This window comes from Manis javanica, chromosome 10 (assembly GCF_040802235.1).
Source record: "Manis javanica isolate MJ-LG chromosome 10, MJ_LKY, whole genome shotgun sequence".
NCBI lineage: Eukaryota > Metazoa > Chordata > Mammalia > Pholidota > Manidae > Manis > Manis javanica.
The window spans coordinates 32,359,123-32,503,301 of NC_133165.1; the positions used below are offsets into that span (position 1 = coordinate 32,359,123).

A 144,179-nucleotide genomic window follows, 5' to 3' on the forward strand; every position below is an offset into this window, starting at 1 on the left:
TGAAGACATTCGGAGCGGAATCACCTTACTGTCTACTGCTCACAAAGGTTCAAAGGGTGGTGTGCATTTGTCCTACGACTCCTGCCCTAGAGGACCAACATGGGCCCCTGGGAGCTATAGACAAGCAGAGCCCCGAGTAAAGAAGGTTCTAGAACAAAGGCTGGATAGGGAATGGAAATCCCCAGGGAGGAAGCTGGGCCCCTGTGGTACCTGATCCCCGGGTCCCCATGGCAATGCATGATTCCCACAGACAGAAGGAAGAATCATCTCTCCCAAGGGCTACTGAGGGAAGACTTGGAAGGCCATCACTTACCTTTTCTAAGGCAGTCATGATTTTGGATCTCAGGATGGCAAGGGCACACAGTAGGGCTATAAGCCAGAAAGTGAGCATGATCCCTGAGGACTGGACTCCCTTCTTCCTCTCAAGCTGGTAGCAAGCAGCTGGAAGAAAGAAGCACACAACAGGAGTCATCAGGAAATGGCCAGACCCCCACGTCCCCTGTGGCCCCCACACTCCAGGGGCTGGAGCAGGGCCGCCCCAGCTCAGTAGGGCATGAACAGCCTGGGGAGGACCTGGCTCCAGTCTGAGCTCTTCTCTCTCCTTGCTGGGTGACCCTGGCCAAATCACAGATCCTCTCTGAGCCTCCACCACCTCATCTGCACAATGGACATGAAAACACCTACCTCTAGAGTTGTGGGAATTTAATGAGACCATGTGTAGATCTGGGATAGAATGATAAAGTCAAGGGCGAAGCTCAGTTTGGAACACAGATCAGCACGCTTTTTCTTAATGGACTGCAGAGTATAAATGTTGGACTTTGTGGGCCATAAAGTTTCTGTTGCAACTATTCAACACTGCACTGTAGTGTGAAGGCAGCCCAAGACAATAGGTGAGTGAAAGGGCATGGCAGCCTGCCAATAAAACTTTATTGACAAAAATGGACAGCAGGCCAATCCATGATTGAGAAAGATGTGTGTTCAAATCCCAGCCCTGACAATGACTGGTATGTATTTCCCTTTGGGCCCAATGATAATTATTCTCCATTACTGAGCACCTGTTATCTTCACCAGGCATGAAGCATTCACGTACACAAACTCAGTGCACCCTCCACAGCCCCTCGGTGGGGAGCCATCATCAACCCCACTTTGCAGATAAGGAAATGGTTAATCTGCCCAGTCACACATCTTGTCTCCAGGGAACTTCATCAGAATGATGGCAGTGGCCAGGGAGGACTGGAATTTATCTCATTCCTGATACCTGGAGCTATTACTTCCATTTCACCTGTGACTCAATGATCAGGGAGAGAAAATAAACAATAAAACTGCTTTTCCTTGAAAGAAGGGAACACCATGGTCATTTCCTAGATGGGCAGAGCCACCCTCTCGAGGCCGGTCCTCAAATTAGTCCTGATCCAGACTACTGAGGGGCTCAAAGTCACCAGTGGCACCTCCCCTCACCCCCCTGCTGGTCAAGACAGAAACACATCATCCGCCTATCCATTCATCCTCTTCACTCATCCCCCTTGGGTGCCCCCATCTCCCGTACTCCCCGTACCTAAACCATGTGCAACTCGAATTTGCTTTGCCACCAAGACCCATCCTCAGTTTACCCCCAGTAACCCAGGTCCCAGTCTCTGAGGTGATCCTTCGGGCCCCCAACTGGCCTCCCAGCTTCCACCCCACCAAATGAGCCATTCTACAAGCAGAGGCCACAGTCAGCTTTAAATATGCAGAGCCAAGCATGCCACACCCCTGCTCAAAACCCCTACTGGTAGGAAGGGGATTTTTAACCTGGGGTCCAGAACCCAGGGGTCCATGAACTTGGGAAACAATTACAGCTTCACTTTCCCTCATTAGCACCGCCAATGATAAGTGAAAGCATTCAACACAATGGCATTAGCAGTCTCTGGGACTATGTCACCATTAGAAATCACATCTGAAAATATATACCAAACATGTTTACAACTATCAAGTACAGTTACCACTATTTGGGAATTAAGGAGGCATCCTTTCTGCTGCTAGATCTTGATTTGAAATGCATTAGCAGAGAAGCACATACATTTTGCTTTGTTTTTTTATGTCTTGATAACTGTATTTAAATATGATTGATTTCCTAAACTCAATGTTCTACAACTCAGAAACGGTTAAACAATGTGTGGTGAAACCACACAATCCAATACATTGAGACCTTTGGATTCACACACCACTGCAACCAAACTGCAGGTGCTCAGAAGTCAGGCTCAGACTGCTCCAGACTGCATGGCTCCAGTCACATGAAGTTCTGGAAAAGCAAAGTGACAGGCAGAGAACAGACCAATGGCTGCCAGGGGAGGAGGGGGGCTGTCTACAGGAGGGCATGAAGGAACTTCTGGGGGGTTGAAGAATTGTTCTGTATTTCAATTGTGGACATGGTAGTTACATGACAATATGTGTTTATCAAAACTCATGAAACTGTACAAGAAAAAAAGTAAATTTTACTACATGTGAATTAAACCAAAAAAAATACAAAAGTACATCACAAAAATCTTCATATATATACATGGGTGTCTGACTGCTTTCTTTTGTAATCCCATATGCATTTTATGTTTTAAGAACATTATTCTGAGGATAAGATTGACTGGAGAGGAAAAGGGTCTCTTTTGGCACATGGCCTCTAGGATGAGAATGGCTCACTCAGCTATGTTTTAGCTGTGTGACCTTGGCCAGAACACTGAAGCTCTCTGTGCCTTAGTCTCCTCGTCTGTAAAAAGGGGACAAATCAGTGCCTATCTCACAGGGTTGTCCTTAGAAGAGATAAATTCTACTTCCTCATTTTCATGAAACACCAAGAACAGTGCCAGGCACACAGTAAGTACTCAGAACTATAATAATGGAGTTGCCCTCTCTGTATTTCCCACTAGATTACAGACCCTCATGGGGCAGGGTGGTTTCCTAATCAGCTTGGCATCTACCCCTAACACGAGAGCCTGATAACTCAAGAGGTCATTAGGTCCCAGGCATTTAATACAAATGACTGAGCTAGGTAGGCAATGTGAGAACAGAGTGCAGTGACACAATGAAAGATGGCACTGGCAGGGAGGGCAATAGGGCATGGTGGGGACTGTGGCAAACTGCATGGTACATGCCCTATTGAAAGGCTGCAGTCACCTCTCAGTTCCAGTTGATTCCTGCCCTAGAAAAGTATGCATCTAGTGTTGTCAGATCTTTGAGTATTTTGAAAAAAGCCAAATTTGTGGATGTTCCCTGTGAGATTTTCTCATTTCTAAATGCCAGCCACTACTTTTGGTCTCCACTGGTGTGGCATTGATAGCCAGCTCCTACTTACCATGGTGATTCCCAAGAGATTTGGGCTGATCAGAAACACTGGGACCAGAAACTTACCCCAACTTCTTTCCCAGAAAGAGTAGAAGAGGTCTGCCCAGCAGATGATCCACAGCAAAAATCCCAAGACCTGGAAGAGAAATACATACGCATCTTACAATGGACAGCACTAGAACTTTCCCCAGCATCCCTGCAAGAAATTCAGCCTCAGTGAGCCAGCCAGCTCCTGAACTATCAGTCATGGTCCCCAGATACCACACATATCCTCTGGAACTCAGACAAGGCTTAGGAAGGGTGAGCCACCCTCTGGGCCATCAAAGGCTGGGTTGTAACCAGTGTACTAGGTCCTCCTACATGCAGTCACGACTGTCTGGTCACCTAAAAACTAAGTGCTCGGTCTACAGCCTGTCTACCTGCAAGCTCAGCACACTGCATAAGGCCCCCATGCAATAAACACTGATTCAATGATATTCACCAACCAACTTACTGGGGCCCACGATGAGCCACATACTTTTCAAGGTACCAAGGATACAGCAGTGAACAAAACAGAAGTCCCCTGCCTTCACAGAACTGAGATTCTAGAGGAAGGAAGCAGGCAAGAAACAAACTGAAAAATACAGACTATAATGCCAGTAAGAGATGGGAGGAAAAGCAAAACAGGTAAAATAGGGTGGTCATGGAGGGCCTCTCTGATCAGGCAACATCTTGGTAAAGAGCCAAAAGTGAACGTTTGAGAGAAAGAACAATCAGGCAGTGGGATTAGCAGAGGCAGAGGCCCTGAGGTAGGAACATGCGTGGTCGGTGGGTGGCTGCTGTGGAATGAAAACGGACGTGATGAGAGATGCCGGAAGAGGAGCTGGGAGCCAGATAAGCTGGGCCACTGTGAGGACTTCTGGATTTTGAGCAAGGCAGGACAAAATCTGATCTACATTTTAAAGGGAGATGAAAAGTACAAAATGCTCCTACAGGTGTAAGAGGAAGACATTAGACCTAGACGAGGACAGGAAAATAGCCATTTTGAGATAGGCTTGAATTATGGTATGAACAGGATGGTTTAGATGAGGTATTACAAGCTTAGAGACACTGAAGCTTTCCTGGGTTCCAAGGGCTTATGGGAGTAAGTCTTGGAAAATGTGGCTTTAAAAAAGAACTGAGATCCATGCTAAGTCGAGAGGAGCATGTGGGAAGAGGAGTATGGTAGGTATACGCTATTCACGTGTGCTCCCAAGAGATTCTTCTTGCATAGGGAAAACAACCGTGCAGTGGAGAAACCAGACGATACTTTAACCAGAGATCAAAATTAACCCAATCAACTAGGGGCAGATGGACATGACATGACGCTAGATGTAAAGTCCGCAGAAGACACGGCACCCCCTGTGTAGCTTTCCAGCCAGAGTACATTACCTGAATCTTAATCACGAGGAAACACGCACAACACAGCCCGAGCTGAGGAACTTACTCTAGAATAACTGGCCCACGTGCTTCAAATATGTCAACGTCATAAAACAAAGTGAAGAAACAGAAAGTCTGTTTCTCTCAGACTAAAGAAAAGTAAGCGACAACATACTCAGTGTAGTGGAGGACCTTGGACTGGATCCTGAGGGAAAATGCTAGAAAGGACAATAGTAGGACAATGGGCAAAACTGGAATACAGACAGGAGGTTGCTGTTTTTAAAACTATCATGTCCATGTTGAATTTCCTGAATTTCATAACTATACTATCACTACTGTTTTGAGAAAAGATACACTGAAGAATGAAGAGATGCAGGGCATGCGGGATGCTTCCTATTCCCAAATGATTCAGAAGAAATAAATAAATGATTCAGGAGAACAGAAATGAATGATAAAACAAATATGGAAAAACGTTAAAAATTGGTGACTGTCAGTAATGGGCACACAGGCCTCAGGACACTTGGTACACTTGGCATCATTCTTGCAACATTTCTGCAGTCCGACATTATTTCGAGATAAAAACTTTTTTTTGAAGTAAAATGGTATCCACTTGCAAGAACTTGGATGGAGCTGGAGGACATTATGCTCAGTGAAATAAGCCAGGCGGAGAAAGACAAATGTCAAATGATTTCCCTCATTTGTGGAGTATAGCAATGAAGCCAAACTGAAGGAACAAAACAGCAGCAGACTCAGTGACTCCAAGAATGAACTAGTGGTTACCAAAGGGGAGGGGTGTTGGGAGGACGGGTGGGGAGTGAGGGAGAAGGGGATTGAGGGCTATTATGTTTAGTACACATGGTGTGGGGTATCACAAGGAGAACAGTGTAGCACAGAGAAGGCATGTAGTGGATCTGTGGCATCTTACTACACTGACGGACAGTGACTACTTTAGGGTATGGGTGGGGACTTGATAATATGGGTACATGTAGTAACCACATTGTTTGTTCATGTGAAACCTTCGTAAGACTGTATATCAACCATACCTTAATAAAAATAAATTAAGAAAGAAAAAGACAATGTGGGCTGTAGCCCGTCGGTGGGGCTTGCCACTGACCGTTGAAGAAGTCAGCAGAGCCCAGAAGGAGTGCCTGTGGGATGATGATGGGGATTATGTTCAATATACAGCCTAGTTACAGCAAGAAGCGTCATCCAACTGAATCTCCGAATACGTGAACACGTCACCTCTCTTCATTTATTCAAGTCTTCCTTAGTTTTTCTCAGTAATGTTTTTTTATTTTTTATTAAGGTATCATTGATATTCAGTTATGAAGGATTCACATGAGCACCATGGTGGTCACTAGATTCACCCATATTACCAAGTGCCCCCATCCTCCATTGCAGTCACTGTCCGTCACTGTAGTAAGATGCTGTGGAGTCACTATTTGTCTTCTCTGTGCCGTACTGCCCTCCCCGTGACCCCCCTCCATTATGTGTGCTAGTCATAATGACCTTTAATTCCCTTCCGCCTCTCTCCCAACACACCCTTTCTCAGTATGTTTTATCATTTTCACTGAAGTTTGCCAGCGGTCCCGTCCGCATCCCGTACACCTGAGGGAACGTTTCCCTCCGTGCTGGATGCAGCGTCCTCTCCCTAGCAACAAGGTTCGCGCCGTAGAGCGAGCGGCTCTAGGTCTGAGGGACGTGCTGTCGTCAAGCCGCGAGTGTCGTAAACCAGGTGCGGTGCGGAGAGGCGCAGGACGTGGCTGGAGCACTGGGACGGCCGCAGGAGGAGCAGACGGACTTTTCCAGGTGTGGGCGCGGAAAGCCAACGAGCCGGCGGTGCAACAACGGTGAGTAGCGGAGGGGACCGGGGAGCGGCGGAGTCAGCGGGAGCCGGGCGGCCGGGGCGGCCGGAGCAGGGCCGGCCAAGTGGATGGGAGCGCTCTCTGCCCGCCTCCGCTGCCGCAGCTGTCGGAGCCGCGCCGCGGCCGCTCCGCTCTCCCTGAGCCGTCGCGTCTCTCCCCTGGTCTCTCTCCGGCTGGCCGCTCCTGCCGCCGCTGCCGCCCCACGGGAAGGTCCGCCGCCGCCGCCTCCCCGGCGCTGGGCGGGCGGCCGGGACGCGGCTGGCCAGTTTTCTGGTCCGGGCGGAGCGGGTTTTGCCCACTCTTCAGCCCCTCGCCGGGCCGGGCCGTGCTGCGTGCTGCAGGTCGGCGGCCGCGGGTCCCGGCGGAGCGCGCCACGGGCGGACCGGGCTGGGCCGGCGGCGATGAGGGTGCGACCGGCCGGCGAGGCGCGCCCGCGGAATGGGGGGCGGCGGGACAGAGGCGCGGGGCCCTCAGCAGCCCCGCTCCCAGGGTCTCGGCTGGCCCGCGGCGAGGCGAGCTCCGGGAGTGGGGTCCACGTTCCGTGGGGAGCTGGCGCGGCGGCCGGGGACTCCCGGCGCGAGCGGGCACCCACTTGCCGCCGTGGGAGACCTGGAGCTGGCGGCGAGCTGGGCGGCAGGTGCCTTTGCGGAGTTGTTACCCGGTCTCAGGGACGGGGAGGCACCCCAGACAGATCCCCTCGCCCGGGAGAGCTGCTTTTCCGCGCCGGGATGGGGCTCTGCGTGGACGCCCTTTTTCTCTTTGGTGTTTTGGGGGAAGTTGTTATCCGACCACAGTCGCGGGGTCGCAGCACCCGGGTAATGGAGCTTGGATGACGCTCTGGGTCTGGGGTGGCAGGCGGGTGGGGGAGGGGGCGGAGTGACCGAGGGTCGCGCGCGTCCGCTGCCGGCGTTGCAGCTGCAGTGTTTGTTGATTTGTGTGAGTTGCTTGCATGTCTGCTTATGTCGGGGGCGATACGGTGCTGTTCTCTATCTCTTGTTCAGTGAGCAGTGAAATGTCTGCTGATTGCTGTTGTCTGGACAGGTCCTGTGGCGAGAGGAGGGAGAGTTGTCCGCCCGGGGGCGGGGGGCTCTGGCGCGGGCCCCCGCCCGGAGACCGGGTACCTGTTTGTACAGTAATGGGCGGCAACGACCCTGCCGCCGGCTGCAGCCCAGGCTGTGTTAGGAATTTAGCGTAGGTTTCTGACCAAGCAGCTCCTTTTGGTTCCTGTGTTGTTTTTATTTATTTATCTATTTAGTTAGTATCATTAATATTCACTTACCTGAGCAGCATTGCGGTTACTAGATTGTCCCCATTATCAAGTACCCACCACATACCCCATTACAGTCACTGTCCTGCGTTATTTTTAAAACGAGTTTTTAGGACTGGGGCAATAAAGGTGCCTGTGTTGATGGGATTGCTGTACTTGCCAGTAAAATGAGGAAATGTGTGTTTGAGTGCCAACTCTCTGCCGCTTCCCAGGCTCCCTGGCTCCCTTTCTCCCTCCCCTCCTGGATGCGAAACTCCAGTTTCTGTAACCGTTCCTGGCAGTTTTAGATTTTGTGTGGGATTTCCTCTCTAGAAGCAGATACCAAGATTTTAACTGGTTCATGATGTTTCCTTCCAGTTGTAAACACTTACAATATATTGGGCTGACACTGAAATCACCGCTCTCATGAATTCTTTTAGTTATTCGAGTAAATGTTCGCTTTTTAAATTATTTATTTATTTTTTCTTTTGGTATCATGAATATACGCTAACATGATCAACCTTGTGGTTACCAGATTTCCCTCCGTTATCAAGTCCCCACCACATACCCCATTACAGTCACTGTCTATCAGCATAGTAAGATGCTCCAGAAACACTACTTGTCTTCTCTGTGCTATACTGCCTTCCTTGTGCCTACCCCCACAACCCCCTGCATTATGTGTGCTAATCGTAATGCCCACTTTTCCCCTTATCCCTCGCTTCCCACCCATCCTCCCCACTCCCTTACCTTTGGTAACTGTTAGTGCATTCTTAGGTTCTGTGATTCAGGGTTTTTTTGTTCTTATGCTCGACATATGAGTGAAAGCATTTGGTACTTGTCTTTCTCCGCATGGCTTATTTCACTGAGCATAATACCCTCTAGCTCCATCCATGTTGTTGCAAATGGTAGGATTTCTTTTCTCCTTAAGGCTGACTAATACTACGTTGTATGTATGTACCACATCTTCTTTATCCGTTCATCTACTAGTGGACGTTGAGGTTGCTTCCATATCTTGGCTATTGTAAATAGTGCTGTGATAAACAAAGGGGTGCATATGTCTTTTTGGGTCTGCGATTCTGTTATGTTAGGATACGTTCCTAAGAGTGGAATTCCTGGATCAATTGTTATTTCTATTTTGCGTTGTTTCTTGAGTGGATGTGGTCCTGAACATTTCAACACATGGACCAGTGATAACTGGCCCGTCTGGCACCTTGGGAAAAAGGCTTGCAAGCTGGCCTCCTGTGTGTCCCTGGAGGAATAGCAGAGTTGGCTTGCAGAGATCACAGTAGTGTACCCCAATCGTCCGGGACGTAGGAGCATCTTATGGGGAAGTTTAGTTTTATCTTTATGGCCAGTGCATGTACCTCCAGTAGCCCTATCTACTGACCCATCTGTAACTCGCACAGGGAGGGGGGTGAAAGTCTGGTATACTAGACCAAGACGAGATCCCATTCCTGCCACTGTCCAGTCACAGGACCACACTCTTGCATTCTACCTGATGGACAAGATTTGCCTATGCTGCTGCCATTAAAGCAGGTATCTTATCGCCCTTAAAGGTATTTTCTTCTACAGTCTTTGTGGCCTGGTATGCGCCCCCCTGGCTGCAGCTTCCCTGTCATGACTTGTGTGTACCTCCTACCCGTTCAGCTGCTGACTGCCTGTGGAACAGGCCAGCTATGGACTTAATGTGCATAGGAGTTTGCACCTAGCTGAATCCTCAGCTTGAGGATTGTCATAATTTTATGTTAATAGTCTGGTTATGGTGCTCCTGTTTTGTTGCACAGGGTCCTTTGCGGAAGATGGGACACGAGGAGGTTGTGAGTCAGAATTTCTGAAGGATTGGGCTGTTGGTAAAATTTGCCATATTTCCAGAATCCCTCACCTGGCCCTAGTGCATCTCCATATCAATAGGTGTTCCCAAGGGGTGGAGAATAGAAGTAGGCCATCTCCATATTGATAGGTAATCATTTATTTATTTATTTATTTATTTATTTATTTATTTAATTTGGTGTCATTAATCTACAATTACTTGAGCAACATTGTGATTCCTAGACTCCTGTTACCATCAACTCCCCACCATTACAGTCACAGTCACTGTCCATCAGCATAGCAAGGTGCTACAGAATCACTGCTTGTCTTCTCTGTGTTGTACAGCCCTCCACTTGCTCCCCCCTACATTATGTCTGCTAATTGTAATGCCCCTTTTCCCCCCTTGTCCCTCCCTTCCCACCCATCGTCCCCAGTCCCTTTCCCTTTGGTAACTCTTAGTCCATTCCTGGGTCCTGTGAGTCTGCTGTTATGTTGTTCCTTCTGTTTTTTTCTTTGTTCTGATACTCCACATATGAGTGAAATCATTTGATACTTATCTTTCTCCGCCTGGCTTATTTCACTTAGCATAATACCCTCTAGCCCCATCCATGTTGTTACAAATGGTAGGATTTGTTTTCTTCTTATGGCTGACTAATATTCCATTGTGTATATGTACCACATCTTCTTTATCCATTCATCTACTGAGGAACACTTAGGTGGCTTCCATTTCTTTGCTATTGTATGTAGTGCTGCGATGAACATAGGGGTGCATATGTCTTTTACAAACTGGGCTGCTGCATTTTTCAGGTAAATTCCTAGGAGTGGAATGCCTGGGACAAATGGTATTTCTATGTTGAGTTTTTTGCGGAACCTCCATAATGCTTTCCACAATGGTTGAACTAATTTCCATTTCCCCGAGCAGTGTAGGAGGGTTCCCCTTTCTCCACATCCTGGCCAGCGTGTGTTGTTGTTTGTCTTTTGGATGGTGGCCATCCTGACTGGTGGGAGGTGATATCTCATTGTGGTTTAAATTTGCATTTCTCTGATGATTAGTGATGTGGAGCATCTTTTCATGTGCCTGTTGGCCATCTGCATTTCTTCTTTGGAGAAGTGTGTGGTCAGATCCTCTGCCTATTTTTTAGTCGGGTTATTTGCCTTTTGATTGTTGAGGTGCTTGAGCTCTTTGTATTTTGGCTGTCAATCCCTTATGATTTATGTCATTTATGAATATATTCCTCCATACTGTAGAGATGCCTTTTTCTCCCACTGATGGTGTCCTTTGCTGTACAGAAGCTTTTGACTTGGATAGGGGCCCACTTGTTCATCTTTGCTTTTGTTTCCCTTGTCCGAGGAGGCATGTTCATGAAATAGCAGCTCATGTTTATATTCAAGAGACTTTTGCCTATGATTTACTTCTAAGAGTTTTATGGTTTCATGACTTACCTTCAGGTCTTCGATCCATTTTGAGTTTACTTTTGTGTATGGAGTTAGACTGTAATCCCATTTCATTCTCTCTCTCTCTCATTGGGCTGTTCAGCTTTGCCAACACCAGCTGTTGAAGAGGCTGTCATTTTACTATTGTATGTCCATCGTTCCTTTATCATATATGAATTGGCCATGTATGTGTGTATTATATCTGTGCCCTGTATTCTGATCCATTGATCTAGAGGTTTGTTCTTGTGGCAGTACCAAATTGTCTTGATTACTCTAGCTGTGTAGTAGAACTTGAAGTTTGGGAGCATAACCCCCACCTCTCGCTCTGCTTTATCCTTCCTTCTCAGGATTGCTTTGGCTATTCAGGGTCTTTTGTGGTTGCATGTGACTTTTAGAGCCATTTGTTCCAGTTTGTTGAGGAATGCTGTCGGTGTTTTGACAGGGATGGTTTAGGGACCTGGTTTGTGTGTCAAGTTATTGGGGGTTGTCCGGTCGGGTAAAACTGCAGTTATCTCAGACGTGGTCATAGACAAGGACCAGGCTTTCCCCACCCCTTCCACTGTGGCAGTCCACCGTAGAAGAGTTTTGGATTCCTGGAGGGTGTTTATCCCACACTTTGCACAAATTCTGAAGGCCTCATACCAGTCAGTACAAAAGGACATCAGGTGGGACCGTGATGAGACCTGTGCAGCTGTGTTCCCTGCTACTAAGCAAGCAGTCAAGGCCATTATAGTCCTTGAGCGTAATGGATTCATGAAGGCCCTGTGAACTAGATGTTCATGTAAACGGAGAGGGTTATGGATGGGGCCTTTGGCAGAGGCTTGAGTGGACAGGCCTACCTGTTGGATTCTGTTCACAATTATGGAAAGGAGCAGAGGTCTAGTATCCGCTAATAGAGGAACAACTGGTTTCTGTGTATCACGACTTGCTGGCTATGGAGCCCATCACCAGAACAGCTCCAACCAAGGTAATAACCACCTATCCCATCAAGTGATGGGTGTGAGACTGGACCCAAAGCCAGGTAGTGGCACGGCACAGACACCTCCACTGGCTAAATGGGAGCACAAACTTGCAGCAGCATAGCACCCTCTCCGATATCGCCTTGAGTGGAGATCTCTGATGCTTATTTGGGCAAGTGGCATATGCGAGTGGAAAGCAAGAAGAACTTGCACTTGAGCCACTGGTAGGCGACAGTCTTTATCAGCAGGGAAAAGCCCCTATACCTGAAGATGCTTGGTATACAGACGGCTGCACTCGTGGCCAGTCCCTGAAGTGGAGGGCTGTGACTTTCCGTCCTAAGACTAAGACAGTATGGATGTAAGAGGACGGAGAGGGGAAGAGAAGTCAATCGACTGAGTCACGGACAGTATGGCTCACGATCACCCAGGATGATCACGACCTCCCCTCTAGTTGTGTGCACTGACAGCTGGGCTGTCTACCCGGCTTGACCCTGTTGCTACCGACATGGTGCCATGCCATCTGAACGGTTGGTCACTGGCCCCTTTGGGGACAAGAGCTGTGGGAAGACCTATGGGCCCTAGTCAGACTAAGACAGTTACTGTATATCATGTGTCTGTCCATTTGCCTTTGGCGTCACTACCATCCCACTTTGGCCAGGACATCATTATCTCCTCTCCTGTTGGCTACAGGGGCTTCCTCACTGCTCTCTTCTGTCCCCTGTAGGCCACTCCCCACCCAGCAGTCAGAGGTCTGAAATCATCATTTGGGTCATGACCTCAAAAGGCTTCCAACTTCAGAGAGAATAAAGGACAAACTCCTCCCCATGGCTTGCCATGCCCTGCATGACCAGACCCCCAAGGCCTCCCACCATTTACTCCCTCAGCCACCCTGCTCCAGTCCAGTGGCCATTCCTCAAAAATGCCAAACTCAGTCCCGCCCCAGGACGTTGGCATGTGTTGTTCCCTCTGCCTAAAATGCCTTCCACCAGATTTTTACATGGCTGATACTTGTCATCCAGGGCTAGCTTGAATGTCACCTCCTTAACTTTACTGGCCTTTACTCCTAGGGCATAGCTTCCCAGCCACACCCACTCATACTACCCCACTGCTTTCTCTATAGTATGTGTCACCATCTAGATTATTATTTATGTGATTTTTTTGAGGGTCAGTTTCCTACCAGACCATATACTTGATGAGAATAAGGATTCATTAGTTCTGTTCCAGGCCACAGAAGCTGTTCTTCAGCTTCTGGAATAGGACCTGGTCTGGCACCTAGTAGGTGGTAGAAAGGAGGGAGGGAATAGAGGGAAGGACGGACATCAAGACCAGCTGAGGATCCATTCCAGCACATTCTGCCCACTTCACAGCTCTGCCAGTACTGGGTCTTCCCGGAACCAGGACAATTCCCCTTTTCTCAGAGGGCTGCCCCCGCGAGCCTCCCAGCTTGTCCTGGTCGCCCCCACACACACCTGGGGGAAGGTCTGCTCCAGCCTGATGGTGTTGCTGAGACCGGCTCAGCAGCCACCAGCCTGCTGCCCATGTGGAAGTGATGCTCCTCCAACGCTAGGACACAGGTGCTCTCGGCCTCCCCCTCAGAGCTCCGTAGCTGGGTCAGGAGGAAAGCAAGGGAGAGAGCTCATCGGTCAGGGGTGGAACACTCGGGCAGACGCTGGCTTCAGGTGTAGGCTGTGCCTCCCAGAGCCCCAGGCTCAAGAGACCCACAGCTTTCTGGAGCGGATGAACTCTGATGAAATGCGCCACCAGGTGTGGCCATGACAGCAGTCTCCTCACGCCCTACATGCTGTAACACCGACTTGAAGATAGCTACAGGCCCAGGGACCAACAGTTAAGACTTCTAGCTGCATTGCAGTCAGCAGGGGGCAGTCTAGCGCAGAGGACGACGTGGAGGACTTGGGCACCAAACAGACCAGGCTTCTGATTCTGGCTCCAAAATTCACCACCAACTGAATCACAGAACCTAAGAATGGACTAACCGTTACCAAAGGGAAAGGGACTGGAGAAGATGCGTGGGACGGGAGGGTTAAGGTGGGGGGAAATGAAGGGGGCATTACGATTAGCATGTATAATATGGGGGCAGTACAGGGAGCGCTGTGCAACACAGAGAAGACAAGTAGTGATTTTACAGCATCTTATTACGCTGATGGACAGTGAGTGTGAAGGGGTATGTGGGGGGGACTTGGTGAAGGGGGGAGCCTGGTAAACATAATGTTCTTCATGTAATTGTACATTAATGATACAAAAATTAAAAACAAACAAATAAATAAATAAATGACTTGTTAGTAATGAGATTTAAACCCCAGTTCCAACCCCAGATGAAGTACTCAACCACACGGAGACGGAAGCTGGCACATATGACACAGCGAGGACTCTCTGAACTCATGAGCCCACTTTGTGCATTACTCAATAAAAAGTAAGCAGAAAATACTGGCTTTTCATTTAAAATATAGTCAGGACTTCAAGATCATTCCAAATCCCAATAAATTAGACACATCTTGGCTTTTCACTCCTCAGCAAAATATCAACTGCACACATGAGTCTAATCTTACACTGTTCAGTATGGCAATCTTTGATATACTTTAAGAGTTTAAAATCAGTGTTTTTCAAAAGACTGAAATACTATTCACAATGTAGTTAGTTTAAAAAGGTCCAATTGTCAAAAGCAGAAAACTGACTTAGAGTTTAGAAGTAATCTCTTTTAATATACTGTTGCTATCCCTGATTTTGCTTAAATTGTGTTGTGATTTTTAAAACAGGAGATGGCAGCAGCTTGTGCTAAGTCACATTCTGAAGTTCAGTTACAGATTATTACCCATCAATAATCAGTTATCAATTCTGAACTGACCCTTTCCCTTCGTATTGATTTCAGACCATGAAGTCTACATCGCAGGAAACAATCGCCATGGAATCCATAGAGGAACAAACCGGTAAAACCCTGTTTTGTGGACCTCTTCAAAGACACACAGAGTCAGCCTTCAAGATTTCAGTGTTTAACAGTTTTAACCATGAAGAATTTCTGTCTTCAAATTTGTCTCTTATTAACTCAAATTGGTTAATTAGTGATGGATGTATTTGCTATGTTTCTGACCAATTTGTTGCAGCACTTGGAAAAATATAGCAATAGGTACTCAGAAAACAAAACATTTTTTAAAAACAAGGCATTTATTAATTCTAGGAAAAAGAAAATATCATATAGGAAAGGAAATATAATGACAGAATACTGCCTTGCTCAGCTGTAATAATACATACATAATCTTAATAATGAAAACACTGTCCATAGGTTCGATCACAATTGTGCTCAGAATTTTACTGGGAAAAAACAAGGACAGTGGTGTCAGAGTTAGCTCTTCAATTAGCATAACAATATTAACAGAGAAAAAACAACATACATAATCTATTAAGAAATATAACCAGAAGGTAAAAGAATTAAAGGTGTCACTGGAACATGGAAGGTAGTAGGAAAGACAAGTGGTTTTAAGATATAAACCTTTTAGTACTCTTTGGGAGTATGGTATTTTAAACATAATACTGTTTTACTAATGAGAATTAATAATTGCCTTGTTTTTAAAAAATGTTTTGTTTTCTGAGTACCTATTGCTATATTTTTCTAAGTGCTGCAGTAGATTGGTCAGAAACATAGCAAATACATTACTAATTAACCAATTTGAGTTAATAAGAGACAAATTTGAAGCAAGAAATTCTTCATGGTTAAAACTGTTAAACACTGAAATCTTGAAGGCTGACTCTGTGTGTCTTTGAAGAGGTCCACACAAGGGGGTTTTATGGGTTTGTCCTTACAGTCTTCAAAGTAGTACCCCCATTTTATAGATGAGAACACTGAGGGCCCTAGGGCTATCATCTGCTCATGTGCAAAGGTAGAAAGAGGTGGAGCATCAGCTCTTCCCCACGGCCCACGGGGGGCTATCCCCTCAGCTAGGTACTTGCAGCCTCTGGCCTTCCTCACAGAAGCCTTCTCCAGGCCCCACATCAGCTCTGGTAGGCGCACCTGAATCACAGCACACGGCACAGTAAGTAGTTTATGAATGCATTAATCACCCAACCAACAAAAGGAGGGAAGCGCTCAGGTCCACCACAGCCTCCTAGACCATTCAAGCAAAGTAGGAGGCATCTCGACAGGTGGAGTTAACAAGATGAAAGGGAGAAAGACTTAAAGTACAGCCCAGCACACAGAATTCCAGAAACTCAAGGGCACAGTGAAATTTCAGTTCTGCCCTAACCATAGTCCACGTGTAAGATTATTACTAAGACATATAAGGGAGATAGTAATGGGGATGCAAGTGTTGCTTCTTATAGAGTTCTCAAGCAAGAACACCCTCATGAGGTGCACTGTGAAAAGAGATCTGAAGAAAGCAGGAAAAGAGAAAGGTGTGAGGGTCTTCTTTAAGGATGGATGGAGGATGACCCAGAGAAGGGGCAGAGGGCCACCAGGCAGCCTCAATGTCCCCTGGAGGTTAGTGGCTACAATTTTTAAGTGATTAAGGGATTTAAAATCATGTGGCTTCCAGGAACATGGTGTAAGTTCAGGGAGAGGAAATTCCGGGGCAGAATACGTCTAAAAACCAAAATCAGTCAAAGGGAGAAATAAAGTTTAAAATCCATTTATTGCTTACAAACTGCAGCCCTGGGCGGTTTCTCTCTCTGGCTCCAGCAGAAGCAAAACCAGCCCTGCCCCTCACCTCTCAGGTACAGACAGATAAGCCCTCCTTGCCCAGGTAATTACCCATTGATATGGAGATGAACTTCTCTCCATCCCTGAGGAATGATGCAAATGCACTAAAGCCAGACTTCTTTCCACCTCTGAAGGAAAGCCCATTGACATGTAGATGTACTAAAGCCAGGCAAGATATTCTGGGAATATTACACTTTTACCCACAATGCAAGCTAGTTTGCTTGAACCAACTCATCAGGTGAAAAAAATTATATGTGTTGGGAAAAATATAACACATCTTAAAAGCAACAAAAAACTGACAAGAAAGAAAGAAACAAATCTCGAGGTCAAAATCTAAGAGAAAGTGGGTGTGGGTAAAATTGCAATATTTGCAGAATCTCTCACCTGGCCTTAGTGAATCTCCATATCAATAAGTGTTTCCAAAGGGTGGAGAGAAGTAGTCCATCTCCACAGCAACAGGTAATTACATGGGGGAGCAAGTAGGTTGGGTGGGACCCCTTCTTAGAGCCGGTTGTGAGAGACCAGGCAAGCAGACGTGGACAACAGTTTGTAAGCAATAAATGGGTTCTCCCACTTTATTTCTCCCTGTGTCTGATTTCGGCTTCAAAGGTAACTTGCCCCAGGCTGGGAGTTTATTTTCCCCCTGGAGTGACAGTGGAATATAGTGAGATAAGCTAAGCACCAAGGCTACTTTTTCAAATCCCCACAACCTTGAAATTCAGGTCTCATGACCTGTGAGGATGAATAGTGCAGGAACGGAAGCTCCCCACGATGGGGAGCCTAACAGGAAGCCTCATACACTTGAGCACCCACAGGCTGCACACTCCAGGGAAGGAAGGGTGAGGCAGAAGGAAATGTCCCCCCTGTCCCCTCCCCTTCGGGGGATGACCAGGAAAGCTGTTGAGTGTCAGTGTCTGGGAGGTGGGGGGGTGGGAGGGGGAGCTGTCACTCTTCTCCCTTTCTCCCTGCCCCTGGCAACCACTCCTTTTATTCATGAATGATATTCTATTGTATGGATATAGCACATTTTATTTATCCATGGATCACTTGATGGACAGCTAGATGGTTTTCACTTAATGGAAAACGTGAATAATGTCATTCCCCCTTGAATTATGCCTCTATAAACATTTATGTACAAGTTTTCACACAGACATATGTTTTTATTTCTCTTGGGCATACAGAGCCAGGAGGGAAATTGCCCTGTTTATAATTGTTTCTGATGAGAAATGTTCTGCCATCACTATTTTTGTTCCTCCACATAGAGTGTCTTTTTTCTTTGGTTGTTTTTGAGGTTTTCTCTTTACTATTTGTTTTAAGCAGTTTGATTATAAAGTGCCTTCATGTGGTTTCTTTGTTTCTTGTACTTGGGATTTATTGAGCTTCTTGGGTCTGTGGGTTTATAGTTTCATCAAATTTGGAAGATTTTGGCCATTTTTTTTCTTTAATTCCCTCTTTCTCCTCTCCTATAGAGACTCAAATGAAATGGGGCTGTACCAGAGTTCACTGGTGCTCTGCTTCTTTTATATTTTTTAGTCTCTTTACAGTCTGTTTCATTTTGGACAGTTGCTGTTGCTATGCATTCAAGTTTATTAGTTTTGTGTAAGTTCAGGTCCACTGCTAATCCCATCATGTCAGAAATGGTATTTTTTAATTCACTAGAAATTTGGTATGAGAGTTTTGTTTGTATATTCCACATCTATACTTATATTCAACCATTCCTGTAGCTTCCTGAACATCTGGAATAAACATATAGTGATCATTTAAAACTCCTATATACTAAGTTTGTCACTTGTGTCATTTCTAGTTCAGTTGTGATTCATTGCTTTTTCTTATTATGTGTCTTGTTTTTCTATTTTTTGAATGTCTGGTAATTTTTGATTGGCTAATAGACATTATGAATTTTATCTTATTGAGTGCTAGATATACTGCATACCTATAAGATTTTTTGAACTATTTTTAGGATATGGTTAAATCAGTTGGAGACAGTTTTATTCTATCATGTCTTGCTATTAAGCCCTGTTAAGTGGGACCAGTCCAAGGTTGTTTTTCTTCCCTCATACTACTGAAGCAAAACTCTTCTGATTTTTCTATTGAGGGCCCCAAATCATGAGGTTTATCTTTCTAGTTGTTGATAACAGGCATTATTCTTGGACCTGAATGAAGTATAGATATTATTCCTTCTAATATTTTCTGTTGGCATTTTCTTGGTAGTTGCCTGACATACGTGCATTGGTCATTACTCTGCTGAATATAAAAGAGCCTCTAAAGATCTCCTGGGCTTGCTTTCTGAGCAGCTCTCTTCTCTGTGGTACTCTGCCCAGAACTGAGGATTATTAAATGGCTCAGCCAATACACATGGTACTTGCTTCCGACTTTTCTTCAGTATAGATAATTCATTGGACACATGTGAACAGAAAGCTCTTTCAGCATTTCAGGATGGATTACCAGAAGTGGAATTACATGGGCTGAAGCACAGTTTTCATGGCTTTTAACACAGACTGTCCAGCTCCTACTGAAGAGGCAGGTAGGGGAGAACGCTCACTGCAGCTTCACACTTAGTTGGTTTCTTCTCGCCCATCCTGTGAGTGTGTGGGCAAGCATGTATGTGTGTGTGTGTATCTGAATATAATTATTTTAAAGTACAAGTGATAGCATACCACATTTACTTTTTAGCATTTTGCTCTGTATTTTGTCAGTTTTTGCATGTAAGTACATATAGAACAGCCCATTTTTTAAAAAGGTTTCTTGATATTCCGTCATATGTACACACCATAATTTATTTGCCAAGACCCAGATCGATAGACATTTTTTGGCCTCTAATACTTTGTTAGCCGAGCCATAAAGACTATCCGTGAACAAATAGCATGTTACATATATGTGAATTTGTAAGATTAATTCTTAAAAGTAAAGTTGCTGTTCAAAAGGAATATAAATTTAAAAAACTGATATATTTTGCTAAATTTCTCTGTGGAGGAAAGATTTAAGAGAAGTCTTGTTTCCCCAACCCCGTGTCCAAACTGTTACACTTTTTGATCTTTGTCTTTACAAAGGTGATAGAGTGTTGTTTTAATTTGCATTTCTCTTATAAGTGGGGTTGAGTGTCTCTTATTTATTGAAGAACTGTCTTTTTTCCTGACAATTATTCATACTTTGTGCCCTGTTATTTATTTATTATTTATTTATTTTTAATTTTGGCCTCTTTAATCTACAATTGCATGAGGAGCATTATGTTTACTAGCCTCCCACAATCACCAAGTCCCCCCCACTAACCCCATTACAGGCACTGTCCATCAGAATACTAAGATGCTATAGAGGAACTACTTGTCTTCTCTGTGTTGTACAGCCCTCCCCGTGCCGGTCCCCCTACATTATGTCTGCTAATAGTAATGCGTCCTTTTCTTTCCCCCTTATCCCGCCCTTAACACCCACCCTCCCCAGTCCGTTTCCGTTTGGTAACTGTTAGTCCATTCTTGGGTTCTGTGAGTCTGGTGCTGTTTTTTTTTTTGTTCCTTCAGTTTTTTTCTTTGTTGTTATACTCCACGGATGTGTGAAATCATTTGATACTTGTCTTTCTCTGCCTGGCTTATTTCACTGAGCACAATACCCTCTAGTTCCATCCATGTTGTTGCAAATGGTAGGATTTGTTTTCTTCTTATGGCTGAATAATATTCCATTGTGTATATGTACCACATCTTCTTTATCCATTCATCTACTGATGGACACTTAGGTTGCTTCCATTTCTTGGCTATTGTAGATAGTGCTGCGATCAATATAAGTGTGCATATGTCTTTTTTATTTTGAACTCTCAGGCAGAGTGGTCAGTTCAGTTTCATTTAGGCCTTTTCCTGGGGTTAGTGAGATTTGGTCTGAACCATGTTCTTTTGACATTTCATATTACTATGAGGTGCCCAGTAGTGCCCAGAAGCACCAGTCAGTCTCTGGAGCTGCTCAGCCCATAGAGTGAGGTTGGGGGCCATAGGGGAGTGGAGCTGCTGCCTGTGGGAAAGAGAGATCTGTTTCCTGATTCCCGTCCCGTCTGCGCTGCCTGTCTCGGGTGTCAGAGCCAGTGGGCTAAGCACACAGGTGTAAGCCTCTGTGCTCAGCATCTCTAGCTGTGGTGGGCGGGGCCTCCCTCTGGCTCCCCTGATGCTAGCACAGTGACTGTCGGTTTGCGAACCCGGTGCTGGCAGGCTAGGAGGGAGGCGCAAGCTGGCTCCGTGTCACAGTGGGGGTCCTCGGAGCCGAGCAGGCAGCCAGGGGGATGGAACCCCTGAAGCTTCCCAAAGTTCCTAACCTGCTGGGCAGTGCGCGTGCAGACAAGCCCTTCCAGCTCTCCCCCACCCCCGCGCTGCGAGCTCGGCCGCAAACCCCACCCCTTCGGCAGCCCTCTTGCTGCAAGGAAGCCTCTCGGACCGCCTGCCTTTCCCGTGACCCAGAGCGGGCAGGTGGGGATCCTGTCCACCACAAACGGCCCGGAATGTCAAGTGTCTTAAGACCCCGCCTGTCCGAGCTGCCCATCCTCCAGAGCAGCACACAAGGTAGGTTTCCGCTCTCAACGCACAGTCCCGGGGCCGGGTGTTCGGCAGTCCCTGGCCTCCACCCCCTCCCCCGCCCCGTTTTTCTTCCTCTCGCTGGTGAGCTGGGGCGGGGGAAGGGCTCGGGTCCAGCCCGATCAAGGTCTTCGTTCGTTTCCCTTTTGGGTGAGGTCCGCTCTGTTCGTGAGGTCTCCGTGCAGACTGGTGCAGCCTTCCTTCCTGTTGCTGTTTTTGGGTTATTTGCATGAATTAACTACATTTTCATGCTATTTGTGGTTTTGGGAGGAGTTCTCCGTCTCACCTCTCACGCCGCCAATTTGAATCTTGAACTTCTCTGTGCATATTTAAGAGTTTATAATTTTTCCAGATTACAGCAGTAACACATATAAAAAATACAAAAAAATTTAAAGGTCATGTGTATGTATTTACCTTGGAGATAACTTGGTAGTATTTTAGTGCATTTCCTTAAATGTATACATAAATCTGTAAAGAAACCTTTTCCTTCAATAAAATTTGGATATTTTTAATTACATTCTGTTCATATTTATATTTTGTTTTTCAATTAATATTAATAATGCTTATGTTATTTCAAACTGTGTAAATGTAGTTTAAATATATAATTTGTTATGTGGATATAGGAGAATTTACCGAATCATTTCCTGTAATTGTGGTGGTGGGAAATTATGTTGATGCTATTGTGGCCTCCAAAGATACTGTCCTAGAAGACATAAAGAGACCCACAGACCAAGTTAAGCTCTTTAAGTGGACTTAATAAATGATTCAAACACCCTAAGAAGCAAGGGAAAGAAGACAGAGTAGATGAATATATTAGACTATAGTATTTGGATCCTGGCTTGAGCAGCATTCACATAGCCTGTCTCTTTCTCTCTGCCTCCACACCATTCCCGGCTGATGATGTCATGAGGACCAGCTCTGAGAATGGGCATTGGGACTCGGGAGTTGGAAGGGGGCTAGAGCCCATACACACACCCTCTGTTGGAGAAGTGCAGGGGCAAGCATGCCTGGCCGTAGTAGGTCTCTTGTCAAAGCCCCTCTTGGGTATCAAGACCTTGTCTCCCCCTGTCTCAGGCAGACGCTTTGGTCCAGAATGGGTACCAGCAGTGGGTGGCCAATTTTGGGTGCTCATGAGTGCTAGGTGACCACTTGGTTCTTCGATCACTTCCTATCTATGTTTAGACCACATGTGTTCTACTTCATTTGTAACTAACATGTCTTGCAAGCTCCATGCTTGTTTACTCTGTGTACTTGACATGTCGTAAATTCCATCCATTCAGTTGTTTGTTTTTTTGTGTAGGGCAGAACTGAGGATTTTTCTTTTGTTGTTGTTGTAAACGCTGGATTTTATATTAAGGAGATTTAATACTGAGATTTAATGATTATATAGTTCTTATGCTCATCATTCCTTTGTTTAGATAGAAATTTTCATGTGGCCTCACTTTTGTTTTACTTGAAGGACTTCAACATTTTTTATAGTGCAGATGTACTGGTGAATTGTTTTAGCTTTTGTATGTATGCTTCAAAAGTTTTCCTTTCACACTACTTTGTTCTCTACTAAATTCTGCTTATTCACCATTCATCTCCATACAGTTCAAATTTCCAGAGACACTAACGTTTTCGTATTCAAATTCAATTAGACAATATCCATCATATTATGGATAAGTTTTCACAAATGCCTGGGTTACCTAAGTGCTGTTCTCGGTTTCATTGGATATGGGCAGAAATTGTAGGTCTGCTTTTGTTATGTATCTGTATTCCTATTCTGTTAATGTGTGTACGCAATTTTATTAGTAGTTTGTTAAAAACTGTAGATGCTCACATTACTCTATAAGAAGTTATGTTGTAGAAATAATCTTCTCCTGTTTTCTTCCATGTGCTACTTCCATAGCTTTTCTTCTTCCTTCCTCATTACAGCCCTTTACTATAATTCGTGCCTCATATTCGAAATTACTGAGTATCATAAGTCTTCCAAGTAGTAAAGATACCTCAAGGCAAGTGCTGGGCATAGAAGCTGGGGGGCATAAATCTGCAAAGTAAAAAGCTAACATTTTCAATGAACATTACTTCTCGTTACTTACCAGTTTTACATCTCCCTGTGTGGCCCCGGAAGATGGCTGGTTAGCCAGAGAAGGGTAAGATTCCTCAAGGGAGGAACAACCTAAGACAGGCACAGTCGCAGGGGGGGCCATCGGGTGAGACATTGGGGGCCAACAGAGGTCAGGCTTAGAACCTCACCGCCCCAGTTTTGAGAGAAATCTTCTGCACCGTTTTGTTGCCCTTGTCTAACTTGGATTAATACCTAGTCTTTAGGCACAGACATCATCTACACTTGCCTTCTTACAGCACTAAATTATGCTTTCTATCTTTATTTCGATCTACCTACTACTTCAGCATTTTATTAAAAAATACGGGGGAAATGTGGGATTCACATATAAATGAAGTATAAAAATCAAATGAATAATCATATCTGACTTGATTGTTTATAGTTCGTGATGCGTGATCAGAACTGAAACAGTTTCTGTGATATGACTGCCCTTGCATTGTTCACCATGTAAGAACTTGTTCCATATGTAAGAACTTGTTCGCTATGCTTCAGAAGACTGGAGGCTGTTGAGAGTTGGGCTGGGGGTTGATTAATGATTGTGTATCTAGTCCCCTGTATAGAATTTTATTGTTAACAACCATTTGATCAAAAAATGTGAGAGGCGCCCTCTCAGCACCACTCTTGCGCTGTTACGCCTCGAGTCCCCTGGCTGGTCCTTTCAGGTCTCCGATACCTCATCACGTCTCCTCCCTTGTCTGCGGGTCAGAGGCATGGAGGGACCGAAATGACATGGCCGCACAACTGTGCTGTCTCACTGGTGTTTTCTGGGGTCACTGCTGATGACAGAGCAGAGATGGAGCCTATTCCTACCAGGGGAAGGGAGATTCACTTGCTTTAGAAACCAGTCCATAAGGTTACAAAGTCAAAACTATGAAGTTGACTCAAATTTTTGCCTGAGCTTGCTGACATGTCTTGCTGGTGATTTCTTGGGGCTGAGGGTGAGAACAGTGGTGAGAAGCAGGTAGAGGAAGTACCGATAAATCAAGAGTTGCCACAGATTATTTTTATAGTTAGCCATTACAGACCACGTTTCATGAACTGCTCTCTTTACTACTGTGTATGATAAAATTTTTCCATGAGTTTAAAAATAGGGAGAATAATCGCTTCAGGGATTTTTGTGAGAATTAAATGAGATCTGTAACACAAGTAAAGATCTTAATGGTGTTGTGCTTAGTAAGTAAGTGACTGTTGCTGATATTGGCTACTGTCTTGGCTGAGTTTCACTCTTCCTTCCGCACTGCTATCTCTTACCCCTGACTTCCTTGGCCCTTTCTCCCCTGTCCGGCCTGGACTTTGCCCTGCAGAATTGAGGCAACCTGGCTTGTCTGGCTTTGCCTCTGGATGGTTCTTGCAAGGACGCGTCTTTACCTCCTTTTTCTGGCTTGTCCTGCTCGCCTAGGGAACCCCCTCTACTGAGCACCGCAGCCTTGGGGTCAGCCCACTTGACCGAAACCTTGTTTGCCCTGGTCCCTCCGTGTGTACTGTGCGTGCTGGGCGGTAAGATGGGGGGGAGGGAGCGGGGTGGGCAGGGAGGGAAGCAAACACAGCGCAGCTGCTGATGGCCCCCTTCAGGCAGCGAAGGTCTTCTTGTTTTGTAAGAATTAGATTTTTATTGCATCACATTTTTGTTTATACATGGGTATATGTATAATAAAGTCTGTGACTCTGTGTGCTTGTAGGTGTTATGTAGACGTTTATTATAACTTAAGGGATTTTTTTTCCATTTTTCATTGAGCTTCAGTTATCAATGACATTTAACCTTTTTATGCCTTTATTTTTGGCTCCTCTTGCTGCTTTGCTAAGTGGAAGATCATTTGTAAATAATTTCTTTAGTGTAGTAGGTGAAAAAGCTATTTAAAGGAAATTGGTGGTGGAGCCTTCCATAGAAGTAAAGAATATTTAGGGCTGGTTAAGTGCCAGACATTGTTTTAGGCCCTTTCTTGTCCTTCATTGATCTACAAGATGTCCTTTTGAAGTGAAAGTTATCTCCATGTTTACTTTTCCAGTGTTGTACATCTAGTACATACTAGGATTTTGTTCTGGCTGCAAGCAAAAGAAAACCCTCAGACAGGCTTAAATAATAAAAGGTATTTAGTGGTTCTTATAACTGAAAAATCCAGCCATGGGATGGGCTTCAGGTATGGTTTGATCCAGAGGTTCATGCTGGTGTGAGGGAGTTCTAAATCTCATGAATGAGTGCAACATCCACTGTGGAAGGGCCATCAAACAGCATCAGAAGCAAATGTCTTGACATTCACTAAGGCCAACTGGGGTTGAGTCTGTTGGTTGGCTCTGCATTGGTCATTGTAGGTTCGTTGTGGACTCCCCTGCTGCGTGTGACCCTGGGGTGTGTACTGATGCTGCGGAGTGAGGTTAGGTCCTTCAGAAGTGCAGTGCCAGCGAGGCTCTTTGTTAGGAGGAAAGGAGCTCTGGGAGGCTATTCATAGGTGTCCACTGCAGAGACACAGACCTGGGGCTTGAATGTGGTGCTCTTTGTCCAATTCCAGGGCGCTTTAATCCAAATGATACCTTCCTTAAAGTTGCTCTCCCCCAAGCAGTGTCTGATGAACCTTTACCATCAGCGTTGTTCCTCAGGAAGCACTGGTCTTACTCTGCGGCATGTCATCGTCTGGGAGTATGACTTTGCCCATGGCATCTAATTGTTCAGAGGCACAGTATGCTCCACTCTGAAGTAAGGGGGTTGAACAATATGAATTCATCCCATGTTTATTAAGTGCCTATTATGTCTTGATCTATGTCAGGGGTTGGATTTACAAACATGCAATGTACACATGGCTGTTGCCCTTATAGGGCTATTGACTGTTGGGACAAAGAGGCATTAATTAAGTGGTGAAAAATATGTAATATGGAGCCTCTCACATATGCCTGGCCCTTAGCAAATAGTTAATGAATCAAACAGTCTCCATTTTAATCTGTTAATGATAACAAATATATCATTTTAGGTTCTGTCCTGTGTTCCTGTGGGGATGCCTACACCCAGGGCCTGAGGTGGGTGTGAGGGGCGAGGTGGGCTCTGAGGCCCCTTCTAGCCCTGAGGGACACTAATCTCTTTCCAGCCCTGGTGTTTCCGGAGTTAGTGATGGATGCTGCAGGCCCCTTATGCTCCTCCTCTGTCAGAGAGCTGGGCGGGCGGGACACACACCTCTGGAGCCCTGGAAGGGGTTCATTCATGTTCTTACACTTGGTGATTTTCTGCTTGAACAGGTTCTTTATGTTAAATGATCCAAATTTCAAAACGCCTTAAAAATAATACCCCTTCAATGGATAAAGGTGTGTGTGTGTGTGGGTGTGGGTGTGTGTGTGTGTGTGTGTGTGTGTAATGGAGTATTCTTCAGCCATGAGAAGGAAGCAAATCCTGCCATTTGTGACAACATGGATGGGCCTGGAGGGCATTATACAGAGGAAAATAACTCAGAGAAAGGCAAATACCACGTGGACTCCAAAAAAAACAAACTCATAGAAACAGAATGGTCATTTCTGGGGGCTGGAAGGTGGAAGGAATGGGGAGATGTTGGTCAAAGGGTACAAACTTTCAGTTACAAGATGAATAAGTTTTGGAGATCTAGTGTATAGCGTGGTGATTCTAGTTAACAACACTATTTGAGAGTTCACAAAATAATGTTCCTTGTTTCTCCAGAACTTTATTTTTTTAGTGGTTCTTTAAAATTTTTTATTCAGGTATATTGATAAACAATCTTATGAAGGTTTTGCATGAGCAACATTGTGATTTCAACATTCACCATATAATCAAGTCCCCCTCACACACCCCATTGCAATCACTAACCATCAGTGTAGTAAGATGGTATAGAGTCATTACTTGTCCAGACATTTTAAATATTGCGGACGGTTCTTCCCTGTCACAGGTGTACTTGGGGTGGTCCGAGCCCCACTCAGTGCCTCTTCCCTTATCCCCCCTCCCTCCTTGAGCTACCTAATGGGGCCCCATCCTCTGGACTCCCAGCCCTCTGGTGTCAGCTTTCTCTGGGGCATCTGTATCCTCAGCCATCTTCTCATGGGTCTTTCCACAGTATTGTAAGTGATGATGACCAGGAAGGAAGACAACGGGTTTATCATGTGTTTCTTGAACAGCTGTCACCACAGATGCCTGGAAGAAAAACCTGTACAGTGTGGACAGGAATGGTCATATTTTCTTGAAAAGGAGACACATAAACTCTACACCTTTGCAAAGATTCTAGGCTCTGATCTGCTTTGAAACACTTCTCATTTCCTGGAGCACCCGTTCCTACTTTATTTGCCACTATGCCATCACACACTTTCTCTTCTCTCCTACCCTCTGAGCATTTACTCTTTTTGGCAAAAAAGTCTTTCAAAAGCAAGTTTAAGTAGAGTTACCAAAAAATCTGTGTGGTATCTCCACAGTGAGTCATAATGGAAGTAAGAAACTGGTGTCATGACAAATTAGCTTTATTCTGGTTTTCCTTGTGGCTTATCGATAGTGGCCATGCAGCCCTTCCACTAACAGCCCTGGGGCTGTGCTGACTCAGAGGGGATTCGGGGATGACCTCAGGGAGCAGCTTCCTGTGTGTGTTACTGTTTTTCTTTTATTGACTGATGTGTAGAGGAAAATTGGGAGTGAGGAACAGTACATTTCTTTGCTCTTCCTTCCGTAAATTGCTTGTTACAACTGTTAGATAAATTCCAATAAATTCTAACCAAAATAAGCAGGTGAAGAGAGGCAACAAAGGGCCAGGTAGTTTGTTTGAGTGCATCTCCCGGGTGATGTTACGCCGTCTGGCTATGACAGGCCAGGGAAGTCACACCCGGTCAGGGAGGTGGCGTCTTATAAGGGGTTAAGAGGGGGAGGAGTGGGCAACTATCGTAGGGGGCGTGGAGAGGTATGATTGGGTGAAGGTGACATAATGGACAACTAGAAACTTTTTTCCTTCTAAGAGGGAGGAGGCTGACATCCAGGTCTTAGTTGGCACATGGGAAGGATGGAATTCAGGAAGAGCTGTCCCCTTTCCATATAAGGCATGGACCTTGGGGTGTGGGCTGTTCTCCTTTTATGGTACCTCTCTGTTCTGTTTGCATGTCCTTGTTTTTCCTTCCTCCAGCCTAACATTCCAGCCTTTTGGTCATAATGGGCGACGACTCAATCTGACTACTTCCGGCTGACAAGGGGCATCGTGGGGGTTTGAGGCTGGTATGAGGCCGAAGGAGGGGGTTCAGTGGGAAGAGGTGCATAACGGTGCAGTAACATCTGGTTGGTGGCGACCCAGGTCATCTGGGTTAGCCGCTGTTGGAGGAACCTGAGGATACAAGGGACTAGAGCAAACCAGAAAGTGTTATTAAGGGGCCCAGTAGGGGCATTAGCCAGGCTATTACGTGGGACTGGAATTCTGGATTGAGTTTACATCTCAATGACTAGTATCTGATGAGAGCTTACTGTAAGACAGTTGTCATAAGGAAATTTGGATATTTCTGTAATACAAAACATTCAGTAACAAAGTTTAGCATCATTCTTTTTGACAGTGCTTGTTAGGTAAATATATATCAGACAAATAAGCCAATTAGCTAAATATTTTCTCCAATGAGAAAATGTTCCTCTGACATGTTCCAGGGGCCCTCTGGAAAATATCAGAGTTAACTAGAGGTAAAAGTACCTTTTTGAATTTGATTTTGGGAAGTTGTCAGAAGAAAGTTTCTTTGGCACTTGCTTAAATAGGATTATAGGTTGCTATGAAGCAATACTTATCTATTTAACTAGAATGACAACAAAGTACTTCAAAGCAAATAAAGAAGGTTACACAGTTATTAGCAAAGATTAGCTTTTAGTCTTTTTAATACACAGATCTCATTTTCTTAAATACTCTGACACCTTACTGAGACTTTAAGCATGAGAAACTGTTTTGATTAAACGATTAGAGAACTTTTTGCAATATTTCAACATTAAGAGCAGACTAACAGTTAAGAAAACTTTGTCTTTTTAACTGGAAATAAAATTCTAATTTTGCTGTGTACTTGATATTGATACTTACTTGCTTTAATTTTATATAGCATGACCATATTAAATTCTTCTACAAACTTTCTACAACCTTCTTTTTCATTTAGATTTCTTTCTCTAAATAAACAGCTGTACCTTAGAACAATTACTTCCTTTGATCAAAAGACACATTCTTTAGCATGCAGAAATGTTTTCCTTATTACTTTAAGTAGTTTTAATTAGAACTTAAAACCATTAGGTACCTTAATTTTTAGTGAACACTGAGCAGTAGGCTATTATAAACTGTTACACTAGCATTCTTTGGATTGACAAATTTATGAACATTTTATAATTTCTGTTAACCATGAGCTTTACAACACAGTCTCTCACTAAGCACAAAGTATACCTTTTTAACTTAGCAAAACTTTAAGGTTTTAGGTTACCACAAAGATTTCTAGGCTGTAGATAGGTATATACACTGTAACACACAATTAAAAAGGTGTTCACTTGCCACACTTATTTAGTTCACTCATTTGTAACAACTATGCTAGATTACTTACAAGACCTTTACTGAATATTATACAAAGCCAAGGCCTTTAAGCATTTTATTCTCAAAAGATTTAGCAGATAACATCATCGACTTAAATGTCCTTAGGTAAAGTTAGGCAGCTGATAACCACAAGGACATGCCCGCCTCAGCCAAACACAAATTAGCATTAATGCTTAACATTTTTCTATCAGATTTTCTGGAAGTTTTAGAATGCCGAGTTTTCACAAGCGCTTATTTTTAAATCAATTTTTAATAATACTATCCATAAGTAGGAAAATATTTTTCATCTATACACCTAGACACACCAACATACAAACTGAGAACCAATGACTACAGTCAGCAACACTCCCCACACAAAAACATATACACAGACAGACAAACCGATATAAAGACTTGAGTCACTGATATCCAATTGCTTTCCTTCTCTTCAGCTTCTTGTCTGTGGCTTCTGGAACCAGAGGGCGGGAAGAGTGTGTTTTGGTGGGGCAAGAGGGCGGTGAAGGCGGAAGGAGAGGGGGCGTGGGGGTGCAGCTGCCGGAAGAGGAGAGCAGGACAACGGCATGGTTGAGAATGTAGGACTTTAAGATGGCGGCGACACGTGTGAAGAAAAAGAACTTAAAGATGGTGGTGGAGAGAGGGGTGGGCATTGTGAGCTAACGGAGGTGGGCGACTGAGGTCTTCTGGTGGATCTGAAAAGGAAGAAGGGATGAGCAGAGTAAAAGGCTGACAATCTGTAACTGGAGATCGGACTAGGAGAACCTGAGTCATTGAACACCTAACATAAAGGTCTGGGCGGGAGTGCAAAGTCCAAAAGGCCTGCACATAAGGGATTTCACTCTACTCTCTGCTCCAGTGGCAATTGATTAATCAAGTTGGTGAGGAGGCTATAATTGAAAGTTCCCTCAGGAGGCCAGTGTGATTGATTGTCTAAGGAATACTGAGGGCTGGCGTCAGAGCAGAGAAAGACTAGCTTCTATTTGCGAACTTCCCGGGACAAATATAGAGTAGCCAAATTAGAAATGAGACACTGCAGTGGGGTCTGAGCCTCTTGCTTTTGAGGCCTGGTTCCCCATGTCTGCGCCACTTCCCAACTAATCCCACTGAGGGGAGGGCCCAGTGTCCCAAGCGCACCAAGTCAGGGGAGACGTCTTGGGAGCCTGGGTGAGGGACATCTCCCCCACCGCAGGGCCAGGGGTACGCCGGATGCCCGCAGACGTCCTGGAACCTGGGGTAGGGATGTCTCCCATACCACAGGGCCAGGGGCAGGCCAGATGCCCTCAGAGGGTGGGCCGAATGCCCAGGGGCCATATGCCCCACCTGGACATACGTACAATTTCTAATAGACCAGGTGAAATGGAGTTAGGGAGGGAAACAGACTGGGGGAAACTGAGGGACTCACTGGAAAATAGTCCATGCAGCAGAGAGCAGGCTGAGGTCCTGGGTCGGGGTAGGAGGAGGCGGGGCCACTGGTGGCTGGACGGGGCCCCGCGCTCATAGTCCTTCCCGGAATTTTGGCACCAAGTGTAAGATAAATTTGAATAAATTCTAACCAAAATAAGCAGGCGAAGAGAGGCAACAAAGGGCCAGGTAGTTTGTTTGAGTGCAACTCCCAGGTGATGTTACGCCGTCTGGCTATGACAGGCCGGGGAAGTCACACCCGGTCAGGGAGGTGGGGGCTTATAAGGGGTTAGGAGGGGCATGAGTGGGCAATCTGTCCTAGGTGGTGTGGAGAGGTATGATTGGCTAAAGGTGACATAATAGGCAACTAGAAACATTTTTCCTTCCAAGAGGGAGGAGACTGACATCCCGGTCTTAGTTGGCACATCAGAAGAATGGAATTCAAGAATAGCTGTCCCTTTTCCATATAAGGCATGGACCTTGGGGTCTGGTCTGTTCTCCTTTTATGGTCTCTGTTCTGTTTCCATGTCCTTGTTTTTCCTTCCTCCAGCCTAACAACAACAATGATTTAAAGTCGTGGAAAACAAAAGTTCGCAGTCTTCCATTGAAGAGGAAAGAGGAAGATGGTGGGGAAAAGGTTGGATAAAAGGGTGGGAAACGTTTGTAGTGAGGCAGCCTCTTCCTGACCTTACGTTTGCATAGTAGGTCTTGCTGCTCTCTGTGTGAATGCGGATGTATTCTTTCCTGAGTTTTCTGGCAATGTTCCTGGCATAGCAGAGGCTACAAATCTTTTGCAAATTGGCATATCCTTTTTCTGCTCATGTAAATCAATAAGGAGCAATTGTTCCCTGTTCCTGGACTGAGGCCTTAACTCCATATTGCTGTCTGTGCACTGGTGAAACGTAATCATCTCAGAACCCTGGTACAGACTTAACTGGGTGTGCATTGACAGTGCCTTGTTCTGACTGGGCACTCAATAAATAATAGTTGAATGATACCCAGAATATCAACTCAAAGCTGAGGAACTAGACCGATCCTGTCAGTTCTTTCCACGTCCTATGGAGGAGCACCTGGGGAGGACTTGCTATCTGTGTGCATCCCAGGTCTTTGGATTTTGTTTCCTTTCTATGTTCGGCGGGTTCTGTGAAACAGTAAGCCGGACATTCAGGCAGGACATTCGGTGGGGCTGGAACATTCTGGAAGAGTGGAAACTTGATGAGGGGACAGCTATTTCTGCAGCTTTTCTGATGTGGGGTGTGTGGCTGGTCAGCCTGGCTGACAGTGTGGGGAGGGAGGGAGGCCCTGACTTGAGCTCCCTGCTCTCTTCTGCCTCTGAAAGGGGCGCTTTCCTGACCAGTTGGTGGACAAAGAGAAGCAGTTGCTTCAAACCATGTGGCTTTATTGAAATAGATTGTTGCTGGGGCCTTCCCCTTTAAGATAAAGCCAGATAGTGGAGCTGTATTATAATGTTTCAGATAATAGAAAACCCATATTCACATGGCTGGTCTGCCTCTGTGTTGGACTCATAAAATGGATTTAAAAGTGTGGGCAGAGATTTTGTGATGGCGGTTGTTTGGTTTTCCCCTTGATGTAGTAGCAGCTATTTGGGTTCAATCCTCTGCTTTTGTCATAGTAATTTTGGTTATTTTGTTTCTTGCCCCACAGTTGTGAACTAGTAAGACATTCTTGAAAGGAGTGGAAAGGGAGGTGATGTTCTGAATGGCTTCTGGGAGACAGTCTTGCTCACATCACTTTACTTAAGGTTTGCTCTTTTTGTCTAGTCGTAAGGACAGGATAGAGGGCCCCTCTTAGTGATGCCGGGTTTCTTGTTCACGAAGCCGAAGAATGAGCTCCACAGTCAAGGTAGGAGAGCAAGGTACAGGCTTTTATTTAGAGATAAAGTGAAAGGACAGAGCTCCCGGCTCACGCCAGGAAGGGACAAGAGAGTCTGTGGTGGTGCGTTGTCTGGGGGTTTTATAGGCAGTTGAGGATTTTTCGAGAACATGAAGAAAACTTTGGGGTGTGGACTTGTTAAGTGGTCCCTGAATATTAAAGATTAACTTAATGTAATGAATCTCCTGCCTTGATTTCTCTCTGGGACACTGGCGCCTTGGTCTGGGATAACATCAAAAGGCTGCCCGCCCAGCCCCCGAGGTGGGCTGAGGTATTGTCTGTTTTTTAAAGAGTCCCGCCTTTTGAATTTTCTGGGTGTTCAAATGCAATCTTATCTTTAAGATGGAGTACTTCCTGCCTTTTTCCGTGTCGCCTACAGCTGGGTCGGCTTGCTAAGTTAGTTGCTCAGTTTGCAAAATCACCTCGTCAGATCTGAAGGAGGAAAGACAGCACATAGGCCTGGGCCTTTTAGTGTGCTGAAGTGAGTCTTACACATGGCTACAAATGATTAGCGTCACTGAACATGTGGCACTCTTCCCTGTCTGGGGAACATCAACTGATCTGTGGAGGTGATCATGTGGTTTTTGTCCTTTTTGTTGATGTAGTGGATGATGTATAATAATCTATTTTTAGTTAGACCTTTGTCTTAAAGCTTTTGTGAATCGCTAAATTTCTAATAGTCCTATTAATACATAATTTTTGCCATTAAATACAGTAGTGTATACTTTAAAGATTATGAAACAGTTTATTTGTGCTTTCCAAAGGCCGATCGTTTGTTAGTCTTTGCTTTCTCCTTTTCCAACACTGTCTTTATGCATTCAGTAACTAGTTAAGTCAACAGTTCTTAACATCAGTTTTGTGACTCAGTGTGTCACAACCAATTGTAAGGACTGTTGAAGTAATTTGCTAGTAATTTCTGGTTAAGGTCCTAAGCTTTGTGGATGACCTCCGAGAAAAGAGGAGGTGAGGTGATTCCTATGAGATTGCTTTTCCCTTGTATGCCTTCCAGTATGCTTTGGGTGGGGCAGAAGGAGGAGAAATAGAGCGAGCTGCTGATGGGGGTGCACATAGTGGTGTTGGGTCTTGGCACAGGGAAATGGGGTTGTGCAGCCTTGCCTGTTATTGTGTGTATGTGGGTTTGTGCGTGCATGTGTATGGAGAATCGCTTGGCCCTAGTGAGGAACTACAAAGAATCGCAGCTTATGCTTTAACAAAATGATAATTACCATGAATCATGGCCATGGATTTGCGAAGGGACTGCTCAGTGTCGAATTCTAGAACAGGAGGGAGAGTGCCCAGCTTAGGGGAGCCAGGATCAAGGAGGCCGTGTTGGAGGAATTGACCTTTACGAGTTGAACCGGATGTGTTGAGATGCCCAGGAGGCGACACCTGCCAATGAGACAAGTGGAGACCCCGGGCCTCCAGAGGAGGAGTTCTCATCCCTATCTGTGGACTTTGTAACAGTGCAGAGAACTCCACCTTCACTTTCAGAGGTCTTGATTCTGTATTAGCAAAGAACAACCTACCGCCCCACCCCAAATGAACCTGATGTATATGCTGGGGTTGATTCCACATTCCTTTGAGGGGTGTGGAGGGATAAGAGGTATCACAGTTTCATCACTGGACGTCTGAGGGAACAAGCAGAGTTTCACACATGTATTCGCCCACGCACGCACTCAGACACAGGCAGGTACATGCACCCTTTCATGTAGCATTTGTTTGACTATAATCAGGTCTCACGTGTGTAAATGTAGCTCTAAGAAATAAATATTGAAATTTTTAACGTGCTGTCTCATTAGTCAAATGTGTTATTCAGCTGTACAGATTAATGTGCTTGTTCTTGAAGCCTTAAACTCCTAATAGTCATTGTGGAGTCTTCAAAGAGTGCCTAACTCCTCTTTAGTGAGCTCTGGTATTACTTGGATCTTTTCTATTGTTGTTTTTTTGTTCTTGATATGATTGTGTACCAGTAGGGTGGGAAGGAGAGGGAGGGCAACAGTTCTGAACCGTGGTGTTAATTTTCACGTGGCAGCCGGGCTTCGATGTCCCCTCTGCATAAGGGGCACCTCGTAGTTGTAGCCAGCCACTGGTCAATGCACACTCGATGAAAAATGTGCAGACAAGGAAGACGTCTATTATAGGCAAAAACAACAGAAAGCACAAAATGAATCTTACGACAACTGAACGTAGTATGCCTGTAGTAATTCAGTAGTGTTTCAAAGTTACCAGACATCTCTTTTATCTGTAAAAACATTCAAAACCTCGAGGCCTGTCTAATGACAGTTACACCTACATTAAATCAACACTGGGCAAAATAAGGTATAAATACACCAGATGACTAACTGTTTCAGCTATGGAACCAAATCATGTCAAACCTTAAGGATTTTAAAACCTACACTGGCAGTTATTCCAGTTTTGTTTCTATACATGAGCTGCCAATCTGCTACATTGGCAGTATGTCCCTGTTACCTAAAATGGCAAAAATACATTTTTTCCCTATCAAATGAATTTGTGAAACACTTTGAAAAATGTATCTGTCTCTCAAAAATATCAGAACTCATTCTAGCATGAGTTCTAGTCACACTAATTAAGAAATCTTATATGTAATATTATTTTCTATCTAGAGGATCTTTATAAAGTACAGATTGATTGAAGGTTAATAACGGTTTTATGGGTAATTGTTATAGCCACTGAATACTATGGCACTCTTTTTTAAAAACAGCTTAATCCATTTTGTAATATATTTGCAATATCAAATCATGTACACTTGAAACTAATATCTGCCAATTATATCTGAATGAAAAGTAATGGGAAAGAAAGTAGCTTAAAAAGAGATATTTACTTTGGTATAGTATACTAAATCATCACTTAGCAACTGAGAAATAAAGAAAGCATCGAGGCAATACAGGGTAAATCCAAGTGAAGAGTGTGATAGAAGTATCCATTTCTAATCCACTGCTAAGAGCTGTCACACATTTTTAAACTTCCTAGTTCTTGCTAAAAAGAGATGCTCCAATTACCCTTTGAACAGTATTACCACTACTGTAAGAGAAGTTAGCTTCCATATTTATAAATTTCACTGGCAATGCAGTGTTCAAATAACCTATATGTGGAATGGCGGACAAATGTTTATAATTTTTTTCTCTCTCAACCAAGTGAAGACATATGATAAAGTTACCCTTATCAATTAGGGCAACAGAGTTAGCATACGGTTCTGTTACATATGTTATAGAACCTTTTTCACATGGGATTATGTACTTTGGATAAAAACAGAACAGGTGCAAAATAATGAAGAGATTATAAAAAGAAGATACCTAAAATTAATATTGGGTTAGCATAACATTTTCTAAATTGCAAAGTTGTAAGAACTGAATAGTCCCAGGAAGTAAGAGGGCATTTTAGAACAAAATCCATTTATTAAAAGATGCTGTCCAACACTGCATGGAGTTAATCGAGATCCCCCTCTTTAAGCCTTGGAGAATACATTAATTTAACAGTCTCTGCCTCCAAAGCCTGTCAAGTTCTCCTTTCTGCAGGGTTTAGAGAAGACAGTTCGACCACAAAATTTCCCTGCCCAAGTATATTTCCCATCCCAACCCACTAGTAGCAATACAGAGACTTCAATCTTTTTCTTTCACTCACTATGGGAAGGCAATGCTCTACACATCGGAGACTGGTAACAGGAGATGCCAGGAGTGATCTTTATGTGGCGTCTAGTCTACTTTCACATAAAGTCTCATGTTTTGACAACGGATTTTAGATAATTCATGTCTACTTACCTCACATCTTCCCCTTCCTCTAAAGTACACAGGCAGATTGTGCACTGTTCGTCGGTGGCTTCCTGAGTCGGTGCTGCGCCGGCTTGTTGGCGGGGCAGGTCCCTCTGTGAGAGCCGATCGGGTGTCACCGTGTTAGTAGGATGACATTATTGAACGACTGAGTAAAGTCTGTGTTTATTTGACAGACAATGCAAAACAAAACTACACATTCAGCCACAACTTATCTCCCAGGTAGAACTGTGATGAGTTAATGGATGAGTTAAGTGACTATTTTCAACTAAGTTATTTTAAGACTTAATTAAGCAGCATCAAAAGGAAAATTAAATGTGACTAATTAATTACTTGGAAAACTACTATTTTTAATACACTGTTAGGATGATTATAAACTCTATTTTTGTCCCATCATAACACATAGCCTTTACTAAGGAATTTTCAAATAATCTCCAAATAAATTAATCCTATGACATAGTCTTTAGCTTAGACAACTGAAAGGACTTAAACTTAGTGGTAATACCTCTCTAATACTCTTAGAAAACAGATGAAAAATACAGTGATTTTTCACTTTCTTATTATCAGTCTGCATAGCATAGTTGTTTGTTGAAAGAAATCTATATAACATGTCTGTTGCACAACTTCTATAAATAATACTATAAATTGAGGGTACAATGTAAGAAATGTAGGTTAACTAAATGTCAAAATAAGTGGCCAGTTAAATTACAGTATAAGTTATTAAAGAGAATATGGGTGGCATGTTCTGATCCAGAATGAAAACATAATGCACAAAAACGGTGCGCTTATCATCCTCTTTGTGTCATTTTTAAAAGTGGAAGGGAAAATATGTACATGTGTACATTATTAATGCCTAAAAATACCTAGATTATGTAAGAAACCCTTAACTATGATTTTTCTTCTGGGAAGAAAAACTTGGGTCATCAGGGTAAGAAACTTCAGAATATATATTTTCAAACTTTCAAATTTTAAAAAATCATATGCGTGTGTTGTTTTAGTAATGATGTAGTTGAATTCAAAGGTCCACAATACTAAAGCTTATACATTTCAATAATGTAGACATCCCACAGAATAAATTCTTACTTTTTTGTATTTATGTGGGTATGTGCATCTCTCGATCGTCTCCTGAGATGCTCCACTGTTCACATTTTGTCTTTCTTGTAAAGGTTCCAGTATCTGAAGGTGAAGAATAACTAGTATTAAAAGCCAGGATGACTATTCCTTGAATAGCACTGCCAATACTGTAAAAGCAATAAAGCTCCATATTTATAAACCTGCAATATAAATACAGTGTTTGCAGTATGTTAAGGCAAATGGTTGTACTTGTTTTCTCAGCCCACTGAAGTGGTGCGACAAAGTCACCCTTACGTTCTTCAGTGACTCCTACTGCCCACTTCTTGCTTCTGTGTCCTCCTCTCATGTTCTGTCTTAAGCCTAAACATAGCTTCAGGTTTATCCCAAAGTGTCATCTCCTTACTCCTGGAATAACTGCAGCCCTGTTTCCTGCTTTCCCTTCACAGCCAGGCTTATAAGGCAAGTAGTTTATAGTCACTGTTCCCACATTTTTACCTTTTCCCTGTAATCTAAGAAGGACACCATCCCCATCCTCACCAATAACCACTCTATAATGCATTCAACATTTTCCCAACTTTGTATTTTTGTGGTGAGACAGTAATGACCATATTATTTTGACATTATTCTCATTTTGTTTCTTCTCAACTTCTCTAGCCAGTGCTCAGAATCCTTTCTTTGAATGACAGGATTACCTTTTAGATATAGTATTATCACTCTCCAAGGTTTTTTCAATTTGTCAGTCTATACATTTTTTCTGGCAATCTGATCCTCTTCCATAGATTTGTATTTTATGACAGTATGTGGCTCATGTATATTGACAAATCACAACATATCTTTAACTCAGGTAGCAGTTTATGGTTTTGAGGTGCAGACTATAAACTTAAATCCCTACTGGACATTTTACCTTGATACCCACTTATCACAGATTCAGTATGTATAAAACCTAACTCACCTAACGTCTTGCCTAAACCGTAATCTAATACTCCGCAACTCAGTGAAAGGCACCAAGCTAGCATCTAGGAGTCATCCTAAATGTCATTCAAATGTGTCTCATTATTACACCAACTGCCACTGTCCTTGTTCAGGTGTTTATCAACTTTTACCTCTTCTGCTATGTCTTAACTAGATTCCATCCTCTCACCTTCAAATCTGTTTTTCCAAACAAGTGAGGAGGTGGTCTTTCTAACTACAATCTGAGTAAGTCACTCCAAAAGCAGAAGGAAGACCAAGTCATTTTGCTTTCAATGGTTCCTGAGTCCCAGCTTCTTGGCAGGGCAGCTTTATTTTCTTAGTGCTGAGTGATCCCCATTCCTAAGATCCAGAAATACCAACCTATTTGCAGTTGCTTGTGTTTATGTTATTTGAGATCTCTTAACATGCTGTAATCACTGCAAGAGCATCATTCTCAATTCCAAAACCTGCTGAGAAGTCACATGCATAATCAAGCATCTTGGAAGCCTTTCCTACAGTATGTCTACCTCCCCAAGATGAAGCCACTCCCTCCTCTGTCCTACTTTTATAACTAGTATGTACTATGAATTGCAAACTCAACAAATTTACACCTTAAATTGGTATCTACAAAATGTGAATCTGTTCAAGTCAGAGACAGAGAATAAGTATAGTCCTTTGGCAGAGGAGTAGAGTAGAAATGCATAGGAACAGACCAATTACCACTTGTGAGAAATTCAAGCTCATGTCCCACTGACAGTGGATCAAGACTGGTGTCTTCGTACAAAAGAAAAAACTTTTATAAAGAGAGAAAAATACAGTACATTTTACAGTGCAAATACAAATACAGATTTCAATATATCTAATACCTTTTATAGCACAATTTCCAATTACTAATTCTCAAATTCTATTAAAACACCTATAACTAATACATTGAGAATATTTACAATAAAATAATTTAGAAAAAGAATACTCTTAAGGAGAAGAATATTTCAGCATTTTGAAAAGTTTTTATTTTACCAGTAAAGGAAGAACTCGTACAAATACGAAGTGAAGTCCAAGTGATATATGCTGGTGGTCCAAGTGGGGACGCGATGCTCCAGGTGCCTCAGCAGGTGCAGCCCCTCCGGCTTCAGCTCCCAGGCCCCTGACAGAGGATGAGAGCGCTTTAGCTTGTAACCATCTCTGCAGTGTCTTATGATAATCAGTAGGAATGGGGGGGGATGTTTACATTTTTTAAAGTTACCTAAAGCTTCTTAACTTACACTGCTGAGAGAAATTTAGCCCCTAAGATATAACTAAAAGAATTCTCAAATTCAATTCAGAAAGTAAAACTCAAAAATTCAATTTTGTAATTACAAGGAGCAAAGCACTTTACTGAGTTTCATTCACATCCTACAAAGGAAACAAAATGCATAGGTTCCTTCCAATCTAAAAGTCTAATTCTACTTGCGGAGCACACAAATTAGGTGTTTCTGTTTGTTTGTTTATGTGAATGTTACAGATGCTCCCAAGACTTTTGTTTGTTGAGTAGTGTCTCTGGGTTGCTGGCTTCAAAGATAATTACAACAACAAACACATCTGAACCTTAGAATACAAGGGTAAACAACATTTTATAAAGAGTGAAACTGGTAAATGCCAAGTCTCCATTTATTTATTCTCACTTTATGTTCTGCCTCAAAAGCTACTGTAGACCAAGATCTCAATGACTTCCTAAAGAAAATGAATTTCATAGAAAGTTAATGCCCATGTACTTCCACTTCTCCAGTAAACACCGTAAGACTAGGAAGGCACAAGCTGGTGTGCTCTTGTCAGTAGCCAGAGTTAGAGGCAGTCAAGTAGATGTGAGTACTAAGAACGGGGAGGGTGTATAAAGAAGTTGTGAAAAGCAGGATGTATTTAGGGAGCTGGTTTTGATGGTAGACAGCCCTGAAGGACAACAGAACAGCTCACTCCTGTGTGACACGGCCCCCTGCCCCAGAACTCAAGGTCCTCCTGTTGCTTCTCCAGGCCTCTAACTTGCCCAGAGGCAGTGCCTCACAGCTAAACTGAATTCAGTTTCTCCACAGCACCGCCCTGGATGGCATTCCACTGTAAAGCATTGATTCTGGCCCTTTGACCACAAGCTACTGAGCATATCGCTGAAACAGACAAGATACTGCTGGGGCAGATCTCTCTGGAGCCTACCGAGGGTGTGAGGACATAGTCCCAGCCACAGGATGTCCGTGTCCACTGTAGGGGTGCATCCTATGGGGGTGAGGTGGGGGGCGCTCAGGTGCCAGCCTGGGAACAGAACACAGAAAGACCACCGGAAATAATTGAATAATTGGTTATTTCTTAATGTAGAAAAAATACCTAGCATTAATATTCAAATGTCTATAGATTAGTCATGAAATTCATTATCTAATAAATTATAAAAATGTAACATAGATTTAATGATTAATAAATCAAGAAATCATAACCCCACAAATTCTCACTGCTCATTTCTTACAATACCTCCAATTCAAATTTATCCAAGGAAAAAGACAATTTGAATGTTTTGTTATATACCTTCTTTACAGCACATATTTTAAGTAAAATAATAGGAGTTTGAATGGAAATAAAATTTTTAAAATTAAACACCTCAGCAAATGCTATAGGAGCAAGTAAGCTATATCGATAAACACGTAAGGCAGGAAAATGGAAGTATCTTATTTTGCGTTACTTTTATATTGTAACATTCAGCCATTTTAAAAGATAAATCTTTTAAGAGAAAAAAATTTTAACCTTGTGCATTTATTTCAAACACATGCAAGAAGAGGTCCCACATTTGGAAACTGATATTAGCTCCATTCACACTCTTTATTCTGTATTCCAGCTTAATATATTTTCACTTTCTAGAGTCAGTCAAATTTACAAATATTAGCACAGTTCTGAACAGAGTACTTCAAAAAAAAAGTTCCAGTGATCCTTTTTTATACTCCAGTTCTTATTTCCTATTAACTTCTAACACATTTTGAGATTTTACATGTTTAATATATATTTTTTATTATTAAGGTATCACTAATAGACAGTCTTATGCTCAGGTTTCACATGAGCACCACTGTGGTTACTACTGCATGTTTAATCTTAACAATTTAGAACAAGTAATCTTCTAGATACTAGAAAATATTAATATTACATTAGCAACTTTCTATATAAAGGGTTACTATATTACAATGGCAACAACAACCAGAGATTCTGGATATAATCATAAATTATACAACTAAAGGAAGAAGTCACAGAAGTGGTAGATCATTAATTATATCAAGAGATTTGCAAACATTTCTGTAAGGGCCAAATACTTTTCTATAGGCCATACTTAACTAGGTCTTACTAAGTAGTTACTGAGTCTTTGTAATACTCAAGTTAGTCTTCGTAATGTGAAAGAAGGCACAGACGCCACAGACGAAATCAACCACATGAAGATGCTGCGGGATTGGTGCAGCTGTAGTGGCTAAACACAAATGAACAAGGGTAGCTGTTTTCCTGTAAAATTGTATTTACAAAAACAAGCAGGCAGAATATGAAGAACAAAATTTGCTGTCCTAAAGTAGAAAACCAGATACTTAATTTTCAAAGAAAAAGCAAAAAGTTCAGTTAGTCTTCCCATGTTAAGGTAATACAGTAATATTTAAATTAATAAATAAACTAAGTTAAAAAGACGTTGAAAAAAGAACAGCTGAAAAATGCTAATACTCTTCTTCCGTCTGGCTGGTAACATATAATAAGTCAAAGCAAATATCTGGCACTGTATCTTGTTTCTCAAGATCATCAATTTTAACATTAACCTTTACTATGGAAACTGAAAAAAGAAACAAGAGACTGGTTTGCAAAAAGAAATGACCCTTTGTTGCATCCTGAAAATGGTTTGGTTTCGTTAAATAAATCTGTTTTGTCAACTTGTTTTGTCAACACCTACAACTCAGGGTAAGACAGAGGAAGATTTTGGTTAGTAAAGAATAACCGAGTGAACTGGTGGTTTAGTATACTTAAATTGCTTCTACTGATTTTATAGTGTTATAAACCAATGGGAATAGAAGGAAAAGGAATAATGTGTGATTATCTTTTTAAAAACATGAAACATACATTGTATGCTGCATCATCATCCTTCGATCTACCATCCTCTGCGTATCTTCGCGACGATGCAGTCTCTGTCCTGGAGGTGCAGTGCCTGGAAGGTAATACGGAATTGGCTGGTTTGTGGCATGAAGATGCTGCGGGATTGGTGCAGCTGTGCTGTCTAAATTAATAGGGGGTGGGGGTGCCACGGGGTGAGGTGGGGGTGCATGACAAGACATGTTAGAATGGGAGGCATGCATAGGGTGAGGAATAACAGGTGGAGACTGAGCCTGAGCAGGCGGGTTTCCGTAGGAGTTTGGGCCGGCAGAGGCTTCATGACGTGGTCTTGTCAAAGCAGCATCTGTAAGGAAAACAGAGGCACCATGCGGTTGAGCGTACATTGCTCGTATAGATTCCTACTGTATTTTAGAAACGTATTAGCATATGTTTAATTTTTTGTGTATACTTTAGCAATGCTTGAGTCTTCTCTGTTCTATTTGCAACCTCTGTTCTTCTTTGAATAATCTTAGATATCTTCCCATGTCAATGTACAGTTTTACTTCATTCTCAGCCTCACAGCACTCTACTATAGGAATGTACCAAAATTTATCAAAGAAATTTCCATTGATAAAAATTGGAAACAACCCGAATGCTCCAATAAATATCTATCTGTATGGTCCTTCTCATACTGGTCTTCTTTTGTGCATGCATGTGCACGAGTGCGCGCGCGCGCACACACACACACACACACACACACACACACACACACATCATTCATGGACAGTGTTTGTAGCATAAATTTCCTGTAAGTAGTTCTGAGTCTCAAAAAATAATTTAGACTCAGATACCAGTTGACAAAAGACCCTGCCCAAAGGGTTACCGTAATTAATACACCTGTCAGCAGTACACAGGAGTCCCTGAGAACCCCCACTATCACTCAGTCCTCACATGCCAACCTGAGAGAAATCTTCTATTTGTTAGCCACTTACATTACTTCCCGGAATTACCTTTTCACCTTCGTAGCCTATTCACCTTTTTCTTGCTGATTTATAAGTAGTTCATATACAGTGGAAGCTTTTGTCATAACAAGTGTAAACATGTTTCCAAACTGTCTTTTGTTAATTTTATTTTGCAATACACAGGTTTGTTGGCTTCTGTGTAGTCAGCTGTATTAATTACACATTTATAAACATATAAACCTTGCTTTCCTTTATAATTTCCCAGTTAAGAGCAGTATAGAGAAGAAAGGAGCTTTGTAGTCCTTCTGGGCAAGACTGTGGAGACGTCCTTTTCTTGCTGCTCCTCTCCCCCCGCCCCAGGCCGCTTTCCCCACACGTCATTAATACGGTGACAGGAGCATGTCTGCCAGGAACCGGCCGTGGACATCAGCCCTTCACACAGATGCCTTCCCCCCATCTCTTCATTCTAAATCTTTATGTTTCAAAGTAACTGTTGGAAGATCCTTCTGCGGAATATGCATCCCTCTTACTATATAAAACATGCATCTATTTGAGGTAAAAAATAAGTTTATAGATTTCAGTGTGAATTTCATTTTATTTGGAAGAATTTCTTGGTAGTCTGGTATAGGCTATGGGCAGTCTCTAGTTTCATTACAGAAGGATTTCCTTCCATTTGTAATTCTTTGATTCATTCAGCTGGGGTAAAAGGTAGGTAACCGTGAAAACATTCAGCCAGGGAAACCTTGCTATCAAGTATCTTAAAGAAACTTTCACTAAGCTCAATAAGTTGTGAGAAAAGTTTTAAACTTATTTTTCTGATAGTTTTGTTTTCAAATCAATGCTTTACTCCAAGATATCACAAAGCTCAGTATTTCTTGGTAGTAAAAATGATCACAAAAAAGGAAGTGTCTCTGTTTTACCACAGTTAACTATCCTTTCTCAAATTCACAGCATTTTTCCCAGTTTCACTTAAAAATTTTCTGTTTCTATAATCATTATGCAAGCAGTAATATTCACAAGTATAAAATTTTAAAGTTTCGTTTCAGAATGAATCAATTTATTTAACTCTTCAACAATCATTTCACTTTTTTCAGCTTCATTGAGGTATAATGAACAAAATATTACTGTGTAAACAATAGTTTTCCATAAATAAGTAAATAAAGAATTAAGACATGTTTAGTAAATTCAAATCTCTGTAAATAAGAATGTGATAGTGTCACATTCTTAACATATCATATCATATACTTTCAGGCAGCAGTCTTCATTGAGATTTTCCTGAAAGCCTGAATTCTTTAGGAGGCTCATATATACCATGACATTTAAATATGGTAGTAGATCGTCTTCTCCTGGGCCATAACAAATGATTTGTTTTTAGTTGCGTTAAAAAATTTTTTCATATCAAATGAGTCCTTCTATTATATGCAATAAAGCAAAATTCTCCTGAACTCCAGGAACCCCTAATACCACAAATCATTCCTACATAATGCAGACTATGTGTTAAAAATCTTATCTTCTGAAGACATAACCACCAAACCAGAGCCTGTCTGGCTGCCACACTAACCTCCAACGTCTCTTCCCTTCCTATGGTCTCTAAACTCAGACCCAACAGAATGTAAGAAATAAAATTCCAATGTGTGTAGAATTAATGGTGTCATAATAATCTGATTTCTGATTTCCCAAATCCCCTCGATCAGTAATAATTTAGAACTTTCAGACAAATCCTAGAGACTTAATGAAAAAAAGAAATCACAGGCCACTGAATTAGACCATCGTTGCAAGGGCAGTAAGATAAATGACTTATTTATTACATATAGTATATGACACCAAAAGACCAAACAATAATAAAAATTAAGACGATGGGACATGAAGCCTTTTAAAACTTTCATCATGGTTTTCAATTCTTTGGGATATATGTCCAGGCCTGGAATTGTGGGTCACATAATTCCAGGTTTAACCTTTTGAGGAACCCCCAAAGTGGTTTCCACAGCAGCTACACCGATTTACATTCCCACCAAATATTCATAAGGGTTCCAGGTTCTCCACGTTCTTGTCAACACTGGTCATTTACTATTTCCAGTGTTTTGTTTTTTTGTTGCTAATTATGAAGAGTATAAAGTGGTTTTCATTTGTATTTCCCTCGTAATTAATGAGTTTGTTTTCATGTGCTTCCCATTATTTGCATATCTTCTTTGGAAAAATATCTATGCAAGTCCTTTGCCCATTTTTAAACTGGGTTGTCTTTTTCCTGTTGAGTTGTGCAAGTTCTTTATATATTCTGGATACTTGACCCTATCAAATAAATGATTTTCACATGATTTTCTCCCACTCTGTAGGCCGTCTTTTCACTTTCTCAATAATGTCTTTTGATGTACAGAAGTTTTAGATTTTGGTGAAGTCCAATTTACCTATGTTTTCTTTTGTTGCTGCTAATATTTTTGGTGACAGACCCCAATCTCTTTCAGTTGTGCTATGATGCTTCAGTAACATACAGCACCTCCAATATGAAATGTTTGTCTCATAGAGACGACTTTGCTCACATACGATGTTCACTCTAAGATTACACTTTAGCTAACATAGCTAAAATCCTTAAAACCATACTTTTTCTAACAAAAGTAATGAAAAATTCCTTCTCCCCAGCCCGTATTTTTAAACGTACCTCCTGTATAAGTCCCAGTCATTCTATTGCTTGTACGAGGAGCTGACGTCTCTGACCATTCACTGCTATCGTCAGTTGATTCACTGTCAGAGGCCTGCTCAGAGGCAGATGAATCTGAGTAGTTGTGAATCCAACGGCTCGTGGTCGGAGATTCCATTCTTGAACTGGTGAGCGGTACTACAGTAGATTCTGCAGAATGTAAAATAGTTATTTAGCATTTCAAAACAAATTAGGTAATGGACTATATTTTAATCAAAGCTAACATTTTTATGGTAATTAAAACCAACTTTAAAACTATTAAGTCTAATAAGTACAATATATGGTTTTACAAAAAGCTTTCATAAAGCTAAACTCCAACATTAAAATGACGTTACTAAAATGTGATGACTGCGTTTTAAAAATCCAACACATGTGCATGGTCCAATAATTCAGGTTATTAAAATAGTTTTTTGAGTAACCACTATGGAAGTTTTGTGATCTACTACCAAGCAGAAAAGAGGAAAAGGAAAGAAAAAGTGCGTCTGCTATGTTCATATACATTGTCACAGGCTGTAACAGGGTTAGAAACTGTCCTTTCTTTGGTACAGTATGGATTCTAGAGTCAGACTGCTTGAAAAGCAGTTTTAATTTCACCACTGACAGTATGGTCGTGGATAAGTTACCTAAGCACTCTCTCACTTTTTTACACGGCTTTTTGTTTACTTTCAAAAAAGAATGCAAATATTGATTCCATCAGTGTTTTATAATAAACGTAAAAAAGTTCTATAGTAGGAAGTAAATTTGAGGCAGATGTTAACTTAACGAATGAGCTATATTTTAGACTCTTGATTATAAAGTGGCTGTTTAAAAATTGAGAATAATAGAAATAAATCTGTCCAAAGCATAGTCACAACAATTTGGTTCAAAAAGAAGGGATTATCTTAATGTGTTACAGATTGAGAATACAATCTTTTCTATACAGTGCAGAGCAGTAGGCTGATTTCTGCAATGCAAACAGTACCTGTAGTCCTATATGGGAAACTACTCTGGATGCTTAAACATATTTGCTACATGTAAAAAGGGCAGGGAGGAACCTCTGTTTATTTGCAAATGGCTTATCTCAGTTTCTCAACCTTGGCAGTATTTACACTTTTTGCTGTATAATTCTGTGTAGGGGAAGGAAGTGGGGATACAGGGTGGGCTATCCTGTGGATTGTGGGGTGATTCATAGCATCCCTGGCCTCTACCTCTTAGGTGATGGCAGCCCTCTACCCCAAAAGTGAGACCTGAAAATGCCTGCAGACATTGCAGATGCCTCCAGGAGACTAAATGGCTAGCCAGTGAGGCAGCAGGGGACCCAGGCACTAAAGCTTTGGATTTATTTTCAATAGGTTAGAAGCTTTCCACTGAGAGAAATCAGTGGGGAGAAGGGGGCATCTGCTTATCCCTGGCATTCTTTTAACCTAGTAAAAGTATTCTGCCTGAACTAATTCCAGTGGGTTAGAAGGCTATTCTGTCACCTTCCCTACTTACTGGCTGGTAGGTGTCGCATGGGAAAACACACAAGAAGTTTCCAAAAACAGTTGTCATATATGTAATTAACTCTGAGCAATCTTAAATCAATCCCTATTATATTAACCACTGTTTTACAGATAATTTGTGGTGCTTCAGAATAAAAAGCAAGACACTGTTGAATGAAATGCAGATGGTAAAATAAATGATGTTTTCATACACAGAATCCCAGAGCCCTGGTGCTCTGAGAGTCACGATCACCCAGACTGCAGAGCATCCGTGGGAGCAGAGTGCACACGGCCTCTGACGCTTCCGCCCTCCCTAATGGATCCTTTCTCCAATTTATAGCTAACTCCCAAAGCTAACAAATTTATATATGACTTGCCTTCATCCTTTAAGAAAATCATGACTGACCATTTCCTTCTAAGATGTAACTGATAATTCCTGAAGGTAATTCTCAATATGTGGGGAAACTTACAGATGTATTCATGTAGTCATACGTGCTACCGCGTTCCCTCCCCTGTTTCCAATTCTAGTTTGTTTCCTCAGTTACTGGAGTGCAGTTCTCAGCCAAAACAAAACGCTAAAGCTGAGCAGCACAGAAGGGAAGAGCAATATTACACTAAAGGGTAGCACCTTTGAAAAGTAAATTAGTTTGCTGCTCTTTTGTTCCTTCAGTTCTGCTTCCTTACTCCAAGAAGGGACTAGCGGTAACCAAAAGGGAGGGGTTGGAGAGGGAGGGAGAAGGGGATGGCGGGGTATCATGACTGGTGCACATGGTATGTATGGGGTCACGGGGAAGACAGTGCAGCTCAGAGAAGACAAATAGGGACTCTGTGGCATCTTACCACACTGACGGACAGTGACTGCAATGGGGCATGGGGGGAGACTCGATAATAAGGGTGCACGTAATAACTACATTGCTTTTCTTGTGAAACCTTCATAAGAGTGTATATCAGTGATAACTTTAAAAGAAAATAGTAAATTAGTTATTTTAAATTAACAGTATTAACCATTTAAGTCAGTCATACTGGCTTTCTGTTGTCTGTACTTAAAAAGTGCCATTTCAGTTCTTCACAGCAAAGTCAAAGCATGATGATAATATTAGAAATAAAATTAACAGGAAAGTATGAGGATCAATTAAACTACCACTTGTCAAAATATTTTTTGTCCAAGAAGATAACGGCCAAGTAATGAAACAATAACCAGAAAGCATTGTAGGCCCAATTTGCAAACCTCAGTTTATGTATCAGTTTATGGTATCAATTAAAAAATAAGATTAGGATATTTGACAACTTCCCTGTGGTCTAATAATATACTACCAGTTAACAAGAGTAGGAGTATCTAACATTTTAAGATACTTCATTTTATCAAATTCTCCTCATAGCTGTGCACTGCTGCTACTCCAGCTTACCATCTTCATCATCGTCAGCAGTGAGGTCCACCACCTCTGCTGGATTCAGCCTGAAACGCTGCATCGCAGTGGAAGCCCTGCTGCGGGTGCTTGGCTCCTGTGTCCCATGGGGGCTTGGACTTTGGCTCCAGGGGTATCTGGAGTGTCCAAGCATTGAAGGAGACCTTAAATGACATCAATATTAAATTAGTAAATATAAAAAAGAACAAAAATTTTAGTTACCCAAGAAATCATAAGCCTTTCTTTCAAAATACACTGTAAAGTCCTTCCTGCAAGGTTTCTCCATAGAAATAATGTAACAGGATTCAAAATTATGACTAGCACAATGCCCAGCACTCAATAAACATGCTGAATGAAATGTTCAGCAAATGTTCTCCAATCAACTGATCTCAGGATATGAGAAGTGATATGCCAGACCAATCTCTGGTGTAAAATACAGGATTCTGGTTCAAGAATGCTACTGTCTTTTCAATGGTTATTTTGAGTATACATCTGGGGTTATAATCAAATGTTCACATTTTATGTTAGTACCTGAAATTATGCACCACCCGTGAAGTCACAAAACTATCAACACCCTAAACATTTAATAACATCTGCATGATCTTGTGTATTTAGTCCAGATTGAATTTGTGAAACACAGATTTGAGAGTTCTAAACCAAGCTAAGTTTCTGGTGCTGCCCTAAAAGAGATTGAAGGCGCAGAGAGATTTCCTGGGATCAGCAGAGGCGAGGAGAGCTGCAGCTCGTTGACCAGTTTGGGAGCCATAACAAAACATCACTTGTTTGGGCCTAACATTTTTTATCATCTTTTTATGATGTGCATGGCATTGTTTTGTATTGTTACTTACTGTATGTTTCATTTTTTTTTATTTTTAAGGGATTGTCTGTAATGATCTAGACTGAGGGTACAGAGGAATAGCATATAGAAGACAGAATCAGTCCTAAAGCTCCCAGAGAAAAATGAGTGTTTTAGAAAGGTGGGGCTTATGAAAATGTCTTTTTCTCTCTTATCCAAACTCAATGTGAAACTGACTGTGAGTTTATCGTCAGCTTGTGTGGAAAGGGTGAGCCAGACCCATTGACATGCAGTCATGGGGGGCACAAGCTCGACCACTCAGGAAAGAACCCCAGCGTTCAAAGTGGGCTGTACATGGCCTCAGCAAGTGTAAAGCCTAAGAGTTTATAAAGAAGTTCAAACTCTAAAATGAAATTCTCAAGGATGATGAGTAAAAAAGATTAATTCCTGAGACAGTAAAGAAAGGACAGCTCATCCCGGCAAGGACAATATAGGCTGAGGCATGAGAGTAAACAAATGTCTCAGGATCACTGTGGCTTTGAAGGAGGACAGAGGTCACCGTGTACAATCCTTGAGAAACAAACCAAGAGTCTGTGATGAGAAGTCTGTCATTCATGGAAAGCTGTTAATAGCTGCCAAAAGTTCCATGTCCATTTTGTAGTGCTTTTCTGAAAGCTTCGTAGGATGTCCTAACTCCAATTTAGTGACATCTGTCAAGTCCTGACATCAGAGAATCTGAAATGCAGATGCAGTCCCTCTAGGGGCCAGCTAAACAGTGACAAAGTTAGTACCCCCAGTAACAATAAGGAAAAACATGGGTCAAGAGCACTATCCATTTACTATGGTGAATGTATCTGCTTAAATATTCAGCAGCTCCGTGGCAAGAAAGGTATCCAGTTCCGCAAAGAAAAGGAGATCCTTAACTTTAGCAGTTCTTGTAGCTCATAAAAACTGAGTCACTGTTGTACCAAGCACTATGCAAAGTCACAGGATAGTGGGGCACAAACTGGGGAGTATCAGTTTTTCTCAGTCTGTGAAAGTCCTTTAAAACTTAAACCGGGGATATATTCTAGAGCGCTCTCTTCCAGGCCATGAGAAGCAGCACTTCAGTGGGACAGTGGCAAGTGGAGAAGCACACACTCTAGGTGTGTTTTGACATATTCCAAAATTAGAATGTCTGTTTCTTGAATCTATAACAACACACATTAAAACATCATCAGCAAATGCGTTTCTAAATTCATTCCAACACAAAAATTGAGATTAATCCAGAGCTTAGTAAGATGAATCAAATGGAAGAGGGACAGATGGAACAGAGGGACTCTTACCAATATCTGTGATCATCTAAAGCACAAGATGAATGCAGTGTTAGGGTTTAGTTTAGTATAGTTTCTTGAAGGGGGTGTCAAAATGATTCCCAAAGGACAATGTCATTTCCATTTATTTATCAAAGCAAATGAGGGTTTTCATTCATTTTTTGGCACAGGGGTTAGATGAAATTACTGAGTGAAGGTCAAAAGAATGTTTCATGCTATGCTGCCCTAACATAATAGCACAGACTTCCCTGGTAGCACTGCCATCTTGGGATGAAACAAATCAGAACAAAAAGTAATACTTCAGCATCAATACTCCTTTAAAGTTTTCTTCACTTTTAATTTTAGCCCATACCCACTATTCATGCATTATGAACATCTAAACTTCAAAGGAGCTCATGAATTCCCTTAATCAGAAAGCAAACTGAATTTTGTAAAACATTAAGTAAAATTACCATTTACCTAGAGCAAAGACTCTTAACTCTGACTGTACACTATTTTTAGAAATAGTCACCCCTAAGATTCTGGCACAACTGGTGGGGGATACAATCCAGGCAGCAATGTATCTGTATTGTATGATCTTTCCAGGGGAGTCTACAGTAACCTGGTTTGAAAATCACTAAAATCGCTTATCTGGTATCTACATACACAAACTAGATCTCAATAAAAGAAAAGAAAAGAAAAGAATGGAAATATCTGCAGCATAAAGATGTTTAAGTTTACATTTAAAACTTCAAATGTTACATTCTTTCAGTCTTACTGATGGCTTTCTCCATCTGTCACAGTCTCCACTTCACTGTCACTCAAGGTGACATCAGTCTCTGCATAGTCACTGTCCGTCAAGGTAACAGCGATTTCTGCATAGGCAGTGAGCCCCTGGGGAGTGGAGGAAGCTTCCTCGATTTCATCCATATGTGCTAGAAACAAAAGGAAAAAACTTGTGAAGGGCATCTGCTTTTCAACTAATTGATAGACAAAATGTTTTCCTTTGAAGACTATGAAATTCGTTACAAACATAAAAATCCTATCTGTCTAAATGAAAATTTCTAAAAAACAGCTCAACGCACATACTGAAAGCAATACTTACTCTCTTAATCTGTACATCTTCACATATTTCCTCTTGTATGATTTTTGTTTATAAGTTTAAGTTTCCATAAGAATTTGTATGATCCTATATAGTGATATCAATCCTGCAATTTCTAAAAGTGTTAAGATCTTCTGTGTTCATATTCTTTAAGATATTAACCCTTTAGTTCTAAAATAGGGTACATTTGTTGTGTATTTTTTCCAAAATTATTTTTAACAAAATGATATGTAATTCTTCTAAGAAATACACAACAGCTTTTCAGTTTTATGCTATGAAATCTGTAATATCTGGGGTATGTGTTCTTTTCCAAATTATTGTAAGTTTGCAAAGTGCTTCCTTATTTGGACGATGGATACATATTGTGTTTGGTTCAGTATGTTTCCTTAATTATTTCCTTCATCGAGAACTAATTTCTGTTTTATGGCATCAGATAAGATTATAAACAGAATGCAGTCTTGTCCCTCCATGGGCTAACTGGCTATCACCAAACCACTTACTGAAAAACCCTCTCTTTTCCCTCATTAGGTTTTGGTACCTCCCTTAAATATTCTTACATGTTTTAGATTACATTTTGAAGACATCTATTCATCTCCTTTGATATAGGATGTGTCAGGGTGATTCTTTTTTTTTACATAGCTTTTCTTAGGTATAACTTTCTACTTTAAAATTCAAATTTTTTTTGTCTAAAGAGATATTTCTATACCCATGCTCTTGGCCAAGAGATCAAAGCAACCCAAATACCCTTCAATGGATAAATGATTTTTTAAAATATGGTATATACACACAATGGAATTTAACCAAAGAAAACAACCTCTCAGACATATGCACCCCTATGTTTATTGCAGCACTATTTACAATAACCAAGATACAGAAACAACCTAAGTGTCCATCCGTAGATGAATGGATACAGAAGATGTGGTATATATACACAATGAAATACTACTCAGCCATAAGAAACAAATCAATCCTACCATTTGCAACAACATGGAGGGAGGTAGAGGGCATTATGCTCAGTGAAATAAGTCAGCCATAGAAAGACAAAGCAAATGATTTCCCTCATTTCTGGAGTACAAAAGTTAAGCAGAACTGAAGGAACAAAATAGCAGACTCAGGGACTCCAAGAAGGAACTAGTGGTTATCAAAGGGGAGGGGTGTGGGAGGGCGGGTGGGAAGGGAGGAAGAAGGGGGTTGAGGGGTATCATGATTAGTACACATGGTGTGTATGGGGTCACAGGGAAGACAATGCTGCTCAGAGAAGACGAATAGGGACTCTGTGGCATCTTACCACACTGACAGACAGTGACTGCAATGGGGTCTGGGGGGGGGCGCGACTCGATAATAAGGATGAATGTAATAACCACATTGTTTTTCTTGTGAAACCTTCAGAAGAGTGTGTATCAATGATAACTTTAAAAGAAAAAAATAAATTACTTATTTCAAATAAACAGTATTAACCATTTAAGTCAGTCATACTGGCTTTCTGTTGTGTGTACTTAAAAAATGCCATTTCAGTTCTTCATAGCAAAGTTAAAAGTACGACAATAATATTATAAACTTAATTAACAGGAAAGTATGAGGATCGATTTAACTGCCACTTGTCAAAATATTTTTTGTCCAAGAAGATAATGGCCAAGTAATGAAACAATAACCAGAAAGCATTGTGGACACAATTTGCAAACTTCAGTTTATGTATCAATGAAAAAATAAGATTAGGATATTTGACAACTTCCCTGTAGTCTAATAATATACTACCAGTAAGCAAGAGTAGGAGTATCGAACATTTTAAGATACTTCATTTTATCAAATTCTCCGCATAGCTGTGCACTGCTGCTACTCCAGCTTACCATCTTCATCATCGTCAGCAGTGAGGTCCACCACCTCTGCTGGATTCGGCCTGAAACGCTGCATCGCAGTGGAAGCCCTGCTGCGGGTGCTTGCCTCCTGTGGCCGATGAGTATGGGGCTTGGACTTTGGCTCCAGGGGTATCTGGAGTGTCCAAGCGTTGAAAGAGACCTTAAATGACATCAATATTAAATTAGTAAATATAAAAAAGAACAAAAATTTTAGTTACCCAAGAAATCATAAGCCTTTCTTTCAAAATACACTGTAAATTCCTTCCTACAAGGTTTCTCCATAGAAATAATGTAACAATTCAGAATTATGACTTGCACAATGCCCAGCACTCAATAAACGTGCTCTCCCTAGTTTACTAGTAAATCATCTCTGCTCCTGCAGGAACCCTTCTGGCTGCCCCAGTGGGCCTGGGTGCACAAGAGTCCCTTTCAGGCTCTCCTGTGTCTTTGGGCATCAGGAGGAATCTCCCTCTTCACATCCACTGATAAGGTATAGGGTTTGCTATATTCAGGAGTCCGTTGAGAGGTGGGAAGCTTTAACAAAGGCCTCGGAGACATAATTGGATATGTACAAGATTGTCAGTGTGTTTTATCACCCTACCTCACTGAAGACTTCTCAGATTCCACTGACAACATCCCTATAAATAGGGCAAAATGGCCTTTTCCTCATCAGGATATAAAATTGCTGTCATGAGTCATTTCACTGTTCTTAGAAAACATTTTTCTCTACCCATATACCAGATTTTTACCAATACAGTAAAAATCACAGAACATAAGCCTACTTGAAAACTTCTATAAACCAAGAACTGGTCTTACTGTATATCTTCCTACCTTCAGCAACATATTTGATCAAAATCAAATTATTTCTTCAAAACCTACTATGGTGAAAGTAGATAAAAGGATTAGAATTTGAAAGACTTTTATTCATCAAGTGTTTTTTCTCCTGGTATCACATTTTAAAGTGGTAATTATATTAAATATTTTCTGCACATCTAGATGATTACTATGTTAGATGGATTACTATAAATAATGAAATAGTATGAATTCAGTGCTGTATCTAAGATCAGCCATCGCAGCCTGCCTGGCGTTCAGTAAGGTCGGCAGTAAAGGAGGACCACAAAGCTGGGTGAACATGTGGGCACTGCCATGAGCAAATGACAAGCGGCAGCCAGCCAGGCAGACAAGAATCACCACAGTTAAATACAAGAAAACAAGTCACAATGATAAGGCACAGGTACATGGGACTTAAAATTCAAGAGAGACCCACTTGGATGCCTATAATAAAAAATACAGATAATAACAAGTGATAGCAAGGCTGTGAAGAAACTGGAACCCACACAGACTGCTGGTGAGAATGTAGAATGGTGTGGCCACAAATATTCATAAAACCTTTAGTCATAATAGCCAATAAGTGTAAATAAGTATGTCAACTGATGAATAAATAAAGTCCAATAGGATATTACTTGTTTATCAAAAGAAATGAAGTACTGATTCAAACTACAACATGATACCAACCTCAAAAACAAACCAGTATACTTGTTTACTTAGTATAGTAAGTAAACAAAATCAGTCACAAAGATCACATATTGTAAGAGTCCCTTTAAAGCCAATGTCAGATTAGTGACTGCCTTGGACTGGGGCAAGTAGGAGGATTGAGCTGTGTTAGCCAAAATGTGTGGAGTTTATTTTTGGTGAACTGATAGTGTTTTAAAACTGAGTGCAGTGATGGTTGTTCTGAATTGTACACTTAGAAAGGCGGGGTTCTGTGGTATGGTATGGTTGCACAACAACGTGAATGTACTTAATCACAAACTCTGCACTTAAAAATGGTCAAAATAGTGTATTTTAAATTATGTGTATTTTACCAACAAACGAATAAAAAACACCTTGGCACATTTAATACTGTTGTGGCATGTTTCTCAGAGGACATGGACTAACACACACTCCATGTAAAGGACCAAGTATTCGCCATCTCTCAGATCACATATTTTTGGCAGGTACTTGACTTTCCAGTGAGTGAAATTATTTCATTAGCCTATTTAGTGTATATTATGTAAGTCCCTTTACTAGAATTCAAGTTCCAAAAAGCAGTACATCCAAACTGGTTCATTTACCAATAAAAAGCCATAGTTTTTTAAAAAATATAAAAGATAAATAAATACCACCACCAATGGACATGTGAGGCCTTTAAAAACATTTGAAAACACTGTTATTTTTTCAGATAGTCTGAATACAGAAACCTAAACATTAATTCAAATTCATATTGTTTGCATTTATTTTCTCATCATTTAGTTCACTGGAACTTTCAAAATAAGGAATATTAATTTGAAATAATAACTACAAGTTTCATGGAGAACTGAGCAGGACAAGAGAAAGGGAAAATTTGAACTCAGGTGTTTTTTCCTTTTTTTTAATTGGTCTTTGATTTTTACAAGAAAGATAAAATTACCATATACTCTAAAACTGCTAAAAGATGCTTTTACAGGAGGTAGATTCTGTACCAACTGATAGAAAGTAGAAATAATTTTTAAAAGAATATTGCAAATAAATGTTATAATAGGATTCTTTTTTGTAAAACAACTTATGTTTATATACGATGGGGACGAACAAAACATACCCTTAGTTTGGGATTGAAATTATAGGGTAGAAATTGACAGCATTCGGTTGAGAGCTTTCATCTTTTGCATCACAGGTTTCTGTATGGTTTGAGTTTTTTAGAAAGCAATCATTTACCACTCACTTGAAATCAAAGTACAAGAATTTCTTAAAGGTATTTAAAATGAGAACGGAATACACTTTCTTTTTTCCAATAGGACCCAACTTTGTTAGTAACGGATCACTATACAAATCAAACGCATGCTAGTATGACTTTTACAGGCATCTTGGTGAGGCATGAAATTCCTCCTTAGTAACTAGAAATGACCAGCAGTCTCTGAAATGTGTCAGTACTTTTTGAAAGAAGAGGGAAGCTTAATGAAAGAAGAGGGAAGAAACTGACAGATGGCATCTGACTGTTGTCCAATTTGAATGGACTTGTCAAATTTGAGAGTTGAAGGCATGTTGTTTCTGAACTTACTTAAATTTCATTCAACTGTTTCACAAAATCTTTAATCACCATAATTAGTGTTGCTGGGTTAACTGAAAAGTGTCCATACAAAGTAACAAACCTGGGTTAACTGAAAAGTGCCCATACAAAGTAACAAACCAATACAAGGGAAACAAACCTCCACAAGCTATGGTTCTTGATCCTTAAGTAATCAATTAGCCAACTTTGAAAGCTTCCCGTTTACAAACTACTCTCAGAGAGGAGTTCCTGCCACGTCCAGCTTCCACAACTGAAAGTCAACTGAACTGGCTCGAGGCCCCCTCCTGGAGATTGGAACTCAGGGCTTGAGAGTTCTCTTTTCTTAAAGAGACAGAAGCCAATTTAAAGATTCACATTTTTAAAATTTTTTATTTATTTTTATTTTGATATCATTAATGTACAATTACTTGAAAAACATTATGGTTACTAGATTCCCTGTATTATCAAGTCCCCACCCCCATACACCATTACAGTCACTGTCCATCAGCGTAGTAAGATGCTATAGAATCATTAATTGTCTTCTCTGTATATACTGCCTTCCCCGTGCCCCCACACCCCTACATTATGTGTGGTAATAGTAATGCCCCATTTTCCCCTTATCCCTCCCTTTCCTCCCATCGTCCCCAGTCCCTTTACCTTTGGTAACTGTTATTCCATTCTTGGGTTCTGTGAGTCTGCTGCTCTTTTGTTCCTACAGTTTTTTCTTTGTTGTTATACTCCACAGATGAGTGAAATCATTTGATACTTGTCTTTCTCCGCCTGGCTTACTTCACTGAGCATAATATCTTCTAGCTCTATCCATGTTGTTGCAAATGGTAGGATTTGTTTTCTTCTTATGGTTGAATAATATTCCATTGTGTATATGTGCCACATCATCTTTATCCATTTGTCTACTGATGGACACTTAGGTTGCTTTTCATTTCTTGGCTATTGTAGATAGTGCTGCTATAAACATAAGGGTGTATATGTGTTTTTTATTTTGAACTCTCTTTCAGGCAGATTGGTGAGTTCAGTTTCATTTGGGCCTTTTTCTGGGGCTTGTGAGATTTTGGTGTGAACCGTGTTGTTTTGACATTTCATATTTCTGTGAGGTGCCCACTAGTGCCCAGAGGTTCCAGTCTCTGGAGCTGCTCAGCCCGTAGAGTGAGGTTGGGGGCCGTAGGGGAGCGGAGCTGGTGCCTGGGGGGAGGAGAGATCTGTTTGCTGATTCTGTCTGTGCTGCCTGTCTCGGGTGTCAGAGCCAGTGGGCGGAGCACACAGGTGTAAGCCTCTGTGCTCGGAGTCTCTAGCTGTGGTGGGCCGGGCCTCCCTCTGGCTGGCCTGCCACCAGCACAGTGACTGCCGGTTTCCCGACCGGAGGCGCAGCAGGCTGTGTGTCACAGTGGGGGGCCTTGGAGCTGAGCAGGCAGCCAGGGGGATTGAGCCGCTGAAGCTCCCCAAAGTTCCTAACCTGCTGGGCAGCAGGCGCAGACATGCTCGTCCAGCTCTCCCCTCCCCCTGCGCAGCAAGCCCTGCGCGAACCCCGCCCCTTCGGCAGGCCTCTGGCTGCAAGGAAGCCTCTCAGACTGCCTGCCTTTCCCGTGACCCAGAGCAGCCGGGTGGGGATCCTGTCCTCCACTAAGGGCCAGTATGTCAAGTCTGTTAAGCACTCCACCTGTCCGAGCTGCCTATCCTCTTGAGACCCACACAAGGTAGGTTTCTGCTCGTAAAGCAGAGCGCCGGGGCCGGTGGGGAGGGGTTCGGCAGTCCCAGGCCTCCACCCCCTACCCCTCCCTGATTCTCCTCCTCCCGCGGGTGTGCTGGGGCGGGGAGACGGCTCGGGCCGCTTGGATCAAGGCCTTCGTTGGTTTCCCTGTTTGGTGAGGTCTGTTCTGTTCGTGAGGTCTGCAGGCACTCTGGTGTAACCTTCTTTCCTGTTGCTGTTTTAGGGTTATTTGCATGAATTAACTACATTTTCATGCTATTTTTGGTTTTGGGAGGAGTTCTCTGTCTCACCTCTCACACTGGCATCTTGCATCTTGAACTTCTCTGTGCATATTTAACAGTTTATGATTTTTCCAGATTACAAAAGTAACACATATGAAAAATATAAAAAAATTTAAAGGTCATGTGTATAGAATTACCTTGCAGATAACTTGGTAATATTTTAGTGCAAGTATATACATAGATCTATAAAGAAACCTTTCCCTTCAATAAAATTTGGATATTTTTTATTACATTCTGTTCATATTTATATTTTGTTTTTCAATTAATATTAACAGTGTTTATATTATTTCAAACTGTGGAAATGTAGTTTAAATAATTTGTTATGTGGCTATAGGAGAATTTAATCAATCATTTCCTTTAACTGTGGTGGTAGGATGTTATCTTGATGGTATTGTGGCCTCCAAAGATACTGTCCTAGAAGACCTAAACAGACCCACAGACCAAATTAGGCTGTTTAAATTGACTTAATAAATGATTCAAACACCCTAAGAAGCAAGGGAAAGAAGACAGAGTAGGTGAATATATTAAACTATAGTATTTGGATCCTGGCTTGGGCAGCATTCACATAGCCTGTCTCTTTCTCTCTGCCTCCACACCATTCCCGGCTGATGATGTGGTCATGAGGACCAGCTCTGAGAATGGGCATCGGGATTCGGGAGTTGGAAGGGGCCTGGAGCCCATACACACACACTCTGTTGGAGAAGTGCAGGGGCAAGCATGCCTGGCCATAGGTCTCTTGTCAAAGCCCGTCTTGGGTCTCAAGTGCCTGTCTTCCCCTGTCTCAGGCAGATACTTTGATCCAGAGTGGGCACCAGCAGTGGGTGGCCAATTTTGGGTGCTCATGAGTACTAGGTGACCACTTGGTTCTTTGATCCCTTCCTATCTATGTTTAAACCATATGTGTTCTACTTCATTTATAACTAACATGTCTTACAAGTTCCATGCTTGTTTAACTCTCCGTATTTGACATGTCCTAAGTTCCATCCATCCAGTTGTTTTGTTCTGTAGAGCAGAACTGAGGAATATTAAATGGCACGGCCAACACACATGGTACTTGTTTCCAATTTTTCTTGATTATAGATAATTCTTTGGGCACATGTGAACACAGTACTTCAGGATGGATTACAAAAGCGGAATTACATGGGCTGAAGCAAGATTTTTAGGGCTTTTAACACAGACTGTCCAGCTACTACTGAAGAGGCAGGTAGGGGAGAATGCTCACTGCAGCTTCACACTTAGTGGTTTCTTCTCGCCCATTCCCTCGGTGTGTAGGCAAGCATGTGTGTGTGTGTGTGTGTGTGTGTGTGTGTGTGTGTGTGTATCTGAATATAATTATTTTAAAGTACAAGTGATAGCATTCCACATTTACTTTTTAGTATTTTGCTCTATATTTCGTCAGTTTTTGCATGTAAGTACATATAGAACAGCTCGTTTTTTAAAATGGTTTCTTGGTATTGTGTCACGTGTACACACCATAACTTATTTGCCAAGAGCCAGATTGAGAGACATTTTATGGACCCTAATACTTTGTTGTCCTTGAAGGCTATCCATGAACAAATAGCATTTTGCATATATGTGGAATTATAAGATTACTTCTTAAAAGTAAAGTTGCTGGGCAAAAGGAATATAAATTTTAAAAAATGATATATTTTGCTAAATTTGTCTGTGGAGGAAAGGTTTAAGAGAAGTCTTGTTTGCCTCCCCCCATGTCTAAACTATTACACTTTTTGATCTTTGTCTTTACAAAGGTGATAGAGTATTGTTTAATTTGCATTTCTCTTATAAGTGGAGTTGAGTGTCTCTTACTGAAGAATTGTCTTTTTTCCTGACAATTATTCATACTTTTGTGCCCTGTTATATATTTATTATTAATTTCTTTTTAATTTTGGTATCATTAATCTGTAATTACATGAGGAACATTATGTTTACTAGACTCCCTCAATCACCACATCTACCCCACATACCCTATTACAGGCACTGTCCATCAGCGTAGTGAAATGCTATATAGAGTGACCACTTGTCTTCTCTGTGTTGCACAGCCCTCCCCGTGCCCACCCCCCCTACATTATGTCTGCTAATAGTAATGCCTCCTTTTCTTTCCCCATTATCCCTCCCTTAACACCCATCCTCCCCAGTCCATTTCCCTTTGGTAACTGTTAGTCCATTCCTGGGTTCTGTGAGTCGGCTGCTTTTTTTTTTTTTTGTTCTTTCAGTTTTTTCTTGTTATACTCCACAGATGAGTGCAATCATTTGGTACTTGTCTTTCTCCACCTGGCTTATTTCACTGAGCATAATACCCTCTAGCTCCATCCATGTTGTTGCAAATGGTAGGATTTGTTTTCTTCTTATGGCTGAGTAATATTCCATTGTGTATATGTACCACATCTTCTTTATCCATTCATCTACTGACAGACACTTAGGTTGCTTCCATTTCTTGGCTACTGTACATAGTGCTGCGATAAACATAGGGGTGCATATGTCTTTTACAAACTGGGCTGCTGCATTCTTAGGGCAAATTCCTAGGAGTGGAATACTTGGGTCAAATGGTATTTGTATTTTTAGTTTTTTCAGGAACCTCCATACTGCTTTTCAGCCTGGTTGAACTAATTTACTTTTCCACCAGCAGTGTAGGAGGGTTCCCCTTTCTCCCCATCCTCACCAACATTTTTTGTTGTTTGTCTTTTGGATGGTGGTGATCCTTACTGGTGTGAGGTGATATCTCATTGTGCATTGATATACAGTCTTATGAAGGTTTCACATGAGTAATATTGTGGTTTCAACATCCAACCATATTATCAAGTCCTCCCCCACCCCATGTCAATCCCTATCCATCAGTGTAGTAAGATGCTATAGAGTCATTACTTGCCTTCTCTTCAGGAGTGTTTTAAAGTTTTCTTTGTATACATTCTGTGCATTTTAAAAGTTTATTCTTCCATATATTTTTCTTTTATTTTAGTACTTTTGCCAGGAAGATCTTTACTCTCATGTGTTTTCTGACTGTTTATGTATCTATATGAAATCTGTTGCCTTTTCTCAATTGTGCAGCCTCCAAGTCTTATTGTGTAGTACTTCTATTTGGTTGTTTTGGCGGCGTCCAGGGATACAGTCCTATTGTATCTGTTAGCTCTTATGCCACATTTAGTAGTTCAAAGCACTGAACGTCTAGTATTGATCATGAGTTTGTCGGTTCTTCTGGTCTCGACTGGGCTCTTGTACATAGTTTGGGGCTGCCTGGAGGTCAGCTGGCTTAGGGTGGCATTGGCTTAGATAACGGTGCTCTTCTCGTGTCCTTTACTTTTTGCTGCCCCAGCAGACCAGACTGGGCATGTTCTGAAATCAGCTCTGTCGTGTTCCCATGGGGTTGTAGAGGAGCAAGAGGAAGGAGAATGCACGGGGACCTTTTCAAGCCTTTATTTTTTCCCTCAAGTCTTCCAATGTCTTAATGTCCAAGGCAAGTCATATGGCCAAGCCCAGATTCAAGAGGTAGGGAAATAGACTTTGCCTCTTTACGTGAACTGCAGTGTCAAAGGGCAGGGATCAAGGAGAGGTCAAGCATGGGGGACATCAGTACAATCTGTACATAGTGATAGTTCTACATATTTCTTTCCAGTTTTGGTTTTTCTAATTTCTTACTCTTGCCTATTCGCATTGGTTAACTCCTCCAGAACAATGTTTAACAATAATCTCTGGTGATTGTTGTTTTCAAAGAACCAGCATTTGGATTCATTGGTTCCACTTTTTCTGTTCTCTGATTGCTTTTCTGCTTTTCTTTTCTTTGTTATCTTTTCCTTATTTAATTTGTCGCTGTTGTCGGTCTCTAACTTATGTGGTAAGCTGCTATAGCTGTTGATGTTAATACCCCTCCCCATCACCTGACCAGGCCCGGCCCTCTTCTCGGCTCCTCTCATGTTGACTGTACCAGCTCACAGCTGACCCTCCTTGGAATCATCCTAGACCCATGGAAGTTCCGTTTCTGGGAAACACAGGAGGTTCTGCTTGCTCCTTGGGAATGATGGACTGATAGAGTGCGTGACTCCGAGGTGCATTTATACTCCAGGGCTTCCCATTGAATCAGGCTGAAGTAAACCTGCAGCCAAGCCCACATCTTTGCAAGCTCCCCATTCACCCGCTTGTGGGGAACGCCTCCTGAGGCCCCACTGATGCCTGGAATCATACTGCATGCCCTTGCTGCCACTTGCTTGGTGGTCCGCTCCCCACCAACACTCCCAAAGATGGCCTATTGTTTGCCCAGCAACTCCAGGCCTTTTCGGCACTCTTCAACTAGGGAGAACTTTTCTTGGAGGATTTTTTGTCTGTGCTTGCTGGAGATTCTGGGTTGGAAGATTCTACAGTCTTGTCTGGCATAGATGGGAGGCAATAAGGAAACCCAGAGAATTTGCTGCCATGTCATTCCTCAGGTCCTGAGTTCCCTCGGATAGTCTGACTTCTTTTTTGCACCTTTCAGAGTCTTCCTGTGCCTGTTTATTGTGTGATGTCCAGGGTTTATTAGTTGGTAGAAAGAGGATCTGGGAGGAATGGGGATATTACATCTTGGCAGAATTGGAAGTCCTTTATTATCCTTAGAGTACTTCTGCCTGAAGAGCTTATAATAATAAAATAACTAGGGAGTGATGAGCTTTGAGTATTTATTACCTTTATTTAAAAATATAAATATAACTTATACAAAGTATAACTTTGTATAAATTAAGTTTGAGTAATTTATTTATCAAAGCAAAGTCAGGTTTGTTGAGGAGCAGACCACAAGGTGGGACTAGATATGCAAGCAACTTAGGGGGCAACATCTGTGAAGGGTCATGGGGAGGGAGTGGGAGGAGGTGGGCCGAGCCTTCAGCATGTGCGCGGGCAGGCTGACCCCTGGCGGTGAGAGAAGGAGGGTGCAGGGCAGTGGGGGTAGTCTCAGTGGGTCTGTAGGGGCTCCGTGGGCCAGAGTTGTCTGTTGGGCAGGAATGGCCTGACTCTAGAGCCTGGCGGTGCTCCGTCACCAGGTGGAACAGTGGGAGAGAAAAGTACCCTTGGTGTGAACACCACAGTAAGTTCCAAGGTATGGCCGCTGGAGGCTTTGGGGAGGATGATCCCTGCTGCAGGTTCTCTTAAAGGAAACCCTAAGCAACACTCATGGCCGCCATAGTCCACCCCTTGTACTACACAGGTCAGCCCGTTCTCCCCCATCTCCTCAAGTGCTGCTCTTGAGTCATCTCAGACCATGGAAATGTCCTTTACTCCTGCAGAGATGTTGGAATCTTGTTTCAGGATCATCTTGTCAGGAAATCCTTCCTGCCTCCCATTTTGTGCCCCCCTGTTTTGAACACACAGCCTATGTTACATACACAGGGGGCCTTCTTTGGCACACAGTATCTAAGAAGAGATACAAAGAGATGAAACAAAGATGCTCCTTCTAGCAGGTCCCTAGGTCTGGAGGCTCTTCTCAGAGTCACCAGCAATTCAGAGTGTTAGCGCCCATTTTGTATCTGGCATTGACAGTTATGATCTAAGTCTTGATGAAATGACAGCTTTGACAGTTCAGAGAGTGAAGTTTATCATAGGTCTACCTCTGTGAAAATGTGCAATTCAGGAACAGGTAAGTCATTGTCACTGTATTGTAATATGTGTCTGTGAGAGAGAAAGAAAGGGAGACAGAGAGAAAGAGGTTTTGGTTTTGTTTGTTTCTGTGACCTGCGGAAGGATATTTATTTTGTCCTGGGAACAAACTGACAATATCCTCAGTATGGCGGATGCCCTCTTCTGCCCCTTTTCTGCCCCACCACCCATAACCCTAATAGACCCCTTACCTTGGCCCCCACATTCACTCCTCCTAAGCTCAGAGGCTAGGGAACAGGGGAAACAGTAGAAGTAATGAAATATTTGTTCACAAAACAAATATTATCTTGGGCATAAAAATTCAAATATCTGAGAAGCGTAATTAACTCATCTAATAGGCATTTGAAGCATGTTAGACTTGTCCAGAATGTATGAGTTGTTTGTCTGAAAAGTGCCCTACTAAATTTAATTAAATTATTTAGTCAGTGTAACCTCATTAAAAAGAAAAAAGGAAAGAAAGATGGGTCTGAGGATTCTTGTGTGGTGCTAGCATTAGGAGCCATATATTAGCCAAGTTTAAACCACGTTCCACTCCTTCAGCTTCATGGCCTTCTTAATTCTAACACTTAAGTAAGGGAAAATGAAACCCCTCCTGGGGAGACACCATGGGGAGGGGCCTGAACTGGTGATGAGCTTCAGTTTTAGAGGAGGCGCCAGGCCTCCCCTGCTGGGGGCCTGGGCCCCTTCCTGGCCAGTGTGGTCTATGGAGGAATCTGAGGACCATGGGGTTCTTCCCCATTCAGGAGGCCTCTGGGGGCTGGTTCCTCTGTGCAGTGTGGTTCAGAGCCAGTGGGGGGCCGAAGGTCCCTGTTTGAGAATAGCTAACACCCTGTGACCCCCTTTGGCTGGCTGTCCCGAGGAGGCAAGTGCGGGAGTCCAGCTCCAGCCTAGGGGTGGGATGCCCGAAGGTGCAGGACGGAGTCGGCGTATGGAGAGACAGGACACGGTGTCAGATGGAGGTGGTCTCTCGACAAAGTGCTGATGGCAGCTTTATTTATACTATTTTGTACAAGGACATGATTATTTTTTATTATTTTGATGATTAACTAGAATACACAGTTGGTTAATAAGTATAGGCAAGCTTTTTTCTTTCTTTTACTTTCTAATCTATTTATGGTTGGTCAAGCGTTAGACAGGTGATTGTTTTTCTGTTCTTTGACCAAAACTTTTCTCATTAACATGTACTCTATTAGTGTTTTACGTTTCTATGCAACACAGTTTCTAAGAAGTGCATGTGACCGCAGGAGCATGCAGTATGTAGCAGTGACTATGGAGTCTATCAGCTCAGGGTGAAATACAGGTCACCTAGTGCCACAGTTAGCTAGGATTCTTTCCCACAAAAATTTTCTTAGAGGCTTTAATAAATTTATAATCAATCTAAAATCATAAACTCATATCTTTACTTCATACCCCTTTATAGGGCACAGTAGGCAGCAAACTAAATTTCCCCTTCTTATCTACATTTCTCTTTCATGACATATGCTACACAGGTGTCCATGACTCCACTACTGCAGGGACTAAACAAGTTCTTACATGGTGAACAATGCAAGGGCATTCATATCATAGAAACTGTTTCTGTTTTAACTACAAACTTTAAACTATAAACAGTCACATCAAATATAATGTATGATTATTCATTTGGTTTTTATACTTTATATGTGAATCTAATAAAATGTTAATGTAGTAGGTAAATGTAAGATATAGATAGAAAGCATGATGTACAACTGTAAGAAGGCAGGTATAGATGATCAGGTTTGTGCCTACAGACCAGGTCTTAATCCAAGCTGAACAAGGGCAACAAAACATCCACAGGTGTAGAAGATTTCTCTCAAAACAGGGGGGGTGAGGTTCTAAGCCTCACCTCTGTTGGCCCCCTTTTTCTCACCTGATGGCCCCCCTGCGACTGTGCCTGTCTTAGGTTGTTCCTCCCTTGAGGAATCTTACCCGTCTCTGGGTAACCAGCCATCTTACGGGGCCATACAGGGAGATGTAAAGCTGGTAAGTGAGAGAGAAGTAATATTCTTTGAAAAGGTTAGTTTTTCACTTCTTTGCAGATTTATGCTCCATGGCTTCTATGCCCAGCACTTGTTTTGAGGTATCTTTACTTCCTGGAAAATCATGGTGCTTGGTAATTTCATGTATGAGGCACAAATTCTAGTAAAGGGCTGTGATTAGGAAAGAAGAAAAACAAACTATAGAGGTAGTAGAGGGAAGAAAACATGAGATGATTGATTAAGTGTCAACAGGGTTATTCTATTCAATATTCTTTCATAACTTGATTTCTAGAAAACTTTCCATCACTAGTTTCGCTAGCATAAACAAGGGGGGCATTCTCAGTGGAAATGGGGTGGTCAATGTTTCACTAACAGCAGGTTTCAGTACTTTATGCTAAGATCACCATTTGGCTCCTGCGTGTTCTATTCTTCAGGAGCGCTGTCCTGAAAAGCTTTTGGGAAGTTTATGTTCTCATCTTTTCCGTGCTGCTTAGCAAAGGTTAGCTTAGTCTTTGGCAACAATGCAAGTAAAAACAAAGCCAATAGTATAATGGAAAATAACAAAATCAAGGTGGGTAATAGAGGGAGCCAACTGCAAAGACCCCTGATTTGTGGCGGTCTTCCTCCAGCCTGAGCTTTGCTACACAGCTTGAGTAGCATGGCTCCCAGCAGGCAAGGACAGAACTTGGCATCTGTTTGTCAGCAAGAAATTACAGGCAGAGCTTTGCACCTCCTGTTGAGAGACTGTAGCTGCCTCCAAGGTGACAAGGAGGTGGTATTGTCACACTCAGATGGAGAGTGTGTGGAAGGAAAACTAGAGTGATGCATGCTGCAAAGCCTACCACATCATTTCACACCAAGCAGTCTGGCAAAGTAGATTTGCAAGCTAGGAGGCTGCCTCTCAACATGCATTTAGAGCTGAGGAAACAACCAATAAAGGAAGAAGAAAAGAAAAAAACCCAAACCCTCTTTGCTTTCAGTCACTTTCTCCATCAGTCTGGCCTCCAAATGCATGTGGCGTGGGGCTGGTTGGAAGGTGCAGTCTTGACATATGGCCAGTCTCCTCCCTTCATCTGCCCAATGTGTCTGTGGCTTAACTTTGCATTCATGCTCAAGACCCGGGTGTGAGGGTTGATCCTTTAATGAGGTTTACTAATGGCTGTGTGACCCACTGAGTCTGGAGGATTAGCCTGTGTAATCGTGTTCCTGATGAAGCGTGTTGAGCCCTGGATCCAATTATCTCCCTGTTCTCATGGTTCCCTTCGTGGTCTTAGGCCGTCCAGAGACTCTGTCCTGGATGGTGAGATATAATTCCTCCAGGAGGCACAGGATTGGCCCTAGACGGTCCCTCCAGTTTATTTCTGTTAGTTACGGCACTTAATTAAGTGCCTGTTTAGTACTTCTCTGTGTGAATTCAAAAAAGCTACAGAGCCTGAAGGCCGGCCAGCTGCCCGGTCATCACTGTGGCAGGCTCACCGTGTCGGGCAGATGTCCTGAAACTCAGCAGCACTGAGAGTGTTTGAAGGCTCTCAGATTCCACCCTGCAAACACTGGGGGAGCACCCATGTCTAGGAATGAAGTATTACATGATTCATTGTGCCTCTTAGTGAAACATGGAGTCATGGCTACACTGCCTGTTCAGAGTGTTCCAGGTCCCTCCAGCTTTTTCCCTGCCCCATTTCGTGTTGCTCTTAACTTCTGTGGGAGATCTGCTGAGCTCCGAGGCAGAACGCAGTGTGTATGGAGTAAGGATGATGTTCTCGAGGACAAGTGAGGAACGAGCCCCATTCGTTCCGGGTCTCTATGGACAGTCCACAGGCCAAGACTAAGCCATTAAAATATTTCCACTCTATGTTTCCCTTCTGCCATCTGCATTAGATTTGAAATGTTCTAATAATTTTAAAAGGAAACGAGAGTATCTGAGTTGACTACAGAGTGTGCACACACACATGAGCACACAGTGTGAGCACCATCAGTGCACCTGGTCGACTCCTCCACCTGTTTCCAGTGACATCATGTTTGTGTGTCAGCCAGCTGCTGACACCACGTGGATTTCTGTGGGGCTGGATCATGGGCAGGGGAAGTCACCGACACCCTGTATTTCCTGAGGAGAGAGGGAGCAGGTGGCACATCTACTCTGGGCAGTGCTAGGACTGCAGCTGTGCCTGCCCTCGGGTGCCTTGTCCTGTGTGTGTGGCCGCTTCCTCTGAGTCGCTGGTCCCTGGAAGCTGGCAGAGGCTGATGACCTGCACCCAAATCACCATAGCCAATAACAGCAGCTCAAAACTTACTGGCTTTATGTCAGTCACAGTGCTAGGAACTTTATATGGATGATCTTGCCTCATATTCACAATAGGTAGCATGATATCCCATTTTACAGAAGCTGAGTATTGGGTAGTGAGTTATACGTATAACTGGTGGAGCATGGATTCAAACCCAGGTGGTCTGCTTCCTGAGCCCACTTCAGTCTGGTGGTTCTGGTGCCTGGCTACCGTTCTGGGGGACTTCCCTAACTCCTGCTGTCTGGGCCTTTCTCAGCCTGGTCAGAGGAGCATTTAAATCTCAGGTGATCTGTGCATCCTGGCTTGAGTACTGCTACGCTGCCCTTTCCAGGTCCCCCGTGCCATCTCCCCCAAATTGTTCCCCTTCAGCATTTGGTCCCTGCCAGTCGTGGTTCAGGGACGACTCGTAGGAATGCTCCATCTCAGCATTTGCTCCCCCTGGGAGGAGGGAGCCAGGTGGGGTCAGGCTGCTCCTGGCCAAACGTGGTGAGGCGTGGGGACAGATGGGAGGACAATGAAGCACCCGCTCCATGATAGCTCCCTGCCCCGTCTGCTTTCCCATCCTGAGCTCTGCTCACCCTCAGCCTCAGGGCATGAACAGGCGGTGGGCATGGGAGCCTCATCGTTTTCTAAACCAGTGGTTTTCCAAGCATGGTCTGAGGACCTCTGGGGGTGCCCAAGACACTTTCAGGTACTGTTTGAAGAGTAGATGTCCAACTACCAGAGTGCATGACACCAGATTTTCATTAAACTTCAACCTCAACACCCCTATGGTGACTGATGGAGTGCAGAAGCAGAGAGGAGCATCCGGGTGTCTTTTATTAAGCCAGATGCTAAAACAATCTGTAAAAGTGCAAGACAATGCCATTCTTCTCGCTGATTGCTTTTTGGTTTGGAAATTATGGTTATTTTTGTAAGAATTATGTTACTTATATTAACATGTAATGGGATTATTATTGTTACATTTTAAATGAATAATTATTTTAAAACATCTCAGTTTTAATTACTGTTATGGCAAAATGATAGGCAGAATCTGGATAGGCAGAAGCTCTTTGGTATTGTCAGTAATTTTTGAGAGTCTAAAGGGGTTCAGAGACCATAAATTTTGAGAACCACTGACCTAAATCATCCACTGTTTTCTCAGGAAGCCCAATTTCACATCACCTTGGAGGGAAATTGGAAGGAGGTGGGGGGCTTTATATTTATTATCATTCTCTATTATTTTGATCGGGATTTTAGATAGTCTCAGTTTGGGATGGTTTTTAAATGTTTTTATGTTTAGAGAAATACCAGGTAGGTGATCAAATCTAAAATGGAATAAAACTCTAAGGTCAGCTCACCTTGGAGGGCATCAGCAAATGGGGAATGGGTTGCAATGCTAATTAACCCATGAGAAAAGGAGCAACCCTTCCCAGGAAGCAAATACGTTGATTCACTTTGGTCTGCAGAAAAGGAACTGAGCAGGGAATATGCCAAGAGGCTGAGGAAGTCTCCCCTGCCACTGGCCCTTTACGCCAGCCCATCCCTCCCAGGCCCACAAGCACAGTGCCAGCCCAGAGTGGTCCTGCAGAGCATGACCAAGCACACCTCCCCTGCCCCACCCCAGTTCTGGTTCCTGACCTACTTTCAGCTCTCGGCTCCCACACCCTGGCCTTGGCTCTACCCTTGGTGTGCTGGCTTCTGTTTTTCTTGGAACCCAGGCTTTTCCTAGTGGGCTGTGACAGGCTGCCCCTGGCTCTGTCTTGCATGCTGCCTTTGGCAGGAGTCCCTGCCCCAGCTCCAACTCCACAACTTGGACCAACACTCTCGCCAGGCTAGCCCTGGCCCCACGGGGTGCGTGAAGGATTTGAGCGGAGATGACAGGCCAGAGTGGCCTGTTTACAGAAGTTCCTCTGTGCAGATTGGCATCGGAACTGAGTGGCCACAGGGATTACTTGAAAGGGCATGCCAGGGAGTGAGTTGGGACCTACCCAGGGACTCCAGTGTAGCTGGAATCTTGGTTTTGTTTATTGCACTGTAAACCATTCTGCATAGTGACAGCTTCTCATTTTAAGGCTTAGTTATTATTCTTACAATGAAATACTATTTGAAAAATAATAATTATTACTTGCTAATAATTTGTAAGTCCCTTCTGTATGCCAGGTGAGGTGATTCATGCATTTTACAACTTTTTATTGAACACCTACTATAGTATAATATAGTACTATAGTAGGAGTTCAATAAAACCAGGCATTGTTCAAGAGGCAGTGAACAAAGCAGGCAAAAAATACCTGTCTTTATGGAGTGTGCATTTTTGTCTGGAAGGAATCAGACAATAAACTAATAAATAAGAAAATTTATAGTATTTCAGTTGGCTGTAGATGCTGTGGCTAAAAATCAAGCATGGTAAGTTGAAAAAAAAAAGAAGTAAAAACTACCTCTGTTCACAGATGGCATGATCTTATATGTAGAAAACCCTAAAGATTTCACACACACGCACGCACACACACACACACACACACTCTCAAAATATTAGAACGAATAAATTCAGCAAAGTTTCAGGATACAAGGTCAACTACTATTTTCCCTTAAAATTAATGTAAAAAAAATGCACTTCCCATTACTACAAAAGTAAGCTATACATCAAGCCAGTAACATCAATACGTTATATTCATCATTGCTCTCAATAATGATAAATTATGTGATTACACTAATACCTCTGAAAAATTTCCAAAGCGACTAGGAATTTGCTAGGCAGTATGTAGTGCCAAGAGAATAGGTATTAAATTTAAGGCAAGCATTTGGAAAATCCTAAACTGTCAGAATACTACAATAAAGGAGAAAAATGTCCTCAGACAGAGCCATCCTTCCTGTTTGGACTTCCCTGGGGATAATAGCAGCACAGTGGTACAAATAGCCTTTGTTATGGAATTCTCCCAGCCCTCTGCTCAGGCACCCTACTGCGTGGCCCCCTGGAGAGATCAGCAGAGAATAAGGGACCTGAAGAGAATAAGAAGGGTCAGATGTGGAGGCCAAGTGAGAAATTTGGATTTTATTGCAAAGGTAACTGGAATCACTGGAGAGTTTTCACACTGGTGGGTGAGGGTGGAAGGAAGGGAAAGGAGGGAAGCCTAGCATGATGCTTATTTTAAAAATATTATAGTGTCTTAATCAAAACTTACAAGCTAATTTAAAAATCATGTATGGAAATGGAATAGACCTAGAATGGTGAAAGCAGTTCTGAAAAAGGACAGATTTGGAGAGCTCTCACTTCTAGATTTCAAGACTTAGCAGAAAGCTCCTTGAGATTATGTGGGTCTGGAATAAAGACAAACAGGTTAATTCGACACTATGGAGTCCTGAAATCAAATCATGTATGATCAGTTGGTTTTTGACAATGCTGCAAGGCAATTCAATGGGAAAGGAAAGTTTTTTCAGTAAATGGAGCTAGAACAACTAGTTAAACTTGCTTTCGAAAAAAGTTAAACCTTTTTCTATATGCATTCACGCAGGCATAATTTTAGATATACATTTAAACACAAATTCTAAAGCTACGAAGTTTAGTTACAAATTCTAAAGTTAGAGGAAAATGTCCTGTTGACTTTAGGATAGGTAGAGTTTTCTTGGGGCTCCCCCCCAAATGATAAATTTGTAAAACAAAATACTGACAAATTGGTCTTTATCAAAATTAAACATAGAAAGATGTAATTGAGAGAATAAGAGGAAAATTCACAAACTGGGAAAAATATCTGCAGTGCATATATCTGAAAAAAATGTATGTCTGGGTACAAAGGATTTGTACCCAGAATATATACAGAATTCCTAGAGCTCAATGGTTAAAAGACAACCCAATTTTTAAAAATTGGCAAAAAACTTAAATAGACACTTTAAAACTATACAAATGGCAAATTAGCATATAAAAATGTGCTCAGCATCTTCAGTCATCTGAGAAATTCTTATTAAAACCATAATGAGATGACGTTACATCCCCAAATAGCTAAAAATGGAAAAGACTGACAATACTGACAAGGATGTGGAGAAACTGGAACTCTCATATATTGTTGGCAGGAGGGGGCCCAATCATTTTGACAAATTGTCAGTTCCTTATAATATTAAACATAAACCTACCTTTAACCCAGCAATTGCATTCCTGGGGATTACAAAAGAGAAATGGAAACACATCCCCAAGAAGACTTGTATGTGAATGCTTGGATCAGGTATATTCATAATTAACCCAAACTGGAAACAACCCAAATGTTCATCAGCAAGAGACTGGACAAATTGTGGAATATTCGTAGATGGAAAACAAGTCAGTCGTAAAAAATAATGAAGCATTCGTATATAAAATGACACAGATGCCTTATTTGCATGAAAGAAGGTGGACACAGATGAGAACGTACTGTATGATTCCATTTATGTAAGTTCACGAAGAGGCAAAGCAAAACTAATGGATGGTGAGGAAAAGAGAATGTGGTTTCTTTTGGGGCTGAGGACTCCCTGAAAGGGGGCATGAGGGCATTTCCTGTGGGGAATGGGAACATTCTATAACCTTAATTGGCATGATGTTTTCACAGATAGATAACTGACCAGGCTCGTGCATTTAAGCTCTGTGCATTTCACTGTATGTCAGGTTTAATAATAATCAAGATAATGTCTGATGTTGGGACAGAGTGGAAGCAGGGAGGCCAGCTGAGAGGCTGTTGCGCTAGTCCAGGCACACGATGGTGGTGGGAGATGTAAGAAGTGGTCAGACTTGGGTTCTCTTTTGGAGGGAGGGTCAGGACTGGTTGGCCCACTGGCAAGAGTCTCATTGAGAGCAGGCCTCAGATGGCTGAATCCTCAAAGCCCGTTTGTTCATTTTATTTGTACATTTCACTCTGACTCCTCTTTCTGAAATAATTTGAGGCTATTATAACAAAGGGCATGTATTCAGTAAGACTGAGAAGACATAACTAAAATAGAAAATTGAAACCAGAAGATAGAAGAAGCAGTTAGGGGACTGATACTAGGAAAGTATGATCGGGGACCTCTTTCTGCCCAGTTCCCTTGACTGGGCACCTAACGGGGGCTGCCAAAGGGATGCCAGGGGAGTGGTCTTTTAATGTCAGAGGGAAGACAGCTCAGATTATAGACACTTCAGCAGTGCTGAATCAAGTTGAGTTTAGTTGAAGAAGATAGGCTTTTCAGAGACTCTCTGGGCTTATGAAACCAAAAATCAAATCGAATTTGATTCTGTAACAGAATACTACATCACAAAGGTCTGATACATTAAGTGCTCCACAAAGAAATGGGGGCTATTTTAGGGAAAACTACCTTCCTTCTGTTTGAGATTGAATTTATCAATCAGAGGTATGAATAGCAGGGGGTATAGTTAGGACCAAATGCAAGGCTGGATATGCTCTCTACACATTTATGGGACCATTATCATGTAAAACTACTACAAACCAACCTTCTGATATGGGAATTGAGTTTGGTTTAAATATATCATGTCTAAAATATGGCAGCTAGCAATACCCTAGAAATACATCCAATATGCCAAAAAACACATCGATTACTGACTGATCGTTATCAGTATAGACAATTCATTATGTTGCCAATGGAATGAGAGGGAACCTTGTCAATATTACACATTCTTAGATTAAGAACAACGAACGGATTAGAAGTGAAAGAATGGAAGAAAAAAGAGAACTAATCTGTGGAGAAGATGTTAAAAAGACGTGATAGTAAGGCAGTCAATTAAACTAAGCCTAGTCTTAGTTCTGGAACATTTGCTTGACTCCTCAACATGGACCAGTCCGAATGAATGCTTAAATCAGCATCAGAGGGTTAATGGCTAACTGCTGTTGGCATTGCCTATTGGATCCAGTAGCCAAGATCAATGTCTTGTGCAGACACTGGTGAAGGAAAATAATCATGGACAATTTATAATGCTCCAAGATTGCCAGATTTGGAGGTGAGTCTTTAGCAAACATGATTGTGATTTACTTCAAACTGGTGAGTAAAAAATGACCACAGTTGGATATCACTAATGATAAAGTCATACTCCGACATCAAGAGTGTGAATGGAGAAAATGAACTATGACAAAAACTAAAAGCAGTTGGAGATTCTGAGGGACTGACTTCTGGTGGTTTAGGTGTGCCTGCGGCAGAGCCGATGACTGACAGTGAGGAAGGCTTGTTGTGATGATGTGGGGTGGGGTTACTCTCAGGAACATCACTTGGGTACCAGGACATATTGATGTCAGGTGCTCTCTGGGGACAAGGCTGGTGGTACAAAATAGGGGTAGACCAGTGATAAAGCCTGGGCTGTCCAGAGTCCTGGGGCTTCCTCTAGAATTACAGTGAAGGGCAGCAAGGGGTGGGGGTGAGACCTCTATATGCGGAATCTGAATATGTGATTTCTGCCTTTGCTCTACACTTAAAGATGGCCCTGATTGGACCTCCCTGAACCTAGACTTTTCCCTGTGTTATAACCTGTCCTATTTAGCCTCTCATGGAAGGTTGTTGAGAGGATCTGCAGTACAGAGGACACGGGGCCCTCCAATAAGTCCACAAATATCTGCTACAGTTGTTTTTTATTATTTGCTGGTAACTAACTCTCCAGTGTAAAACAAAGGTGGAGCCATGCAATGGCTCCTGCTCAGGCCTAGAGATATTTTAGGAAATCATCAATACAAGATGCATTGGGTTGGAGCCACGGTAACAGTCATAAATCTTGACAGTCCACTGTTTGATAAAATTAATGCTTGAGAGAAACACTGCAGAAGTCTGCGGGAGGGGAAAACAGTGTGTTCTGGGAGAGAGCTTAAGCCAGGGTGGAAACTGAGAGTCATCCAGGAAGGGTGGTTATCATCCCACCGCTGGTGGGTCAGTTTACACGCACACGGGCAACAGGCACCAGCTTTGTTGACTGGGTCTCAGAAGAGAATGGCTAATAAGGAAGATAAGCATTGATTCCAACAAACAGATAATTACAATTTGTGTACTTAGGGGCCTGCCTCTGAATTTTTTAAATAGAACAGTGACAGTGTTTTTCCCGTCTCATTTCTCTGGTGGAGAAGAGTATGCTCACGGAGCTTTGGGATTTGTGGCTGTTGGGGACGGTGAGAGAAGAGAGCAATGAAGGGCACCCAGACGTCATGTTTTTTAAATGATCACGGCACTGAGATGGCCTGTGGTTAGAAAGGAAAGGAAAGAATATTGCTTTTCCTATATCCAGTGTGTTCCCAAAGTTTCCCAATCCCGTCTTCACATTAAGGTGGTCACCTGTTCTGGGGCCAGGTGTGCATTGCTGTTGCACAGCAGAAGCCAGAGTCGTGGGAGCGTCGTGCTCCAGGGAGGGAGGAACAAACTTGGTTAGGGCCAGGCGGGCGTCTGCCTGGGGCCTGGCCTCTGAGCTGGTGTAGCCGACTTTACTGTGTCAGAGTAGTCTGTGAAGGCTTCACTTGTGGTCAGATTCAACAAGGATGAAAACATTTAGGGTGTTTCAGTAGGGTGATGGGATTGTTTTTAATATAAAATTGCTTTTATTGTTCTGATTTTCAATTTTAAAACTAACATACACTTATTATGAAAAAACATTAATTTGAAAGGTCAGAAAACCATAGGGAAACCTTGACATTGGATCTGTTGTGTTTTCAGGCAGAGAAAACAAAGAATTTTGTCAGCCGAAGTCTTGTTACGGGAAAAGTCCTCTCCACAGTGGAAATGGCTACAGGAGTGCAGGTGAGATGCACTGGGACCCCCGCCCTTCAGAAACAGATGCTTAGCTTTGAATGTAAAGGAGTAAAAATAACCCTGCAGCCGTCAGTCTCTTTACTTGGATAGATGTTTGTAAAATGATACACCTTACAACCCACCCCCCTGACTGCCTCTTGACCATTATATTCAATTCTATATTTGTTTTCTCTTTGTTTTTCCTTTTTGTTTAGTTTTAGTTCATTTCTGTCAATCATTTGTTTTTGTTTTATTTTTATAAAAACAGTATAATTGTGATTTACTTTCTTCCCTGAAATATCATCACTAAGATTGATCTGTACTGCTGTGTGCCCCTGCATTCACATTTTAAAAAATTCTTTTTTGTTTTGAACTAATAGTGTTCACAGAAGTTACAACAATAATTCATGAAGACCGATGTGACCTCTTCATCATGCGAAGTTTCCCTCAGTGGCACCATCTTATTTAGCTGAAATGCAATATAAAACCAGGATATCAACATCAGTACAGTGCTGTTAACTAGATTTCATCAGGTTTTACATGCACTCAGTTGTATGTATGTATACTCACACGTGTGCTTATAGTTCTGTGCAGTTTAGTCCCGTATATAGATTTGTATAACTACCTTCACAGTCAAGATGTAGAACTGTTTCGTCATCACAAGGAACTTACCGTGCTACCTATTTGCAGTTGCACCCAGCCTCCACCCACCCCTGTCCTTTAACAACCGCTATTTTCCATCTCTATAGTTTTGCCATTTGGGGTGTAAAATGGTATGGCTCTGGGGTCTTGCTCTGTGTGTCCCAGTTCACCAAGGCTGGTAAACCAAATGGCTTGGAGGGTGTGACTGCCACAGCCCCTCATGGTACCCTAAGTCTCCCAGCACAGGGGCATTCTTGTGGCTCTGCATATGCCCTTTTCTGTCCCTAGATACCCCTGGGTCTCAAAATAAGTCTCTGCATCTAAACATTCAGCCCCTAAAGGGGAGGAATAGTAACTAGAACATGAAGAGAGAATCATCAGACAGAAAGCCAGGTCAATTGTCGGTGAGTCTAAAATGGCAGGCATTTCTGCTCTGTGGCATAGATATTTAAAAATGGGTGACATTAAAAACAAAGAAATCCAAGAGTGCCATTTGTGGTGAGGACACCCACCACTAGGTCCCTTAGGGGAGACTGGCTTCCCTGTGATTCAGCTAGGCAGGGTCTCTTCCCTCTGCGATGGGTTGGCTGTGGCTTCCAGAGAGAAGAAATTCAGCTGCAATGCAGCAAATAGATCCCCCTTTCAGAAATACCGATGATCCTGGTCTAGACTCTTGATCCTCAGTTTGTGCTTTTACTGTAGTGCCCCTGTCTGCCTTCTCTTCAGCAAGCCTCGGGTCGGGTGGGACATGGGAAAATCCCCACAGCAGGTTCCAGCATGCTGGGTGGGGAGCCCTATCCTCTGCGTCTCCAGGGTTTTGCACTGAACCGAGTGTGGAGCGTGTTTGTTTGAATGAATGTTTGCTTATTTGAAGGAATTTCAAATGTTTGAAATGTTTGAAATCTCCCATGTTTGTTTTTTTTTGAATGAAGAGTGTTTGTTTGAAGGGAATGTGTGAATGGATGAGGGAGGAGCAGCCTGCAGTTTGAAGCCAAGTTAAGAAACATTTCAACCAGTTACAATGTGTGGACATGGTTTAGATCCTGGTCCAAACAACAGACTGAAGAAAAATTGTATGTGAGCTGTGGACATTCAAACATTGGTTATTTGGTAAATAAAGAATGATATTTTTAAGTGGGACAATGTTTTTAGGGTTATGTTTTAAGAAAGAGTCTTTATACTTTACAGATGTATAGGAAATATTTAGGGATTAAATGACAGGATGACTGGGATAAGCTTCAAGATTACCCAGGGCATAGAATGGGAAAGTGGACTGAGGGAAAAATGAAGAGAAGTGGAGCTGGCCCTCCTTGAGTTCATTATACCCTTCTTTTTGCTTGAAATTTTCCACAATAGAAAGCCATTAAAAAGGTCTTGCTCCTGAGTATCCAAGAAGAACATTTAAGTAAATTTAAAGAGAAACAGATCTTTAAAAATGCTTTCTTGATCATGTCATGGCTCTGCCTAAAACCCCTTCTGCTCTGCTTTAGAGAAGCCCTCCCATCCTTGACATGGGCATGGGTTCTTGGCGGCTGGGCCTACCCACTTCTCCGGACAGCTTCTGCACCCCTTTGTCCTCCTCCTCCCTGGGGGACACCGCCATACTGGCCGCCTTTTGGTTCCTCTTATCCACCTTCGGACCCCTCTTGCCACCTCCCCAGAATGGTCTTTCCCCTCCTTCACCTGCCTGAAACCTGCTCATTCTTCAGGTCCCAGCCCCGCTGGCCTCAGGAAGGCCTCCCTCAATCCTGCAGTTTAAATCCCATATATGTGTTGTCATCTTCTTTGTATCTTACAGTTTTCTGTCATACAAGTAACCCATTTTGAGTCTGATTTTCTTTATGCGTCTGATTTCTGTATGTCTGTTAGCACCACTAGGGGGCAAACTCCTTGGTGACTGTCACCCCTTCTGCCCTTGTTATACTGTCAGTACATGACTATTAAGTGAATACATAGAATTATGACAGTTATGGCTGTTACTCAAAAGATTACATGTGGAATTACCATGTGACCCAGCAATAGCTCTACTAGGCGTATACCCCAAAGAACTGGAAACAGAGACTCAAACAGATACTTGTAGACCAGTGTTCCTTGAGCCTTATTCCCAATAGCTAAAAGATGGAAACCAGCATCCATCCAGAGATGAATGGATAAAAAAAATGTGATATATATGCATGATAGAGTATTAGTCATCTGTAAAAAGGAATACACTTCTGGCTACATATTATGACCTGGAAAAGTGAAATAAGCCAGACACAAAAAGACAATTATTGCATGATTCCACTTATATGAAATTTCTAGAATAGGCAAATTCATAGAGACAAAGTAGATTATGGGTTTGCAGATGGTGGGGGAAAAGGAGAGAGGGAATCATCACTTGCTGGCTACTTTGTGGTGAAGAAAGAGTTTTAGGAATAGATGGTGGTGATGGTTGTACAACATAGTGAATGTACTTAATACCACTGATTTAAACACTTAAAAATGGCAAAAATGGCAAACTTTATGTTATATATGTTGTACCATCACTTAAAACAACCTAAAAATTTAACAGAAATTATTAGTCCTGTTTGCATTCCCACACATCAGTCATTGTGGGGATTTTTTTTTCTCATGTGTAGATATCCTAGAGGGTTAGAGGAATGTGTAGATTGTGTCACAGTCTAGCCCAGGGGGGCCACGGCTGTCTTTCCTGTTGGTGGTGGTGGAAGGTGGCGGTGGAAGGGTTGGGGGGGTGTGGGTGTGGCCTGCTGGGAACAGTTCCTGCACTCTCTGGGTTGGTCAGGGCATCCCCAGATCTTGCTGCCAGCCAAAGAAGAGCTGGTGGCCTCTGCCAGCTTCCCTCTCCCACCTTCGCCTGAGCTGGCTGTCAGCCTGCGGAGGGACACCAGCATTGATTCGTCCAAGCCGTCTGTGCCCTGCAGGCCTGGGCCCCTTTCCTCTCAGCCTGCGGGTTGGTGTTACACAAGGCGCGGGACACACAGCCAAGTGCCGGCAGGGCCGGGGGCTGGCGCTGAGGGGCTCACAGCGAGGGGGCAGGGAGAGAGGCGCCAGGCAGAGGTCTTTCCCGAGGTCTCTGGAGCCAGCCCCACTTCTGCTTGGGAGGCAGCCCAAGGCCTTCTGCAGAAAGCGCTGATGCAATCTGGAAGGACTCTGAGGCTGAAGGAAATGCGACGTGCTTCCCTTTCTTCTTCCCCAGGACTGTTCCCTTCTTGCCTTATTCGAACCATCATCTTACTCGCTGTCTTAGTTTGCTTAGGCTGCCATGATAAATGCCACAGACTGGAGGGCTTAAAAACAGAACTGTATTTTCCCACAGTTCTGGAGTCTGGACGTCCAGATCAAGGGGCCAGCGATCGGTACCTGGGGAGAGCCCCTCTTCCTGCAGACGGCTGTCTTCTCGCTGTGCCTCACAGGGGTGCTGTGGGCAGAGAAAGAGAGAGAGAATGCTAGCTCTCTAGTATCTCTTCCAAGGGCACTAATACCGTCATGAGGACCCACCCTTAGGGCCTCACCTAAACTTAATTAGTTCCCAAAGGCCTCAAACCTTGATGCCGTCACACCTGGGGTTAAGGCTTTAGCATATGAATTTTGGGGGGACACCGCTCAGTCCTTGCCAGTATCCTTCCTGGGGTCACCATTGTCTCAAAAGACACCTACAGTACCTCAGTGTATCCCATTTGCTCTTGGGGTGATAAGAACCCGAATGCCCTGGAAGGTTCTTTAGGAGACCTGCTGTAGGACTATTGTGTAGGAAGGGCCTGGCCTTCCTGGCACACACGACAGACCTCACTGGTCCAGTGCAGCAGGGAGACAGAATGATGTGTGTTCTCCTTCTGCCTCTAGGACTTCTCAGTCACAGTTCCAGCATGTTCCCTCTACATTGAAGGGCATGATGGGAGACCTCAGTTTTCTGGGAAGATGGCACTGCTAATGCCCATTCCCAGGCTGGTTCAGATTTAGATTGATGATGTCTGGCATTTGCAGGAGCACTATCAGTGGTGGAGATTGAAACCCCTGAGGCGTGGCCCAGAGCCTTCCCGGCTGTCTTCTCGGAGTGGCTCAGTTAGTGGATTAAGGTACATCGACCTGTGTTCCAGCTCTAGCCCACCAGCTTTCCTGCCCCTGTGGGTTGTCTCTGTTTCTGGCTATCATTTGGAAGCTAAGAGGCCTTGTGGGAGCCTTCAGCCTTGGGCCCCTTTGGGCTGTCCTGACCGCAGTTCCCAGCTCCCAGGTGGCCCCGACTGTGGCCTCCGGAAGCTACTGCAGCACTGTTTGGACATGCTTGGGTTGTGACAGCAGCCTGATTGTCTTGCCAATGGGTTTCAGCCGTGGCCAAGTTCACTATGGATTCAATGAGACCAAAGAAATGACAATGGAACGTTCCTGGGGTGAAAGGGTTGTTTATAGCCAACTTTATTCCCACGGTAGCAGGTCAATCACTAGAATCCCATCCACTCAGAGTGAGTCTGCATGCAGCAAGCTGTCTCTGCCTCTGGGCCTCTCTTCCCCCGCAGCCATCTCAGTCTCTGTCCTCAGTGCTGCCACCACTCCAGTCTCATCTTTGCTCTCCTGCAGCCATGCCACTGTGTCTCCTAGAGCACTGGGAAGAGCTCTTTCTATATAGAGTCAACAGTGATGTGTTGCCCACACGTGTGTACTGAGTTAGCCGACCAGGGCCAGGTGAGAGAATCCTGGTCGCAGGAACCTTCACTGTATCCACACAGATGGAGCTGTCCCTTTTCTCCCCCAGGTAAGTGAGAAAGGAGAGAGGGAGCTTTCCCAAACACCCTCTCGCTCACCTGGCAGTGTCCACGGCTGTCCCAGGAGAAGAGGACGCCCCAGCACCTGAGGCCAAGCAGCATGTGCTCAAGGTGGGCGTGGAGCCGGCTACCTGGGGTGCTGGGGGCCCAGCCATCCAGGCCAAAGGTGGCCTCCAGCCGTCCCCCAGCACTCTGCAGTGTCATGGGCACTGAGAGGTTGGAAGCCACATGGGGGTGAGACAGGAGCATCCCTACCTCCAAGGGGACTCCTGGGGGCAAGAGACCATGGAGGTGGCCACACCCAGTCTATGCACCACAAGGCCCAGAACAGGGATCCCTGCCAGCCTGCCTGCTTCCTGGACGGTCCCTGGAGCTCTGAGCTCCCCTGTCCTGGGCTCCCCAGATCCCACTGCGCCAAATACAGCAGGTTGAACTACGTGCAAGTGCAGCATTTCACCATTTCTGATTCCCAGACATGGCGCCTTCACCCAACCCCAGCAGGTACATTAATCCCAACACATATCAAGGGATGGGCCCCCAGTCCATCTCGGTGCCTAACACCCGAGGACAGGGACTGGCTCCCAGAAAGCATGAAGGGAGCAGGGATCTGACGCAGCGCTCTCCCCTCACTGTTGCACCTCTGAGCCCCTCCAGGACTCACAGAAATGTCCTCAAGAAGCTAAAGCAGGGGGTGTCCAAACTCTCTCCTAACTGCAGCCCAGGAGCCGAGCTTCCAGGCCGGAGAAGCTGGGCCTGAGGACGGGCGGTCTTGGAGGAGGGGCTGCCAGTAGTGGTTGTCTGCCCTCTGGTTTGGAAGAATGTCCATTCTGGGTAACAGCTGTTGTCCCTATACTGTATGTCTTGGCTAAGTAACAGCCTACGGAAGGTGGAGGCACTAGGAGAAGCTGGTAGGGGGAGGATATAGAGCTGGAAGGTAGGTTTGGGGACTGGGGCTTTTTTACCTCCCCAGCCCCTTGGCTTCAGGTGCTGGAAGTCTGTGGGAAAGGAAGGCGGTTGGCACTGTGCACCCATACCTCCTGCAGTCAAGGTGCTGATGTTGTGACTCAGGCTGCCTGAGAGCTGGCCGTGCCCGGGGCCCCAGGTGCAGACCCCACCCAGAGCCAGGCTGGCCACATCAGCATGGACGCTGGCCCCCGAGGCTCCCTGTGTGGGCCCGCAGCTGCCCTCTCAGCTTGAGCTCTCCCGGCAAGGCCTGGCTGCTGTTCTGAGGACGCCGGTCACGCTGCATGCACTGGTGCCATTCCCTGCCTTCTCGTGCTTATCCCGCAGGAGGAAACCCAGCACAGCTGAGTCGGCAGTGACCCTGATGGTACCTGCAGAGGAAAGGAAAGAAGCTATAAAGACCAAAGGGTCATCTCAGGGGACTGGCTGCTTTGGGTGGGAGGGAAAGAATCCTGGGGTGGGAAGTTCTGGGATCCAGGATGTTGTAATTCTAACGCACATTAGAGGGGCATGTCTGGGATACAGACCAATGAAATCAGCTCCCTCCCAGAATGCTCTGAGGATCAAGCGAGCTAATTCACAAGCAAAAGGGCATTGGCCAAAAAGCAGCAAGGCTGATAAGGCAGGTCTGTGATACCAGAGCTCAATTCTTGCCCAAGAGGCTCACAGACCACAACTAATGGAATGGCCCCACTTTACAGACAGGAAAACTGAGGCCTGGGAGGATTTGAGAGATCCCATCTGGAATCCTCGAGATAGAAAAGTTGCTCAGAGGTCTCTTCCATCCAGAATGAAGATCGCACACCGTGAGGCCAGTCCCATGCCTCTACGTAACTCATGCATCAGGGAAATTCTTATTCTTTTCAGAACCATTTAGGTCTCCTGACCCCACTGACTTCTCTTAGGGCCTTAACATGGTCCAAGTGCCCTTATACCTCCCTCCTGTCATTCCCTGATTGACTTAGGAGTCACCACCTCCAGGAAGCCTTTCTTGGCCCCTCTGCATCCCCCCAGGCTGAGTTAGACACCCTGTTCTGTGCTTCTAGACACAGAGCTCATGTTAAACTCTATCACAGAGTGGAGAGCACCTTCCACAGAGACACAACTTTCTTGCAGAACCATCTTTTTAGGGGCTCTCTGTCACCATGTCCTACAAGATGTTCGCCAGTTTCCTCATCTGGAAAACATGGGTAGCCAGAGTAAAAGTTCATTAGATTATTGTGAAGATAACATGAAATGATGTCAATGGAAGAGAATAGAGCCCAGGAATAGACCCACAACACACAGGGTCAGTTGATTTTCAACAAAGGATCAAAGGTAATTCAGTGGAAAATAATGTGTTGCAATAACTGGAATATAAATATGTTGAAATGATTGGAAAGCCACATATAAAAAAACTACTTTGGCCTTTACCCAATCATATACACAGAGCAATTCAAAATTAACCACAGGCCTAAATCTAAAACATAAAACCGTAAAACATTTAGGAAAAAAGAGAAGAGAAAAATTTTGTGGCCTCAGGTTAGGTGAATATTTCTTATACAACACCAAAAACATAATCCATAAAAGAAAAAAGTGATAAATTGGACTATCAAAATTAAAAACCTCTGCTCTTCAAAAGACACAATTTTAAAAAATGAACAGACAGACCATAGATTGGGAGATGATATTTTCAAAACACATATCTAATAAAGGACTTGTATAAATGATCTTCAAACTCAATAATAAAAAAACTAATAACTGAATTTTTAGGATGGGCAAAGGGTTTGAAGAGACCCTTCACGAAAGATTTCCCAGTGGCAAATAAACCTATGACAAGATGTTCAGCAAAATTAGTCTTTAGGAAAACCAATGAGATGTAACTACAAATCAATTAGAATGACAAAAGAAACCAAACAAGAAACAAAAAAAACCCAAACTGAATCATAGACATACATCCAATCATACCAGTAATTACATTAAACACCAGTCAACTAAATCTATAATAAAAAGACAGAGATAGACTGGATATAAAAATAAAATCTAACTATATGTGGTCTACAAGAAATGTACTTTATAAGGAAATAGATATGCCTAAAGGAAAAGGATGGGAAAATAAATATAATTCAAGTGCTAAAAAAAAAGCAAGAGTAGAGGGCGGAGCCAAGATGGCGGCGTGAGTAGAGCAGTGGAAATCTCCTCCCAAAAACACATAGAGCTATGAAAATATAACAAAGAAAAATCTTCCTAAAATAGAGACCACAGGACACAGGACAACATCCAGACCACATCCACACCTGCAAGAACCCAGCGCCTTGTGAAGGGGGTAAGATACAAGCCCCGGCCCGTCGGGACCCGAGCGCCCCTCCCCCCGGCTCCCGGCGGGTGGAGAGAAACCGGAGCGGTTTTTTTTTTTTTTTTTTTTTTGGCGAGTGCTTTTTGGAAGCCTTAGAGGGACGGGCCCCCGTTGCTGGAGAGGCAGGGTGGCGGGACCGGTGAGGAGGTGCCTGGGAACGGCGCCGGAGGACAAAGAATATCCCGCGTTTCTCCCTGCGAGACCTGGGGGCGGGTGCCTGAGACCGGTGCCTGAGGACGGAGGAGGTCGCGCGTTTTTCCCCTTTTTTTTTTTTTTCTCTTTTTGGCGAGCGCTTTTTGGAAGCCTTGAAGGGACGGGGACCCCAGTGCTAGGGAGGCAGGGTGGCGGGACTGGTGAGCGGGTGGCTGGGACCGGCACCTGAGGACAAAGAATATTCCCCGTTTTTCCCTGCGGGACCGGTGGGCAGGTGCCTGAGACCGGCACTTGAGAACAGAGGAAATCGCGCGTTTTTCCCCTTTTTTTTTTCTCTTTTCTGCGAGTGCTTTTTGGAAGCCTAAAAGGGACAGGGACCCCGGTGCTAGGGAGGCAGGGCGGCGGGACTGGTGAGCGGGTGCCTGGGACCGGCACCTGAGGACAAAGAATATCCCGCATTTTTCCCTGTGGGACCGGTGGGTGGGTGCCTGAGACCAGCACCTGAGGACGGAAGAAATCGCGCGTTTTTCCCCTTTTTTTTCTCTCTTTTTGCCGAGTGCTTTTTGGAAGCCTTGAAGGGACAGGGACCCCGGTGCTAGGGAGGCAGGGCGGCGGGACTGGTGAGCGGGTGCGTGGGACCAGTGCCTGAGGACAAAGAATATTGAGCGTTCCTTCCCTGCGGGACCGGTGGGTGGGTGCTTTTTGGAAGCCTTGAAAGGACAGGGACCCTGGTGCTAGGGAGACAGGGCAGCAGGACCAGTGAGCGGGTGCCTGGGACCGGCACCTGAGGACAAAAAAAAAAAAAAAAAATCGCTTGTTTTTTCCCTTTTTTTCCTTTTTTTTTTTTCTCTTTCTTTCTGTTCCCTCTCTCATTGTTGCTGCTGTTGTTTTGGTTTGGAGAGTGCTTTTTGGAAATCTTAAAGGGGCAGGACAGGTCACTTAGACCAGAAGCAGGGAATCTGGGGATCTCTGGGCACTCTAACCCCCTGGGCAGCAGGGAGCACAGAGGCCCCTTACGGAGATAAATAGTCTCCTGGCTGCTCCCCCTCCAACGGGGCTCCACCATTTTGGAGGAACAGCCCCAGCCAGGCCAAGCCCACAGCAACAGCGGAGATAAACCCCAAAGCAACTGGGCAGGAAGCAGAAGCCCTGTCTGCGCGCAGCTGCCCAGCACAAGCCACTAGAGGTCGCTATTATCCCAGGAAAAGGCTACAAACCAACAAGAAGGGAAGCTCTTCCAGCGGTCACTTGTACCAGCTCTGCAAACTATCTCTATCACCATGAAAAGGCAAAACTACAGGCAGACAAAGATCACAGAGACAACACCTGAGAAGGAGACAGACCTAACTAGTCTTCCTGAAAAAGAATTCAAAATAAAAATCATGAACATGCTGACAGAGATGCAGAGAAAAATGCAAGAGCAATGGGATGAGATGCAGAGAAAAATGCAAGAGCAGTGGGATGAGATGCAGAGAAAAATGCAAGAGCAGTGGGATGAAGTCCGGAAGGAGATCACAGATGTCAGGAAAGAGATCACAGAAGTGAAACAATCCCTGGAAGGATTTATAAGCAGAATGGATAAGATGCAAGAGGCCATTGAAGGAATAGAAGCCAGAGAACAGGAACGTATAGAAGCTGACATAGAGAGAGATAAAAGGATCTCCAGGAATGAAACAACACTAAGAGAAATATGTGACCAATACAAAAGGAAAAACATTCGTATTATAGGGATACCAGAAGAGGAAGAAAGAGGAAAAGGGATAGAAAGTGTCTTTGAAGAAATAATTGCTGAAAACTTCCCCAAACTGGGGGAGGAAATAATCGAACAGACCATGGAATTATACAGAACCCCCAACAGAAAGGATCCAAGGAGGACAACACCAAGACACATAATAATTAAAATGGCAAGGATCAAGGACAAGGAAAGAGTTTTAAAGGCAGCTAGAGAGAAAAAGGTCACCTATAAAGGAAAACCAATCAGGCTAACATCAGACTTCTCAACAGAAACCCTACAGGCCAGAAGAGAATGGCATGATATACTTAATGCAATGAAACAGAAGGGCCTTGAACCAAGGATACTGTATCCAGCACGACTATCATTTAAATATGATGGTGGGATCAAACAATTCCCAGACAAGCAAAAGCTGAGGGAATTTGCTTCCCACAAACCACCTCTACAGGGCATCCTACAGGGACTGCTCTAGATGGGAGCACCCCTAAAAAGAGCACAGAACAAAACACACAACATATGAAGAATGGAGGAGGAGGAATAAGAAGGGAGAGAAGAAAAGAATCTCCAGACAGTGTATATAACAGCTCAATAAGCGAGCTAAGTTAGGCAGTAAGATACTAAAGAAGCTAACCTTGAACCTTTGGTAACCACGAATCTAAAGCCTGCAATGGCAATAAGTACATATCTTTCAATAGTCACCCTAAATGTAAATGGACTTAATGCACCAATCAAAAGACATAGAGTAATAGAATGGATAAAAAAGCAAGACCCATCTATATGCTGCTTACAAGAAACTCACCTTAAACCCAAAGATAAGCATAGACTAAAAGTCAAGGGATGGAAAAACATATTTCAGGCAAACAACAGTGAGAAGAAAGCAGGGGTTGCAGTACTAATATCAGACAAAATAGACTTCAAAACAAAGAAAGTAACAAGAGATAAAGAAGGCCACTACATAATGATAAAGGGCTTAGTCCAACAAGAGGATATAACCATTCTAAATATATATGCACCCAATACAGGAGCACCAGCATATGTGAAGCAAATACTAACAGAACTAAAGAGGGAAATAGACTGCAATGCATTCATTGTAGGAGACTTCAACACGCCACTCACCCCAAAGGATAGATCCACCGGGCAGAAAATAAGTAAAGACACACAGGCACTGAACAACACACTAGAACAGATGGACCTAATAGACATCTATAGAACTTTACATCCAAAAGCAACAGGATATACATTCTTCTCAAGTGCACATGGAACATTCTCCAGAATAGACCACATACTAGCTCACAAAAAGAGCCTCAGTAAATTCCACAATATTGAAATTCTACCAACCAATTTTTCAGACCACAAAGGTATGAAAGTAGAAATAAATTCTACAAAGAAAACAAAAAGGCTCACAAACACATGGAGGCTTAACAACATGCTACTAAATAATCAATGGATCAATGAACAAATCAAAATAGAGATCAAGGAATATATAGAAACAAATGACAACAACAACACTAAGCCCCAACTTCTGTGGGATGCAGCGAAAGCAGTCTTAAGAGGAAAGTATATAGCAATCCAGGCACACTTGAAGAAGGAAGAACAATCCCAAATGAATAGTCTAACATCACAATTATTAAAACTGGAAAAAGAAGAACAAATGAGGCCTAAAGTCAGCAGAAGGAGGGACATAATAAAGATCAGAGAAGAAATAAACAAAATTGAGAAGAATAAAACAATAGCAAAAATCAACGAAACCAAGAGCTGGTTCTTTGAGAAAATAAACAAAATAGATAAGCCTCTAGCCCAACTTATTAAGAGAAAAAGAGAGTCAACACAAATCAACATAATCAGAAATGAGAATGGAAAAATCACGACAGACTCCACAGAAATACAAAGAATTATTAAAGACTACTATGAAAACCTATATGCCAACAAGCTGGAAAACCTAGAAGAAATGGACAACTTCCTAGAAAAATACAACCTCCCAAGACTGACCAAGGAAGAAACACAAAAGTTAAACAAACCAATTACAAGCAAAGAAATTGAAACAGTAATCAAAAAACTACCCAAGAACAAAACCCCGGGGCCGGACGGATTTACCTCGGAATTTTATCAGACACACAGAGAAGACATAATACCCATTCTCCTTAAAGTGTTCCACAAAATAGAAGAAGAGGGAATACTCCCAAACTCATTCTATGAAGCCAACATCACCCTAATACCAAAACCAGGAAAAGACCCCACCAAAAAAGAAAATTACAGACCAATATCCCTGATGAATGTAGATGCAAAAATACTCAATAAAATATTAGCAAACAGAATTCAACAGTATATCAAAAGGATCATACACCATGACCAAGTGGGGTTCATCCCAGGGATGCAAGGATGGTACAACATTCGAAAATCCATCAACATCATCCACCACATCAACAAAAAGAAAGACAAAAACCACATGATCATCTCCATAGATGCTGAAAAAGCATTTGACAAAATTCAACATCCATTCATGATAAAAACTCTCAGCAAAATGGGAATAGAGGGCAAGTACCTCAACATAATAAAGGCCATATATGATAAACCCACAGCCAGCATTATACTGAACAGCGAGAAGCTGAAAGCATTTCCACTGAGATCGGGAACCAGACAGGGATGCCCACTCTCCCCACTGTTATTTAACATAGTACTGGAGGTCCTAGCCACGGCAATCAGACAAAACAAAGAAATACAAGGAATCCAGATTGGTAAAGAAGAAGTTAAACTGTCACTATTTGCAGATGATATGATACTGTACATAAAAAACCCTAAAGACTCCACTCCAAAACTACTAGAACTGATATCGGAATACAGCAAAGTTGCAGGATACAAAATCAACACACAGAAATCTGTAGCTTTCCTATACACTAACAACGAATCAATAGAAAGAGAAATCAGGAAAACAATTCCATTCACCATTGCATCAAAAAGAATAAAATACCTAGGAATAAACCTAACCAAGGAAGTGAAAGACTTATACTCTGAAAACTACAAGTCACTCTTAAGAGAAATTAAAGGGGACACTAATAAATGGAAACTCATCCCATGCTCATGGCTAGGAAGAATTAATATCGTCAAAATGGCCATCCTGCCGAAAGCAATATACAAATTTGATGCAATCCCTCTCAAATTACCAGCAACATTCTTCAATGAATTGGAACAAATAATTCAAAAATTCATATGGAAACACCAAAGACCCCGAATAGCCAAAGCAATCCTGAAAAAGAAGAATAAAGTAGGGGGGATCTCACTCCCCAACTTCAAGCTCTACTACAAAGCCATAGTAATCAAGACAATTTGGTACTGGCACAAGAACAGAGCCACAGACCAGTGGAACAGATTAGAGACCCCAGAAATTAACCCAAACATATATGGTCAATTAATATTTGATAAAGGAGCCATGGACATACAATGGCAAAATGACAGTCTCTTCAACAGATGGTGCTGGCAAAACTGGACAGCTACATGTAGGAGAATGAAACTGGACCATTGTCTAACCCCATATACAAAGGTAAACTCAAAATGGATCAAAGACCTGAATGTAAGTCACGAAACCATTAAACTCTTGGAAAAAAACATAGGCAAAAACCTCTTAGACATAAACATGAGTGATCTCTTCTTGAACATATCTCCCCGGGCAAGGAAAACAACAGCAAAAATGAGCAAGTGGGACTACATTAAGCTGAAAAGCTTCTGTACAGCGAAAGACACCATCAATAGAACAAAAAGGAACCCTACAGTATGGGAGAATATATTTGAGAATGACAGATCTGATAAAGGCTTGACGTCCAGAATATATAAAGAGCTCACACGCCTTAACAAACAAAAAACAAATAACCCAATTAAAAAATGGGCAGAGGAACTGAACAGACAGTTCTCCAAAAAAGAAATACAGATGGCCAAGAGACACATGAAAAGATGCTCCACATCGCTAATTATCAGAGAAATGCAAATTAAAACTACAATGAGGTATCACCTCACACCAGTAAGGATAGCTGCCATCCAAAAGACAAACAACAACAAATGTTGGCGAGGCTGTGGAGAAAGGGGAACCCTCCTACACTGCTGGTGGGAATGTAAATTAGTTCAACCATTGTGGAAAGCAGTATGGAGGTGCATCAAAATGCTCAAAACAGACCTACCATTTGACCCAGGAATTCCACTCCTAGGAATTTACCCTAAGAACGCAGCAATCAAGTTTGAGAAAGACAGATGCACTCCTATGTTTATCGCAGCACTATTTACAATAGCCAAGAATTGGAAGCAACCTAAATGTCCATCTGTAGATGAATGGATAAAGAAGATGTGGTACATATACACAATGGAATACTACTCAGCCATAAGAAGTGGAAAAATCCAACCATTTGCAGCAACATGGATGGAGCTGGAGAGTATTATGCTCAGTGAAATAAGCCAAGCGGAGAAAGAGAAATACCAAATGATTTCACTCATCTGAGGAGTATAGGAACAAAGGAAAAACTGAAGGAACAAAACAGCAGCAGAATTACAGAACCCAAAAATGGACTAACAGGTACCAAAGGGAAAGGAACTGGGGAGGATGGGTGGGCAGGGAGGGATAAGGGGGGGGAAGAAGAAGGGGGGTATTAAGATTAGCATGCATGGGGGGGAGGGAGAAAGGGGAGGGTGGGCTGCACAACACAGAGAGGACAAGTAGTGACTCTACCACATTTTGCTAAGCTGATGGACAGTAACCGTAATGTGGTTGTTAGGGGGGACCTGATATAGGGGAGAGCATAGTAAACATAGTATTCTTCAGGTAAGTGTAGATTAAAAATTTAAAAAAAAAAAAAAAGAAAGAAAGAAAGAAAAGGGGGATTACTCCTTAACAGGATAAAACTATTGGTAAATCAAAGATCAACGCATGCTTTAAATATCCTTAATGTTGATCACTTAAAGGGTGTCAGATGATCAGCTATGGAGGTACTCTTTTCTGATAATATTCCTTTCTCTTAATTAAAAAAAAAAAAAAAAAGCAGTTACTGTGTGCTGACCTCCAATGAGTTCTGCACAGTGGTATAGAGGGCATGTCAAAGTGTGGGCAAAGGGTCTGTTTGTTTCTACGCAGAAGATCAAGGCCTAGCTTGGATACCCAGAAAATGAACTAAGATACGATATGAGGAGGAGCTTCCGGCATCAGCACTCTCTGGAGGACTCGTGCCGGGGGATGATCATCAAAAAGCCTCCACAGGGATCCGGACGATGCTGCGGTTGTGGCTGCATCCAGCCCACCGTCTCCTGGACTTGCCATAAGAAGGAGGAGGGAGATGTCTAGGCTGGCATGTGCATACAGTGAGACAACGAATTTGACTGGATCTGTACTGTTGGAACTCAACCAGGAGTTGGGAGGGGTGCAAGTTGTAGCACCCCAAAATCTCATGACTATAGACTATCTATGGTTAAAAGAACATATGGGATGTGAACAGATCCCAGAAATGGGCTGCTTTAATTTGTCTGATGGTTCAAGTACAGTTGGAAAATATCCATCATATCATAGATAAATTTTCACAAATGCCTAGGGTGCCTAAATGGTTTTCTTGGCTTCACTGGAGATGGCTGGTAATTATAGATTTGATTTGTTTATGTCACCGTATTCCTATTATGTTAATATGTGTGTGCAAATTAGTTAGTAGTTTAAAACCTATACATACTTAAGGTACTATACAAGAAGATATGTCAAAGAAATAATCAATCCTCCCAAGTTTCCTTCATATGCTACATCTATAGCTTTTCTTCTTCCTTCCTAATTACAAACCTTAAATAGAATTCGTGCCTCATATCGAATTTACCGAGTATCATAATTCCTCCAGGTGGTAAAGATACCTCGAGACAAGTGCTGGGCATAGAAGCCACAGGGCATAAATCTGCAAAGAAGTAAAAAGCTAACCTTTGCAAACAATATGGCTTCTCTCTCACTTACCAACTTTACATTTCCCTGTATGGCCCCGGAAGATGACTGGTTAGCCAGAGACGGGTAAGATTCCTCAAGGGAGGAACAACCTAAGACAGGCACAGTCGCAGGGGGGCCATCAGGTGAGAATTTGGGGATCAACAGAGGTGAGGCTCAGAACCTCACCCCCCCTGCTTTGAGAGAAATCTTCTGCATCCGTGGATGTCTTGCTGCCCTTGTCTAGCCTGGATTAATACTTAGTCCATAGGCACACACCTGATCATCTGATCATCTACATTTGCCTTCTTACAGCACTAAACTATGTTTTCTACCTTTATCTTGCATCTACCTACCACTTCAGCATTTTATTAAAAATAAAAATAATAATAATAATAGGAGAAATGTGGGATCAACATATAAATCAAGTACAAAAATCAAATGAATATTCATATTTGACCTGATGGTTTATAGGTCATATTGCATGATCAAAACCGAAAGTTTCTGTGATGACTGCCCTTGTACTGTTCACCATGTAAGAATTTATTCACTATGTAAGAATTCGTTCACCATGTAAGAACTTGTTCATTATGCTTCAGAAGATTGGAGACTGACGAGAATTAGGCTTGAGATGGATTAATGATTGTACATTGAGCATTGACCCCCCTATACTGAATTTTATTGTTGTTAACAACCATTTGATCAATAAATATGAGAGATGCCCTCTCAAAAAATAAAAAAATAAAAAAAAAAGGAAGAGTAGTAACAATTGTATCAGACAGTCGACTTTAAGACAAGGAGTCTTATGAGAAATAAGTAGTACATTTCAGAATGATAAGTGGGTTAATTCACCAAGAAAGCATAACACTCATAAATGCTTATACACCTAATATCAGTAGGTCAACCTGCATGAAACAAAATCGACAGATCCCAAAAGAGAAATAGAGATAGATATTCACCATCACAGTTGGAGAGTTTAACATTCTTCCCTCATTAACTGATATAATAACAAGACAAAAATATCAGTGAGGTTATATATCAGAACAGTACAACCAAGAACTTTGACCTAATTTGGCACTTATAGAATATTGCACCCAACAAAAGCTGAATACAAATTCTTATGTATGTTCACAAGAGAGATTATATACTGGCACCCCCCAAAAAAGTCACAACCAATCTTAAATGACTAATCCTACAGAACAGATCTTCCAACCACAATGAAATTAAACTGAGTATCAAAAAGCTATCTAGAAGAGTATCAAATACTTGGAAATTAAGCAACATATTTTCATGCATCAAAAAAAATCACAAGAAAAATCTAAAAATATTTCTAAATAAAATGATAGTGAAAATACACGACATCAAAACTTGTGAGATGCATCTAAAGTAATACTTAGAGGAAAATGTATGGCTTTATATACGTATATTAGAAGAGACAAAAGGTCTGAAAATCAATGGTTTGAAGGTCCACCTTAATAAACTAGAAGAGCAACGGGAACCCAAATTAAGCCTACGAAAGGAAATAATACAGGTAAGGGCTGAAATCAATGAAATTGGAAAGAAAGAGACAGCAAGAGAGAAAATTAACAAACCCAAAGGCAGGTTCTTTGAAAGGATCAACAAAATTGATGAAATCCTGGTTAGACTAATAAGGAATAGAGAGAGAGGGAGAGAAGAAACGCAAGTTACAGCCGTCACGGATGACAGCAGGAATATTACTATAGATCCTGCCTACGTGAAAAGGCTAATAATAGATGTAATGAACAACTGAATGCCAGTAAATAGGACAACGTAGTTGAAATGGACAAATTCCTTAAAAGATATAACAGCCAAATTGACTCATGATGAAATAGAAAATCTGAATAGCTTTCTGATCTATTCATTTTCCAAAACATTATTTCCACAGATCAAACTCCAGATGGCTTCACTGGTAGAACCTATGAGATATCGAAGGGAATATTAACACCAGTCTTACACGAACTGTCTCGGAGAGAAGAGGAGAGGAGAAGAAACTTCTTAACCTGTCTAATGGAGTCAACACACAAAGGAAAAAATAAAAACTTAATGGAGAAACCTGGCAGATGCTACCTTCCTCAAGTGATCAAAACTAATGTCACCAATACTGGGACAAAGTGACATCAAGTGCCTGCAGATGTGACAGTGTCTCACTTCTGTGGCATTTTGCCATAAACGCTTTCTTCAAAGTGGTCAGGAAGCATCACAGAAACCCAAAGTGAGGGATATTCCACAAAATGACTGGCCTGTAGCCTTCAAACACACAAATATCATGAAAAGGAAAGAAATACCGAGATACTGAAGAAACAATACAACTAAACGTAACGAATGATCCAGGATTTTCTTTTACTCTAAAGGATGATATTGGGACAACCACTGGAATTTGAGTAAGGTCTACAGATGAGGTAATAGCACTGTATCTATGTGAATTTTCTGATTTTGGTAACTGTTGTGGAATGTTGGAGAACATCTTTATTTTTAGAAAATTAACACTGAACTATTTAGGGGTGAAGAACTATCATGTCTGCAACTTAGTAAAACACAGTTCAGGATTAATATATATTTTTTACATACAAATCAAAATGTTTTATACATACATGTATATATATAGAGAGAGAGAGAAAGAGAATAAGAATTATAAAGCATTTATGGCAGAAAGTCAATAACTGGGGAAGTTGGGTAAAGGGGATCCTCTTTACTATTCTTGCCACTTTCCTGTAACTCTGAAATTATATCAAAATAAAAAGCATTAGAAAAAATATGCTTGGGAACACTGCACCCCACTCTGCCTCCTGTGTAGTTGTGATGCCATTAGTTACATTGAAGGCTCTGACAAGTCCTCCATAAAGAAGCCTGTTTAGTACTTAGCAGAAAATTCACTTTTCAGACAAAAGTGTATCACCAGTGTGTGTGATGCTGGAATGGAGCATCAACAGACTTGAAAATGTGTAGGATTTCATCTGCCCTGTGGCTCCATAGAAAATACTTGCTCAAGACCTCCATGCACCTGACCCATGGCATTCCGCAGGCCTTCACCCTCTCTGAGTGTCTCCGTCCACTTCAGCATGCACTTGAGGGTCAAGAGGCGGGGCACAGGTGCCCAGCCAACCACCGTGTGCCGGACTTGGTGCTGCAGGGTCAGGACCCGGCCTCCCCTCTGCAACTCAGATGCCTAGAGATAAAGCTCTGCTGTGTTCTGGCCCAGTAGTGCTCTGGAAAACAGGCAAGTCCTAGGAAAGAAGGTGATGGTGGCAGGTTAAAGGACAGCATCCATTCCTGCAGGCAAATAGTATTTTTCCCCTTCATTTAAGCAGGCCAGGCCATAAGGTGTGGGTGCGTGAACCCACAGTCCAATCCCATCACAGGACTGCATTATAATAGGGGGTTAAGAACACGGGTTTGGGGTTTGGGCCCAGGAAACAAGATCAGCCATGCTTTCCTTGGTGTAATTCACACAGCTGTCTATTTCCCTTATAGCCTTTGCACATAATGCCACCAGTGGGTTTATCTTTTTTGCATTGGCTCCTAGGAAGCTCAGAGTCAAAAATCAGCCCAAATCTAGAAAAGGTACAGGACCTCACAGCATGCATTTTGCTTACTGATGCCACTTTGAGCACCTTCCCATTTTCCCCATTTTTCTTTTCCCTTTGTCCTAATTTCCTCACATATTTTTTTAAAATCTGGAAAAAGAGTTGCCAACTATGGGCCTTCGTGGGCCAAAACCAGTCTGCCATTTGTTTAGTAAATAAGGTTTCATTGGCATGCAGCGACACCCACTCATTTACATGTTTTTTATGATGCTTTTGAGCCACAACAGCACAGTAATTGCAGCAGAGACCATATGGCCAAAACTATTTACCATCTACCTTTTACTGAAAGTTTGCCAATTTCTGACCTAGAACTATATACCTTTTTATAGTCTGCCTCAAAAGACTTGGGGATAAGGATGGGCAGTTGGACAGATGGATGAACAGACGGATGGCTAGCCAGCCATAGGTGGTAATTCTGGGAACAGGGTTATCTAGGTCCATGTCCAAAGCTTTGGGTCTCTGCGAATTCAAAAAAGCTGTCAAAGCTGAGACTGCAGGGGAAAAAGGGAACTACCATTTAATGGAGGCCCAGCGTGTGCCAGAACGTGCCATGCTCAGAGTAGCAGCATTGAGAGCAGCTGGGTAATGAACACTCGCTGGCCAGGTGCTGCTCGGGAACTCACATGTGCTGCTCAGTTAGTCCTAGGACAGTCCTGGGGGGGAGGCTGAGGAACTCAGGCACAGAGGACACAGCGGCTTGCCTGAGGCCCCAGAGGCAGTGAAGGCAGAGCTGGGTCTGAAGCAGCTGGTCCCTGTCCCAGGAGTTGACAGCCATGTCCTAGTGGACTTATCAATACATGAGGATGTGGCTAAAGAGAAAAGACAGGAGGGAAATACAGAAACATATTCCCCATGACTCTCATCAGGGATTTTTGTTTTATTCTCTATACATTATAATCTTTCAAGTCATCTACAGTGAATGTAGTTTTAACTTAAAAAGATAAGAAAAAAGAAGAAGATAGAAAATCGGGTGTCTCTTCCTTCCATTGCTGCAATGCCTTAAAACCAAGAATGGCACCAGCGGGGGTAATGTGGGCCTGGTCCCAGAGGGACGGAGAGGGGGACTGAGCGATGCCTTCGCAACTCCCAGGACGCCAGCCCTTTGCCCTTGGGGGCCCCCTACCCCCTTGCAGACCACTTGGGGACAGTCACCTGGCTGGGTGCTCTTGCCCGACAACTGCAGCTGAACAGTGTTGGGGGCTGTGGGGGCCACCTGGCGGAGAAGAATATTCACACCCCAGCTCTGGCTGCTTCTCCAGGCATCCTGGCTGGTGGCGGCCTCCAGCAGAACCAGCTCCCGGCTGGACATGCGCACAGACAGGGAGCCGTTGAGGCTGTGCTCCTTGGAGTGCCTGGCAGCCGCCTGCACCTGCAGGGAGGCAGGAGAGGGCTCAGCAGTAGAGGGAGGGCAGGAGGGTCTGAGGAAGATGGGTATGCAAGAGGGCCCCTTCCTCTAGGAAGCCTTCCTGAACCACTCGGGCTTATCAGCGAACCCTCAGGAAAAGAAACTAAATAGAGCAAGAATGCGGGACAGCCATCCCTGACCTCAGTGCCTAGCCCGAAAATGGGGTCTCAACTTGTCATTTCTACCACATGTAAAGTGGGAATTTCCATCTTACAAATGGGAGAACTGAGGCTCACATATTCAACCCAGGTGTGCCTGGGTCTAAAACTCATGCCTGTGCCTGAAGAAGTCTCCTGGGGGAAGCAGAGGACCCCTGTACAATCCAGTTACAGAAAAGGATGCCCCAAAGAGGATACCCTCGGGCCCAGAGGGTACCCCAGAAGCTCTGGAAGTCAAAGGACGAGGTATCTGGTGCATAAAAGGGGTCCACACCAGGGGTCAGACGGGAGCAAAGGGTTAACCAGGGCACTGGGGGGAGGAATGGGTGGGGTTCAGGGAGGCCAACTCCACCAGTTCTGCAGGACCCAGAGCCCCTTTCCTAATTGGGCCTCAGTTTCCCCATCTACAGGGGAGAAACTGGCCTAGCCCAGTCTGTACATATAATCACATGGGAAGCTTTTAGAAGTATGCCTCTTCCCTCCACAGATGGATTGGAAAACAGTGGTACATCCATGCAAAGGAATATTATTTGTTGGTAAAAAGGAATGAGCGAGCAAGCCCGAAAAAGACATGAAGGAACTATAAATGCATACTACTAAGTGAAAGGCACCAATCTGAAAAGGCTACACGCTGAATGATTCCAGCTCTAGGACCTTGGGGAAAAAGCAAATCAATGGGGAATGGCTTGGTGGCGGAGGGTCAGGGGAGGAAGGGGATGAGCAGGGGGGGCACAGCGGGTTTTGAAGGCAGTGCAACTACTCTGTGTGATACCATAAAGGCTGATACATGGTATTATGGACGTGGCAAAGCTGATAAAACGTGCAAGACAGAGTGAACCCTAGTGTAAACTACAGACTTTAGTTAATAGATTATTAACAATGGGCCACATGAATGTAAGATGGTGGTAAGAGAAGCTGGGTGTGGTGGGGAAAGACTACACGGGAACTCTGTACTCTGTCCAATTTTTGTGTAAACCTGAAATTGCTCTAAAATATGAAATTTATTAATTTTCAAACAAAGGAGTCCTGGGACACCCCTGACCAATCAATTCAGCATCTCTAGGCTGGGGCCTGGCTATGACCTGCAGCCTCCCAGGTGATTCCTTTGTGTGGCTTGGGCTAAGAACTTCTAGGCTTCACCCACGTTCTCTGACTGGCCTCTGGGAGGGGTCCCGTGGAGCACCCGTTCTCAGTGGGGACAGTATCAGCTCCACACGCAAACACTGGTTTTGAGGGCGGGTTTTAAAAGCCTTCTTCTGATGCACGCGGCACATAAACAAATCCAGAACATCTATGGAATTAAAATTTCAGAACGAACAACTAAGGGGAAAAAGTGTCTAAAAAGTCTCCTTGAGGAGGTGATAATGAAAATTAGAGATACCTTGGGAGAGTTTCAGAGGAGGCCAGGTCGAGAAGGCCAAGCTCCTGTGCATTTCCCCAGGCCCATCTAACCACAGAGATGATATGAACAAAGGCATCTGCTGCTTTAAAAGGTGCTCATACAGTCTGAACCCATTAAGTGACCCAGACTCCAAGCATCCAGCAAGTCCCCCCCAACCCAATTTCCCAAATGAGCGTGGGGCAGAGCTCAGGCCAGACCTCTCCCATTCCATCCAAGATCCTCCACCTTGTGCAAATCACACCACCTCTCTCAGATTCTCATCCACAAAATACTATGACAGCAATGTCACATGAGATGATCCAGGTAAAGGGCAGAGAACAGAGCCCAGCACAGGATAAACACCCAAAGACGTCAGCTCCCATTAGAAATGATTACAGTGACACCATGTTCTTTATCCCACGATGCCAACAGCCCTCTGATGTGCACGATTTTATGGACCGCCGTAAACTGAAAACAGTGAGTGTGTGTGACAGTAAACCTGTGGGGGTTTGAACACACATCCTGATTGCAGAGATGTCAGTACGGGAAAAAGTGTGCATTTGAGTCATCAGTTTCCCTAATTCCAAGCCCTTCTCAGGTTCCTTCTGAGGTTCCAAAACCCACCAGCACAGGGCTGAGCACACAGCAGGCATTAAAAATTGCTCCCAACCAACATCCAAAAGACAACAACAAATGCTGGCGAGGATGTGGAGAAAGGGGAACCCTCCTACACTGTTGGTGGGAGTGCAAATTGGTGCAACTGCTATGAAAAGTAGCATGGAGTTTTCTCAAAAAACTAAAAATAGAGATACCATTTGACCCAGTCATTCCACCAGTAGGAATTTACCTGAAGAAAACAAAATCCCTGACTCATCAAGACATATGAACCCGTATGTTTATTGCAGCAGTATTTGCAATAGACAAGATTTGGAAGTTAAGTGTCCATCAATAGGTGAATGGATAAAAACCATGTGGAACATATACACAATGGAATATTATTCAGACATGAAAAGAAATCCTGCCATTTGCAACAACATGGACAGATCTAGAGGGTAATAGGCTCGATGAAAAAAGCCAGGTGGAGATAGAAAAATACCATATGATTTCACTTCTTTGTGAAGCATAACAACAAAGCAGAACAGAAGGAACAAAACAGCATTAGACTCAGACACTGAGAAGGTTACCAAGGGCGAGGGGAGTGGACGGAGGTGGGGTAGGGGTAGGGGACTAGTGAACCACCATGATGAACATCTGAGGAAATAAGAAAAAAAGAAATCCCCAAGAAATACTGAGTTGTATAACTCAGGACGTGTGCAGTGGGCATCATTTGGCCGGTGGGAGGCCTGACAGTTGTTTGTTGTGGGCTTCACCTTTGATTGCCAAGGCCCCCTTTTCAGAGGCTCCCACTCCCGGAGACCCTCCTGCCAGCCTCAGGACAGACCTAGAGCTGGGCCTCCTCCCACCATGGAGGCTCCTCTGAGGTACAGCTCTCCCTTGATTTGGGTTACCTGCCCACTGGGGCGACTCGGGGTTTCTCCTCCCCACCTGTAAGTTCTTCCTCTTACGTTTCTAGATCCCAATAAAGAGAGGGCCCTGGCCGAGGGCTCCCTCTGCCTGACCTCTGTGAGGCCCCAGGTGTGCTGTGTCATCTCCAGGTCTGATAAGGAAGAAACCTCTTTTGCCGACTTTCTTGACGGTTGCTGTTGAAGGGCATCCACAATCATAGTAAGAACCAAAAGTTCGATCCAGTGGTAACATTGGGTGGAAAGGGGAGATGTAGTGGGAAGCCCCCCAGGCCCAGGCAAGACCCACAGGTGTTTCTGGATGGAAGACTTACTGTCCACAGGCTGAGACCAGCACGAACCAGGGATACCGTGCACCCTTCTTTCTTCCTCAAACTCTCTGAAACAGAGCAGGTGGGCCCCCTTTATGGAGGAGCCTCTCAGACTTCCCGTGAACACATCTAAGAGAATCCCATGCCCCACAGAGCTGTGTCGACAAGCAGGCGGGGGTTACAAAAGACAGGTTGTGGTAAGGAGGTAAGGCACACTCAATAAACATAACGAGGAGCCCTTTATTCTCCCGTAAGGGTGCCCATAAACTCTAACATGCATATAGAGATGTTCTTGCAGGTTCTCAGACCCCATCAGGCAGACCACCTCCTGGCTACAAGCAGGGGGACCCACGACAGGTGCAGCCAGAACACCATTAACTGAGGCACAAAACAGCCCCCATTACCTCCCCAGGGACCCATCAGAGAATGAGCGTGAGCTGGTCATGCACCCTGTTCCATTCACCCCTAATTTTGCCCATAAAAACCCCTGCAGTCTGTATCAGGAGTCTGTAGGAAGCCTGTTTTCCTGCACCGCCCCAATGTCAGTGTTTGGGGGCTGTGCGCTGGGCTGGCCATCCCATGATGGCCTTTGTTGGGTGACACCTCTCCCTTGGAAAGACATGAAGATGACAGAGTCCCTGGGAACCGAGTTTTGGAAGTGTGACCCCGGGCCTGCCTGGGTCTGTTCCTGCATCCACCCATGAGGGACGCTGACCAAGCCTGACTGAGAGGAACTCATCCCAACCACAGGCCTCTGCCTGGCTCAGCTCTGTGCCCCGCGAGGACTTTCTGAAGCGTCCCTCCGCCCCCTCTGCTCTCCTCCACTTATCTCTCATTTAGTGTCTGGGGGCCCCAGGCCAGTAGGAACCAGGGGCTCCTGAGGGGAAGAGGGGGCAAACAAGGCCTGAGCTCTGAAGAGGGAGATGTCCCAGTGGGGAGTACAGACGGGACACACCGCCCAGAGCGGGACCTCGCCTCAGGCAACACCCGTAACAGCTACTGCTCTGAGTGCTGGCCGGCAGGAACTGGTTAAATCTGCCCAGCAGTCCACTGGGATAGGCACTGCTATGCCCCTATTTTACAGGTGAGCAAACGGGGTGCAGAAAGGATAAGTGCCAGACATGGTCTCGTTAACCAGTTCCTAGTGGGGCTGGGATTCAAATGTGGTTGTCGAGCTCTAGGGTCCGAGGTCTTCACTTTCACCCAGGCTCAGAACTAGTGGGGGAACCAGCACTAGGGCCCAGGCCTTCTGAAGGGGCTGAGTCCAGCCCTTTGCCCCAGCCAGAGCCCAGGTGAGGCCCCAGCAGCCGGTGGATGGGGTGGGTGAGGCCGCCATCTTTCCTGACCCAGTCCCGCCGCCCCCTGCAGGGAGCCCCTGCCCGGAGGAGAAGCCCCGGGTAGACCTTCAGCAAAGGGAGGAGGCTGAGGGGGGCGTCCCGTGGCTGCTGACTCTCTGCTCCACCCAGAGGATCCCCACCCCAGCGAGCAGCTTACCAAGTGCTTTCACGTCTCCCTCAGGGTCCTCACAACGACTCTGTGACAGGAGCAGCCAGGGGATCATTTTACTCCCACCTTGCAGATTTGTCTCTGTCCTCAGCACCGTCACCACTCCCGTCTCTGCTCTCCTGCAGCCTCGCCGCCCTGCAGGTGTACAGCAGCCCTGAGCACCGGGCGGAGCTTTCTATAGAGACAATAACGACGTGTTGCCCACACGTGTGTGGTGAGCAAGCTGACCAGAGCCCGGTGAGAATCCTGGCTATAGGCACCTTCACTTTCTCCTTACAAGGGCTCTCCTAGAATTTGGGGAGTTTGGGGAAAGTGTTGATCAGCATCAGCTGTGACTGCAGTGATCTCATGCTGAAACCTCTGTGAAAGGTGTATGCAGTTATGTTCCAAAATGGCAGGTTAAGCTGGAGGTCAAGAACATTTAGTCACTGTAACTGTATGTTCTGTCTATCGATTCCCCCTAGTTTGCACAAAGGCATCACCTAACACTTTGTAAAGAGATGTTTATTGAGTTGACCAATGTAATACCTAATGTAGAAATTCAAAACAGCACATGTGCTGTAATCATTGCTGCAATCATTCTTGTTTTCATTAGAGATGGTTGATGAAATTGTTGAGAAATTTCATTCTTGATCAGATCTCAGGAGGAGAAGAAGGTGCTCACTCAGGGTGGACAGAGAGCGTCCCGAGAACCAGGTAAGCTGGTGCTCATTAGTGTCCTCCTGCATGTTACCAGAATATATAATACTCCCCTGGGACACCGGAAAGTGAAATGAACACTCGGAAGCCCTACTCATCACGTGCACTACATTAACAGCCTCTTCATCCCGGGTTTTATTCACAGAGTCAGCTGAGGTCTCCAGTGTTGTGGGATCCAGCTTCCCCAAAGAACAAAGCAGAATCTTCAGCGAAAGTCAGATGCCACTCAAAGTTCCATCTCTTGACTCAATATTTAGAACAATGGGTTTTTGCTGTTGAATAAGTCCTTGATTGCATTATTGAGGTTTTGACATACAGTAGTGTGCAAACTTCAGGTGTGCGGCATTATGATTTCACTTGCATAAATCAAGAAATTATTACCCCAACAAGCTTAGTAAACACAATCATCTCATATAGATACCAAAAAGGAAATAGAGAAAAATTTTTTTCCTTGTAGTGAGAATCCTTAGCATCTCCTCTCTTTACACCCCTCACGTGTGCCATGTGGCAGCGTCAGTGACTGTCACCATGTTGTATGTGACATCCCCAGCACTTGTGCATCTTACAACAGGACCACGTTCCCCTGCCCCCTCCCTGCTGTAATTCTCTGCACTTATTCTGTGAGCTGTGCCAGGAGTGGATGGTGAAAGCTCATCTGTCATTCAGTCAACAAATTATCTGTGGAGCAGCTGCTGTGTATGTGGACTGGATGGAGATACAATCATGCGGAGTTGCTGAACCCCATGGTAAATTTGCATTTAACTTTTAAAGGAACAGCTGATCTGTTTTCCATGTGGCCACCCCATCTTATGTTCCCACCCACATGTATGAGGCTCCAGCTCATCTTTTTAGTGTTGAACTTTTCTAGATAAGAACACGTGCACTATGGCTGTCTGTCCATCTGAAGTGTTTTATACCCTTTAGCAGCTTTTAAAAGATTTCTTCATATAGATTATATGCATGTGAGTGCATTCATTTCTGGGAGTTTTATTTCTGGGGGGTGCTGTTGTAAGTGGGATGCTTTCTTCTGTTCACTTCTCCAGTTGCTTGCTATTTGGCCGTAGGAAATCTGGGTGTTTTTGGGTGTGTTACTTCCGTACCTGATCCCTCAGTGAAATCCTTTCCCCTGTGCCACATTTTTCCATTGCCTCTCCTACATTTTCCACAGTAAGCATGATTATTTCACCCCTTTCTTTCTCCTTAACTTTCTTTTTTTCAATCACCTACTTCCTCAGCTAGAAGCTCCCAAACACAATAATGGTGATAAAGGGCATTCTTTTGTCGCAGAGTCTCATGGAAAGTTCTCTTGCTTCCAACCATCACACATGATGTTGACTTTTGGCTTAATGAGTTTGTGTGTCTGTGTAATTTTATCATGTTAAAAAATATCCCTCATTCTAATTCAATTAAAGATTTAGTAATAACTGGCAAATTTTATCAAATGTCTTTCATCATCTAGGATGAACATGACTTTTCTCCTTTAATCTATTTTCAAATAAAGTAAATTAAAAGATGGCCTTGTCGTCTTTGAATGCACAACTCTCACTTGGTTCTGGTGATTTCTCCTCTTAATGTCATGGTGTATTTTATTTGGGTTTTTCTTTGCATTAAATTTTATGTAAGTGAAGTTGGTCGCTGGTTTTCCTTTATTGTGCTGTAATTGTTGGCTTTTGATATCAACGTTCTGCAGGTCCCTGTTGAATCTGGAATTTTTCTAGGCCCTAGAACAGTTTAAATGGGAATAATCTTTAGGAATTAGCTTCCCTAAAGGCCTGGGTGACTTCAACTGGGAAACCCTCTGGTCTGCGGTTGGTCCCTCCCCTTCCCCCATTGTGGGGCTGGGGAGATGGTGGTATCTTTCTAACTTTGTAAATTCCTTCTGGTACAGTTAGGAAGTTTCTCTTTTGGTATGTTGGGGAGGAAAAATTTTCCCCTTCTGTACAAAGGTTCTTCTTGCTGGTCTAAGAATTAAATTGACGTGAGACCAATTAACAGGAGAGAAACAAATTTGCTTTCATATGCAAGCAAACCTCACATACGTGAGAGGTCCAAAGACAGAAAGGTAAAATGAGATGTCTATGCCACCCAGAGTTCAGGAATGAGAGGGGGCCTGGGGATTGAAGGGGGCATAGGTCAAGTCACAGGGCAATAAGCAGAGAAGGTGTTCAACATTTGCCCTGCCCACAGACGGGTCAGTCAGATAAAATTTATCTCTGGTAATAACCTGTCTTCTGGGGAAGACTCCAATTTGGATTCTTGTAGGTAGTGTAGGGAGGGGCAGAGCATCTCTTGAGTAGCCCGCAGGGTCTCGATTGCTTCAGCTCATAGTAGTCACCACACCAAAGTGGCACATCTTGTGGAGACTAGTTCTGAACCCTTTGTTGATAACTTTCTTCCTCTCAGAAAATACCATTTCCTCGAGGTTTCTAAGTTTGCTTGCATAAACAGTCAGCCTTGTTTAAACAGATCCCATCTTGTCGTGATTAGCCTAACCTCACCAACCCCATGCCTCAGGTAAAGACAACATTTAGACTGACTTAAAGCTGCCATTTTTCTGTTTATTTATTTGTGAGAACATTCAGGAAATGATACCCACTTCCAAGTGGGTCTTGGAGACATGGGCAAAGACATCAGGCCCCAGAGCCCCGGGGCAGCGCTAGCCGCTGGGGAGCATCCTCCGCCCTGAGCAGCCAAGGGCCGGGCTCCTCTCTGGGTGGAGGCAGAATGGGGGCCCCTAGTGCGACCTCATTTCTACCCTCCTTCCCTGTGGAAGAACAGCCGAGAAGTGAGGTTAGGGTAAGAAGCACTGAGCTGGTCCTTCCCAAGGTGCGTGTTCCCTGGGCCAGTTTCATCCTCAGGTGGACACAGGCAAACATAAGCAGTTTTTTCTCTCCCCTTCTGTTGTAAAATGGGCTTCCCTAAGCAGCCACGGTTTAATTTGGTCATAGCCCCAGCAGGTGGCAAGAATGGGACTGAGGGAGGTGAAGGGCAGCAGAATATATGCCCCTTGGGCATAAAGATTCTTTTCGCTGCAAGCAACTGAGAAGGAGCAGAGCCAGGAAAGGCTGTCAGCCTAAAAGCAGGACTAGATCTGTCAAGGTGACCCTCCTCCCTCCACACCCGGAAGGACAGGGAATCACTGGAGAGAACTCTAGACCCTTAGCAGCCCCAGAGGAATCCACATAACAAACCTGCTAAAAACGAGTCCTTATCGCCCATAAATGTCCCCATATATTTACTTTCCCACAATTTGCTGCCTCTAGAAGCTCAAAGTCCTTTTCCTTTGACTTGTCACTTCTCTAAAAAGGCACTGTCCTTTGCTACGATCCTAGGTGCACAAGCTATAACCACCCATTTGCATCAATCACCGCTGACTTCTCCCACGTGCGTGCTTGATGCGCACACCAATAGGCTCATTTTCCTCTTCTCAGTCTGTCTCATTTCCAGGGCCCCAGCCAGAGAACCTAAGATGGTTACGAGGGGAAAGATTATTTTTCCCTCCCTTAGCGAAATTTTCTTCTCAGAAATGAGTTGCCTGTTATCCTCGCTGAAGATAGAACTGCAGCTTCATGTGGAAGTTTTGCCTGCCCCCCTCCCCAAGGCCGGCCCCACCTGCTCCCCTCCTCTTCCTCACTCACCTGTCTCCTCCTTCCCGCTTGTCCTGGAGGCTCCTGTCCCTATAAGCATACACTGCTCCCAGCTCCTCCAGTTCCCCTGATTTCAGGAAAAAATTCCTTGAGCCTCTAGTCTCCTTCCCTTTTTTTTACTGCAGTAAAATACACATAACATTTGTATCTTAACCCCTTCAGTGGCATTACCAGCCCCTGCTAACCACCATTCTTTCTGTCTCCATGATTTTGACTTCTCTGGGTATCCCATGTAAGTGGAATCATACAGTATTCATCCTTTTGTATCTGGCTTATTTCTAGGTTTGCTCACCTTGTAGGATGCCTCAGACGGCGCTTCCCTTTTCAAGGCTGAGTAGTATTCCATTGTATGTATATGCACACTTTTTCTTTCCATTCATCCATTGATGAATACTTGGGTTTCTTCCACTTCCTTCCTTCCTTTTAATTTTTAAAAATATCCAGGACAAACAGCATCATAAAAATTATAAAGATATTTTTAAAAGAAAAGTAACTACCTACAGTGTGGTCACCCTTCCTCTGGGAACCGTTTCTGTTTTCCTTTGTTCCTTACCAATTTTTATCTGAATGCAGTCCTCCTTAGTCCTCCATAAAAGAAGACTTTTATGTAGTCTTGTCTTCTGCTTTACTTGGAACCTAATCTTTTTGTTTTCCTACATTCATACGTTGCCTCATGTTGGATACTTTGACAAATGAGTTCAAGATAGTATATCAAATTAATATACCACAACTTTACAAAATCATTTCCCTGTTAGCTGTCTATAATTTTTCATCCTACTGAATGATGAAATTATTTTGAAAATTGGTTTGGAATCGTTTCCCATCCCTCCCTCATTTTGGATAAAGTCACAGGAGTGGGCTTACTAGGCCAAAGGAATGAATATTTTAAAAAATACTTTAAAAACAGTGAGGATGTACTACTGGAAACTGCTCTTCACAGAATTTGAGGGGATCCATTTTGCCTGCAGCATCACCAGTTCTGGGTATTATTATTTCAATACTTTTTTTTGCATGATAACAGATGAAGTTATAACTGCTATTATCATCACATGTAAGGGACACATCAAGGTGACCCTCCTGCCTCCACACCAGGAAGGACAGTGAATCACTGGAAAGAACTCTAGAGCCTTAGCAGCCCCAGAGGAATCCACCTAACAAACCTGCTTAAAACTAGACCTTATCATAGTTTTCCCAGTAAAATTTCCCATAAATTTCCCAGTGAAATTAAAATTTCCTCTAATGTTTGCTCCTCTGTCATTTCCCCTCTTCTGAATTGCTTGTTCCTGTCTCTACCAATTCATCTCATGGAGACCCAAGTTTTAAAAAATTTATTTGTACTTGCTCTTGACATGCTGTAGACATGAATATTTGTAGGTATTTTTAATGGAATCATTCCCTGTCTCATCTGCTTTTCTAACATCTGCACATGTGTGTGCACACCCACCTACATGCCCCAAATAGCAGTGTTGATGGCAAACCCACCTTGAGAAAGAACCATTTTTCCTTCCCTCTTTGGGTCCCAGTGGTTCCCAGCCCACCGCGGTGTGTTCTTGGTAAGTGCCGGGTGGACAGAGTGTGGGAGCAGGTTGGGAAGTCTTGGGCAGTTTCCTGTGTGGATGCGAAATCCCTATCCACTAAGCTGGTGCCAAAACCAACAGGCTGTGTGGTTGCAAACGGGTTGCATTCCAGTGATTTCCTTTCCACTGTGAACTGTCTCCTTCTCTCCTACCCCTGGGCTGAGTTCCCTGCAACAAGGCCTGGCACAGTGCTTCCAGTGGTTACAGGTGTGCTTCTGATCATGTGAGACACGGCTTATGGGGTATTTTAATGCATATTAGGAAAAAACAAGCACTACATATGATGGCATGGGACGGGGTAAAGTTCACTTGACTCCCTTAAAGTAAATGGCAGATTCTCTGTCAGGCATCCTTGAGAGGCAGGCAGGCTGTGAGGGCCAGCTGGCTGTCTGCGGGTTGGATGACCTTGTGTAAGTCCCCTGGGCTCTCTGAGCCTGCTTCCTCTATTACATGCACCATCCGTTTCTCATCAGGCTACTGTAAGGCGGAAGAAGAGAACAGACGTCCCTCAGAGAGCACTGCCTGGCCCCTGGGGTCTTCTGTTTGTAACCCAGGTGAGCAGGGCCCACGCTCAATAAATCAGAAGCCCCCTTCCCCACCCTTCTCCCTCCAGGGTGGGAATGTGGGGACCGGCTTCCCCATTCCCATTTTTGTCTGACACCTTACCCTTGCCTCTGGCATCTGGGCCCTGGGACTCAATGGAGAGAGGGCTTAAGGAGCCCCGTACTGGTGGGCAGAGGTCACCCCGGGAGCCACCCAGGCCCCCCTGATCTCTCCCTCTCCAGTGGACAATTAGCTCTACCAACCTGGTGGGTGTGTTCTTGGACTCTGCCAGATTTATTTTTCAGTTGAAAACTCAAGGGACAAGCCTGCCCCTCACTGAAAGGGAACCACTCTGATGGCAGTCTCCTCGGGGTCTCAGTGCCCAGCAGCCCATAGCATGTGTGTGTGGAGCCCGGCCCTTGCAGAAGGAAGCCTTCTCAAAGCCCCCCGAACCAGCTGATTTGGTATCCACCTTGGAGAGAAAGCAACCCACCACCACCTCCATGCTTGTTGAGTAGGGAGTTGGGGGCCAGCAGTGCCCATCAGAACCTCATGCTAAGGGGAGACCCCTGCAGAGGGCAGGGGAAGTCAATCCCAAGCTGGGAAGACTCCCCAGGGTGTGGGGCTCATACAGTGGAGGTCTGAGAACAAGTCTCTTAGGCCAGAGCAGTTGCTGTGGTGGAGCACCCTCTCTAGAGGTGGGACCCGCTGGCCAGACTGTCTCCTCGATGTCAGCACAGGTGTTGAAGAAGGCAGAGAATTATCCAGACCATTGTGGAATTTACTGTCCCCAGACATATTTGAATGCATTGACTAACAGCCCCTGTTTCCTGTATCTGGAGCACATGTGATCTCCGAGCTTCCTGGCATTTCGTGCAGGTTGTTCTGTCCCTGCCAAGAATCTTGAACTTGGCAAGTTGCTGCGATTGTGGTAGAAGGTGAAGGATGGCAGCATGGTTCTGGCTTATGAAAATCCTCAAACTGTAAAGAAAGAGAAGAGAAGGCTGTGCTGGGAGCCAGAGGTCAGGGGCTCCCTGTGTTTGCTGGGATTGTGCCCAGGGGCCCCAGTGCTCTGCAGCCCCAGCGGGGCCGTCGCTATAAGGCCAGAAACAAGTGTAATCAGATGCGTCCCTACACCTGCAAGACACAGGACCAAGTCACCGCGCCCTCCCTAGGCACTAAGCAGAGGGCTGAACACCAGCAACAGGAAATTCAGGGGTCAAATCCTGAAGGGTGAAGAGAGGGTATCCATGTCATAAAGCAGCAGGGACATTCAGATGCTTCCAGAACATTTGGTGACCTCTGAATGATTTCTCTCCATTTTCAGAAAGAGGCAGCCCCCAACCCTTGGATGGCAGCTCACACTGAAGCTTGGGCCTCTTTGCCTTAGGGCAGACCCTCCCTGTACTAGTCACCGTTACCAGGTGAGTTTTAGAAGCCCCTTCCTTCCCATTCTCTTGAGGTCATTTATTTTTCTGGTTTCGTGAATGGGATGGGATCTTCAATACGACATGCAATAGAAGCAGAGATAGAGTGTATCTTTATCTAGTCGCTGGCGTTGAAAGGAAAGCTTCTGAAGTTTCACCATCAGCTATGAAGTTCAAGGCTATAAACCAAACACCTCAGGTTACCAGGTTAAGGAAGGTCCCTCCTATCCCTCATTTGCTAAGAGAATTTTAAAAGATAAAATATATGCATTTGAGAATTTTATTAAATACCTTTTCTGTCATCCATTGAGATTGTATATTTGGTTCTTTTTCAGATGTGATATCATACTTTTAATAAATTTGAAATCCATGCCAAAATTGACAGTCTGTGTCGGATAAACCAGTTCTGAATTCCTGAGGGTTTGTGTCTGTTGTGTGCCTACACGGGTTCTTGCTCCTAGAATTTTGTCTCCTTCAGTGTGGTCATTCTTCATAATGACGGTGTTTATAAGTACAGTTTTTGCTGTTGTAACAGCCTGCCTAGCTGGAGTAGGTCCTTAGTGAATGCTTTTCAATTTAAGAAATGTTTTGATTCTGGTAAAATACACATAACGTAAAATTTACCATCTGAATCATACATAAGTACACCATGAAGTACTGTTGTGTACATTCACATTGCTGGGCAGCCATCACCAACATTCATCTCCAGAACCTTCTTCATCTTGCGAAACTAAAACTGTCCCCATTAAGCAACTCACCATGATCCCTTCCACCAGCCCCTGGAAACAATATTATACTTTGTGTCTCTGAGTTTGGCTGCTCTTGCTACCTCACGTAAGTGGGATCACGCTGTGTTTGTCTCTCTGTGGCTGGCTTATTTCACTTAGCATAATGTCATCAAAGTTCTTCCACGTTGTAGCATGTGTCAGACTTCCCTTCCTTTATAAGGCTGGATAATATTCCATCGAATGTATATACACATTTTGCTTATCTGTTTTTACATCAGTGGACACTGGGCTGCTTATACCTTTTGGCTGTTGTGAATAATACTGCAGTCAACGACCATGGTAGTACAATTATCTGTTTGAGATCCTGTTTCCAGGTCTTTTGGGTACATGCCCAGAAGTAGAATTGCTGAACCATAATGGTAACTTCATTTTCAAGTTTTTGAGGAACTTATATACTATGTTCCATATTGGCTGTACTATTTTACATTGCAACCAGCAGGGCACCATGGTGCCAACTTCTCCATATCCTCACTATCCCTTATTTTCTAGTTCTTTCTATTAGAAAATGAGCCATGCTAATGGGTGTGAGGTAGTATCTCTGTGTGGTTTTGATTCACATTTCCCTAATGATTAATGATGTTGAGCATTTTCTCCTGTGCTTTTGGACCATTTTTTATATCTTCTTTGGAGAAAAGTCTATTCAAGTCCTTTGATCATTTTCAAATCAGGTTGTTTTGTTGTGGCGTTGTAGAAGTCCTTTATATATTTGGTATATTAACCTTTTAATAGAAATGATTTGCAAATATTTTCTCCTATTCCATAGGTTGTCTTTATATTCTGTTGATTGTATCATCTTATGCAGCGAAGTTTTTAATTTGATGAACTTCAGTGTCTGTTTCTTCTTTTGTTGTTTGCTCCTAAGAAATTATTGCCAAATTGCCAAATCCAATGTCATGATACTTACCCTATGTTTTCTTCTAAGAGTTTTATAGTTTTAGTTCTCATATTTAGGCATTTGATCCATTTTGAGCTAATATATGGTGTAAGGTAAAGATCCAACTTCATTTTTTTTTTGTTTGAGATGTCTATTTTCCCTACCATCATTTAATGAAAAGACCATTTTCTCCACTGAATGGTTTTGACATCCTTGACCACATACAGAAGGGTTTATTTCTGTGGTTTCTATTCGGTTTCATCGATCTTGCTTTGATGTTAGTACCATAGTGCTTTAATTACTGTGGCTTCTTTGTTGCAAGTTTTGAAACTAGGAAGTTTGAGACTTTCCTCTTTCTCAACATTGTTTTGGCTATCGGGGGGTCCTTTGAGATTCTATATCAATTTTAAGATTGTTGTCTTCCAATTCCTGAACATGAGCTGTTTTTCCAGTGAATTCTATCTTCTTTCTTTAGCAATGTTTTATACCCTTCAGTATCCAAGTCTTTTAACTTCTTGGTTGAGTTTATTCCTAAGTATTTTCTTCTTTTTGATGCTGGTGTAAATGGAATTATTAATTTCCTTTTGGATTGTTCATTTTAGTGTACAGAAATATAACTGTGTGTCGATTTTGTATTCTGCGGCTTTGCCACATTTGCTTATTAGTTTTCAAAGGTGTTTTGTGTGGAATCTTTAGGGTTTTCTACATATACATTGGTTTTATAAGATCATGTCATCTGAGAACACAGATAACTTGTTCCTTCCCAATTTGGATGCCTTTTATTTCTTTTTCTTGCCCAATTGCCCTGTCTAGGATTTCTAGTCCTGTATTAAATAGAAGTGGCAAACAAAAGCAGGCATCCTTTTCATATTCCTGATCTTAGAGGAACAGCTTTGAGTCTTTCACCGTTGACTGTGATGTTAGCTATGGGCTTGTCTTATGTGGCCTTTATTATGTTAGGTAGTTTCCTTCTATTAGTTGAGTGTTTTTATCATGAGTGTTGAGTTTTGTCAAATGCTTTCTCTGTGTCATTCGAGATGATCGTACAGTTTTTTGCTTTCATTCTGTTCATGTGGTATATTACATAAATGGATTTTCCTGTGCTGACCCATCCTTGCATTTCAGGAGTAAATCCCACTTGGTTGTGGTGTATAATCCTTTTAAAGTGCTCCTGAATTCTTTTTTGTGTGTGTGTGGATTTTTGTGTCTGTATTCATCAGGGATATTGGTCTGTAGTTTTCTTTTCTGGAAGTGTCTTTTTCTGGCTTTAGTATAGAGGTAGTACTAGCCTCATAAAATGGAGTTGGAGGTGTTCCCTCTTACTCAGTTTTCTTTTTTTTTTTTTTTTTTGAGAGGGCATCTCTCATATTTATTGATCAAATGGTTGTTAACAACAATAAAATTCTGTATAGGGGGGTCAATGCTCAATGCACAATCATTAATCCATCTCAAGCCTAATTCTCGTCAGTCTCCAATCTTCTGAAGCATAATGAACAAGTTCTTCCATGGTGAACGAATTCTTACATAGTGAATAAATTCTTACATGGTTAACAGTACAAGGGCAGTCATCACAGAAACTTTCGGTTTTGATCACAAATTATGAACTATAAACAATCAGGTCAAATATGAATATTTGTTTGATTTTTATACTTGATCTATATGTGGATCCCACATTTCTCCCTTTATTATTATTATTATTTTTATTTTTAATAAAATGCTGAAGTGGTAGGTAGATGCAAGATAAAGGTAGAAAACAGAGTTTAGTGCTGTAAGTGGGCAAATGTAGATGATCAGGTGTGTGCCAATGGACTAAGTATTAATCCAAGCTAGACAAGGGCAGCAAAACATCCACGGATGCACAAGATTTCTCTCAAAACAGGCGGGGTGAGGTTCTGAGCCTCACCTCTGTTGATCCCCAATTTCTCACCTGATGGCCCCCCTGCGACTGTGCCTGTCTTAGGTTGTTCCTCCCTTGAGGAATCTTACCCGTCTGTGGCTAACCAGTCATCTTCCGGGGCCATACAGGGAAATGTAAAGTTGGTAAGTGAGAGAGAAGCCATATTGTTTGAAAAGGTTAGCTTTTTACTTATTTGCAGATTGATGCCCTGTGGCTTCTATGCCCAGCACTTGTCTCAAGGTATCTTTACCACCTGGAGGAATTATGAGACTCAGTAAATTCGATATGAGGCACTAATTCTATTTAAGGGTTGTAATTAGGAAGGAAGAAGAAAAGCTATAGAGGTAGCAGATGGAAGAAAACATGGGAGGATTGATTATTTCTTTGATATATCTTCTTGTAGAGTACCTTAAGCATGTATAGGTTTTAAACTACTAACTAACTTGCGCACACATATTAACATAATAGGAATACGGTGACATAAACAATGCAAATCTATAATTACCAGCCATCTCCAGTGGAGCCAAGAAAACCATTTAGGCACCCTAGGCATTTGTGAAAATTTGTCTATGATATGATGGATATTGTGCAACTGTACTTGAACAGTCTGAAAGAAATCAGACAAATTAAAGCAACCCATTTCTGGGATCTGTTCACATCCCATATGTTCTTTTAACCGTAGATAGTCTATAGTCATAAGATTTTGGAGTGCTACAACTTGCACCCCTTCCAACTCCTGCTTGTGTTCCAACAGTACAGATCTGGTCAAATTCGTTGTCTCACTGTATGCACATGCCAGCCTAGACATCTCCCTCCTCATTCCAATGGCAAGTCCAGGAGACGGTGGGCTGGATGCAGCCACAACCGCAGCATTGCCCGGATCCCTGTGGAGGCTTTTTGATGATCATCCCCAGGCACAAGTCCTCCAGAGAGTGCTGATGCCGGAACCTCCTCCTCATATCATATCTTAGTTCATTTTCTAGGTAGCCAAGCTAGGCCTTGATCTTCTGCATAGAAACAAACAGACCCTTTGCCCACACTTTGACATGCCCTCTATACCACTGTGCAGAACTCATTGGAGGTCAGCACACAGGAACTGCTTTTTTTTTTTTATTAAGAGAAAGGAATATTATCAGAAAAGAGTACCTCCATAGCTGATCACCTGACACCCTTTAAGTGATCAACATTAAGGATATTTAAAGCATGCCTTGATCTTTGATGTACCAATAGTTTTATCCTATCAAGGAGTAATCCCCCTTTTCTTTCTTTCTTTCATTTTTTTTTTATCTTTAATCTACACTTACATGAAGAATACTATGTTTACTATGCTCTCCCCTATATCAAGTCCCCCCTAAAAACCACATTACGGTTACTGTCCATCAGCTTAGCAAAATGTAGAATCACTACTTGTCCTCTCTGTGTTGTACAGCCCACCCTCCTCTTTCTCCCTCCCCCCATGCATGCTAATCTTAATACCCCCCTTCTTCTTCTTCCCCCCCCTTATCCCTCCCTGCCCACCCATCCTCCCTAGTTCCTTTCCCTTTGGTACCTGTTAGTCCATTTTTGGGTTCTGTAATTCCGTTGCTGTTTTGTTCCTTCAGTTTTTCCTTTGTTCTTATACTCCTCAGATGAGTGAAATCATTTAGTATTTCTCTTTCTCCACTTGGCTTATTTCACTGAGCATAATACTCTCCAGCTCCATCCATGTTGCTGCAAATGGTAGGATTTTTCCTCTTTTTATGGCTGAGTAGTATTCCATTGTGTATATGTACCACATCTTCTTTATCCATTCATCTACCCATGGACATTTAGGTTGCTTCCAATTCTTGGCTATTGTAAATAGTGCTGCTATAAACATAGGGGTGCATCTGTCTTTCTCAAACTTGATTGCTGCATTCTTAGGGTAAATTCCTAGGAGTGGAATTCCTGGGTCAAATGGTAGGTCTGTTTTGAGCATTTTGATGAACCTCCATACTGCTTTCCACAATGGTTGAACTAATTTACATTCCCACCAGCAGTGTAGGAGGGTTCCCCTTTCTCCACAGCCTCGCCAACATTTGTTGTTGTTTGTCTTTTGGATGGCAGCTATCCTTACTGGTGTGAGGTGATACCTCATTGTAGTTTTAATTTGCATTTCTCTGATAATTAACGATGTGGAGCATCTTTTCATGTGTCTCTTGGCCATCTGTATTTCTTTTTTAGAGAACTGTCTGTTCAGTTCCTCTGCCCATTTTTTAATTGGGTTATTTGTTTTTTGTTTGTTGAGGCGTGTGAGCTCTTTATATATTCTGGACGTCAAGCCTTTATCGGATCTGTCATTTTCAAATATATTCTCCCATACTGTAGGGTTCCTTTTTGTTCTATTGATGGTGTCTTTCTCTGTACAGAAGCTTTTCAGCTTAATGTAGTCCCACTTTCTCATTTTTGCTGTTTTTTTCCTTGCCCGGGGAGATATGTTCAAGAAGAGGTCACTCATGTTTATGTCTAAGAGGTTTTTGCCTATGTTTTTTTCCATGAGTTTAATGGTTTCATGACTTACATTCAGGTCTTTGATCCATTTTGAGTTTACCTTTGTATATGGGGTTAGACAATGGTCCAGTTTCATTCTCCTACATGTAGCTGTCCAGTTTTGCTAGCACCATCTGCTGAAGAGACTGTCATTTTGCCATTGTATGTCCATGGCTCCTTTATCAAATATTAATTGACCGTATTTGTTTGGGTTAATTTCTGGAGTCTCTAATCTGTTCCACTGGTCTGTGGCTCTGTTCTTGTGCCAGTACCAAATAGTTTTGATTGCTATGGCTTTGTAGTAGAGCTTGAAGTTGGGGAGTGTGATCCCCCCTACTTTATTCTTCTTTTTCAGGATTGCTTTGGCTATTCGGGGTCTTTGGTGTTCCATATGAATTTTTGAATTATTTGTTCCAATTCATTGAAGAATGTTGCTGGTAATTTGAGAGGGATTGCATCAAATCTGTATATTGCTTTGGGCAGGATGGCCATTTTGACAATATTAATTCTTCCTAGCCATGAGCATGGGATGAGTTTCCATTTATTAGTGTCCCCTTTAATTTCTCTTAAGAGTGACTTGTAGTTTTCAGAGTATAAGTCTTTCACTTCTTTGGTTAGGTTTATTCCTACGTATTTTATTCTTTTTGATGCAATGGTGAATGGAATTGTTTTCCTGATTTCTCTTTCTATTGATTCATTGTTAGTATATAGGAAAGCTACAGATTTCTGTGTGTTAATTTTGTATCCTGCAACTTTGCTGTATTCCGATATCAGTTCTAGTAGTTTTGGAGTGGAGTCTTTAGGGTTTTTTATGTACAGTATCATATCATCTGCAAATAGTGACAGTTTAACTTCTTCTTTACCAATCTGGATTCCTTGTATTTCTTTGTTTTGTCTGATTGCCGTGGCTAGGACCTCCAGTACTATGTTAAATAACAGTGGGGAGAGTGGGCATCCCTGTCAGGTTCCAGATCTCAGAGGAAATGCTTTCAGCTTCTCGCTGTTCAGTATAATGCTGGCTGTGGGTTTATCATATATGGTCTTTATTATGTTGAGGTACTTGCCCTCTACTCCCATTTTGCTGAGAGTTTTTATCATGAATGGATGTTGAATTTTATCAAATGCTTTTTCAGCATCTATGGAGATGATCATGTGATTTTTGTCTTTCTTTTTGTTGATGTGGTGGATGATGTTGATGGATTTTCGAATGTTGTACCATCCTTGCATCCCTGGGATGAATCCCACTTGGTCATGGTGTATGATCCTTTTGATATACTGTTGAATTCTGTTTGCTAATATTTTATTGAGTATTTTTGCATCTACATTCATCAGGGATATTGGTCTGTAATTTTCTTTTTTGGTGGGGTCTTTGCCTGGTTTTGGTATTAGGGTGATGTTGGCTTCATAGAATGAGTTTGGGAATATTCCCTCATCTTCTATTTTTTGGAAAACTTTAAGGAGAATGGGTATTATGTCTTCTCTGTGTGTCTGATAAAATTTCGAGGTAAATCTGTCCGGTCCCGGGGTTTTGTTCTTGGGTAGTTTTTTTATTACCGTTTCAATTTCTTTGCTCGTAATTGGTTTGTTTAACTTTTGTGTTTCTTCCTTGGTCAGTCTTGGGAGGTTGTATTTTTCTAGGAAGTTGTCCATTTCTTCTAGGTTTTCCAGCTTGTTGGCATATAGGTTTTCATAGTAGTCTTTAATATTTCTTTGTATTTCTGTGGAGTCTGTCGTGATTTTTCCATTCTCATTTCTGATTATGTTGATTTGTGTTGATTCTCTTTTTCTCTTAATAAGTTTGGCTAGAGGTTTATCTATTTTGTTTATTTTCTCAAAGAACCAGCTCTTCGTTTCATTGATTTTTGCTATTGTTTTATTCTTCTCAATTTTGTTTATTTCTTCTCTGATCTTTACTATGTCCCTCCTTCTGCTGACTTTAGGCCTCATTTGTTCCTCTTTTTCCAGTTTCAATAATTGTGATGTTAGACTATTCATTTGGGATTGTTCTTCCTTCTTCAAGTGTGCCTGGATTGCTATATACTTTCCTCTAAAGACTGCTTTCGCTGCGTCCCACAGAAGTTGGGGCTTTGTGTTTTTGTTGTCATTTGTTTCTATATATTCCTTGATCTCTATTTTGATTTGTTCACTGATCCATTGATTATTTAGTAGCATGTTGTTAAGCCTCCATGTGTTTGTGAGCCTTTTTGTTTTCTTTGTAGAATTTATTTCTACTTTTATACCTTTGCGTCTGAAAAATTGGTTGGTAGAATTTCAATATTTTGGAATTTACTGAGGCTCTTTTTGTGAGCTAGTATGTGGTCTATTCTGGAGAATGTTCCATGTGCACTTGAGAAGAATGTATATCCTGTTGCTTTTGGATGTAGAGTTCTATAGATGTCTATTAGGTCCATCTGTTCTAGTGTGTTGTTCAGTGCCTGTGTGTCCTTACTTATTTTCTGCCCGGTGGATCTATCCTTTGGGGTGAGTGGTGTGTTGAAGTCTCCTAAAATGAATGCATTGAAGTCTATTTCCCTCTTTAGTTCTGTTAGTATTTGCTTCACATATGCTGGTGCTCCTGTATTGGGTGCATATATATTTAGAATGGTTATATCCTCTTGTTGGACTGAGCCCTTTATCATTATGTAGTGTCCTTCTTTATCTCTTGTTACTTTCTTTGTTTTGAAGTCTATTTTGTCTGATATTAGTACTGCAACCCCTGCTTTCTTCTCACTGTTGTTTGCCTGAAATATGTTTTTCCATCCCTTGACTTTTAGTCTGTGCTTGTCTTTGGGTTTAAGGTGAGTTTCTTGTAAACAGCATATAGATGGGTCTTGCTTTTTTATCCATTCTATTACTCTGTGTCTTTTAATTTGTGCATTAAGTCCATTTACATTTAGGGTGACTATTGAGAGATATGTACTTATTGCCATTGCAGGCTTTAGGTTCGTGGTTACCAAAGGTTCAAGGTTAGCTTCTTTAGTATCTTACTGCCTAACTTAGCTCGCTTATTGAGCTGTTATATACACTGTCTGGAGATTCTTTTCTTCTCTCCCTTCTTATTCCTCCTCCTCCATTCTTCATATGTTGTGTGTTTTGTTCTGTGCTCTTTTTAGGAGTGCTCCCATCTAGAGCAGTCCCTGTAGGATGCCCTGTAGAGGTGGTTTGTGGGAAGCAAATTCCCTCAGCTTTTGCTTGTCTGGGAATTGTTTAATCCCACCATCATATTTAAATGATCATCGTGCTGGATATAGTATCCTTGGTGCAAGGCCCTTCTGTTTCATTGCATTAAATATATCATGCCATTCTCTTCTGGCCTGTAGGGTTTCTGTCGAGAAGTCTGATGTTAGCCTGATGGGTTTTCCTTTATAGGTGACCTTTTTCTCTCTAGCTGCCTTTAAAACTCTTTCCTTGTCCTTGATCCCTGCCATTTTAATTATTATGTGTCTCGGTGTTGTCCTCCTTGGATCCTTTCTGTTGGGAGTTCTGTGTAATTCTGTGGTCTGTTCGATTATTTCCTCCCCCAGTTTGGGGAAGTTTTCAGCAATTATTTCTTCAAAGAGACTTTCTATCCCTTTTCCTCTTTCTTCTTCTTCTGGTACCCCTATAAATCGAATATTATTCCTTTTGGATTGGTCACATAGTTCTCTTAGTGTTGTTTCATTCCTGGAGATCCTTTTATCTCTCTCTATGTCAGCTTCTATACATTCCTGTTCTCTGGTTTCTATTCCTTCAGTGGCCTCTTGCATCTTATCCATTCTGCTTATAAATCCTTCCAGGGATTGTTTCACTTCTGTGATCTCCTTCCTGACATCTGTGATCTCCCTCCGGACTTCATCCCATGCTCTTGCATTTTTCTCTGCATCTCATCCCATTGCTCTTGCATTTTTCTCTGCATCTCTGTCAGCATGTTCATGATTTTTATTTTGAATTCTTTTTCAGGGGGACTGGTCAGGTCTGTCTCCTTCTCAGGTGTTGTCTCTGTGATCTTTCTCTGCCTGTAGTTTTGCCTTTTCATGGTGATAGAGATAGTTTGCAGAGCTGGTACAAGTGACCTCTGGAAGAGCTTCCCTTCTTGTTGGCTTGTGGTCTTCCTCTCCTGGGAGAATAGCGACCTCTAGTGGCTTATGCTTGTCACCTGTGCGCAGGCAGGGCTTCTGCTATCTGCCCGTTTGCTATGGAGTTTATCTCCGCTATTGCTGTGGGCATGGCCTGGCTGGGGCTGCTCCTCCAAAATGGTGGAGCCCTGTTGGAGGGGGAGCGACTGGGAGGCTATTTATCTCCATAAGGGGCCGCTGTGCTCCCTATTTCCCAGGGGGTTAGAGTGCCCAGAGATCCCCAGATTCCCTGCCTCTGGTCTAAGTGTCCTGTCCTGCCCCTTTAAGACTTCCAAAAAGCACTCTCCAAACCAAAACAACAACAGCAACAACGAAAGAGGAAAAAGAAAAGAAAAAAAAAAAAAGGAAAAATCGCACGATTTTCTTTGTCCTCAGGCGCCGGTCCCAGGCACCCGCTCACTGGTCCTGCTACCCTGCCTCCCTAGCACTGGGGTTCCTGTCCCTTCAAGGCTTCCAAAAAGCACCCGCCAAAAAAAAAAAAAAGGGAAAAACGCGCGATATTGTTTGTCCTCAGGCGCCGGTCCCAGGCACCCGCCCACCGGTCCTGCCGCCCTGCCTCCCTAGCACTGGGGTCCCCATCCCTCCAAGGCCTCCAAAAAGCACTCGCTGAAAAAAAAGGGAAAAACATGTGACCCTCTCCGTCCCCAGGCGCCGGTCCCAGGCACCCACTCACCGGCTCTGCCGCCCTGCCTCCCTGACATCCAGGTCTCCGTCCCTTTAAGGCTTCCAAAAAGCACTCACAGAAAAAAAAAAAGGGGGAAAACACACGATATTCTTTGTCCTCAGGCGCTGGTCCCAGGCACCCGCTCACCGGTCCTGCTGCCCTGCCTCCCTAGCACCGGGGTCCCTGTCCCTTTAAGGCTTCCAAAAAGCACTCGCCAAAAAAAAAACCGCTCCGGTTTCTTTCCACCCACCGGGAGCCGGGGGGAGGGGCACTCGGGTCCCTCCAGGCTGGGGCTTGTATCTTACCCCCTTCGCAAGGCGCTGGGTTCTTGCAGGTGTGGATGTGGTCTGGATGTTGTCCTGTGTCCTCTGGTCTCTATTTTAGGAAGAGTTTTCTTTGTTATATTTTCATAGATCTATGTGTTTTTGGGAGGAGATTTCCCCTGCTCTACTCACGCCGCCATCCTGGCTCCGCCTCCTCAGTTTTCTTTTAAGGGATTTAGGAAGATTGGATATAAATCTTCAAGTGCTTGGTGGCATTCACTAGTGAAGCCATCTGGTTCTGGGTTTTTCTGTTTTGGGGAGGTTTTTGATGACTAATGCAGTCTTCTCGCTAGCTATAGGTCTGTTCAGATTTCTGTTCATGATTCAGTTTGGACAGTTTTCTTGGAATTTATCCATTTCTAAGAATTTATCCATTTCATCTAGGTTGTTCAATTTGTTGTCAGTTCTTCATAGTACTATCACTTTTATTTCTATACAAATTGGTCCTAAAGTCCCCTATTTCATTTCTCATTTTAGTTGAGTCCTTGTTCTCTTTTTTTAAATTAGTCAACCTAGCTAAAGGTTTATCAGTTTGGATTGTTTTTCCCAAAAAACCAATATTTGGTTACATTGCTTTTCTTCCCCTTGTTTTTCTATTCTCTATTTCATTTATCTCTAATCTTTATGATTTTCTTCCTTTTGCTACCTTTGGGTTTCATTTGCCCATTTTTGGTTCCTACTTAAGGTGTAAAGTTAGGTGGTTGACTTGAGATCTTTCCTCTTTTCTAATGCAGGCATTTATAGCTATAAATTTCCTTTACAGCATTGCTTTCCCTAAATCCCATAGTTGTGATATGTTGTATTTTTGTCTTCATTTGTCTCAAGATAATTTACAATTCAGCTTGTGATTTCTCTGACCCACTGGTTGTTAAAGAGCCTGTTGTTTAATTTACACCATTTGTGGCTTTTCCAGTTTTCCTTCTGGTATTGATTTCTAGTTTCTCTCCATTGTTATTAGAAAAGATTGGTTTCAATTTTTAAAATTTTATTAAGACTTGAGACTCATTTTGTGGCCTTATATATGGTCTATCCTAGAGAATGTCCTATGTGCACTTGAGAAAATTTTATATCCTGCCAATGTTGGGTGGTGTGTTCTGTATATGTCTGTGAGGTTTATTGTTGTTCAGTTTCTCTGCTTCCTTCTCATCTCCTCACTGGTTGCTCCATCTATTGCTGAAAGTGAGGAGACTAAGTTCTATTACTATTCTTGTAGAGCTATCTTTTTCTCCCTTCAATTCTATCAATGTTTGCTTTAGATATTTAGGAGCTCTGCTATTTGGTGCATATATATTTATAATCATTACATCTTGGTGAATTGACCCTTTTATCATTATATAATGTCATTGTCTGTTGTAACCATGTTTTCTTAAATTCTGTGTCACTGGTGCTAGTACAGCCATGCCCTGCTCTCTTCTGACTACTGTTTGTGGGGATTATCTGTCCAGCTTTTCTCTTCCAACCTATGTGCGTCCTTAGATCTAACGTGAGTCTACTGGAGACAGTATAAGTTCAGTTATTGTATTTTCTCAGCTCCAGAATGTCTCTTATCTCTTTGTTCATATATTGTTTTCCTGGTTTCACTTAGTTGTCTGTCTATATTCTACTTCAGCTGATTGAACATATTTAAGACAGTTATTTTAAAGTCTGTGAGGTAACTCAAAGACCTATTTTTCTTGAAAATTGGCTTCTGGAGTTTACTTTGTCCCTTTAAATGTGATTCTGTCCTGGTGTGGGGTTTATTCATAGAGTTCGTGACCTTGAGCTTCCTGAATGTGAGTCAGATCCCTCAAATCTCTTTCTCATTCTGGGATTTCTGTTGAATACATTGGACTCCCTCAGTTCATTCTTTCTTCAGTTCACTAATTTTCTATTGAATCTATCTGTTAAGTTTTAAATTTCAGTGACTATTTTCCATTTCTGGAATTAGTGCTTATCATTTTTCAATATCTTTTATGTATTGAATAGTCTCAAGTTCTAGCTTCTGAAGGTTTCAGTGGGTGAGAAAGATTCTCTCTTTGATCAAACTCTGCCCAGGCTCCTCAGAAATCTCTTAACTTGGCCCTGACTCTTGGGCTTCTGCGTTCACCGCTGCATTTTTCAAGTTTAGCAGGAATTTTGATAAGTTGCTTTAGCCAAAATCCACCCTGCTCCTTGCTTATAACTTCCCACTTCTCCTTATTGTATTCAGACCCAAGTCCCATCTCCCCCGCCCCATCGCGGTGGTCCCACCTAAGTAAATCCTGCCCTATTCCGCTTTGCTGCTGACTTCGGTGCCTGTGCTGTGGGGCTTCAGCCATGCGAGTTGTGCCCCAGGGTTGCCACACAGTGTAGCAAGCTACATTCAAACCCCTGGATGGCAGGTCAGTGGTTATGAATTTTCCAGAGGTGGCTTCATAGCTGCCACTTTGTGCCAGAGGCAGTTGGGCTGGCTAGACCTGGTGTGGAAGTGGGGAGCCTGAAACTACTCCTTTGCAAATAACTCTTAGCTCCTGCCAGGGGCACAGGCACTCAGTGAGCTAAGAGAAAGGACCTGGTTTCCCCTCTGGGACAGAAGCAGAGGTCAGAATGCTTGCTGGCCAGGGTAGCTTACCGCACAGTGGAGTAGGGTCCATGGGCACCAAGCCCCAGGCACCTAGGTGGATGTAGGCGGCTGCCAGCATGCAAGCAGGTGGGAGCTCCTGGGTGCCACAGGCATTCTGGAGGCACAGGCTGAAGAACGGCATGGGGTTCACCTGAAACGCAGTGCCCACACTCACTGTCCCCTTAGGAGGGTCACAGGCTCAGTCAGGGCTAGTGGCCTCCACAGGGTTCCAGGCATAGCGTCACACTCACCACCCTGAAGCAGTTTCCCAAACTGGAGTGTGGGTCCTGGAAGAAGGCCTGGCAGGTGGGGCTTTGTCCTGGGCAACCTGCCGAGTTTCCTCTCTGGCCCCGCAGTCGTTACCCACCTGGTGGGACAAACCCAAGACTCAGGCCTCCCAGCTGGACCTCCTTTGTCTTGGGCAGCTCTACCAGCTGCATCAGCCTCGGAACTCAGCAAGCGGGGCCACACATCCACCTGCAGCGACGGGGCCCTAGTGAAGAAGGGCTGGCGCTCCAGCTCACCTGCCCAGCCAGGGTGATCTTCTCGAGGCTGCTGGCCACTCTGCCATCGGGCAGCATCAGCTCATTGCCACCTCGTTGTCGCTGGTGACCAGAAGGCTTGCAGACGTGCCTGGGGGGCAGGTGGGAACACCGTGCCCTGAGAGCCTGCCCCTTGCTGTGCTAACCAGGGTTGGAGGGTGGCCAAACCCTGCGACCGCTACACCACCAGCCTAGGTTCTAAACTTCACATAAGGGAGAGGAGAAAGGGGGAAAGCCAGGGGAGTGCAGAAAGTGTTTGTTCTCCCCGGGTGGCCAGGGTGCAGGGTGTCCGGGCTGCCTGACTGGAGCAAAGCAAGTGTGTGAGAGCCGCCCTCACATCTGAGCAGTGCCGCAAGCCCTGGGCTGGAACCCGGCTGTGGCAGCATGGACTCATTAGTTAACCTCGGTCTGGTTACCCATACACTGACAGCAGTCAGGAAGCACAGCTGTGCTCGTCCGTCCGTCTGCAGTCAGAGCTGCCTCCTGGGCTGGAGGAGGGACTATTCCTGATGTGATCAAAGCAGGGAGACATGGCCTTTGACCTTCCTCCAGTTCAGACCATTTGGAATGTTCTTCCCATGCCCGCTTGAGTTGCGAGCCCCCAGGGAGTCCTGGGCTCCAGCCACACAAGGGCACTGGGACTGCCTCTCATGGGGGATCGTGGCCGCAGCTATGGGAGCTGACTGCAGTTTACGCGAGGCCAGGCCACCAGTTGCAGGGCTGCCAGCCAGGGCACAGACTCACCGTGGAGCCAGAGGCCCCACGTCAGGCTGCAGAGGCCAGCTTGGACATCACAGGAGCAAGAGACACCATCTGCACTGGTCAGATTGATCTCAGGGACGTGTTCCCATGTCTTGGCAGGAGGCAGATCCAGGTCCGGACAGCTCCCCATAGGTAGGGGGGTGTTGTATAGCCTGTAGGTCTGGGGTCCAAGATGTGACAGGAGGCAGGGCAGCACTGGCCCTGTGGCCCCCTTGGTGGCCGGCCCCTCCTCCTCTCACATGATCACCTCCAGGCTGGGGTAGAGCATGGGGGTGGTGTGCTTCAGCTCCACGGGCAGAGATGTGAGCCCTGACCCTGCCCGGCTCACCGTCAGGGAGAAGAGCTTATGAGCAAAGTTCTTGGCCCGGAGCAGGCTGCTGCAGCGGGCACCCAAATCCCACATCTGGCCATCAAAGGTCACCACGTACCTGGCCCCGGCCCCCTCGGCATGATCTGGCAAGGAGAGGCCCCAGGAGGGTGAGAAAGGCCAGCTCTGCCCCCTGAAGTGGAGTCCCACAGGCACCCCAGGAGGCTGGATCCCGTCTGGCCCGCTCTGTGGCCAGTGTCCTCATGGGCAGAGAATTTGCTGATCAGAAAGAACAAGGACTGACCCAGGCCTGAACCTTGTGCTGCGTGAGAAGCTGTCACACAAGGTCACATATTACACATGTCGGGAATAGGTGATAGGCTGGGGATAGTGTCTAAGGGATTCAGGGTGTCTTTGGGGAAAGGAAAATGTCCTAAAATTGACTGTGGAGATGGAGGCCCTGAGCCACTGCATCCCCACGTGCAGGAGAGGAACCCCGCCCTGGTACAGCAGTCCCGGCCACGCCCTGGGCACTCGTTACCCATAGGAGTGAGCGACGTTGCTGGCTCCTCTTGGGAGAGCTGGAAACCATGTCCCACAGAGGGCCATACTCCAAGCCTCTGCACCATGTCCAGTCCCAGCACAACCCGTGGCTGCAGGCCCTGCCTGACTGAGCGTCTGGACTCAACGGGCCACCTTCTGGCTCTGAATAGAGGTCTGCCTTTTGCTTCCCTGCATGGCCCACTGGGCAGGAGCTGGCCTGGAGCCCTGAGCTGCACACCACACCTCTGTACTTGCCCCAGGCTTTTATATTCCAGACAAAAGCTTGGATTTGTAGGCCAGCCCTAGTCCTGTATGACCTTGGGAAGCCCAAGCCCAGAGATGGGCCCACGCTGCCCAGCCCTGGTGCCATGGAGGAGGCTGGCACGAGACTCACACTCCGGGAGGCCCCCGGCGGGTGGTGTTTGAGCCGGTAGCACTCAGCCAGGACGTTGGTCCTGTACAGCTCTCAGAGTGGCCACAGCAGCTTCTCCTCCAGCATGTAACTGGTCACCCAAGCCACATCCAGGGACTTGTCCCCTGCGGGCAACAGCATCATCGTCACCATCACGGAGCAGTTTCTGGAGAGAACACAGAGCTGCTGGGAGCCACCAGCATGAGCTGTGCCTGTCACACCTCCCTCCCATAGCTGCAGGAGGTGACATGCAGGGTCCTGCCCAGAATGGCTTCAGCAGTGTCCGCCTCCTGTCAGGGAGGGAGCCATCTTTGTCTTGGGAAATAGCATGAGGAGGAGGGGCAGGCTGGGGTGTGTGTGTGACACAGATGCCTTATCTTGCTCTGAGGGGTGAACTATGCACTGCCCCCCAGGGCCGGGGGTCAGTGTAGGGCCCACATGTGGGGCTCTGTGAGGGTGCAAAAGCATTGGCAGAAACAGGGTCAGAGCCAAAGGGAACCTCAGGAATTTTACCATTGAGAGAGGGCTCTGGAACTTTCTCAGGATGCAGAATGGGGGTCAGGTGACCTTTACAGATCTAAAGGAACAGAGAACTCAGCCCACTTTGGGGTTGGAGGGGTGGAGAATCCTTCCCACCCTCTGTTGGGGTAGAGAAGCAGTCCCTTCCCCCAGGAAGTGCAGGGGCCCTGCAGCTGGGGCAGGAAGCAGCCTTGAAGGCCTCCTGCTCCCTGAATCCCTCTAAGGGCTCCAGCATCCACGGGCGCCCTAGTTAGAGCTGGACTCAAGCCCGAATGACCCCCAGCCGGGCTCCAGTCTGAGGGGAAGGGGCTACAAGCCTATGAGTGCAGGCAGCCTCTGGAAGCTGGGAAAAGGAAAGGAATGGCATTTCCCCTACAGCCTGTACAAGGAACCAGCCCTTGTCTTTAGCCCTTTTGCTTTCAGGCTTCTGACCCCCGGAACTACGCAAGAATAAATCTGTGTTGTTTTCAGCCACTGACTGTTTGATTATTTGCTACGGCAGCAATGGGAAACAAAGCCCCGATCTGCTACCCCTACAGGCACCCTCACCACTCCATATGTGGACCCTCTGTCCTTGCAGTTGTCAAGGCAAAAGCCTTGGTACCACCCCTGCCTCCTGTCACCATCTACATCCATCTGTCAGGATCTTAAAACTCATCAGAATCTGACCACCTCACACTCCCTCCACAGCTGCCATTGCTCAGTGGAGCCACCTTCCCATCTTACCAGGGCCACCACAACTGAGGCCTGCTTTTACCAGGTTCCCCACTTCTATCCACAGCATCCCCTGCTCCCATATTCATTCTCAACACCAGGGTCAGAGTGGAAGACAGTTCACACCCTTCCCCAGCTCAACATCTTCTGTGCATTCCCATTCAGAGTAGGTCCCAAATTCCTCACAGACATGCCAGGCCACCTGGAATGCTTTTGCCTCTCAGACTGACCCTCCTCCTCACACCCTCCACACTAGCCCCGCTGGCTTCCTTGATATTCCTCAAGCAAGCCAGCCATGTTCCCACCTCTGGGCCTTTGCACCAGCTACGCCCTCCGCCTGGCACTCTCATCCCACAATGTCTGCACAACTTACTCCCTCTACTTCTTCAAGTCCTTGTTCAAATGCTGCCTTCTCACCGAAGCTGCTGTGGGGGTCACACTATTTGGCCCCCCACCCACTGGTCTTGCCTCATTTTCTCTGTGGCATTTGCCACCTAACAGACTAGATCAGAGATTGGCAAACTGGTCACAGGCTGAATCCAGCCTTTGTTCTGTTGTTTTGGATGGGCTGTAAGCTAAAAATGGCTTTTACGTGTTTAAAAGATTATTAAAAAACAAAAAGAAACACTTGACAGTCCATCAGGAGTACACAGCCTGAACACTTTACCCTCAGGCCCTTTGTAGGCAAGGTTTGCCAACCCCTGGTGGAGATAACCTGGTTATGGTGTTTAGTGGCCGTCTCCCCCAGTAACTGTGGCCTCCATGAGCGCACTGGTCTGTCATGTTCACGGCTGTATCTCTACTTAAAACAATGCCTGCTCAGAGAAAGTGCTCATCAACTATCTATGAATGAAGAAGCTCCTCGATTTTCTCAGCCATGAAACGGGGATCAAAGAGGCCTGTGTCACAAGGAGGTCATAAGGAGTAACGCCCAGTGCGCTGCAGCAGTGTCTGGCATGCGGCAGGAGAGGAGGAAAGAACAGGCTCTTGTTACCTGGCCGAGAAGCTGTACAGGTCCACCAAGGGCTTGCAGAGCCACCTCAGGGCCCAGGAGGAGGTGGCATCGGCCCAAGACAGCATGTGGTGGGCGGCCTGGAGGGGGAAGGGACAGCGACAGCTGTCAGAGACATCCTCACCCGGCAGGGCCACCTCCCACCCCCTCGACCCACCTCAACATCACCACGGCGACCCTCGTGGCTTTGAGGGCTGCCCCAGTGGGCCCGGACCCCCAGGTTCCTGGCATCCTAGACACCCAGGCCTCCAGTGGATGCAAGGCCTCCTCAACCAGCTGCTGCCACACCTCCTCTAGGGGGCATAGTGTCACCTTCAAGTAGGCATCCCTCAGCGTGGCCAGGGGCCCTGCAACTGCCCATACCCAGGTAGGAAAGCCAGCCCTCACGACACCCCAGGCCTCCATGAAGCACGGCCCGTTACCTGGAATAAGGTGCAGCACCAGAGGCTCGGCAGGAGTGTTAGGGTGGCGGGCCTGGGACTGCCCCTCTGAGGGGCTTCTTCACACGCTTGGCCCTGCTGGCATCCGGGAACCTGGATTTCAGGAGGGCTTTTGCCATCCTCAGAACCCCTAAGAGGGCCCACTGTGCCTAAACTGTTTGTACAAACACGTGGTTTACGCTAAGCACTCCTTTTCCTTTGTGAGTCTGGAATGTTGGCACGTGTCTGGCAGAGGCTTCCTGTGTGACCAGCCCCCAGGACAACCCAGGCTCGGGCTCTCTAACGAGCTCCCCTGGTGGATGACATAAGACATGTGGCATCACAGTTCAAAGCTGAGGGAATGGAGGGCGCCCCGTGTGACCCCACTGGGCAGGGACCCTGGACGCTTGTACTTGGTCCCCCGGGACTGTGGCCACCGTCCCTCTTCCCTCTGCTGATCTTGTTCTGGCTCCTTTCCCTGTAACACAGCAGAGCTGCGAGCACCACTGATGGCGAACAGAGTCCTAGGGAGCCGCCCAACCGGGGGAGCTGGGGGCTTCTGACAGAGGCGTGAGCGGCCCGGCAGGAGCACTAGCCAGAGGGACGCCACCCTGGGGCTGGGCAGGGTCGTGGGGCTCCCCACTGGGCCCGCCATCCGTCAGGCACTCCTGGGCTGTGGAGAGGCCGGCGGTGCCCAGCACCGCCAGGAGGAGGCTCAGGGCAGCAGCCATTCACTGACCAGGACAGATGCCTCACCCAGAAATAGGCTGTGGAGTCCCACAACAGTGGGTTTCGTGGAAAGATAGCTGTAAACCCAAGAAGAGTCGGGTGGGGGATGAAGAATCATGGGCAGCAGTCCCAAAAGAAATAAGGCCGCCAGCATGCGGGATATTAGCTCTTAATGCCTGACCAGGAGGGAGACGGTGTCCGGGGAGAACATGAAGGCTGAGGTCCATGAGGACTAAGGCGGGAGGGGCCCACAGAAGCTGGGCTGCATGCGCACAGGGAGTCAGGTGTTCTTTCTGACTGAAGCAGCCCTGCAGGAGTAGGGCAAGGGCTGGAGGCAGGGCCCCAGGGTTGGGCGTGGGTGTCCAGGCTGGGTCGCACCCACTCGCCTGTACTCACGTTCCAGCTCCTTCCACAGCTGCTCGAGTGCTGCCTGCAGCCCCTCCAGGTGCAGCTCTAAGCGGTGAGTCAGCACCCGCCTGGCCTGGCCCCAGCGCACAGCCACCGCCCGGCCCCTCGCCCAGCCTGGAACAGCTGCAGGACGGGGCCTGCCACACTGCCCAGGGTGCCTGACAACTGTACCTGGGCCAGGGAATTGAGGCCGGAATCAACGTGAGGATCTGGGACACAGAGCACCTGTGCCTGGTGAGCAGGGAGGCACGAGGTGGGCCAGATGGGTGTCCCTCAACAGAGCCCTCTTTCCCATTGTCCAAGTGTGTCCCCACCACCCCAGTGCAGTCCACCTACCAGGTGCTGGAACCTTCTCACGTAGGCGTCGAAGCTTTGGATCTTTTCCTCCAGCCGGGCTTGCACCTGGGACCCGACAGCTGCAATCCCGGACTGTGGACAGAGGGACATGCTGGGGCCTCCAGCAGGCTGCACAGGCGTGAATGGACAGAAGGCTCTCAGTGCCAGCAGCAGGGCCCGAGATGCGTCTGCCAACCAGAGGGGCTGCCTCTGGCCTACCTTGCATGGCCAGACCCAAAGGGCTCACAGCTCCTGGCACTGTGGCCCCCTCCCTGGAGAGTAAAGAAATGCTCCCCCTGCCCTGGCGCCCTCACCTCCGCACGGCCCAGCAGCATCCTCTGGCAGCCGTGCACAGCTAAGTGAAAGCTCTGGTTGACAGCCTGCAGGGTGAGGCATCCCAGGGGCTGGACTGGCTGCCCGCTACTCTGGAGCACGGCCTCCACCTGCACCACCCACCTGTGGGCACATGCCCATAGCACCAAGTTCTCCTCCTGGCTCCCTGGGGTCAGGAAAGGACCTGTTGCACCCAGACAAGTCTGCCTGCCTCCCAGCTACCACTCCTACCCTGCATCCCAGCCTTCTGTAGCTCCATCGCCCTGCAGGCCTTGAACTGCGCCTCCCACATTAGCTCCCCAAAGCCTGGTTTCTTCCCTGCGCCCATCTGGACCCTTTCCGCCCACCTCCCCTGCCATCACAGTCAACACAGCTGGCGACAGGGAGCTCATCCTTGCCTCCACGCTGGGGAGCCACAAAGTCCGTCCTCTGATTTCCGAGCTCTAACATCCTGATCTCCGTCGGCTCTTAGGCCAAGCTGGGACCCTGCCCTGGCCCTGAGCCACCCCGCTGCCGCCACTCACCTCCCTCATGGGCCACAGAGGCTTGGAGGCAGTTCTGGGCCCGGGACACTGACAGCCTCACCTTCTTGGCCCCATCATCCACATCTCCCTCCAGCTGGACCAAGCTTTGAGGAGGCACTGAGGTGGAGATTCGACCCAGCAGGCCAAGCCGCTGAGCCCTGGGCGTGAGGATCTGGGAGGGGGAGAGCACAGCCCTGAGTGGGGCCCTGGTTTCTGTCCCTTGCCACCCCTAGCCCCAGGGAGGGAAAAGACAGTGGCCCCCTGCCCACCCTCACACCCCTAGCACAGGTCTCAGGATCCCTACCCGTTATAAAAGGTGATTAAAATCCACACCTGGGCCTAACAACCCAGCAGTACCCACCATCCAAGTGGCTTAAAAACTCCTGCTGCCCAGGCCTCACCCCAGAGACTCTGACTTAAGTGCTCGAGGCCTGGGAATTGGCGTTTTTACCATTCCCGGGGCCCCGGTGTTTCTGCCACCAGGCCAGGTTTTCTGCATCACATGAGAACATCGCAAATGTCTCAGCAAGTTCAAGGTGACATCGTGGGAGGTTTTTTTTTCTTACGGGACAGGGTTGGGGTGGTGTGTGAATCAAAGTCAGGAAAGGTTTCAGAGGCCCTCAGAGAAGGAACCCTACAGGACACCCTGCAGGCATAGGCGATGGGCTAATGGGGAAAAATATCGGGGAGACAGCTCTTAGACCCAGCTGCCTGTATTCTAGTCCAAACACTGCAACTAGCAAGCTGTGCAACCTTGAATAAGTGTGTTACACTCTCTGGGCCACAATTTCAAAAACTACAAGATGATGTTGAATGGTGCAAAGTTTAGGAGGAATCAAATTATGGGTTGAACTGTGCTCCTCAAAAAGCCATGTTGAAGATTCTAACTCTGATCCCTGTGAAGGTGATACTATTTGGAAATAGAACCTTTGCAGATGTGATAAAGCTGAGGTCACAGCGGACTGGAGTGGGACCTAAGCCCAGTGACTGATGTTCTCACAAGAAGGCCATGAGAGTCGGAGGCAGAGGTGGGGACAAAGCCACCGGCCACTCCACACCAAGGCGTACTGGCAGCCAGCGGGCACAGAGAGAGGCGAAGGGGCACAGCCTCACCCACACCCCAGGACTCTCAGCCTCCAGAGCTGAGAAGGAAGAACTTTCCATTGTTAAACCACCGAGCTGGGGTAACTCTCACGGCAGCCCTAAGAATCTAATGCAGACTCCCGAGTCTTCTTCCCCAGAGATTTCCGATTGGCAGGTGGGATGCAGCCCCGGAGTCCTCATGTGACTTCACAGTGGTCGGGTGAGCTGGGCTGGGGGTGGTCGGCTGCAAACCTCACCTGGGGTCTCTGTCCCGGGCGGCCTCCTGCATCTGAGCTCACCCCTGACCCCAGTCCCTGTCACAGAGTGGTGAGGCCTGGCTGGATGGCCACTGTGCATGCACCCCAAGTGAGCCTCATCTCCCAGATCTGACCGCCTCTGCTCAGGGGTGTCTGGGTTTGCTGTGAGGACCAGGGGCTGAGAAAGGCCTCCACCCACTTCAAGAACCCCAGAGTGGGGCTAGCAGAAAAGGGGTGGGTGAGTGAGAAGGGGCTCATTCCCGGGCCTGCAGTTCCAGGAGGCAGGCCTTGGGGCACTGGGATTACAGATCTGGGAGTGGCTGGCAAGCCGGGAAACAAGAGTCGGCCCTGCAGAACCAGGGCCAGAAAAGCTCTTTGGAAATAGCCATGGCCCCAGAAATGCGCCGAGCGAGCTCTAGACTCAGAAATGCCATCCTCGCCCAGCTCCAGATGCTGGAAGGGAGCACTCATCTCAGGAGCACCTGCTGTGTGTGTATGCACTTGGCAAACGTTGTGTCTTTTGCCTCCTAACAACTGCAGAGGAGGGGGGATAATTCCCATTTGATAGAAGAGAAGACTGAGGACAGAAGGAGGACCGCCTTGAGGTCATTCTGCCAGGGAGACACAGAGGCAAGTGGGTAGTGCACACATGGGCACCTCCTGCATGCCTGTGCTGTGGGCAGAGGGAAGGGGTGCCCAGCATCCCACCAGCTACCCTCTAAGTATATCTGATCCCCACTTACAGCTGAGGAAACAGGGCTCATGGGGGCCCTTTCCCGAGGTCTCACTGAACCCAGCTCTGCCCCTTCCTCCCTCCCTGGGCTGCTGGGAGGTGTGAGGGGGGAAGACTGAGCCAATAATAGCTAATACTTACTTTGTGGCTGCTTTGTGTCAAGAACTGTAAGCACTAAGCGGCCTACACATATCAGCCTGTTTAACCCTTGCACTGCTAATATCCCACGCGAGGTGTCCTAGGTGCCACTATTCTTCCCCACCTCACAGGTGAGGCGACAGAGGCACAGACAAATGAAGCAAGCTGCCGCCTAGGAAGAGGATGGGCTGCGTCTTAAAGCCAGGTGTCTCTCCGTTCCAGAAGGGCCGCATGTTGGGACAAGTAGGAGCTGCTTTTTCTCCTGGCTGGGGCCAGGCTCTGAGCGTCCCAACCCCCAGTTACCCCGGTCCCTGCCAGGATGCAAGCCTGCAGTTCCAATAACGGCCACTAGACGGCAAAGCTGCAAAGCTGCAGCCAATCAGCTGGCCAGAGGACAGACAGAAGGCTTCTTCCCATAGGGCGGACAGCCCCAACCTGGCCACCCACCTCCAGCTCCCCGGAAAAATCAGGCGTCTGGGGCCTGCTGTGGTTGCGGAGGGTCAAGCTGAGGTGCAGGCCATGGTCCAGGTCAGGTGCAAGGCCCAACTGGCAGTGGGAACGTAGTAGGAGCTCCCCACGGCTTAGGGTGTGCTCCCCCGAGATGGAGAGGGCCTAGGATGATAGGGTGGACATCAGCAGCCAGAGAGGCACAGGGGAAGGGCAGGCAGCTGGGACTGTGGCAGTCGCCTGTTTGGTCTCCCACCCTCCACTCCTGGCCCAGCCCACAGCCCTTCTCCACTTGGCAGCTAGAGTGACCTTAAAAATGCAAATCGAACATTATCCACCTGCTCAAAGCCCTCTGCTTTCCCACTGCACTGGGAAGAGAAGCCAGTGTCCTTGGCATGGGTCAGCATTATCTTCTTAACCTCACCTCCTTGCTTTCTAAGGGCTGCCCTGTGTTCCTTAAACACCCTAGGCACTCTTTTGCCACAGGGCCTTTGCACCAGCTGTTCCCTCATGCCACAGAGCTGTCTGTGAGGCCCCTGCAATCCCCTGTCTCATTCCTTCACAGCATGCACCACACTTGGCTACATATCATGCATCTCGTTTGTTTTATCTTCCTCCACCCACTGGGACAAGAGCTCCAGGAGAGGGGGGCACCTGGTCTGTCCCTTTCGCCATCCTTGTCTCTGTTTTGAGAAGAGAGCCTGGCATAAGTAAAACCCACAAATGCTTTCGGAATGGGTGGATGAATCAATTGGAAGCTGGGAGACTATGGCTCATGGCCCAAATCCATCTCACTGCCTAATCCTGTAAATAAGTTGTTATTGGAACATGGCCACACCTATTCATTCCTATATCATCTAGGGCAGCTTTTGTGATACAATAGCAGAGCTGAGTACATGTAATTGAGACCATACAGTCTGCAAAACCTAAAATATTTGTTATGCGATCCTTTACAGAAAAAAGTTAAGGACTCTTGGGATGGATGGATATATTAGATGATGGATGGATGGATAGATGGGTGGGTGGGTGCATGGGGATGGATGCATGGGATGGGAGGATAGAGGGATGAATGGAATGGGAGGATGGAGGGAGCAGGGAGGGATGGACAGGAGAATGGGTAGAAGGCAAAGTCAACCAGTTGAAAACCCAGGAGGATGATGGGGGGAAGGGTGCCAAAACCTCACCTTTAATGACCTGATGGTGACAGCAGCTTTCACTTATGAATTAGGCACCCTTCCTGCGTCATGTCTCTTAAATCTCACAATCACCCCACACCCTGGAACCTAGTGCTTCTTCCATTCTTCAGATGGAGCACTGGGCGTTCTGAGAGGAGATGTGTCCCGCCCATGGTCACCCAGCGGTCAGTGGCAGAGCCATGAGGTTGGCACCCAGCTCCCTGCTTATGTCCCTGCCTCATGCAGTGCCTTCCTCTCTCCTCACCCCCAGGGGTCCCTGCCCACCCCACCCCCCCAGGACAGGCTTACACTGGCAGGTCACAGAGCCCCAGGTGCAGGGAGTGGCACAGCCAGTGGGCATAGTCACTCTCCACTTCTCCCTGGAAGCTCTGTGTGGTGCAGGAGGCCATGAGGACATGCGCCAGCATGGCCTCTGTGTGACCTTGTGTGGCTGGGAAGGCCAGTGCCTCTGGATGAGGGGGCACTGTGGGATGAGAGCTCATTGCATAAGAGAGCATGTGGCACGCTGCCAGGGCAGGCTGAAGGGGTGAGCCAGGGCCCGGTGGGTAGCCAGCTTGCCTGTCTCCAGCCACAGAGAGGAGGAGACCACAACCTGGGCCGGGGGACAGGCTGAGCCAGAGGCCACTCCCAGGGAAGTCATACCCCCTCCCCAAGCAGTGTGGACAGTCTTCTTCAAGCTCAAGGGTGTGGGGACAGCTGGCTCTGAGCACAAACCCAGCACTGTGGGGGGGCCCTTGGAGAGCTCCAGCCCATTCTGCAGAAGGGGAAGCCGAGGCTCGGAGGGGAGCAGACAAGGACAAGTATATGACAGGCATAGGACGTGGTGGCTGACGAGAGCACTGGAGGTGTTCATGGGTACAAATCCCAGCCCTGCCTTCCGCTAGCTCTGTGACTCTGGGCAAGTCCCGGAACGTCTCTGAGCTTTGATTTCATCATCTGGAAATGGGGCCGAGCCCAGTGTGTGAGACGCCTTCAGTGCCTGATGGCTCTAGCCCCATCCATGTTGTTACAAATGGTAGTATTTCTTTTCTTCTTATGGCTTACTAATACTCCATTGTGTATATGTACCACATCTTCTTTATCCATTCATCTACTGACGGACACCTAGGTGGCTTCCATTTCTTTGCTATTGTATGTAGTGCTGCGATAAACATAGGGGTGCATATGTCTTTTTCAAACTGGGCTGCTGCATTTTTCGGATAAATTCTTAGGTGTGGAATGCCTGGGACAAATGGTATTTCTATGTTGAGTTTTTTGCAGAACCTCCATAATGCTTTCCACAATGGTTGAACTAATTTCCATTCCCCCGAGCAGTGTAGGAGGGTTCCCCTTTCTCCACATCCTCGCCAGCATGTGTTGTTGTTTGTCTTTTGGATGGTGGCCATCCTGAGTGGTGTGAGGTGATATCTCATTGTGGTTTAAATTTGCATTTCTCTGATGATTAGCGATGTGGAGCATCTTTTCATGTGCCTGTTGGCCATCTGCATTTCTTCTTTGGAGAAGTGTGTGTTCAGACCCTCTGCCTATTTTTTAGTTGGGTTATTTGCTTTTTGATTGTTGAGGTGCTTGAGCTCTTTATATTTTGACTGTCAACCCCTTATGATTTATGTCATTTATGAATATATTCTCCCATACTGTAGAGATGCCTTTTTCTCCCACTGATGGTGTCCTTTGCTGTACAGAAGCTTTTGACTTGGATAGAGGCCCACTTGTTCATCTTTGCTTTTGTTTCCCTTGTCCGAGGAGGCATGTTCATGAAAAAGCTGCTCATGTTTATATTCAAGAGACTTTTGCCTATGATTTACTTCTAAGAGTTTTATGGTTTCATGACTTACATTCAGGTCTTTGATCCATTTTGAGTTTACTTTTGTGTATGGAGTTAGACTGTAATCCCATTTCATTGTCTCTCTCTCATGGAGCTGTCCAGTTTTGCCAACACCAGCTGTTGAAGAGGCTGTCATTTCCCCATCGTATGTCCGTCCGTTGTTCCTTTATCATATATGAATTGGCCATGTATGTGTGTGTTATATCTGCGCCCTCTATTCTGTTCCATTGATCTACAGGTCTGTTCTTGTACCAGTACCAAATTGTCTTGCTTACTGTGGCTGTGTAGTAGAACTTGAAGTTGGGGAACATAATGCCCCCTCTGCCCCCACTTTATTCTTCCTTCTTAGGATTGCTTTGGCTATTTGGGGTCTTTTGTGGTTCCATGTGACTTTTAGAGCTATTTGTCCCAGTTTGTTGAAGAATGCTGTCGGTATTTTGATAGGGATGTTTCAGGAACCTGGTTTGTGTGTCAAGTTCTTGGGGGTTGTCTGGCTGGGTAAAACTACAGTTATCCCAGATGTGGTCATAGACAAGGCCCAGGCTTTCCCCACCCCTACCACTGTGGCAGTCAGTCATACAAGAGTTTTTGGGTGTTTTGGGCTCATGGAGGGTGTTTATCCCGCACTTGGCACAAATTCTGAAGGCTTCCTACCCGTCGGTACAAAAGGGCATCAGGTGGTACCATGATGAGACCTGTGCAGCTGTGCTCACTGCTACTGAGCAAGCAGTCAAGGCTGTTATAGTCCTTGAGTGTAATGGATTCATGAAGGCCCTGTGAGCTAGATATTCATGTAAACGGAGATGGTTATGGATGAGTGGACACGCCAACCTGTTGGATTTTGTTCACAATTATGGAAAGGGGCAGAGGTCTGGTAGCCGTTAATAGAGAAGCAACTGGCTTCTGTGTATCATGCCTTGCTGGCTATGGAGCCATCACCGGAACAGGTCCGACCAAGGTAATAACCACCTATCCCATCGCGGGGTGGGTGCGAGACTGGACCCAAAGCCAGGGAGTGGCACAGCACAGACGCCTCCACTGGCCAAATGGGGGCACAAACTTGCAGCCGCATAGCACCCTCTCCAATATCCCCTTGAGTGGAGATCTCTGATGCTTATTTGGGCAAGTGACGTATATGAGTGGAAAACAAGAAGAAGTTGCACTTGAGCCATTGGTAGGCGAGAGTCCTTATCAGCAGGGAAAAGCCCCTATACCTGAAGATGCTTGGTATACAGACGGCTCCACTCGTGGGCAGCCCCTGAAGTGGAGGGCTGTGACTTTCCATCCTAAGACCAAAGCAATATGGATGTTAGAGGACAGAGAGGGGAAGAGCAGTCAATGGACTGAGTCACGAGCAATATGGCTCCCGATCACCCAGGATGATCACGCCCTCCCCTCTAGTTGTGTGCAGGGGTCATACCTGCGTGTGTCCTTGGCCTGGGGCTGGGAGCAGAATCAGTGTCTGGAAGGGTGACTTCCTAAGCCGACACAACGTGGTGGTCTGTCTACATGTGAGGGTCCAGACTTCCCTTCTTTTGGGCCGGTGAGCCCAGGCCTCTGTGGTCCCGGGAGCGCTCACACAGCAAGCAGGCTGCGGTCTCGCCCGCACACCGGGAGCTCTGGGTCTAACACTTGGATCTGGAAGGCAGGTGGCTCTGGCCTCAGGTGGCCCCTCCTTCCTCACCCAGCCTCCAGTTCCTTCTTGCCTCCACATCCCACGATCCCATGTTCCCCCAACTGCAGTCCGGTCCCCCTGCCCCCAGAGCCTAGCTGCTCACGCACCTCCTCACAATCCTCCCGGGAGACCCAGGCCTTCCAGCCCATGTATTGGGCGAATTGGACTCTCCGTTGGTGGAACAGACGACTCTTGGAAAGGTCGTTCCCATAGAGAAGTCAAAGGATGGCCAGTTTGTGGCCTTCATCCTCCTCCATGTCATTGGCCAGGTAGCTGGGGAGAGACATCAGGCTGATGGTCAGGAGCAAGACGGGAAGGATCCCCAGCCAAGGTCAGCTTCCAAGGAGAGGCACAGGCTGAACTTGACAAAGGACCTACGGGAGTCCTATCAGCATCACACGGGGCCACCCAGTCATCAAGAAGCAACTGCAGGGCAGGGACCTGAAAGGCACCTCTCACAGCTGGATGCTGAAGACAAAGGCCTTCGGGGAGGCCTGAGGGCGAGCAGTGCAATTTCCATGCAATGTCCCCATCATCTTCCCTGTGCCCTTTAAACCGGTTGTATGTGCACACCCTGTGGCTCCCTGCGGAGTGAGGATGTGTGTGCATCCAGAGGGCAGGAACTGACTGGCCGGTTTCTGTAGTCATAGCTTCCCTACCATGTGGCTCGGGCTGGAGTATGGGTGCCACGTGCCCTTCTCAAGGCTCTCCTCCCAGCTCTCCTAGTCCCTGGCACGGAATGCAGTCTACAAGATTTCATTGAATGAATGGACAGATGGACGGATGCTTTTATCTCACAGTCAAATGCCATACTGATCGCCTCATGGACTCAGTGTAGCTTAAACGTTTGCAACACAGAGTAGCATGCTGAGGGCTTTATGAACATGTGGATATTTTGGCAAGACCTGCCTGTGATGGGGTCTGGTGTGATGGGTTAGAGAAGGGGACGGGGGAGATAGGAAGTAACTATTACCCAGAACGTGACATGACACTAGGATTTTAGCTGATGTGCTACCGGGGGACCGCAGTTAGGGGGCCAGGGGAGGCATGGTAACAGTAGTGCTCTTTGCACCGACTTTTAGGAAAGGTCATTTTCTTCCAATATATATATGTGTGTGTGAAAGACACCTACAAGTCAGAAGACACAATGCGAAAACAGAGGGAAGGGATTTCAGACGGAGCACTGGAACAAAGTAGTGCAATATGAGGACCATCAACAAGTGTGATGCTGACTGTGGGGAGGGTTGAGTTCAGACTGAGAAGGCTGGCCTTGGCTTAGAACCCCCTTAGCTGGTGACATTGCTGAGGAGGGGCGGGGAGCATTAGACCTGTGTTCTCAGAGGATTTGGGGCATGTAAAGCCTTGTAGGAAGCACGGTTGGGGAATGTTTACACTCGGTCTGTGTCACATGACGAGAGCCTGCATTGTGGCATCCGCCTGGGAACCCAGAGTTGGACAGTCCGCTTGATGTGGACTCAGGCAGGAGAGCGGCCAAGGCTTCGGAGGCAGTGGGGTCTCAAGCCTGGCCACCTGGGACAGTGTGGTGCCCATTCTGTCCCTCCTCTTAGGAGGGCTTTATGTGGTCTTTTGTTTGTTCCTGTGTTTTAACTGATGTTAGGCTGGTCTGTCTCCACAGATAACAGTATAGAAAACGCTCTGTTATAATCCTATCCTTGGCATACCAAAGTGAACGGTACACGTGGAGTAAAAAAGAAAATAGATGCAAGGTCAGAGTCCCACACCTCTCCCTCCACCCTCCCAGAGGACTGATTGTTGATGGCCGGCCACTGACAGCAATACTCACAGAGCTATGAAGAAATGAATTCGCTGGTACTGCCAGGAGGGGAGGCCAGCCTGGCTGAAATATGCTATGACCATGACCAGGAGATACTGAGGAAGAGGAGAACGCCACAGGAGAGCAGTCACATCCCAGAAGAGGAAGGACGGAGGGGTGAGGGAGGGGGAGGCTGGGGGCAGACCCTGCCCGTGTGGGGAGAGGGGCTTTAGGACGCTCGTGGATGGCAGGCTTTGCCGGTGTGACGCCGGGTATTTAGGACAGCCACCATCAGAAGGGTCTTTGATAACTTGGCACAAAGGGGAGTCCCCAGGGCTGAGGCGAGAAGGGACTTGCGGTGGCAGCCAAAGGGGTGGACCCCAGAGGAGTGGGGGTGGGGGCAGGGCTGCCCCTTCACACGCAAGGAGCCTCCAGGCCCCGCAAAGGGCAGTGTGGACAAGGCACCGAGTTGGAGAGAGAGGCAAGACTGTGGGTTTAGAAGGCATCCCTCCAGCCCCCCAGGGTAGATGCTGGAGAGGGAACACATGTCAGTGGACAAAGTTACCTTGTCAGATACCCTCGGATTTTTGTCCCAGGCCAAGAATCTTTTCACAACAGGGTCCCTTGGGAAGAGAGGCACAGGTTAGACAAACAGCCGGAGCAGGGCTGAGCAGAGAGCAGCAGCCGTGCCTCCTGATGGGACCTTTCCACGTGGGGAGGCCGAGGTGCACTCATTGGGCCAGAAAGATGGTGCCACCCTTCTTTGGTGGCTGGGTGGGGGGTCAGGTGTCAGTAGGTGATGTGCACAGGTCTGATCCTACGGAAGGTGGTGCTCCATCACCGTGCAGGAAGGCATCGTCGTCTCCCTTGACGGTCACATCAGCGCGCCCAATGGCCTGTCAGCACCCCGCACACTGACGGAGGCATTTAGATTTGAAAGCCTCAGGGGTGCAGTGGAAGCTGAGCTTTCGTGTGCCAAGTGCAGACTGCTTCTGCCTCTGGCCTAATCCTGCCTCATTTCCTAGTGTCCCCGGAGGAGTCCTGGGAACAGAGAGGTCACCAACTGACAGGGAATTCTTTTCCATTGGAAAAGCCTAGTCGCTGAAAGTTTCTCTAAAGGGGAATGGGCTCAGGGTTGCCCCTACCAAGCAGCCTTTTGAAGGCCTCATGATGCTCGGGCAGCACCGGGGACACCCGCCGTCGCTTCAGCCTCATCTTGAGGCCGCACAGCATCTCCAGTTTTCTGGTCCGGGCGGAGCGGGTTTTGCCCACTCTTCAGCCCCTCGCCGGGCCGGGCCGTGCTGCGGGTCCCGGCGGAGCGCGCCACGGGCGGACCGGGCTGGGCCGGCGGCGATGAGGGTGCGACCGGCCGGCGAGGCGCGCCCGCGGAATGGGGGGCGGCGGGACAGAGGCGCGGGGCCCTCAGCAGCCCCGCTCCCAGGGTCTCGGCTGGCCCGCGGCGAGGCGAGCCCCGGGAGTGCGGTCACGTTCCGTGGGGAGCTGGCGCGGCGGCCGGGGACTCCCGGCGCGAGCGGGCACCTACCTGCCGCCGTGGGAGACCTGGAGCTGGCGGCGAGCTGGGCGGCAGGTGCCTTTGCGGAGTTGTTACCCGGTCTCAGGGACGGGGAGGCACCCCAGACAGATCCCCTCGCCCGGGAGAGCTGCTTTTCCGCGCCGGGATGGGGCTCTGCGTGGACGCCCTTTTTCTCTTTGGTGTTTTGGGGGAAGTTGTTATCCGACCGGAGTCGCGGGGTCGCAGCACCCGGGTAATGGAGCTTGGATGGCGCGCTGGGTCTGGGGTGGCAGGCGGGTGGGGGAGGGGGCGGACGGACCGAGGGTCGCGCGCGTCCGCTGCCGGCGCTGCAGCTGCAGTGTTTATTGATTTGTGTGAGTTGCTTGCTTGTCTGCTTATGTCGGGGGCGACACGGTGCTGTTCTCCATCTCTTGTTCAGTGAGCAGTGAGATGTCTGCTGATTGCTGTTGTCTGGACAGGTCCTGTGGCGAGAGGAGGGAGAGTTGCCCGCCCGGGGGCGGGGGGCTCTGGCGCGAGCCCCCGCCCGGAGACCGGGTACCTGTTTGTACAGTAATGGGCGGCAACGACCCTGGCGCCGGCTGCAGCCCACGCTGT

At 44.9% G+C, this 144,179-nt stretch overlaps 1 protein-coding gene and 3 long non-coding RNA genes across 5 annotated transcripts; 2 read left to right on the forward strand and 2 right to left on the reverse strand.

The window, feature by feature from the left end:
• The first annotated feature begins 6,263 nt into the window (after window positions 1–6,263).
• Window positions 6,264–77,818, forward strand: LOC140844041 (uncharacterized). Its single transcript, XR_012122169.1, has 3 exons — window positions 6,264–6,563; window positions 77,240–77,323; window positions 77,695–77,818. It is a non-coding gene; the product is annotated as an uncharacterized lncRNA (long non-coding RNA).
• LOC140844038 (E3 ubiquitin-protein ligase Arkadia-like) lies at window positions 32,595–58,214 on the reverse strand. 2 transcript variants are annotated; one of them, XM_073215104.1, is made up of 11 exons: window positions 57,878–58,214; window positions 54,645–54,813; window positions 52,474–52,630; window positions 49,608–49,771; window positions 46,703–46,891; window positions 43,115–43,448; window positions 41,195–41,290; window positions 40,028–40,154; window positions 38,069–38,161; window positions 36,977–37,080; window positions 32,595–35,329 (listed from the first exon to the last, which is right to left on the reverse strand). In XM_073215104.1, the coding sequence occupies exons 2-11, from the start codon at window positions 54,706–54,708 to the stop codon at window positions 35,212–35,214; spliced, it is 1,446 nt and encodes a 481-aa protein (XP_073071205.1). In that variant the 5' UTR covers window positions 54,709–54,813; window positions 57,878–58,214; the 3' UTR covers window positions 32,595–35,211. The 2 variants fall into 2 exon arrangements, with proteins under 2 accessions (XP_073071205.1, XP_073071204.1); XM_073215103.1 differs by having other exon boundaries at window positions 54,645–58,214.
• Window positions 77,819–83,917: 6,099 nt separating the features above from the next.
• Window positions 83,918–98,203, reverse strand: LOC140844045 (uncharacterized). The gene is made up of 3 exons (XR_012122173.1): window positions 98,060–98,203; window positions 96,854–97,076; window positions 83,918–84,050 (listed from the first exon to the last, which is right to left on the reverse strand). It is a non-coding gene; the product is annotated as an uncharacterized lncRNA (long non-coding RNA).
• Window positions 98,204–103,611: 5,408 nt separating this feature from the next.
• On the forward strand, window positions 103,612–111,967 carry LOC140844046 (uncharacterized). Its single transcript, XR_012122174.1, has 3 exons — window positions 103,612–105,165; window positions 110,117–110,197; window positions 111,514–111,967. It is a non-coding gene; the product is annotated as an uncharacterized lncRNA (long non-coding RNA).
• Window positions 111,968–144,179: the final 32,212 nt, after the last annotated feature.

Excerpts from the sequence above, each read along its gene's own strand:
- LOC140844038 (XM_073215103.1), bottom strand. The coding sequence starts at position 54,825 with ATGTCATTTAAGGTCTCTTTCAACGCTTGGACACTCCAGATACCCCTG. Across the intron at positions 52,631-54,644 it reads TGCTGACGATGATGAAGATG|CACATATGGATGAAATCGAG; the intron begins GTAAGCTGGAGT and ends TTTTGTTTCTAG. Across the intron at positions 43,449-46,702 it reads GACTGGGACTTATACAGGAG|ATGCTGCTTTGACAAGACCA; the intron begins GTACGTTTAAAA and ends TTTTCCTTACAG.